Source organism: Aphelocoma coerulescens, chromosome 23 (assembly GCF_041296385.1).
Source record: "Aphelocoma coerulescens isolate FSJ_1873_10779 chromosome 23, UR_Acoe_1.0, whole genome shotgun sequence".
In the NCBI taxonomy this organism is placed as follows: Eukaryota; Metazoa; Chordata; class Aves; order Passeriformes; family Corvidae; genus Aphelocoma; species Aphelocoma coerulescens.
The window spans coordinates 2,089,694-2,228,568 of record NC_091036.1 but is presented as its reverse complement, the minus strand read 5'-3'; the positions used below and the strand labels follow the sequence as shown (position 1 = coordinate 2,228,568).

The 138,875-nt window shown below is 60.0% G+C and overlaps 2 protein-coding genes across 2 annotated transcripts; one reads left to right on the top strand and one right to left on the bottom strand.

Moving 5' to 3' along the window:
• Positions 1-37,496: 37,496 nt before the first annotated feature.
• LOC138121846 (basic proline-rich protein-like) lies at positions 37,497-38,591 on the bottom strand. Its single transcript, XM_069035729.1, has one exon. The coding sequence runs from the start codon at positions 38,589-38,591 to the stop codon at positions 37,497-37,499; it is 1,095 nt and encodes a 364-aa protein (XP_068891830.1).
• FOXO6 (forkhead box O6) lies at positions 38,345-75,643 on the top strand. Its single transcript, XM_069036001.1, has 3 exons — positions 38,345-38,392; positions 38,516-39,504; positions 70,997-75,643. The coding sequence occupies exons 2-3, from the start codon at positions 39,076-39,078 to the stop codon at positions 72,407-72,409; spliced, it is 1,842 nt and encodes a 613-aa protein (XP_068892102.1). The 5' UTR covers positions 38,345-38,392; positions 38,516-39,075; the 3' UTR covers positions 72,410-75,643.
• The last annotated feature ends 63,232 nt before the right edge of the window (positions 75,644-138,875 follow it).

Genomic DNA, 138,875 nt, shown 5'->3' with positions numbered 1-138,875 from the left:
CTCTGAGAGAGGAAGGAAGTGCTGCTGTGGGGCAGGGTCTGTGATTCACTGAGTGAATCCACAGAAGGAACCTTTGGGCCATTGAGATCTGATGGTTTCGGCTTTGCCTGGTGGGAGCCGTCACTGGGCATGTCCTTGGACAGGCAGTTTGAGCAGTTTTGCAGCTTGAACCCGAAGGTTGTAGCTGAAACTTCTTTGGGATGGACTCTCCCCCTTCTGTAGCTAAACTCCCTTGCACTGGGATCAACTGCCTTGTTTCCAACAAAACTGGTCCTAGATGAGTGTCCAGGCTGGTCCGGGTTCTGGCCCTGTGGACAAAGATCTCTGCCAGCCATGGGATTTCCAATTTATCCTTCCTGTTTAGTTGTGCTTCCTGAATGTCCCCCCACAAGGTGTTTTTTCTGGGTTTTGGATAATTTCTGTGGCTCTTTCCTCAGCACCTGCAAACTTCCCACATCCTCTAGAAAATCCAGACACCAAAGCCACATCCAGCATCCCAGTACCTGCCTCAGCAGCGCTTTTCCACGTGGTGTGAAATTAGACTGTGGAACTCATCCCCACGCTGTGTCACGAAGGCCAAAAAGGGCAGGGTCTGGGAAGGCAGGTTAGACGAATTCCTGGACAATAGGGCCACCAGTGACTGCCACAGGGCCTGCTGGACTGGCCCAAATGCTATGTGCAGCTCCTGCATCATTCCTGAAGCCAGGAAAAACACTGTGGGAAAGGATGGCTCAGTGCTGGCCTTGCATCTCTGAGCATCTGCTGCTGCTTGGAGATGGCCCAGGGCTTGGATGGAGCTTGGGTCTGGCCCTGTCCAGCCACTCCAAGGTCCCTGTGTGGTTTGACCTGATGTTCTTAGAGGTCTTTTCCAACCTAAATAATTCTCTGATTCTCTGATTCTGTGTGTGTGGAAAGAAAGGGACTTCAAATGGTCAAACACCAGCTTCTCCCGTGCGGGTGGATCCCTTGGGCTGCTCAGCCCAGGCTCCCCTGCAGATATTGGAGAAAAAAGGGCATTTCCAGGATGGAAATCAGCTGGTCCTGAGCTACTCGTGTGCAATGGGGTGGATAACTCATCCTCTTGCTGCTGATCTGGGGTGTGGGAGACACAATTCCCAGGGAAATGCCCTCCTGAACCCCCTTGGGCCTGCACTGCCTTCCAGAAGGGAGGATGGTGACCTTGCCTCACCCTCTGCAGGGGCCGTGGTCTGCCCTGCAAGCTCCTGCTGCAGCTGGAAAGCCTGGGGTAGGCACAGCTCCCATCACCTCCCCACCTCGTGGACCATCCCATGGCCATGCCTGGGATGAACCCAGCGACCTTGAGACGGTTGGGAAAAACAGTCCCAGGCAAACTGGACCTGTCTGCAGACCTCCTCTGGGCCCTCATGGTGTGGGCATTGCCAGAGAGCTCTTCCAGTTGTCTGCAGGGTCTGAAACCACCGAATCCAGCAGCAAACCCCTGCTTGAAGGTACCTGTGCCTAGAGGACACAGACATCCACTCAGGCAGTTCAGCCTCAATCTCAGGAACTCATCACTCCTGCAGCTCATGAGCCTCGTCCGTGCTCTTGTGATGCTTGTGGGGTCTGAGCTCTGGACCTGCCCAATATGATGCACCTCATTTCTCTGGTCATAAAATCATTTAGCACTAACTGTGCAGGGCTGCAGAAACCCTCAGCCAGCTCTTTTCAGACTCTTGACATGTGAAATTGGACTGATTATTGAGATTACTATTATTTTTAGGGTGATTTGAAAATGTTTGTCCCATGTAGATGTTGTTTGACATTCTCCTTAGGTACCGACAGCCTGAAGAGCACTTCATTGTCCTTGCGTGTTGGAAGTGCTTCCTCCTAAACACACAGAACAGAAATGCTCCCTGGTCACGTCTGCCTCTCCTGCCTTGTTATGAGCAATTTTACCATCTCTGTGTAGCAGCACCCTTTGCCATTGCTGGGGTTTCTGTTATTCCTAATAGTCTTCTAAAACCTCTTCACTTTGCCAGCCCAGGAGCTCGTCCCAGTCCTTTTGCCACTTGTGATTTGAGGACTGTCACTCTGTGGCCAGGGGGGCAGGCAGGGAGCAATGTGAGAGGATGGAGAGCATGAGGAGAGGGATGGAGGGATGGGGCAAGTGCCAGGAGGGTCTGGGAAGGACCAGAGCTGTGACCACAGGTCTGAGCTCCTCCTGGAGGGCAGCTGGAGCCTGCCTGAAGTGAGGGTGTCACCAACCCCACAGCTGGCCCTGGTGGCATGGGCAGACTGAGCACAGAGAGGGGCGAGGCTGGGGTCTGGCAATGTGGGGGGCCTTGGGGCTGTGCTGGGGTGGTCACACCCCCGGTTTGTGCTGAGGATGTCTCAGAGCAGCCGAGCGCTGCAGGGCAGGGCACAGCCGCAGCATCCTCACATCAGAGCTCCTGTCACCCTTCTCCTTCTCTCTTGGTGGCACCTGCAGGCTGGAGATTCACAACTGACTGCCAGGGTGGAGGGCAGGAGACATCACCCCTCTCCAGCACGTACTCTGTCCCCTCTTTGGGGTAAATACAAACTGCCTGCACTCTGGGGGATTGAGAGAGTGGGGGTTGAGAGAGTTGGGATTGTTCAGCCCGGAGAAGGTTCTGGGTTGAGCTTATTGTGACCTTTCAGTAGATCCATAGATGCATAGAACCACAGAATCACAGAAGAGTTTGGGTTGGAAGGGACCTTTAAATGTCATCTCATCCTCCCACTCTCTCAGGTTGCTCCAACCTGGCCTTGGACACTTCCAGGGATCCAGGGGCAGCCACAGCTTCTCTGGGCAACCTGTGCCAGGGCCTCACCACCTCACTGTAGAAAACTTCTTCCTTAGGGCTATCCAAACTGACCTCTCTGCAACATAAACCCCTTCCCCACTGTCCTGTCACAACAGGCCCTGATAAAAAGTAAAGGAAGTTTCTCATTCCATTTAGGACTAATCATTTATCTTCAGTTTTGCATTTCAGCCCCCAAATGAAAAGTCACAGGGGCTCTGCCTGGCCCTGGGATGACTTCCTTCAGAAGCCTGAGAATTCCCAAAATGCTGGCATTGCCCAGAGGCACCTGTGAGAGGAGGAACATTCCCATTTGCAGCCTCTCTCTGCTCTCAGACTTTGCTGCCTCCATTCCCTGGTGTGGGACAGCCCCTGCCTGGTCCTCACAGAGATGGGGAAGGACACAATCCCAAGCCAGTGTGTTGCTCGTCCCGTCGTCCTGCTGTAGGGTCCCTCAATCCCATCCAGCCCCCACTGCCTCGGTCTGACAAACCACACACTGAGTATTTGTTCCAGATATTTAAATACATCTCAGGGTTCAGATCACAGCTTCTCAACAGCAGTTAAATAAGTAACACATTCATATTTTGTAAACTGTTTCTCACAGCTTGTTTATTTAGGGTTATAACTCGATTTGGGCTCCTTATGGAAGTGTGACTCATTGTTTAATGTGTCAGCTCATTAGCAATACTTGTTTTTGCCTTATATTTCTGTGCTACCACTAATTGCTGAGCCCACTGTGAGCTTCAGCTTCCAATGACACTGTGGAAAATGCAAGAAAATAGATCAGTTACTAGATAAAAGGCAACAGAAATAAACAAACTCATGAACCTGCAGAGGAAGCTTTTTAGCTGCTGTGATTTTACTTCACAAGGAGACCTCCCTCGTTTGGGAAATTGATACCACCAGCTCCTGGGATCTTGTGTCAGGAGGATTTGAGCAAGACCAAGCTAAGGAAAACCACAGGCAAGGTGAATGCATCAGGGTCACATCTTCACATCAGCACAGGTGGGCAGAACACCTGCAGCTTGAAAGCCACCAGCCTGCCCTCTCTGAGGAGCTGGTGCCCTGAGGAGAAATCAAGGGGCTGGATTTGAATATCTCCATCGTGTGATGTATTTCTTTGATGCAAGTCCCAGAGGGCTGGGACAGAGGTGCTCAAACCCTTTGGTGAGAAGCCACATCCCAGGCAATGTCTATCAAGGACTTGCTAATGAGCAAACCTGACCAAAGCATCCCCTCTGGAGAGTCTGCAGGTGAGGCTGGGAGCATCTTCAGCCTCCTGCCACCCAACTGCTGCCAAAGGCACCGTGGCAGGACGGTGGCTTCCCCAGGGCTGCAGGTCTGGGGTCAGCACCTTCTCCTCCTCCATCCTGATCCCTCAGCCTGAAGCAGTCGGTAGGAGAAGTGTCCTGGCCACAGGAGAGGTGGTTTCCACCTTGTGTTTTTCTGCTCAGAACATGCCACATCTTTAGGAATTGACAGCTGGAGATGGAAGAGCCCATTTTTGTCATTTAGATTTCATGAGCTCTCTGGAACAAGCCTTGAAAGTGCTGATGTTCATGGTCACAGTCTTTGGCAAAGCAATTGTTCTGGACATGTGAATATCAACCTTCCTTGCTTGTGTCCCTGCTGGCTTCCTGGCTTCCTTTATTCTTTATTCTTCCTTTCCTCTGCATCACTCGAGCAAGATTTTTTTCTGCTTTGCTGGCATAAGCTTCTTTCTAAGAAGAAAACGGCTGCTTGTTTCCACATAGTTTTATGAGTTTTCATAAGTATTTAAAGGAACAACAGCCACCAAATGAAAAGCGTTTTATGGGAGAGAGAATGAAGGAAAAACCCACAAAATTGGAGGGGTTGGTGATGATGATGAAGAAAGGGGAAGAGAGCCAGACCTGCCTGATTAATGTGTTTAACTTTTTCCTCCTTGCAGAGGCCCCAGGGAGCACTACTGGGAAGGGGTTGCTGGAAGAGGCTGTCAGGTCCATGAAGGAGTCAGGCTGGGAGCCACGCTTTCTGGTCCATCCTCCCACTCCATCCTCTGGCCCCAGCACCTCTGCTCCCTGCCAGCAGGACGGAGCCCCTGCAGGCAGCTCCTTCCCCCTGCCCACAGCACAGCACAAGTGCCAACACTGCCCGTCCTTTCCCTGCCAGGCGCTGCTGGCCCTCGGTGTGTGACAGGGTCCCAGTAGGTCCTGGCTCGTCCTGGATCCCTGTAACTGGGAGCAGGCAGAGGAGACACCAGCACAACGTGACTGGCCTCAAGAGCAGCATTTCAATTCAGAACAGGAAGGCCAGGGAAGGCTAAGCAAACTCAGGCTTTCCAAAGGAGGCTGCAGGAGCCAAAACTCCAGGGTTGCGTTTCTGGCCAGAAGTGCTGCAGGTTTGGAAAACATCTCCAGTGGAGCTGGGGAACATCCAGCCCGGGTATGAAACAATTAGAGAGTGTCCAAAGGAGGGACAAGGAGATGGTGAAGGGTCAGGAGGGGCCACGCAAGGAGCAGCTGAGGGCTCTTGGTGTGTCCAGCTGGAGCAGAGGACACTGAGGGCAGAGCTCAGCGGGGGCTGCGGCTCCTCCCGAGGGGCAGCTCCGATCTCTGCTCCTGGGCCAGGGACAGCACCCAGGGAGCGGCTGGAGCTGGGCCAGGGCAGGCTCAGGCTGGAGAGCAGGGAAAGGCTCTTCCCCCAGAGGCTGCCGGGCACTGCCCAGGCTCCCCAGGGAATGGGCACGGCCCCGAGGCTGCCAGAGCTCCAGGAGCGTTTGGGCAGCGCTGCCAGGGATGCCCAGGGTGGGGTTGTTGGGGTGTCTGTGCAGGGCCTGGGGCTGGAATTGATGATCCCTTTGGGTCCCTTCCAGCTCAGGATGTTCTGTGATTCTATGACTGATAAGAGGTGCTCCTGGTGGAATCAGATAAAACAGATCCTCTCCTCTGCAAGAGCTGTGCCCAGATATGGGCATCACTCTCCAGCACTCCTTACCTGCTCAGTTTTCCAAGGCAGCCTTTGGGATATGCCAGGGCTGCATGGGATTTCTCAACATCGCTGAAAAAATGGGTTTTTAAATGCAATGTCAAAGCTCTCCGTGACTCTCCCACAGCGAGATCCAGCACAGGGAACTCCATCACATGGGGAGCCTGTCCTAAAATCTGACTGTCCCTCTGTGGGGAGCCACTGCAGCAGGTCCAGTGCTCCTCGAGCTCTGCAGAGGGACACTCACCCCACCTACCCCAGCCCAGTTACAGCCCAAGACACTCTACCTCTGTCCCTGCTCAGCATCACAGAGAGAAAGCAAAATTCCTTGTCTGGGGGATGTAACAGGGCAGAATTGCATTTTCCAGAGCTCAGGAGGGCTCTGCAAACAATGGAGATTAAAAATAAATAAAAGCTATAAAAACTGCTCAGCAATGTCCTTTTAAATTATATTTTTTTTCTGAAAATATGCAATAAATCCCATGCAAGAGTCATAAAAGTACCTGCAATGCTCCTAGAAAGATTTATGGGCACCTTACCACTATTCTCAATAAAGTGAATATGCTGGTTCCAAAATAATTTCTCATCACCCATACTTCAAATTCCTGAACTCCTTTCAGTCAGCCTATCCCAAGAATTACTGTAACGTCAGGATGGCTGTATTACATCCCCTCAGAAATAACCCTCCTGCCTGATTTATACACGCTGGGATCTTTCTCCTTCGTCCACGTTGCTGAATCCAGAGATTCTCAGCTTTGACCCTGTGCCAAAGAACTGTCCCTGTAACTTTTCCAGGGAGGTTTGTCATCCCAAAATAATCTCATCATTGCCTCGAAGTAGTTTGGAAACTTGGCTTTTGAGATGAACATTCCTGATATGGAGAAGGAGAGGGGTCCTGACACCTGCAAACAAGATGATGTTGGTCGAGGGAGGTGCCCAGGAGGAGATGGGGGACAGCCTCCCTGTCAGGATGCAAATGGAGACAAAGGTCTCTACTAGATGGGTCCAACCCAGGCACAAAAAGGGATCCTGTTCCCAGGGCCACCTCGTGAGATCCCTTGGAGCTGAGCAGCCTCTGTGGAGGACAGGGAAGGGCCTGCCTGGCTGGATTTCCTGATGCCACAGCCACCGCTGCTCTTCCCTTCTGCGAGTGAGTGTGTGCTTGGCTCTGCTGCAGCTGGACTCCACCAGCCAGGGCTTTCCTGGCTTTGCACCGGTCACGGGACTGTGCCGAACTGCTGCTGTGTGGCTGATGGCCGGGGCCGTGGCTTTGCCCCACAAACACCTCCCCACTGCTGCCAGCACCGGGCCAGGCTGCGGGATGGGCTCGTGCCCTCCTGACCCCTCTGTGCCTTCACAGAACCACGGAACAGCTTGGGTTGGAAGGGCCTTTAAAGGGCAGCTGCTCCAGCCCTCATTCTTCTCCACGATTTGCAGCTTTCCTCCCCAAATCACCGCCCTGGGCAAAGCAATGCAGCCTCTGGGACGTTCAGAGACAGCTGCCAGAACCTGGCAGCACCGAGCTCACTCAGGGGTGAAATTTATTGAGGAGAAAGCAATAGCATTGGGGAAGAAATGCCCCAAATGTCTGTGGTTTATGTTCTTTCCCCAGCAGGAAGAATGTCTTTTAATTATTTGATTAAACCAGCCATGACGTGGAAGAGATTTGGGCTGTTCATCCTCCTTCCCACCTTCCCCATTTCTTTCATTTCACCACCGGTAACCCCAAAATTGTGATGCCCAGATTTCCCGAGGACTCTGGGTTTATTTTAGCTTTTCATCTTCATTCTTTGCAGTCCTTTTTACAACTTTTTTAATGTGGAGAAGTTTGCAAAATTGGACATTAGCAAAGGGAAAATTACAAAAAAACCCCAAGGACCAAGGCTGATGCCCTTCATCCTGTGGTAACCAGGGTCTGACAAAAGGATGTGGAAAATAGCAATCTGCTAAAACACCCTGAAAATAGGGAAAGAAAGAAGGAAAATTATCATTTCAACAGCAACAAATGGAAAATTAAAGAAAATCACATCCATGGGGGTTTTGGCAAAATGATGGATTTTTGATAAGGGGAAATTGTTGTAAATTTCCTGGGATAAAAGTGTTGTTCTCAGAGGCACCTGGGGAAAGCGGTACCACAGTCTCCCGGGTGGGTTGTGCCGGGAAGGCAGCAAAGCCTTTTTGGGAAGCTCCTCCCTTGGAGTCTTGGGGTCCATCCCCACCAGGACTGTGTTAATCTCACTGCTGCCTTTGCTGTGGGGTTTGCTGGGGACACAATACAAGGGCGGCAACACAGAACAGGGAAGGAACCTCAGAAGGGCAATGAATCCATCACTCATCATCCAACAGGTTCTTCACTGGATGGTGAACAACCTTCCTGTTTGTGAGGTGCTGCTCTCTCACTTCGAGTGCTGGGGGCAGTTTTGGGTACCTCAATATGAGAAGGATCTAAAACTGTTCATGAGTGTCCAAAGGAGGGACACAGAAATGGTGAAGGGTCAGGAGGGGCTACACGAGGAGCAGCTGAGGGCTCTTGGTGTGTCCAGCTGGAGCAGAGGACACTGAGGGCAGAGCTCAGCGGGGGCTGCGGCTCCTCCCGAGGGGCAGCTCCGATCTCTGCTCCTGGGCCAGGGACAGCACCCAGGGAGCGGCTGGAGCTGGGCCAGGGCAGGCTCAGGCTGGAGAGCAGGGAAAGGTTCTTCCCCCAGAGGCTGCCGGGCACTGCCCAGGCTCCCCAAGGAATGGGCACGGCCCCGAGGCTGCCAGAGCTCCAGGAGCGTTTGGGCAGCGCTGCCAGGGATGCCCAGGGTGGGATTTGGGGTGTCTGTGCAGGGCCTGGGGCTGGACTGGATGATCCCTGTGGGTCCTTCCAGCTCAGGAAGGGCCTGATTCTCGTGATTCTTGACCTCTGATTGATTCAAGCACACGCACACAGACGTGTTCAGGCACACACGCTGCAGATTTGTTCCTTAAGGTCCCACCAGCCAATTTCTGCCACAGCAGTGAAGTGCAGGAGTGTGAATTTCCTTGCAGGTGCCTTTGAGCTGCCCAGACCAGAGCTGGGAAGGCAGAGGACTGTGGAGAGCATGGCAGGGTCTTGTCACTGGCAGCACCAGGGGATGAGAGTGTCTGTCCTGGTCAGATCAAGCCCAGAATTCCCCATCCTCTGAGTGATTCCTGCCCAGTGCCACCATTCCTGAGCCTGGCACGATCCTCCCTGGGGAAGGCTGGGGCCTGGCAGGGGAGGGGCAGGAGCTGAGTACACCCAAACTCCTCCTGCCCTCACCCAGCAACTCGATTCAGCTCTAGGAAGCTTTGAGGTTTCTCTGCTTTCTTCTGCTGTGCCTGGAAAATCAGCGCCCACCAGGAGGATGAATTTCCATGAAACTTAGAAAACCCCAACTGAAACAACAAAACAAAACAACACTAAAAACCTCATCACACTTTCAGATGCATCAGTGCTATTCTCTTTTTAAGTGGTAACTGCGAAGTTGGAAGCTCTCATCTGGAGCCAGAGAAGGATTTGAGGCCTGGGGGAGGGAGAAGGTCCCAGCTGGGACAGAACGTGAACCTGTGTCCCAGCAGTGCCTGAGCAGGGGTGAGGGACACTTGGGGCACAGGGCTGAGCGGCACAAGGGACACAGGTTCATCTCCCGACTGCCAAAGGCACAAAGATCCTCCTTGCCCAAAAAGCCGATGACAACCTCAGAAATCAGCCTTTTCAGCCCTAACCAAATATCTCTGTGTTGTGAGCACTGAGAAACGTGGCATCCAATTCGGGGCCATTCTCAGATGTCCAGTCAAGCATTTCAGTGGTGGGATTTGGGCGTTTGTTTTTTGCACTGGCAAATAAATCCTTCCCTACAAACACGTTTATTCACCTCCACCAGTGCCTTTGTGAGAGTCCCAGATCTGTCTCTCAGATGCTGCAGGAACCCCCTCGAGTGCCCTGGGCTGTCCAGTCCTGCCCGGGGCGGTCTGCTCTGGTCCAGTGTCTGAACCAGTCCATCCTGTGCGCCCCAGACATGTCCTGAGGGGATGCAGCCACCCCAGAGCCAGAGCCTGACGTGGACAGGGCTGCCTTGACCTTGAAGCAGCGGTGCCTGATCTGGGGAGCGATTTTCCAGCTGGTCGCCCTTGGCTGCTCCAGTCAGTGCTGGAGTTGACTGCCCTGCTGGAGGAGGTGCCAGGCTCATGCCTGGCTGGTGCTTGGAGAGCATAAACACAGAAATAATCAGGGAGGGAGAATCCAGCGTGGCGATGAGAGGAAGGACAGCAGCACTCGGCCTCTGTTCTGGTGAGATGGAGAGAAAAGCCAGCATTCAAACACTTCAGCAATTAATTGGTAGTGTGACAGGAAACATGCGCTGACTGTAAAATGCTCCTGCGCCGGGTGGTGTGTCTGGAAGCCCAGGTTTGTGAGTGTGCACAGCACTGGGGATGCGATGCTTTCCTGGCATTCCTTGACACTGTGGGGCTTTTTTCTGCAACACTGACCCGCCTTAAGGGAGCTCAGCTGCCCCTCCTGGTCCTCCCTACCTGCCCTCCCAGACCCACTGCTCCAAGAGCACCTGAGGGCCCTGCCCAGCCCTCAGGGGACTGGCACCTGCTGGTCTCACAGCCCATCCCTCCCAAAGGCAAGTTCTGCCCTCCAGGGCGGAGGCACATGGCATGGAAAGAGCAAGTAAAGTTATTTGGGACGTCTGAGGCTGCACAAAAGGGTGGGTGAGGGCTCGTTGCCCCCTTTCCCTGCATTCCTGCCCCTCTCCCCCAGTGAGGGGACGCAGGGCCGCAGCAGCGCCGGGACAGGGAGGATGTGAGTGCTGTGGAGAGGCTCCCGTGTCCGCCCAGGCCCCTCTGGGACCCGTGTCTCTAAGAATAAGTGTCTGTGTCTCCATGGCCTCCGGAAAGCCAATCAACAACCCTCGTTAGCTGCCATTTGGGCTCCCAGTGTCTCCAGCCTATAATTCAGTGGCTTGCATGCATTAATTGTCAAGCTTGGAGTGCTACAAAGAAGCCCAGCCTGGCTTTCTTGTGGTTTGCACTGGCGCCTCGCAGCACAGCTCTCCATCCTTCAGCTCAGGGACTTGGCACAGCAGCCTGGGCCCAGGGCTCTGCTCTCTGAGCTACATCCCCGCTCCCAGCTCTGGTCCCAGACAGCTGGGCTGCCCCTGGGCTGCCCCGGGGCTGTTCTCACCCTCCTCACCCCTTTCTCACCCTTCCAAGCAGATCTGCAGGGATTCATCCGTGAGCAGGTCCCCACCCAGGCCCCTTTGAGAGCCCCAAAAGCCTTTACCCTTCCAGTGTCCCCAGGGCTGGGTGCTCCCAGCCGGTGCCCCTGCCCTGGGGACCATGAGCTGCCCTCAGCCAGGTGCCCTCTCTGGGGGTTTTAGTGCAAGTTGCACCATATTCTTATAGAAACACAGAATCGTGGAATTGTTTAGGTTGGAAGAGACATCTGAGATCGTCAAATCCAAGTATTTGCCTAACGCTGACAACTTCACCACTAACCCATGTCCCCAGGAGCCACATCTCCACGTCTTTCAAAGCCCTCCAGGGACTGGGACTCCGCCACTGCCTTGGGCAGCTGTGCCAGGGATTGACAGCCCTTTCAGTGAAGAAATCTTTTCCTAATATCGAACCTAAACCTCCCCTGGCACAGCTTGAGGCCATTTCTTCTTGTCCTGTCCCTTGTTCCCTGTGAGCAGAGCCTGACTTTCCCCTGGCTACATACTCCTCTCATTGTAGAGAACAAGAAGGTCCCCCTGAGCCTCCTTTTCTCCAGGCTTTTCTCTTCTCGTGGCCAGTGATATCGGAGCCAGATGATTTTGAGAAGGGAAGGGATTGGACAGCCAGACTTGCAGGGGTGAGTACAAACAGAGCCCTGTGCTGGCTCCAAACCCACTGGGTGTTTCCAGAGCTCAGACCATGCCTGTGGGATTCCCCACCTAAGGAACTGTGTGGCTGCTATTGGGACAGCACAAATGGGTCACAAACCCACCCCCAGCACTCTCAGAGCACAAGGCTCTGCTCCAGGCTGCTCCCAAGCTCTTGGGGCAGGGCTTGAATGTCTCAGTGCCCTTTGAAAAGGCTAAAGAAAAAAGAACTCAAGTGGTTTGTTAAGTCACTCATCAGTCTCTGTGCCTCCAGAGTGACCAATGTGACAGGAGATCCTGGGCATCCCCCCACAGATGCAGACCCTCACTGTGGACAGATGTTTGAGCTCTCTGTGCTCAGCATGAGCTGGGACCTGCAAAAACAGCCATGGGTGGGTGCCTGGCAAAGGAATTGGAACCTTTTCTGTTGTGCTCTTGGAGCAGCAGCTTCTGGACTTTCTGAGACTGTGGTCACACCTGGGCCACCCTGTGGCATGGACCTGTCATCCCCAGTGTGTCACCACAGTGGTGAAGGCTGAGGTTATACTGGGCTGCACCAGCAGGAGCAAAGCCAGAACGCTGGAGTGAGGTCCCGCTCCCCTCTGTGGCCCTGGGGGTGACATTTCTGGAGCCCTGGTTTGGACCCTCTGTACAGGAGAGGTGGAGGGAGCGACCAGGATGCTCAGGGGGCTTCAGCACAGAACCCAGGATGGTGGAACACAGAACTTCAAAGGAGTGGCCCATCTTCCACTGCCGGGAAGGGACAGTTTGGAGAGGATGGAGCCAGGCTCCCACCAGAGGCGTGCAGGGTGAGGGCCAGAGGCAAGGGGCACATATTGCCAAAAGGGAAATGCCATGTGGAAGTGAGGAACACGTTCCCTGCCACAAGGGCAGCACAGAGCGGCAGCAGGCGCCCCAGGGAGATGGTGTCTCCATTTTGGAGATTTTTAAAAACTGAGTGGACCAGGCCCCAACCAACCTTCTGTAGCTTTGCATCTGCCACTGGAGACGGTGGCTGGACCAGAGGCCTCCAAATATCCCTTCCAGCCAAAATCTGCCTGTGATCCTGTGTTTCTCTGGTTCCTAATGCCAGTCTCAGCCCAAAGATCATTTTCAATTCCATGGATTGTGGCCATGAATCCCACAGGATGGTTACAGGTGTGTTGGTCTGACCCCATCTGTCCGTGGGGCAATCTCAGCTCCTGCAGTGTGAGAAATACCAATGCTCCCCTCCTGGGGCTGCTGATGGGTTTACAGGCTGCTGGCAAACCTCTCATTCACACCTTCCCCAGCCAAAGAGAGCTTGATTTCTTTCCAGCTGGGTGGAGGTTGTGCATCCCCTCATCCCCAGGTCTGCCTTTGGTGCCCTCCCGTTTGTGTTTCCCTGTCTGAGGGCAGGGCTCGCTGTGTGTATCAGCTGCAGGAGGATGTGCTGGGTTCTGTTCTCTGGGCCTTTCCTTCACTTTGCCTTCTGGACCATGGCTGGGTTTTGTGATGATGGTTTTGCTGCACTCTCTGCCTGCTTCCCTGAGAAACAGGAGGCAATTTAGAGTCATCACAGAATCGTGGGATGGTTTGGATTGGAAGGGACCTTAAAGCTCCTGTTGTTCCAATTCCCTGCCACGGGCAGGGACACCTTCCACTATCCCAGGTTGCTCCAAGCCCTGTCCAACCTGGCCTTGGGCACTGCCAGGGATGGGGCAGCCACAACTTCCCCATCCTAGCACACGTTTGTATCCTTTTTCCTTCCCATGTGCATTCCTTGTATTCATTGGTGCTGAATTTAACGCAGTTTTATTTCCCAGCAGCTCCTGGTTGGATTCATCCTACAAACCCCAGCAGCTCTGTGATCTGTGGCCATCCAGGTTTCCCCACGAGGAGTGGGAGAGCAGCACATCCAAGGCACAGCTCACCTCATCCAGAGCGAAGCGCCTCAGGCAGGGCAGCTGTGCCGCTCCAGGGGCTGAAGGGTCACGACCAGCTCGGGCAGAGGCTGCTCTGGCTGAGGAGCTGGGAAGCAGGCTGGCAACATGCTCTCCTCCTTCTCCTCCTCCTCAGTGAGCAAGGCACGAGGTTCAGGGTGGGCGTGATGGGAGCACAAGAGCTGCAGTGCTGAGAGCAGATTTCCAGCTTTGTGTGCTGAAAATTCACTTCAATAAGCTGATATTGCATCTCCCCCAAGCCTTGCATTCCCCACCAGCCCAGGCCAGGCCCTGCTCTGTCTGCCTGGGTCACGTCCCTGACCTTTTCAGGAGGTGCCACCTCTGCCCTCCCCACTGCTGTGGTACCACGGGCAGTCACGGCTCAGCAGTTCAGAGGTTTCACCACTGAGCTCCTCAGATCTCCAGAGCGAAACCCACCTGGTCCTGATGATTTGCTCTTGCTTCTGATTGATGTTTCAGTTTGAAATGCTTCCCAGATCCCCATCCCCAAAGAACTGCTCTGGCACTGGGACCTCATGCAGCTCTCCCTGCGAACGATGATGCAGATAATTCATCTGTGTGACCTTTTCCTCACCGAGTGTTTCTCTTACATCTTCACCATCTCTTGGCCCTGCAGACTTTTTGGCAGGCTCTTTGCTTCTGATGTATTTGAAAAAGCTTTTATTACCAGCTTTTACATCATTAGCAAGCTGCTCCTCCAAGTCGTTCCTGGCAGGATCTGCCAGGCTTTAATTTTTAGCTCACTTGCCTTCATGCCATCCCATTACATGCACATGGAGGGGGGGCTGGTTCCAGCTGAGCTGCCTCCTGGGCCTGCTCTCTCCCCACATCCCCAACCACTGGTGTTCCTGGGGTGAAAAACGTGGACAAAACCTTTTTATTCTGTTGCAACGTTTGGTGCCTTCCTTAAAGCTTCCATTTCTGGAATCAGGTGACTCCCTGGAAAATTCAGCTTTCGTTGTCACTTTTCCCCAGCCCAGAAAGAAGGAAACAGGGAGAGCTGAAAGGTGAGTGTCACAGGAGCTGCCTGGAAGCTGCTGTGGGGATCTGGTGACTGGGAGCAGGGGAGACAGGGATGCTCGTGTGTCCTGGGCTGGGGATCAGAGTTCAGCAGGATTCGGCAGTGGAGGTCCCTGACGGGGGAGCTGGGGTGTGGTATGGGGTCACAGGTGTTGTGGGACCAACTGCAGCTTCACAGCAGTGGGCAAAATCCAGTTGCTGTGGAATCCCTTCTTCTCCCCAGGCAGGTGATCCCTGCTTGTGTGTGGCTGAGTGATTTTTCATGACAAATCCCCTATTTTGTGCAGCTTTCCTCGATACAGAGCTGTTCACAGGTGCAGGGTGGAGTCCTGGTAGCTTTGCCCTGCACACACGGCTTTGGGAAGCAGCTCACGGTGGTGGTTTCCAGAGGACATTTCCCTTCCCTGGCCACGGGTGATGAGCATGGGGCGCCTGTGTCCTGTGTTCCCACCGTGCCTGGAGCACATCACGCTGGCCTTAAGCCTCTCAGCCCACCTCAGAGGAGACCCCAGCCCCAGACAGCACCGCTGGGTGAAGCCCTGCAGCGTTTCAGCCCTGAGGGCTGAGCAAGTGGCCATGGCTCCACAATCGTGGAGGGGCCACTCCGTGTCACCTGCAGCGCTGGGAACTGGTCCTGGTTTCACGTGCCAGTGACGCCCTCCCTGCTCTGCATCCTCAGCCACAATCCCCGTGGAGGGAGGAGAGAGGCTTGGGGGCAAGGGGCCGTGTGCAGGGTTTGTCTGGATGACTGTGGATGCAGATGGCTGATGACAAGATGCTCGAGGCAGGCGCAGGCGGGAGCTGCCGCCGGCGCTTGGCAGCACTTGTGTGACGCTGCACAGAGCCTCCGGTTACCTGAGTCCTTCGGGGCGCTGGGGGGGCACATTGCAGTCAATAAGCAGCTCTGGATATCATTTAAGAAGTCAACAGCAGCAGTTTCGGGCCTTCAGGACCCTCTGATCAGATAGCTGGGTGGCTGGGGGAAGTGCAGATAACAGCAGGGGGACAAGCAGGTGACAAGGCTCCCAGCAGCACAGCCCCTGTGTTATCTGCTGAGCTGCTACTGGGTATCGCTGCTGGTGTTTGAAGATTTTAATGGCACAGCTTGTGAATGAAAATAACCCCTTCAACCCAACATTTGCTGCCCTCTCCAGTCTTAGAATCAAACTTTCCAGTACTGGCGAGGCACTGATCAATTTTTCATACAAATATAAAAATCTGGACTGGTTGGTGCTGGGCTGTGACTGAAGGCTCGAGCCTGCCAGGGTCTTTATGTAACATTCAGCCTTGGGCTGGCAGCAGAAAAGATGTCTTGGAGAAAGCTGGCATTGGATCCATTGGACACGGGGGAAGCTTCTGGCAGCTTCTCCAAGAGGCCCCTGCTACCAAAGCCTTGCACACAAACCCCATGGAGCAGGGGAGAGCTGTGTGGTGCTGGTTGAGCTGGTGGCAGGGGATGGTGCTGTGGGATTGTGTTCTCTGAACCTGTCCAGAGCTGGGGCAGCCCTGTTTTACTCACAGATGCAGGGCAAGTGCTGAGAGAGCAGGTGGGAGCCTCAAATGCATCTCAAACTGACCTCCTCCACCCAGTCCTTGCCTTTGCTCTGTCCCCTTTGCCACTCCTTTGCATCCCTGTCTGTGCCTCTGCCTTCCCCATCTCCCCCTCCTCATCCCAAACTCTGCCTTCCATCATTTGGGGCATCCCAGGCTTGTTTCTGGACTTCCACCATGCACTGGACCCCCATTACTCAAGGACACCCCCCAGAACTGCTCACAGACCCCCAGCACCTGCTGCAGGAGGAGCACAGACACTTGTTGGCTCTTCAGATCACCCACAGGCAACCTGGCAGCTCCCACCCACCCAGGACAGGGGATGGACTCCACTGCCCAAGCTCTACTCCGTGATGCCTCCAGCCTCTGATTTATCTCCTGTTCCCTCTCTCCTTGCCTGCCTGTTTCTGACCCCTCTTTACGCTCATGGGGAGGCCACAACCCACAGCCACTTGCCAGTCAGTGGCACCTTCTCCTCTCCATCCTGATCCTGGCCTCGGCCTTGCCCATCAGGTCCTTGTCAGGGGAGGGTTTTGTCTGCAGCAGTCTGGACCCAGTGTCTGGGATGTGGGTGATTGTAGGATCATCCTCTGAGCAGCTCATGCAGAGCCCACCCTTCCCTGCCCAGCAGCTCTGATGTGCTCAACTCTTCCTTCCCATGGTGTGTGCAAACCTCACCCTTCTCCCTGGGAGATTCCTGCAGGGAGGGTGTTTTTAAAGGGGAGTTTTGGGATGGAAACGTGCCACGTGCTCAGAGCCACTTGCTCCTGACTACTTGTGCCATCTCCAATGACAGCCTCTCGTGCTGGGCTGGTGCTTGGTGCTCCCTGGGACTGGAAACCCAGCACTGCTGGCAGCTTCTGCCGGTGCTTGTGGTGAGTTCAGCGCTCATAAATCCCTGGGGTTGTGGTTAATCCTCCATGTCAGGGGTTCACAGGGATGTGTCCAGGAAGATGAAGACTTTACCTCAGTGCTCTCCAACAGGAGCCGCTGATTTTGGGCAGTGTTGTGAACATTCGTCATCTGGAGAATCGAAATAAGGGATGTCAAATTCCAGAGCTCCTGATCCATGTGAGGTTAAGGGAGCAATTACACACACACACAGGTAATTTTTCCTTCTTGGGCCTTTTAGGCCAGTTTCCTCCAGAAAAGACCAAATTTTGGCCCCAGGCTGATGCAGACTCTGAAGCCACCTGGCTTGCAGTCTCTGGTGGACTTTTAGCTGTCTCCTTGGTCCTGAAGAAGGTGGTGAATCCCCACACACCCCCTTTGTCCATCCCAATTACCCTTCCAACCTGTTTCCTCCCTTGCACCCTCCTGTGCACTGCAGGTCTCCAGGGCTTCCAGGGTTGAGGTGACCAGTCCTGGAGCTGCTCTCTGTGGTCTGGTGGTCTGTGCTCTTTGATACTGAACATTGTGCTCCAGCTTTGGCTGTCAGGTGTCAGGGAGCAGTAAATGAACGGATGAACGGGATATTCCCAGGAGGAGAAGGAGATGAGCCTTCAGCATCGCCTGTCTTTTCCCACCTCCTGCTGCTCAGCAGCTTTGGGTGAGACCCCAGAGCCCGAATCCCTTCCCACCAGATGTCCCCTCCGTGGCTCAGGGGAACCACCACAGGCAGGACTGGGAGAGGAGGGGGTGGGATGGGGGGATGTGAGACAGGACAGCATTGTCCAGCTGGGGGACCCCCGACCACAACTGGGCTCCCACCTTGGTTTCATCCAGGCTGAGCCCTGCTTGGCCCAGGCAGCAGGGAGAGCCCCGATCCACGGGGCTGGAGGTGCTCAGAGCTTCCCGGGCGTGCTCAGCTCTGTGAGCCCTCCAAGGAAGGACCAGGGGAACTGTGCAGCCCCCACTGCCCAGCAGCAGCAGGAAAGGTCAGGGTTCAGCCCTGTCACTGAGAGCAGCTCAAAGATCTGTGGTTTAGATCTCCCTGGGAAAGAACACACGACCTTGAACATTTCAGTTTGATCTGGGGAAGGAGGAAGGTAAGAAACAGCATCTGAGCCAGCAGCAGGGTGAGCCTCCCCGGGGAAGGCAGGTGTGGAATTAACTCTCACCTTGCTGCCGTTCCCCTGCCTGGTGTTCCTGCCTGCTCGGGCTCTGGGGGTGACAGAGCCCTCAGTTCAGAGAGGAGAACAATTAACAAGAAATAAAATACCAGTGAGCCTGAAAATCACCTGCAAGATAATAATCAGAAAACAAATCTACCTTTTTTCTTTGAGAGGTCTTCTTAGCTCAGCAGATTTATTGTTGCCTTTTTAAATTTTAACAACTTGCAAGGCCACCGTGCTGGCTTCCATTACATTAAAAGTTTTGCTTTTTATTCCCTAATTCGGAGCAGAAGGGAAGCTAAATCACCAGGCAGTGAAAGGTTTGCAGTTGGCAGGCGCTGCTGTGAGAGGAAATAGGTTTCTCTTCCAAGGTGTCCCACTGGGCAGCAGGAGATGAGAGGGGGGCTGCCTTCCTCTGGTCCTCGTGGGGAGTGGGGGACTGGGTTCCTGCAGTCTTTGGTGTCCCTGGAGTGAAATCTTGCTCTGAGGATCAGCTCCAGCATTCTCACATCAGACAACGGGCATTTTCCAGGGCACGTGCTGCTCTTGGGGATGCAGCTGCTGAGTCCCTTTGCTCAGCACCCCCGTGTGTGTGGTGAGGTGGTTCTGCAGGAGCCACGAGCACTGCTCTGTGTGCCCACGGCTGTGGGCTCTGATCCCTCCCAGTGATGATGAGGCCTCGGTCCAGCAAAGACAAGGTGATGGAAATGTGCTTGGCCACTCACCTGCTGCAAGACACTTCTGTCAAGCTTCATCTACAAGATGGACCAGCAAAACCCTTTTCCTTGAGTGTCTTGCAAGCTTTCCTCACATGCCACTGTTTGGGAAGGACCTGGGTGGCCTCAGAGGGATCCTCGTGGCAGTTCCCATACCCTGCAGCAAGCACAGGGACATCACACTCCAGCTCCACTGCATGACCCTGCTGTCGTTCTGGTTGTCCCTTGCACCTTCAGTGGTGACCCAGCACCCTGTGGGCATGTGCAGCATCTTCCATGGCCTTCAGAAGACCTAGGCCATGGGAATGCAAAGAGATATGTGGGCTGCTGGAGCAGGATGAGCTTTAAGGTCCCTCCCAACCCAACCCATCCCGTGATTCTACGATTCCATGCTCCAAGGGGCACAGCCATGCTTGGGGCAGCCAGAGCCACACTGGGGCTGTGAGTCCTGTGCCTCTGTGTTGCTGGTTCTGCGCCCTCTGACAGGTCTCCTGGGGGTGTCAGACTTCCAGGGGGTAGTTAATGCAATTCACTGATCCTGATGGCAGCACAGTGAATTCTTCGTTGATGAGGGATGAGGACCTGTCAGTCTGCACCAGTCTGACAAGCAGGAGGCATCTGATCAGCAGCCTGGGGCTGGCAGTGCTGGGCTGTGCCCCCTAGCCTGTCCTTGGGGCTGCCTCTCCCCACTGCTCATCTGACCAGGACACCTTGCTCCTGCCAGGTCTTCTCTTTGCAGGACAGCCAGAGGTGTCCAAAGCAAGCAGAGATGTTCTCACCTCTGGCACCAATGAGGCTAATTCCTGTGGGATTTTATTTGGCCAGGATTCAGGGGAAACTCCCAGTGGGGCAGGTTCTCCATCCTCCTACACACCCCCCACTTTTTCCATGTGCCAGACACCAAGGTGCATCCCAACATTGCCTTGTCCTCCTCCAGGCTCTCCTACCCTTCCCCATAACCAGCCTGCAGCCAAACAGCTCTAGGGCTCCTCTGTGGGCTCTGGTGAGGAGGGTTCAGAGTCAGGTCCTCTTTCCTTACAAAGTAAGGATATTTCACCTGGAAAACAGGTTCTCCTGACCTGACAGAACTAGTGGCCCCAGTCCTGCAGGTGTCTTCAGTCTGGCATTACCCACATGCCACAGGGACCTGCCAGCACCAGCCGAGGGTGATGCCCGGGCTTCGGGTTTCGTCAGGGTGGAAAGGGAAGCGAGATGGCACAGGCAGGGGTTGTGCAAGCATGTGGAGTTACTCATGGTCAGATGCAGCATCAGGAACCTGCTTTTCACGAGGAACTTGACTTGCTAATGAGGCCTGAATCTGGGTCAGGCATTTCCCACACTGGGGATGGGTGGACATGGGCACCGGCAGCGCACCCGGGCACCTGGAGACACGGGCAGAGCACCTGGATTGTCTCTGGCTGCCACAGCCATGGGTGAATTTCTGCAAGGAGCCTCTTGGCTTCTGCCTCCTGCCAGTTTCAGCAGGCTGGGGTGTGTGTCTCTGCTGCCACGGTGAATCTGGCCCTTAGATCATCACAGAAACTTGGCTTTCAGCTGAAGGTGTCTGATGGGGACAAGTCCCTTCAGGCCCTGGCTCCTCCTCATGGCCACAGCTGCCTTGCTCCTGGGAGCAAAGTGAAGTTGCTTTGGAGAGGATACATTATTTTCTTTAACACAGATCAGCCAGACTGGCTGCTGCCCTTCTCGAGGTCATCCTGGGGTGGGGAAGAGGTTGACACCAACCAGACCATGGTGCACACCCCAGAGGTGCTGCCAAGAGCAGGTCCTGCCCCAGGTGAATGGAGCAGACAGCTCTGAGGTGGCCGCGTGGGTCACCACAGCGCCTGTCCATCTCTGCCAGGGTGAGAAATCTTTCCCTGACACCTACAGATTGCTGCTTTCCACATGCTCCAGAGGATCCTGCCATCCTGGGGGATGCTCCAGCACTCAGCAGATTTGCTGAGTCCCCAGTGCTGCACCATGGGGGAAACAACCCTATGGATGCTCCTGTGTGCAATATGGTTTGGGTGTTTTATTCCAGTGTCTCTCTGTTCTTTGACCAACATTTCCAAGACTGGGCCCAGCAGCCTGTTTCATTTGTATGCATGCCTGGGCTCTGCATGTGAATATGAAAATGGTGCAGCAAACAGGGGTTAAAGCCCAGGCAAGTGGTAATCAGATCTCACATCCCGTGTGCCGACTGGGATGCCCCCGCCTGATTTGCACGTTACCCTCTCCTTGTAGTCCTTTAATTCCTTGATCCAAGCAGCACATTCCATGAAAATCAATGTAAATAAGACTCCTGTGGTTCTGCCTCTCGCCATCAGAGCCCAGCACTTGAGTCAGACGGTCCAAAAACTGCTCTCAGCCACTTATTTATTTTTTAAAATGAATCCAGCCTAAAGCAGGATTACGTGGATTAGCAGCTGAGCATTCCCCTGCCTACGGAACATGCCCAGCCAGACGGATACGCGCTGATGGGAATCCTGCCCTCCAAATGGGACATGTATTTCCATGGCCTCTTGGCTGCTGGCATCTGAGCCCATCTGCTTGGCTGATCCGGGGTCTGCCCAGCCGGTTTGGCCCATGGCCCTGGGCAGGGGTGCCAGGCTGGGGTAGGGGCTGCTCCAAGCTTCTGCCTGCAGGGAAGCTGTCCTTGCTGATGGCGTGGATGCTCATGGAGCAGAGAGGGAAACCTGCTTGGAGCGGGGGGTGCAGGGAGGTGAGGGCTCTGGCAAGCAGCCAGTGCCTTTACCGGTCAAGCAGGCAGCCTCGTTTAGCAGGGAGGCTCTCCCTGGTGAAACCCCTGCAGGTTTGGGGTGGGGGATGAAGCAGGAAGCTACCAGGACAAACCCCAGGGCAGGAGCCATGGATTGGGCTACAAAACTGGGCTACAAAATTTGGCTACCAAAACTACACTGGTGTTTTTCCAGGCCTAGGAAGGCACCTGAGCACCTTGTGTGGGAGCATCCACGGGACACGGTGTCCAGCATGAGGGACTGTGGAAATGGGTAGGAGACCCCCCACCCACACAGAGAAACTCCAGTGGGTCCTGCATGGAGGGAGACACCTCAGCTGCTGCAGGAACAACCCAGGGACAGTCAAGAGAAGATTCTCAATCCTGAGCAGCCTGAAGGGCCTGGCTGGCTCTGAGCCCCACAGAACACAAAAGGAGCTGGAGCCCTCCTCATGCTGACCCCATGCTGGGTGACCCCCAGGTTCAGAGCCTTGTCCCCTGGAAAGGACCTGTCCTCCAACCAGCTGTTGGGGTGTGTGACTCTGGGGGCCCAGCAGCGAGTGCTGTGGTTCCTGGTGGTGCTGGGAGCCCCTCACTGCGCTGGGCAGGCGGGCAGGGCAGGGTGGGCACACAGGGCGCTGCAGGCAGGACAGGCAGTGCGTGCACAGAGGGGGAGAAGCTCTTCAGAAGGGCCTGCCCCTTCCTCCACCTTTGCTCCCGGGATGATGCTGAGCACTAGAAAACACTTGTAGTTAATAAAAAATAAATAAAAATCAGTAAGTGGCAGAGCAAGCTGTCCTGTGGTCCGCTGTCCCTGTCCCTGCTGTGGGGAGCTGCTTGGCCTCGAGTGTGGATCTCACGGCTCTGCCCGTGCCAGTTCCCTCTGCTCCCTGCCTGTGCCTGCCCGCCTGGCACTGGCCGAGGACCACGGCAAAGTGGGGAGGTGCCCAGCCTCAGCCTCGTGCCAGGGAAGCCCGTTTGGCTAAACAACTTTTCACTGACACCTTTTTTTTCCCCCTTCAGTGGAAGCCTTCCAGCGATTTTTCAATTGCTCTCCGCTGAGTGGAGTGCGGCCAGCTCCCTGCCCGCTCCTTGCTCGGAGCAGACAGCTGGCTCCTGCCCCGAGCTGGCCTGCCAGGCGCGGTGCCAGGCGGGCAGGACGCGTGTCCCGCGCTCCCACGTATGCCCGTATGGCGAGCGGGTGCCAGGCAGCTGCACAGCTCTGGCACAGCCGCGGGCTCCAGCCCCGGGACAGGCGCTGCTCTGCCCAGGGAAGGAGCAGGGTCTGGCCCAGACCCTCGGCTGCGCTGCCCTGGGTCCCCTCTGCGAGCCCCAGGAGGCGCCAGTGCCAGGCTGTGCAGGGGCTGGTCCCCTCCCTTCTCAGCAGTGATGACCCAGCTCTGGGATCTGCATCCCTCTGCACCCCACACAGCCACACCCTTCGTGTGGCACTGCCCCGCAGCCCCGTCCCTCTCTGCAAAGGAGCTTCCCAGGACCTATCCCCGGGATTAAAGACTAATTTTCTAGAGGAAGATGGGAGGGTGGAGCAGAGGTGAGATGACCAGAGGCTGCGTGGAGGAAGGCAGAAATAACTCTGACACGTCTGATGGTTTCCCTTGTCAGTACAGAGCTGGTGGTTCCTGTCCCGGTCATGCCAAGAGTGACACAGGATCCTTCTGCCTGGCTCAGCACAAGGATGGAACAGAACAGAACAGAAGGAATAGAACATCCTGAGCTGGAAGGGACCCAAAGGGATCATCCAGTCCAGCCCCAGGCCCTGCACAGACACCCCAAATCCCACCCTGGGCATCCCTGGCAGCGCTGCCCAAACGCTCCTGGAGCTCTGGCAGCCTCAGGGCCGTGCCCATTCCCTGGGGAGCCTGGGCAGTGCCCGGCAGCCTCTGGGGGAAGAACCTTTCCCTGCTCTCCAGCCTGAGCCTGCCCTGGCCCAGCTCCAGCTCGGGTCCTATCAAGGTTTGGACATGTAGGATCCCGTGATTCACTGAACGAGCACCAAGGAAAAGAAAGTGTTGAACAGCTTTGTCATTCCAGACACATCATTCCTCCTCCACTGAACCAGGCAGGAGTGCGTGCTGATAATCTGGGATCTCGTAATTAAATACCCTGCAGCCTGAATATGGATAAGAAGGCACAGTTATGGTTTTGTGGACTGTGTCACTTGTGGCATTTCTGTGGGTTGGAGTTGCTTTGCTTTTCAACTTAAGTGCTCGTGCATCTGCTGCATGTGGCACACTATCAATCATGGGTGTGAAAAATCCCCCAAGCCACCAGAAAATGGAAACAATCTTGAATGCTCCTGAAGTGAAAGCACAAAGCCATTCCCAAGACATTCCTTCAACAGTGAAATGGCTTTTTAAGGAATTCAGACAGAAGATATAATAAGGGGAAAACTGTACAGAGAAAGAAAACCACCCCACCTGCAGCAGCACAGTATGACAGGAAAATTGAAGGTGGAAGGACTCTGAAGGTCTCTCATTCAACCTTCTGCTCCAAGCAGGGTCAGACCAGGCTGCGCAGGGATTTTTTTCCAAGATCAGTCAGGTCCTGAAGGCCTCCAAGGACAGAGGCTGCACAGCCTCTCTGGGCAACTCGCAGCCAGGTTTGACCTTCCCCATGGTGAAATTTCCCCCCCTGTACCCAGTCCAAAGTTGTTCTGGTTCATGTCTGTTGCCTTCGTCCTCCTGCTGGGGACAATTGCGGAGAGCCTGGGTCTGCCTTCTTGGTGAGCTCCTTGTAGGTGGCTGTGGAGATCCCCCTTGATGCTTTCTCATCCCCAGGCTGAACAAACCTCATTCCCTCAGCCTCTCCACACAGTGGAACACACTCCAGCCCATGGACCACCTCAGTGGCCTCCTCTGGATTCACTCTGCTCTGCTGAAAGACCCAGACCCAGATAAGGTATCAAGCTGGAGTCAATGAGTGTGAGTGGAAGGGTGTTTGAACTCTCTTAAGCACCTTCAGCCCTGTGGTCTGGGTCTCCAGGAATGTCCTCTCACACGTGTGCAGGTGTGGGGTGGCCACAGAGCACCGTGTGGGAGATCCTGAGGACAACTGATGAAAATCCTGGTAGGAGAGAGCTAAAAGCACCATCCTGGATGCTGGATGGACAGAGCAGCAACCAAAGGTATCAATGCCACTTCCAGAGGAGGTGGCAGCTTTCTTAGAGCTCCTCCTGAGGGGCAGCGCAGGGGCAGCTCCGATCTCTGCTCCTGGGCCAGGGACAGCACCCAGGGAACGGCTGGAGCTGGGCCAGGGCAGGCTCAGGCTGGAGAGCAGGGAAAGGTTCTTCCCCCAGAGGCTGCTGGGCACTGCCCAGGCTCCCCAGGGAATGGGCACGGCCCCGAGGCTGCCAGAGCTCCAGGAGCGTTTGGGCAGCGCTGCCAGGGATGCCCAGGGTGGGGTTGTTGGGGTGTCTGTGCAGGGCCTGGAGCTGGACTGGATGATCCCTGTGGGTCCCTTCCAGCTCAGGGTGTTCTGTGATTCTCTGACAATCCAGGGAGAGCATTTGTCCCCTTTGGGACACCACCAAAACCACAGCACCTGCCACCCCCCCCCGAAAAAACTCCCTGGGGAAGTGGGAGGAGGCAACACCATCCAGGGTGGAGATGCTCAGTGTGGGGAAATCAGCTTGGCTGCAGCTGCTCCGTGGCACAGAAAGTGCAGCACCACCCTCCCCTCCCCTCCCCGGGCGCGGGGCCAGCGCGTCCCGGCACGAACAGGCAGCTCCTGCGCACAGGGCTGGGGGGGTTTGCTGGGGGACACTGCTGAAAGCACTTGAAGAGCTTCCCAACCCTTTCGTGCCTCCTTAGAGGTGTCTGCCAGAGTGGATGTGCATTCCACCCAAGGGAATGTGCCCACTGTGGTGGTCGGGGAGTCAAACTCCTGTGAAAGTGCTTTGGGCAGTGTTTGCTCCATGATCCTGCAGGTACTCCCCAGGACACCGCTTGCACCAGCTGAAAGGGATGATCCAGGGGGTCAATGAACGACCTCTGAATCAATTTAGAGCTAATTTAGAGCTAATGCTGCGAGTTCAGCAGAGGCTGTAGGGGGTGCAGTGCTTGCCCCCTTCCCCACTGTGCCACACCCATCGCTGTTACGGGAGCTACGGTGACAGTGTCCCCCTGAACCAGCACAGACTGGGGTCCTGTAACTCTGTGAGCAACCCCTGGGGGTCTGACAGCAGCTGTGCTGTGGGCGGGGGCTGGGGGGGCTGTGCAGAGCTCTGCAGGCTGGAGCACAGCGCGGTACCGTTACCGTCCCTGCCTGGGGGCTCGGATGCCGCCTGCAGCAGCTCCAACCCCTTGGTGTCTTCCTCTCCGGTGTCCTCTCCACCTGCCAAAGGTCTGCAGAGATTCCCACCGCTCTCCTTCAGAACCCTCTGTGTCTCTGTGCTGCCTGTAACCCTCACATGGTGAAGCAGATGATCTGCAGGACCCAGTTCCCAGTGCTCCCCGTTTGGACCCATCGACTGGTTCTGGCCATGTGCTGGGATCTCCTGGGAGTGGGGCAGCTGCTGCTGTGTAGGGACATCACGTAGGTGTGAAATGGATTGCAAGGGAAGGGGACAGTGACTGTGATGTGGGGTTCCTCCTCAGCTGTGCCAGTAACCCTAAACAAGGCTGCACTGGCACTGTCAGATCCGTCTTACTGCGAGAAATAAGGAAATGGGTGGGGTTTTGCTTTGCTTTTTGTGAGAGAAACGTGGCAGTTCTCAGGTTGTGCCAGAGGAAGTTCAGGCTGGATATTAGGAAAAATTTCTCTGCTGAAAGAGTGGTCAGGAGTTGGCACAGGATGACCAGGGTAGAGTACTGACCCTGGAAGAGTTCAAAAACCAGCAGATGTGGCACTTTGTTACATGGTTCAGTGGGCATGGTGGGATTTGGTTGAAGGATGGGCTTGATGGTCTTGGAGGTCTTTTCCAACCATAATGATTCTGTGGTTCTCCCCTGACTGACCACTTGGCTTGTGCCACCAGCTGGGAGCTGCCCGTGCCTGAGCTCATGACGGTTTCCCCTGAGTGAGGACACAGTTCACGGCAGCCCTGCTCACAGAGAGGGGTCTTCCTGGGGATTCACATCCTGAAGTCGTCTGACGCAAATGAGGGAGCACGTGGGTGTTGAGGTGGAGGCACAGGAGGTGGAGGAGTGGTTCAGCCCATTTGCTGTCACGAGGAGGAGTGGGGATGGTGCTCTGCTTGGTCCAGGGCAAGATCATCTGCCAAGCAGGGGCCCAGTGCTGCTGGCCCAGGTGCTGCTACAGCTGCTGGAGAGGGCAGGAGAGGCTGAGGGGGATGCTCAGTGCCAGGACAGGTGTTCTGGCAGGTGTTCCTTGCCAGCTTCCCATCTCAACTGCTGAACCAGTTTGTCCACAGCAGTCCAGTTCCTCCCTCTTTATCCCGGGGCAGCGGTGTTGCAGTATTTAAATCCAGATTTACCTGGTATGGAACAGTTCATCCCACACTCACTGGTGCTTAAAGAGCTCATGGAATCACAGCATCCCAGACTGGCTTGGGTTGGAAGGGACCTCCAACCCCTTGCCATGGGCAGGGACACCTTCCACTGTCCCAGATTTCTCCAAGCCCCATCCAACCTGGCCTTGGACACTTCTAGGGATGGGGCAGCCACAGCTTCTCTGGGCACCCTATGTCAGCACCTCACCACTCTCACAATTAAGAATTTCTTTCCAATATCCCATCTAAACCTGCTCTCTGTCGGTCGGAAGCCATTCCCCTTTGTTCTGTCCCTCCAGGATGATCATGACCGCCTCAGCAGGGCAGTGACTCCATCACCCTTCCAAACCAGGAAGGGTTTTCCCATGGCTGCACCACTGGAAAGAGCACCAGACAGGGCAGGACATGGTGCCCATGGCACCCACTTTCCCTGGCCCTTGGCTGGAGCCCATAACCCCAGAAATACCTGGCTGCCATCCCTCTGCGTGGGAGAAGGGCGGGTGGAGAGAGGAACACGGGCTCAAATCCAACAAGAAGGATTCCATCCGAGTCTGGCTGGAGGCGGCGCTTCCCAGAGGTTGGGTCAGGAAGTGTGGGGTCCTCCTGACCCTTCCCTGGGCTATGAGATGCTCAATCCACCCTTGGTCCTGGGGTACCTGTCTGTGTATCTCGGTGCTGGGAACCCACCAGGGCTCCAGAGGGGATTGCATGGGGTCAGCATGGGCTGGAGCATGTGTGGAGTGAGGAGGAGCTCCGGGGGTCCTGCACGAGGGGCTCCCCTGTCACCCCTCTGCTCCAGCAGAGCCCACCTTGCCATGGCCCCTTGCACTCTCCTGCAAACTACGCCAGGCTTAGGGGAAACTGAGGCAGGCAGGAAAGGAGGGGCTGGGGATGGCAGAAGGTTTGAAATCCTGCAGGCTGGAAGCAAAAGGCAAGCAGCAGGAACTGACCCGGCCGTCCCCTCCCCACAAGGCTGTCAGGGAGCAGGTGATCACATCCACCGGGTCCCTCTGGGCAGGGTGGGACCTCCCACCCCGGACCCGAGGGCTGAGGCCGGGCTGTTTGTTTGGAAAGCTGTGGAAAGGAGCTGGTGGTGAGCAGGGCTGAGGGTTTTGAGCCACGTGTCGGCCGGGGCGGGGGCCACGCTCGCTCCGGGCTGGCCTTTCGGGATGTCTCGGGAGCGGTGCCTTGTGCGCGGCTGAGCAACTGGAGCAGAGGATGCTGCTGGGAGCGTCCGGGGAGCTGAGCTCTCCTCCGGCACTCTTGGACAGCGCGGAGTTTCCTCCTTCCCGTGGGCAGAGGCCGGGAACGGCACGTCCTCGCTGGCCGACCTCTCCGGCCGGGTCAGCAGGTCCCCGCTGGCCCGAGCCACAGGAATGCTGGAGCACAGGCCGTTCGGATCCCGCGCTGCTTGACTTCAGCTCATTTAAAAATATCCTCTGACAAATACCTGCACAAACAGGGGAAAAAAAACAAACTCACCTCACCCTTATTAAAAAAAAAAAAAAAAGGGTCTGTAATTTTCCACAGCCCTGAGGAACAGTCTGTGGCCTCCCAGTCCCTCGCCCAGCACCGTGGGGGTCGCAGCCCCCTGTGCCGGTGCCTTTGCCGGAGGCTGGAGCGGGAGCGCGTCCTGCCCAGCGGGGTGAGGCTCCGGAGATGGGAGCACCCGCCTAAGGCTTCCCGGCAGGCTCTGGCACCCGGTTCTGCGCTGAGCTCAGCCTCGCCCCGCTCCCCTCCTCGCTCGGCGGGTCCCGCTCGGGGCTGCTGCCCGTGCTCCAGCCGGGCCGGCAATGCCGGCGCTTGGCACCGCACCTCCCTCCCACTCGCGTGCAGGGACCACCTGGGAAAGGTGGGCTCCCGGCAGGAGGGGCGGCCCTGACCCCGAGCTGGGGCTCTGGCAGGTGAGGGATGTTCCCCGGCCTGAGCCTCAAGCCCAGGTGTGCGGTTTGGAAGCAAGAAATGCCTCCAGCAGCACTGCTGCCTGCTGAAGCTCTGGCTGGGCTTCACGGCACTGGGAGATACGGAGGAGGAACTCCCCAAGCATCCACAGGCTGCCCATGCAACCGGGAGAAGGAGGGGAAGGAGTGACCCAGCACAAGAGGACAGTGCAGCCCAAGTGGGGACCGGGTGCAGGTGGGCTGGGACAGGGCTGGGGTGCCCCTGCTCTGGGCACAGGACTCAGCTCCGTTTGGTGAGCTGGAGGCAGCCCCAGTGAGGAGAATCCCCTCTCTCTGAACGTGCAGGAGGCAGGCTCTGGGCTGCCCACACCAGCTCGGCAGGAAGGGCCACAGGGCTGTCCCTGCCATGGAGCTCAGCCCTCCACCTCACAGAGGGGTCCTGAGGCACTGGGAGACCCCCAGCCCTCCAGCACCCAGCCCTCTGTGCCCGCAGCACAGGCCATCACCGCTGCAGGCTGTCCTGGGGCCATGTCATCCCTGACTGCATCCTTGCCTCTGGAAGGACTCCCCCATCCACGCCCTGTCCTGCCAGGACCTCCTGCTCTCCCAGCAGGGCTGCCTGGGGAAAGTGGAACGCTCAGCACCAGCTGGGGGGTGTGGGAGCGGGCATGGGCATAAACCCGTTTCCGGGTCCCAGGGGTACAGGGGCCCTGGCCAGCGTCCCCTCAGGTTTCCCGGGATCCGTGCAGTGCTGGTGCAGGGATGCTGTCAGCTCTCGGTTACCTCGGGGGTGTTGGACCCACCTGGCTCTGGTGCTGTGCTTGGGCGAGGCTCCCTTGGTCACTGCAGGAGCCAGGTTTGAGCCTTTGATGGCAGTGACCTGCCCCTTGCAGCAAAGCGTCACCTGGCCACACCGGGAAATGCTCCAAACTGGCCGGACACTGACCATGCTCACGTTGTCCCCACGCCTTCCCCCACCCCTCACCCCACACACTGGGGGACACCACGTTCCCCCACCACGAAAGTGGCAGCGCTGCCTCCTGCAGATGCTTCATTCCTGCCCGGGGCCTTTGCTCTCCAAGGGGCACAGGGAGGTGGCTGGGCTGTGGCTGGTGCCATGTGGCACCTGGCTGGCACCGAGGAGCAGTGGCAGCCCAGTGCTCTCCTCCAGGGCTCTCCGGGCAAGCAACAGGGACCCTTGGTCCTGTCCCTTGGTCCTTGGTCCTGGCGGTCCCCATGCAGTGGCCAGCGTGGCTGGGAGAAGGTCCTGAGCACTGCAGTGGGTGCTGAGTGCTGGATCCCAGTCTGTGCAGAGTAGGACAAGGCTGGTTGGCTGTGGAAAGGCATGGGAAGACCTGGAGTGAGGGGTCTTTGAGCGTCTCGGAGGATTTGGGATGTTCCCATCCTGCTCCCGGCTGCTGTGGGAACACAAGGTGCTCTCTTAGAGCCCATGGACAGGAGGGCTCTGCTTCCAGAGGGAATCCAGCTCTCTTGTCAGAGCAGAGGTGCTGGGAGCTGCAGCAGGACATCCTGGCTGGGGGATGGAGCCTGTCCCAGCTGGGAGAGCTCTGTCCTCGGTGCAGGTGTGTGTGAGTGCTTGCAGGGAGCATCCTGTGTGCACAGGAGACCACACGTGTGGGGTGTCAGCAAGGTGTGCACCTGTGTTACACCTGTGTCTGTGTGGGCCTGTGCTCCCGTGTCCCGCTCCCCTCCCCTTTGGGCAGGGACGGTGAGATCAACCTCCAGGTCCTTCCTACCACCATGTGCTCCTGCTCTCTCCCTTGGAAATGCCGTTATTTCTATGAGAAAATATGGAAGCGCCTTCAGTCCCTGCTCAGTGACCTTCAAAACCATCCAGCAAATTGGGCTTGGACGCCGAGCCCGGCCAGATGGCCCTTCTCAAACACGCTGGCCGTGCAAACGGGGTTTTACTCCTGGATCCTGCTCCTGCTCCAAGGCAGCCTCGTGAAACGGCGCATTCAGTCTGTGCTCTGGGAAGGCAGCCGAGGAGGAGGCGCTGGGGCAGGGCCAAGCCGGGGTGGGGAGGGACAGCGCCGGCAGCCCAGAGGCTTCAGGGTGGTAATTGAATTGTGAAGGCCAGAGTTAAGTGGGGACGATCCCAAACTGGATGGGAAAGAGCTGGATGTGGGCACCTGGGGCTGCCAGTGCTGTGTCCAACTGGGATGGCTGTGGGATGTGTGAGCGAGGTGGAGGGCGCTGGAAGACATCTCTGGTGCTGGTGGAGAGGAGCCTGCAGGAGTGATGGGATGGCAGGGAACTGGGCCGGGCCAGAGGGGACTCCTGGAGCCCAGGAGAGGAAAGAGAAAACCAAAATACAATAAGGGAAGGGAAGGGAAGGGAAGGGAAGGGAAGGGAAGGGAAGGGAAGGGAAGGGAAGGGAAGGGAAGGGAAGGGAAGGGAAGGGAAGGGAAGGGAAGGGAAGGGAAGGGAAGGGAAGGGAAGGGAAGGGAAGGGAAGGGAAGGGAAGGGAAGGGAAGGGAAGGGAAGGGAAGGGAAGGGTTAAAAGACCTGTCAGAGCTGAGCCTCTCTGGAAACATGGGAGACAGCTGGAAAAGATTTAAATATCTCTTTGCTGTGTGTCTGGGAGCTGTGGGTGCCAGCGAAAGGTAGTCTTATTTCTGATAATATCTGGTCTGACACACTCAATGTGTTTAACAGTTTTCAGTTCACTCAGGCAGATGAGCCTAACTAGGAAGCGAGCACGCAGGGACCCCGGGATGCTGCATTAGCATGCAACTGGAGAGGAGTGCTCTGCCTCTACATGCAGAGGGAGGCTGAAGCTATTGCACAAGCTGTGGCTGATCAGTCTGAAGGATCCATCTCCCAAATTCAGGGGTGACCAAGCCCCTGGCATGGATGCCATCCTGCAGGGATGTTGGGGACCCTGGTGCAGTGCCTGGGGGGATGCTGGGGCTGGGGGCCCTTTGTCTCACCCCCACACTGGTCACCAACAGCACCAACCTCCCCCAGTCACTGCTGGTCTCTCACGAGTCACCTCCCTCGTCTGTCCTTGGTCACCAGCGAGAGGCACAGGGGGAGCTGGATGATGCTGGTGATTGCCTCCAGGTCAGCAGCACCAGGAACACGGGGCACCTCTTCCATACAGACCTGGGAAGTGGAGAGGGGTCCTGAAGGAGCTCAGCTGACCATAAATGCTTCCAATGGGATTGGCACAGCCCTGCTGGTGACCTGAGCCTCTGGCAAGGGTTTCATGCCCTCACCTGTGGGACATCAGTGTGAGCAATCAACCACATCCCCTAAGGCCTCTTGCCCAGGAGGTCCTCCCTTGGTGGCTGGGGGGCTCTGCCTGGGGGCACGGGGGCTGTGGCAAGTGTCTGTGAGCTGTCAGGGTGACGCTGAGCCCAGAGGAGCTGCTGCAGCCTGGTCGTGTGGAGACAGGCAATTGAGTGCTGGGCTGCAGATTTCCCTGCCCTCGTGCTTGGCCACGGTGGCTGTGCCAGAAGGGGAGATTAGAGGGTGCATGAACTTGTTGCACGACATGCACCATTTTCTAGCCAGCAAAGGTATGTTTAATCACATGGAATTGCTGCCAAGAATTAGCATTGAAAGCTATCATTAGGCATTACTATTATTAAAGAACAGATTTTTCCCTAAATGCAGTTCTGGAGCAAAATCCAATACCTGGAGTGTGCACCAAAGGTTGACTGGAAATTTTCTGCCAAAGGTTGGTCAGAAATTTCCCACCCAACTGGTATCATTTGAAAAATGGAGCCATCAGCTACATGGGACTATTGCTAAAGTATCTGTCTGTTTTTTTAGCAAAACTCCAGCCCTTCATAATGCAATGATTTGGGTTTTCAACTAAAAAAAATAATTAATGAAATTTCCCCAAATAGAAGTATGGAAATCCAATCCCACTGTGATGCCCACGGTTGGACACGGTGTCACCTCAAGCATGTCCAGGAAGAGGGGACAAACCCTGCTGCTGTTGGACACCTGTGCCTTGTGCATGGACCAAGGGTTCAGCAACAGTCCTGATGGGCCAGTGGAGAATCCAGCCCAGCGGTGCATCCATCCCATCCAACCCATCCCATCCCATCCCATCCCATCCCATCCCATCCCATCCCATCCCATCCCATCCCATCCCATCCCATCCCTCCCTTTCCCAGCAGGATAAAGGCAGATTTCCCTCCCTGCTACTGTTCTGGGAAGCGAGTCAGGTGCTGGTCTCACCTGAAAACCTGTTCTCTGCACAGGGCTGAAGGAAAGCACTGCCTGGGATGGTTTTCCATCAGAAAACAGGGGTTTATTGGAATCAAATCTTTCCCTGGGAACTTGTCGATCTCGCTGCCATTTTCCCGGGAAGAAGCCTTGCAGAATCACTTTGACTTTCTTGTTTCAGCAGTGTCAAAATGTTTATTCCAATCATGTCAAAACACGAAGTTCATTTCAGGAAAGTAAAAATATTTCATTTTGAATTTATCATTTCCTTCACTTAACTTCCACTTTATGTTCCGTGAAAGTACTTTTTAATAGGCGCCGCTTGAGATCTCCTCGCGCCGCGACATCCCGGGGAGGAGGCGACGCGGGAGCGTCACACGTGGCATTTCCGAGGCCCGAATTAGCATTTGGGGGAATTTTCATTTCACAGGATGTGCTGCACGTGTGGCTTTGCCTCCCAAAGCAGAGCAGGCGCCTCACATGCTGCTGGGGCTGCCTTGGTACTACCCCCACTCCCAGCCTTTGCAGAGACCCAGCAACAGCTCAGCTGCTTCCCACTGGGGCTCTGCCCTGGACCCTGCAGCTGCTGGGATGGTGAAGGGGATGGGGGCTTCAGAGCAGCCCTCAGGTGTCTGTCTGGGGTGGGGGGAACGGGTAGAGGGTGCATGGTGGGTTCTTGTGGGAATAGTTCAGATGGAAACACTGCTGGCTGGGTGGGGTGGGGTGGGATGGGATGGGACACAAGCACCAGGTGAGGACAACAAGCCTATGCTCTGCCCAGAGCTGTGGGGGAACAGGAGCTCAGTCTGCCCTGCCCTCCGGGGATCCAGTCTGAGAGGAGATGCCTGGGAAAGCAGCTCTCCACCTCCTCCTGAACCTGTGGCTACTTCTTCTCATCCCGCAACTGACCACTCTCCCTTCAGGTAGGGGGGGTGTGATCCCCCAGCTCTGCCAAACCCTGCTCTTCCAGCTCCCCCTGCCCTCCTAACCCTAACCCTGATTGTAACCCTAAACCTAATCCTTGCCCTAATCATAATCCTAACCCCAATCCTAACGCTAAACCTAATCCTAAAGCTAAACCTAATCCTAATCGTAAACCTAACCCTAACCCTAACCCTAACCCTAACCCTAACCCTAACCCTAACCCTAACCCTAACCCTAACAGTGTGTGGCAGATGCTGAGGAGCTGGAGGTCCTCCCATTCACACCATCCTGAGACCACTCAGACCAGTTTTGCAGCAGGTACTGAAGCATCCACCAGCCCCCAGGCACCGGAGCATTGGAGCAGCCACCAGTCCATGCACCCAGTGCTGGGGACACAGCTCCAGCACTGTGTGAGACAGGGCAGGTCCAGCCCCCCTCGCTGCCACGCTCACTGGCAAGGAGCAGTTCACACGTGCAGGGCAGGATGTGTTAGATCTGCCTGCTCCATCCCCTCTGAGCTCCTGTTTTCCCTTTCAGCTTCATCCTTCCCCCCATGGAGGTGCTGGGCACCTTACCGAGCTTGGGCACATCCATGTCACTCCCTCCCTCCCTCTCCTGAAGTGCAAACTGCACACAATAAACCAAAGTGTTGAATGGCTTCATCATCAGCATCGGGAGCAAATTGTTTCGTGCCCTAGAGCTGGGGGGCAGAGGAGCCCCATTTCCTGGCCAGATGGGCAGAGAGGGGGAAGCACAGCATTCCACTGGACACCTTTGTCCAGAGGCTGCTGGAAGCCACCAGGGAAAGGACAGAGCAGGGAGTTGCATCTGGCATGGGCTGCACTGGCATGGGAAGGATCATAAAATCCCATAATATCCTGAATTATGGATAGGGAACTCACAAGGATCATCGAGTCCAGCTCCTGGCCCTGCACAGGACACCTCAACAATCCCACCCTGTGCATCCTTGAGAGCATTGTTCAAATGGTATTTGGGCTCTGTCAGGCCTGGGACTGTGACCATCGGAGATTTGTGTACCCAGATCCTGCAGCCTCAACTGCCCAGCAGCCCTTCACTGCTGCTGCTGCTGCCCTGCCAGCTCTGCCCTGCTCTTTCTCCCCGGTGCTCTGTGCCCATGCTCATCCCCGCCTCTGGAGAAGCAGGGCTGGAGCAGCAGCTGAGAGGTGTGAGAGGGCTTTGACTCAGAAAGATCTCTGAAATTCCAGCTCTTACCCCACAGACCCCCAGCTTCCTCAGTGAGCACCTGGCACTGGGATCAGGCGGCTGGGACAAGGGGACCCTGGGGTGTGGGGGACAGATGTGGCAGCTTGGTGCCCCCCAGCTCTGCCCCCTGGCCTATCTGTCCCCACGGGGTGATGGCTGAGCAGGGGGTGCAGCTCGAAGGGGCCAGTGGCAGTGTGGCTGATGGAGACGCTCCTGCCCGGTGCCAGGAGGTTGAGTGATAATTATCCAGGTGCTCGGGAACAGGGGCTGGAAGCCAGCCCTGTGCTGCTGCTGGGGGCACAGGATTCAACATCCTCCTCCGGGCATCCCAGACCTGTGTGTGCCTTACACCCGGGAATGGGGCCATCGCACCCAGGAATGTGCTGCTCCACACGTGTGGGGATGAGTGAGGAGGTCAGGGATGAGCCTTGGGCAAGCCAGGGACGGGAGCACCGTGGGACAGGAGCAGCTTTGGTTGCGAGGAGCCACAAAGCCGTCCAACCTGTCACCTTCCCCACCAGCGGCCATCCCTGCCTGCAGGGGCTGGCCCTGCTGTACGGGTGGGGAAACTGAGGCAGCAGGTGAGCGAGACCAGTGGTTCTGCAGCATTAGGAGCTGCTAAAGCTCCAGGGTGACCTGGCAGTGTGGGCAGGGAGCTCTGAGTGCCATCCCCAAGGGGCAAGGTGGCTCAGGGTGAGGGCAGGGAGGCACCTGCAGCAGCGGAGGAGGAGAAGTGCTGAGGGAGAAATGGGGCAGCACCAGGAGGGAGAGGCACCCACGGAGCAGAACGGGAAGGGCTGTGCAGGCTGGGACCCTCTGCTCGGCTCGGCCTTGGGGAGCTGGGCTGGGAAAACAGGGCTGGGAGAGAGGGTGAGAAATGTGGGAGGGTTTTGACTAAGAAAGGCAACACTGAGGGAAAAAACATCGCTGGGCTCCAAGTGGGCAAAAGGCTGCAGAGAGAGGAGGGAACGGCAGGCCCTTGGGCAGGGAAAGGAGGTCATGGGTGTAAACCACAGCAAGGGAAATTTGGGATAGATCCCTGGAGAAATGCTCCAGGGAGGAGGGAGGAAAGGGAGATGTGGGGGTTGGCACCACTCTGGGGCCTGTAGGGTTAGGGGATTTTAGGGTCAGGTCTGTCCCAAGGTTGCTCTGGTGCCAGCCTGGCTCAGCCTCCCCGGACCAGCGGCACCGGGAGATGTGGGGTCAGCGGGTCCCCAGCTGCCGGGCAGGGGGTCAGGGAACACACCCCCCCAAGCCCCCAGCTGCTGGGATGTGCCTCCAGGAACAGCTGGAGCCTCTGCAGCCATCACCGCGGGTTGTGAAACAGAGCACTTGTCAAGTCCCGCCTGTGTATTGCATTATATTTATTATATTATATTGTATCTATTAGATTATATTATACTTTATTATATTATTAGAGCTGTCAGGCCGAGCACTTCCAGGCTGCAACCCTCAGCTCCTTAGTTGCTTGGGTAACCTCAGGCCGTCCCTTTGGACCGGGAATGGGGCTGCAGGAGCAGGATTGCATGTGACTGTGGCATGAAAGATGCTGTTACAGGAACAAGTGGTGGCACCAAGGGTGACAAAGCCCAGAAGGATGCAGGGAGCTCAGAGACAGTGTTACCCAGGGCCAGCCAGGCATGGCGGGTGCGCAGGGACACGTCTGCAGTGGGGACGGGCAGAGCGGGCAGGGTGAGGCAGGAGGGTCCCTCAGGTGGTGGGGAAGGGACAAAGGTGGGGGACAGACTGTGTGGCTGCTCCAGACACCCCTGTCCCCAGTGCGTGCAGTGCCAGGGGTGTGTCCCCAGGGGATGCGTGAGGAGGGGGATATTGGGGTGCAGGCAGCGAGGTGGATGCAGGGGGCAGGGATCAGGCGAGTGTCCCAGTGGGTGCTGGGTGAGGGCTGCAGGTGGGTGCACGCTGAGGGGTTTGCACCCTCATCCCCAGCGGGTGCCGGGGTGTGTATGGCTGGGCAGCGTCCGCAGCGCGCCTGAGTCGGGGGGAACAATGATGTCCTCCAGCGCTGCTGGGCCTCGGGGGGATGCGGGCATCCGACCCTGCCCCGGGTGGGCTTCGTGGGTCCGACCCCACGGTCACCGCGTGTCCAATGGGGACATCACCGGGGAGTCAGCCGGCTGATGGGCCCGGCGGGCTGCGGACCGGACAGGCCCCGAGGGGCCTGGGATCGGGATCGGGACCGGGGTCGGGATCGCCCCCAAACGTGGGCGGGGGGCGTGGGCTGTGCGGAGGGGGCGTGTCCCCGTGAGGGGCGGGGCCGAGCGGCGGTGGGCGGGGCTCGCTCGGGGTCTCCCCGACCGCGCCGCGGGGGCGTGGCCGAGGCGGGCCGGGGGCGCGGCCCGTAGTAAAGGGGCGTGTCCCTCCGCGCGGCCGCGTTGCCCCGGGTGACGCGCGGATGCAGCCGGCACCCGTGACGTCACCCGCGGGGCGGGGCCGCTCCCCCCATTCATCCCCCCGCCCGCGGAGCGTCCCGCCGGCGCCCATCCAATCAGCGGGCGGGGGGGGCGTGGCCGCCGGGCCCCTCCAGCCAATGAGGCGGCGGCGGCGGCCCGGGGCAACAATGGGGGGCGCCCGGGGCGCACGTGGGGCCGCGGCGGGGCCGGGCGGGGGTCGCGGCCCGGGCCGGGCGGGGGGAGCGCGGTGCCGGGGCGCGGTGCCGGGGCTCTCCGCTCCGCTCCGCTCCGTCCCGCCCCGCCGCTGCCCCGCGAGGCGCGGGGGCACTCCCCTCCCCCGCCCTCCCCCCGCCCCTCCGGGCCCTCCCCCTGTGTCACGGCGGCGCCCGCATTCGGGAACGGGCACGGCGGAGGGAGGGAAGGAGGGAGCGAGCGAGCGAACGAGCGAGCGAGCGAGCGAGGGAGCGGCGGCCGCCCCAGCATGTGGCCCGCCCGCGCCGTGGCGGCAGCGCGGCGGCGGCGGCGGCGGCGGGCAGGTGCGCGGCCGCTGAAGCGGAGCGGGGGGGCGTAGGGGCGGGAGCCGCCCGCCGCCGCCCTCGCCGGCGCTGTCAGGTGCGTGCCGCCCGCCAGCATGGCTCCGCCGCGCCGCCGGACCTAGCGCCGGGCTGCCCGCGGGAGACTGCGCCCGCCGCGCCGAGGGCTCCCCCCATCTCCGTCCCGCTTCTCCCCGCTTAGGTGCCCCGCCGCCCGGCCCCGGAGCCCGCCGGTCCCCGGCCGAGGATGCCGCCCGCCACCGCTCGCTCCGGTTCATCTGTTGCTGCCTGACCGCGCCACCAGCCCGATGGATGCGGCCGCCCCCGCGCCCTGCCCTCCCGCAGCCGCCCCGCTGGCTACCGAGCCGGGAACCGCTCCGGAGCTCCGCGGCTGGTAAAAACCAAATCAAAACCAAATCCGAACCAAAAAACATCCCCCTGCTTCGGTCCGGACTGGAGAGGCGGCCGAGGACCATGCAGCGTGTCCCACGGCTCGGCGCTCCCGGCGCGGCGCCGGGCACAGCCGCCTCCTAGAGCCGCCGGACCCGGGGCTCCCCCGGACTCGGGGCTCCCCCCTCCAGGACCCGCGCACCGAGCGGCTCCTCCTTCCCTTCTCCCCTCCAGCCGGGCAGGGAGCCCGCCTTCGCACTCCTCTCCCTCTCAAGATTTTGGGGTTTTTGTTGTGTGTTTGGTTTTTTTTTTTTGGGTGGAAACCGCCCGTAACTCCGGGGGGGGCTCTGGGGTGGCAGCGGGGAGGCGACCATGGAAGAAAAGCTCCAGGCGCATCAGGTGGAGATCGACCCGGATTTCGAGCCGCAGAGCCGTCCCCGCTCCTGCACTTGGCCTCTCCCCCACCCCGACTTGGCGGCGGAGGAGGAGGATGGGGGCGCGGGGGGAACCCCGGCGCTGGCGGCCGGCGGGGACGGAGCCGAGAACGCGGCGGCCCCGGTGGAGCGCAGAGTCGCCGCCGCTCCCCCGCCGCCCCCCGGCGCGGATGTGGGGCAGCTCCGCAAGGCCAAGACCTCCCGGCGCAACGCCTGGGGCAACCTCTCCTACGCCGACCTCATCACCAAAGCCATCGAGAGCTCGCCGGAGAAGCGCCTCACCCTCTCCCAGATCTACGACTGGATGGTGCGATACGTCCCCTACTTTAAGGATAAAGGAGACAGCAACAGCTCCGCCGGCTGGAAGGTACCTGACCCCCTGACCCCAACCCCAGCGCAACTTTGCCCTCTCTCCCGAAGGTGTGCCGGAGCATGGAGGTTTCTCCCGGGGCAGCCGGAGCCTGGTTCTGGCAGGGAGGCTTGGGGGATCCCCGCCGACCTCACAGCTAGGGAGATAAGGGCTCGGTCAAGTTTTGGGGAGAGCTGGTGTCTCGTGGTGCTGTGTGTTGGAACGGGGTGAGCTTGTCCTGCGTCACCCGCCGGCCTCGGGCTGAGGGTCGGAGCGGTGCCGCCGTCCCCCCGGGAGGTCAGGGCGAGGGATGGAGACAGGCAGCGGGGGCGCGGGCGGCTCTCCCTGGTGTGCGAGCCCTACGGTACGGTGAGTGACAGCCCCGAGTACCGGGGTACAGTGAATGATAATCCCACTGCCACAGCTCTCCTGGCCCTTCCTGTGGGGACCCCGGCCGTGCCAGGTCCCCGCGTGTTGGTGGCCGGCCCGGCAGGACGCCGGAGGGAGGGCTGTTCCCAAGCAGCTGTCTCCAGACTGGCTTTTAGCCGGTGCGTCCCCGCTGCCTCAGCCCCCGCCTTCTCCGAGGCTGCGTCCCCCTCCCGGGGGGCCAGGCAGGCAGCACACGGTCCCCGCGGCTCCAAGCTGGCATTCCCCGGCTCTGCGCTCGGCTGGCACTGTGGGCTCGTTAGGATTCCCTGGCGCAGGCAGTATTCCCCTCTCTGTCGCTGTGAGCTGGGGATCGATCCATGGCACCGGCCATCCCGGCACCAGCGAGGGCACGGAGGGTGCTTGGTCTGGGGTCACCCTGGCCCCTGCCCCTCTGGCTGGGCTCTGCACTGGAAAGGGGGAAGAGATCGGCTCTGTCCAGATGGTGTCAGTAAAAAGGAGCCAGTTTCTCTTAAGTCCTCCCCTAAGCCCTGTCACCTCCAGTGTGATTAGTGTGTTAGCAGGCTCCGGGGGCTCCCACACCAGCCTGCGGCCCTGGCACGCATGCCCTGGCTCCGTTGGGGGCAACCAGATCCAGCCCACCTCGGGGGTCCTTCTTGGGTGCAAACGGGGCTCTTTTGGGGCAGGAAGGCTGGACTATGTGGCACCTGTATCCAGGCTGTGGGAGCCGGTGTTGTGTGGAGGCTGGGCACCCACTCCTGGTGAGTGAGCTGAGGGCAGCTGGTGTCCCCCCGGTGCGGGAAGGGTGTCAGGGCTGTGGAGGTGGCAGGAAGTGGTGCTTGTGTGGGGCCTCTCAAACCTCCACCTGGGGTGAGACCTGCACAGCCCTGGGCACGTGCTGGGGAAGAAGGGTCTCCCAATGCTCGCACACCATGGGGACAGCAGGGGACATGCAGTGATGGGGTCTGGAGATGTGTCAGGGCTCTGAACTGGGGGCTGGGAGGGCTGGGATGAGGAGTGAAGGGATTCCCAGGCAGTCACATGTCTCACTGGAGGCTTCGTGTTGCGTGGTGTGCAAAGGGGGAGGACAGGCTCAGAGTCCAGCTGCTGTTGGGCACCAGGGGCGTTTCAGGGGCTGCTTGCTCAGGTGGGCTCCCCTGTGTGCACCCCATCATGGGATCCTCTCCCCTTTCCTGGCCCGTCTCTGGTTCGGAGTGCCTCTGCCAAGGCTCTGCCTGGGCTGTGGGCAGGTGGCTCTGCTGCCTGGGCTGCTCTGCTGGGGCTGCTTCCCTCCTGGCAGCCTCCCGTGCCCCCTTGTTTGCCCTGGGGTTTGAAGCCCCCAGCTGGGCTGAGGCCCAGTGAAGTGCCCTGCCCAACCTGTCTGCACTCCAGGCTGGGCAGAGCGGGGTGCCCTGGGGCAGAGCAGGATGCCCTGGAGCCTCTCCTGGTGCTGCAAGTGCCCAGTCCCCAGCTGGGACTGGTGGTGCGAGGGCTGGCAACAGCCCAGGGTAACAGGCAGAGACCTCCTTTGCGTGGTGGTTTCATCAGGCCACAGCGTGTCAGGAGTTAAACACCTCCCCCACAGCCCCTGGTCCCTCCTGGATGTCCCCTGCCCCAAACCCCCTCGGTGTCCCCTCCCCCGGCTGCCGAGGGAGCCCCCAGAGCACTGGCCAGTCGGTTTTGTGGCAATGAGCTGCTGGTGGCTGATTACAGGACCCCTGGGGAAGCTGTGTCCCTTGGCCCCAGGCCTGGGAGAAGCGTGGCAGGGCCACAGCTTTGCGTTGCCCAGCATGGCAGGGTCGGAACAAGGTCTTGGCTGCTTCTTTGATTGGTTCCTTCACAGCCTCTTGGTGCTGGACAGAGCAGGATGGTGGGGTCTGGGGCCTGGCCGAGGGCCCAGCGTCCCCATGGGCATTGGCTGTGCTGCTGCTCTGGCAGGACTTTGTAGAATCATGGGATGGTTTGGGTTGGAAGGGAGCTTGGAAGCTCATCTCATCCCATCCCCTTCCACTAGAACAGGTTGCTCAGAGCCGTGTTCAACCTGGCCTTGACCAGTTCAAATCCTACTCTTGCCTTCTCCAAACCCTCTCTGCCTTGCTCTGGCATCGGAGGGACCTTCAGACCACTCCCTGCATCCAGCTGGCAGTGGGGACGCTGAACCTACACCCAGCTGTGGTGTCGGATGTGCCTGTCAGGAATGTGTGCCCCAGGCTGGTGGTGGTCTCTTGGAGGGGAAGGCTGTTGGCAGGGGTTGCATTTTGGGGTCTCCTTCCCCACCAGGCTGCGCATTGCGTTACATGGTTTCATAAAATCACAGAATCATGGAATGGTTTGGGTTGGAAGGGACCCTAAAGCCCATTCCATTCCACCCCTGCCATGGGCAGGGACACCTTCCACTATCTCAGGTTCCTCCAAGCCCTGTCCAGCCTGGCCTTGGTCCCTTCCAGGGATGGGGCAGCCACATCGTTCATGGTGAGGTAAACTGAGGGACAGAACCCAAACACCTCGGCCGTGCCCAGCATCAGCACCAGGACCAGTCTGGGTCGGATGGAGAGCACACGGGGGATGCTCGGGCTGCTGATCCTCAGGAAGTGCATCCCCCATGGGCTGAGCCGGTGTGTCGGGCTGGTGCACCAGGAGCTGCTGCTGCTGCTGCTTCCCGATGCAGGGCAGCGGGCGCCCGCTGACTGACAGTTCTGCTTAATTAGGGAGTTGTTATTTTATCAATTCCAAAGCGCTTGAAGTTTTCTGCTCCAGCTCACGCTTTCCTCTTGTTAATGGGAAACCAACACCCTCCGTCAGAAAGGCAGCAGCACTGATGCATTTTAAAGGGTTCTGCTTGCTCCGGTTTGACATCCAAAATATAACAATCAAGCCATCAGCTGGTGGATGCCTGTTTGATGCGGCTCTGACAGTGCTGAAACCTTAATTTTCCGGCCCTCCCTGCACCTCCTCCTCCTTTCTATTGCCGGGTCGGTAGCGTGGCGGCTGTGCCTGGCATGGGGGCCGGGGCTGCCGTGTGCTCGGGGCTGCCATGCAGAGACACCCCCCTGCCAAGTGCCACCGTCCTCCTGCAGGGCAGAACGGAAATGAATTAGGGAGAAAAAGGTGTGGAAATGGAGTTTGGGTGGGAGTGTGGTCCTAGTTCCCATTGCTGCTCGAGGATTTGGGGGTTTGGGGTACCAGGCTGTTTCCCCTCCCTGCTGCTCTGTGACCCCTGAGCTATGGCCAAGGGGGAGGGCCCTGCTGGGCAGCCCCCGAGGATCCTTCCAGGGAGCAGCTCCTGGTTTTGTGGCTCTGTGGCTCTGTCGGTGGTGCCCCCTCGCCCGTCCCCTCTCGGATGGGGACAGTGCCCCTGGAGCCTTGCCCAGTGTGGCTGGAGAGGCTCCAACCCAGCGCCTGGGACCGATGGGGATGGCTCTCCCCTCGCAGAGGGCAGCCCGAGTGCCCCCAGGGCGTGGGTGCTGCCACTGGGGGTGGCACAGCAGTGAAGGGGCAGTTTCAGGGAGGATGGGGTGACCTGGCTCTGGGGTGACCTGGCTCTGGGGGTGCACATCGGGCTCGCTGCCGTTTGTGCTGGGCTCAGCAGTGTGGGTACCGGGGGGCTCGGCGGGGGCACGGACCGGGACCCCGGCTGAGGGGGGGTGGGCGGTCAGGGCTGCCCTTGGGGCGGTTTGGCTCGGCTCGGTCACGGATCCCATCCTGTCCATATATGGAGATTTTTCCAGCGGCAGGGAGAGCCCGATGCTCCCCGGAGAGCTGCCCTGGGCTGGGAGCGGCGGGGCCAGGAGAGCCCGGTCAGCCCGGGGAGCACGCAGGGCCGGCTCCTTCACCTCGGGGAGCCCCTCTGCCTCAGCTCCTGGATAAGCCCCCCTGGCTCTCCTGTCCCCACAGGTGCAACGCCCTCGGGATCCCCTCGTGTGAGGGGACCCCCCCCGCCCTTTCCCACAGCACAGGCAGGGTCCTCCTGGATTTGAGGCTGGGGTCTCCGAGCCTTCAGCACCACGGAGCTGAAGCAGGTGTCTTCCCACCTGTCCCCAGCTTCACCCAGGGATGGGGGAGCCAGTCACACCCCCCTGAGCCGCCCCCATGTGCTGCAGAGCTGCCGGTGATGTGGCTGTGAGGAATCCCCTCTCCTCCTTCCCACCTCATTTCACTCTCTCCTTTTGGAGGTTTTCATCTTCTAATTTTTTTTCCCCTCTCTCCCTTCTTCTGGAATCGCTTCTCATGCAGCGCTAACTGCTGAAGTAACACAAACCTGCTAAATGGTCCGGCTTTATGATAGCATAAAAATGATACTACAGAAGCGAGTGGGGCTTTATTAAACCCCAGGGAAAGGCTCCAAATGAACAGCTTGCTCTGCTCTTAGCTTCCTCCCCCTGCTTCCCCCTTTATTTTTAATAACCACTGGAATATAAACTACAGTTAAGATCCTGTGGACTAGAAGAGTGCTTGCAGCCCAGCATTCTCACCATCCTTCCCGCTGTGGATCCCTGTGTGCATCCCTCCGCAGTTTCCTGGTGCTGGGGTGGGAGGAGGACCAGCATCCTGGGCTGGGACAAGGATTTTGTAATTAAAAAGCCTTGTAAATATTTTTTAGGGAGGCTGTGGGTCGGGCCAGGCGTGTTCTGGGAGTGAGCTGGGCTCCTTGGCCAGGCTTCCCATCCCAGTGGGATGCTCATGGGGATGCTGCTGGCAGTGGGAGGCCCTTGGGGCTTAAGGGGTGGGGTTGGACATCTCTCACCTTGTGTCCTCGCCCAGGGATCCCACAGGAAGGGGATGAATCTCCCCTCCTCATGCATCAACAGGGTCTGGGCATGGTTGGACCCCCATCCCCAGGCTGCCCCCTCTGTCCCTGGAGTCCATCCCCAGCCTCACAGCCACCGTGCCCTTGGGTCTCCCGTGGGGATGCTCTGGAGCTGGACCTGGATCTCCCCTTGCCTTGACACCCCACCGCGCCCCGACGCTGCCTGTGGGGAGGCAGCTGCCCTCCTGTCCCCCGCACCCACCACGGTGGGCTCCCTGCTCCCGGCTCACATGACTTTTAATTACCCTGACACTTCCCGCCGGCTCCCGGCGAAGGTGCCTGATTAGTGCCGAGGTGAAAGGCACTTTGGGTTACGGAAGGACACGCGGAGGCTCGCCTGTCTGCCGCTGAGGCTCATTTTGGACAGCATCTGTTCATTATTATGTGGTGCCTTGGCGGGGTGCCAGCCAGGGGAACTGAAAGCCCCGGCACAAAGCTCGCTTTCACCCGCCGCCGGGAGGAGGAGGAGGAGGCACCCGGCGCTGGGCGGGGAGCCCGGGGACCCCCAAGGCAGGCTGGTCCCTTCCCTCCCAGCAGGGATGCTCCAGCATCCCAGGGCATCCCGAGCTGCTGCCTGCTGTGGGGTGTCACAGAATCATAGCCACAGACTGGTTTGGGCTGGAAGGGACCTTGAAGATCATCTTGTTTCAACCCCCCGCCGGAGATGTCCACCCCTGGGACTGCTGGTGTCTTGTGGGGTGGGGGGGAAGCAGCAGGATGGGGGGATATGGGGGTTTGTGTGGCTGGTGCCGGCTTTGTCAGCAAGGGACTCATTCTTCCCCTCCCAGGACTCCTGTGCCACCCTGTGCATCCCTCCGTGCCCAGCAGGGCTTGGAGCAGGGCAGCTCTTGGGCTTTTCCACTGGGATTGGTGGCACTTTGTACACACTGAGCCAGAGGTGCAGCAGTGATGCAGCCCAGCTCCTGCTCCCTGGGGCCTGCAGGGCCGAGGAGGTTTCCCGAACAGCCTGAGGAGGTTTCCCAAACAGCCCGAGGTGCTGGCAGTGGGGTGGCTCTACCCAGATCCCCCGGTGCTGACAGAGCCCTGCCTGTGGGGCTGGACACATCCCAGGGGGTGCAGGCAGCGATGCTGCCGGGCACCCCCAGTCTCCACGGACACGTGTTCCCTCGCGTGTTCCCTCGCGTGTTCCCTCATGTGTTCCCTCGCGTGTTCCCTCGCGTGTTCCCTCGCGTGTGCTCGGGCTGTGCTGGGCTCCCCACGTACGCTCGGCCCATGCCTTGTGGGAGGATGGACATCGGATGTGCCAGGGCAGCACGGGAAGGACCCTCAGACACCTCGGGCTGGCTTGTACTGACCGCTGCACGTCCCTCCTGGGAGTGTGGGCTGATGACACTGTCCCCCTGTCCTCGAAGACCTTGGGGGACAACCTGTCCTTGTGGACACAGCGTGGCCGTGCTTCGGGGCACAGGCACTGGGGGCTTTTGAAGGCTGTGGCTGGGGGGAGCCCAGACTGGGGCACTGAGCAGCTGCCTTTGATTTACTTGGGAAGGGGACAAAAAACCCCACCAATTCAAAACCACACAAAACACCCCCCCCAGCACCCCCCCAACACCCCCCAAAATAAAAGAGGCAGTGGCACGGAGGAGAAGAAAGGCAAGGGTTGTTCGCAGGCGCCTGGCGTGGTGCCAGCGCGGGGACGCTCCGGAGCAGACATGCCAAGCTGTAATTGCAGACAGGCTCATTTCGAGAGACGAGACGGTTATTTTTAACTCGCGTTAAGGTAATGCACTGATCTCCTGCCTGTGGGTTCAAAAGTTCACCCCCCCTCTCCCCAAAATCCCCTTTGCTCACCCACCCCATGGGGGTACCGCTGGTCGGGCTGCGAGTGACCCCTGGGGAGCACATCCTGGTCCCCACAGCCCCACAACCGGGCAGCCTGACACTGCCCACGCCCTCGCCCTCCTCGGGGCAGCCGCGGTGACTCCCGGGGAGTCTGGCTCATCTCCTGCGGGACTGGGAGGAGGCTGCAGCCAGGCCAGCCCTGGGGTGTGGAGGAGACGGGCATCCGTGGGGCTGTGCCAGCTCCATGCCCAGCCCTGGTGCTCTTGAGGTCCCCAAGGAATGTGCAGGGGATGGGTGCTGCGTGCCAGGGTGCCAAGTCCTGCAGGGAGCCCGATGGGAAAGCCTCGCACTGCTCTCAGTGGTGGCACCGCCCACCCCCCAGGTCCCCAAGCACTTTCCAGTCCCGGCCACATGCACTGGTGACTGTGCTGCCCCGGGCATTGCTGGCATCTCCTCCAGCAGCCAGACTGGCAGGAGTGACAGGGCAGTGTGGGGGTGGTAGGACATGGGTTCCCCCTCCTCGGCCTCACTGGCTGCCCCACAGGAGGGCTGGGCCTGCGGGCCGCTCGTGTGGCCGGAGCAGCCCATGATCCCGGTGCTCCCAGTGCCATTCGTCAGTCCATACTGAGAATGTATGGCCACCTCAGCCCTGCCTTTTTCCTTAAAACACATTGCACAGGGCACTGGGGGCAGCTTTCCGACCCTGGGACAGGGTGTCACTGGCTGCATGGGACTCATGCGGTGCCAAGCTGGGGAGCCTGGGGGTGAGCCTGGCACCTGCTCCCCAACCCTCAGCCCAAACCATCTGAAGGGAAATTGGAGCAGAAACGCCCCAAAACGTGTCAGGTTTGGCCCTGTAATAGCTGTGATTAATCCTTTTCCCCCTCCCCAGCCTCTCCCAGGAGCTCGGCAGCTGGGAGCCGGCGGGAATGAGGCCCCGGGGTGCTCCCGAGCAGGAGCAGCGTGTCCGGCCCCCTGTCCCCAAACGCCCTCTCGCCCTGCTTGGTGGCGTCAGCAGTTTGCCAGACGGCCGGGAACTCCCTGCATGGCTGAGATGGCTTTTGTCCTCGGCTGTCGCATGGCTGGGGCCGCCAGCTGCAGGTGCTGCGCTGCTTCCCGCTGCCGGCTCGGCATTTCCCTCCCTTTGCGTGTCGCTGCTTTCGGCAGGAGCACTGAGCTCCGGGGTTTGGGGGAATCCAGCCGGAGCTGAGGCTTTCTGAACACGTTTCGTGGCTTTTCGCGGCTCGGCCCGGCTCGGTGCTGGCCCCTGTGGCAGCGCAGCGGCCTCCGGAGCCGATAAATCAGGGAGCAGAGCCCGGCTGCGCCGGGGTGAATTGTGGTGCCGTTATCCGTAATGAGTTCACTGGGGATGGATGGCACGGCAGGAGCCGCGGGGAGCCTGGCACAGCGTGAGCCGTGGGAAGCCTGGCCGGGTCATTCCCGGACTGTGACCCGGGCAAAGCCGGGGGCATCTCGCAGCCCGGCAGGCGCTGCGGGAGGGCAGCTGGCCATGTGCTTTTTGTGCAGAGCCGGGGGTGGGAAGGGCTGCCCGGCATCCCCCGCACGGGGATGGGGAGCCGAGGGGTGTGCGGGCTACCCCTGGCTGCATACTGGCGTCTGTGAATGCCGGGGGCGTGGGCAGCACGCCGTGGCACGGTGAGGTTTGGAGCATCCCCGGAGCCTGCCCGGGCTCTTGGATGTGTTTGATAGTGCAGGAGTGGAAACATCCAGAGCGAGCTGTAAGGATGGGAGAGCCGGGGAGACGGGGACTGCGACCGTGCTTAGGACCATACAGTGACCTCATTTAGCAGTGGCTCCTTCCTGCTGTGGTTGGAGGGCACTGGGCGCCATCCCATCCCATCCCATCCCATCCCATCCCATCCCATCCCATCCCATCCCATCCCATCCCATCCCATCCCATCCCATCCCATCCCATCCCACGGCACAGGTGGCTGGAGCTCCGGTGGCTGCTGGGAGCGGGTTTCAGCAGGATGAAGATGGGCAAGGGCCTGTCTGTGCCCAGCCACACTGCCAGGTTTGGGCAGCCGGGACACCGGCCCTCATCTCCTCCTTGCATCCTGTCCGGCCAGAGCCACCCTCCCCTCCCTCCCCAGGTGCGATGTGTGTGCGGGATGCAGGGGAGGAATTCATAAGCTCGTGGAGCGACAGACTCATAAATTTTGGCTTTTTTTTCAAGACTGTCAAACCTATGCCTGTCCCAGGGATGTTAGACAGCATTTTATTGCTGCCTGCTTGATGGTTGTTCCCTTCTCCTCCGTGGTTGTGATTTATCTCTGCACTTTGCGCTGATTGGATTAGAAGTTTAAATGCTAAGGGTGCATAACAATATATTTTTCTTATTAATATTAAAAAATCATTATTGGATTTTTTATAGTTCTGTTTTGAATTGAATCCCCTTGCTTGATTTATTCTCTCTCCCAGAGTAGAATTTAATGCTAATAGGAACAATCATTGCTTTGTTTTGAATCTTTGACTGTTTGGAAAACTTTCCGTGCAAAGGGAAATTACAGCATTATTAAGAGTCCATTAAAAGAGGGTTTGCCCATTCCTGGCTATTACCTGTAAGCTGGAGGGAAAACAAAAAAGCCAAGACAAGGTGTCTCTTCTTCAGGGTTTCTGCTCACACCCTTGCCGAGGTGTAACGCGGTGATGGCGCTGGTTGTTAAAACCGGCTCTGTTCTGTTGCAGGGATTAATTTCGGGTCTTGTTGGGTTGTGCTGGGTGGTGAAGGTATGTGTGGCAGTGGAGCTCACAGGTGAAAGGCAGGAGCTGACTGGGACTGGCTCTGCTTCCCGCTGGTTTTCATATTTTTAAGGGAAATAGAAGAAGCAGGACGGCAGCTCCCAGCTGATGCCTGTGGCAGCGCTGTGGGTGCCAGGCAGAGGGGTGGAGGATGCTGAGTTCCTCCCTGTGCTCCCCTTTGCCTGGGGTGGGTGCTGAACCCTCTGCCCGCACTGAACCCAGTGCCCACCCAGCCCTGGGACCCACCACGCCCTTGTGGTTGTGCCCATTGTGCCTCACATTCCGTCAGCTGCCTGCAACGGCGCTGGGCAGAGCCCCGTGGGCAGCCCTGGGGAGCAGGGGCAGGCAGGTGGGATGGGGCAGGGGCTGGGGACGCGGTGCCAGGCAGGTGGGATGGGGCAGGGGCTGGGGAGCAGGGGCAGGCAGGTGGGATGGGGCAGGGGCTGGGGACGCGGTGCCGGGCAGGTGGGATGGGGCAGGGGCTGGGGAGCAGGGGCAGGCAGGTGGGATGGGGCAGGGGCTGGGGACGCGGTGCCGGGCAGGTGGGATGGGGCAGGGGCTGGGGATGTGGTGCCGGGCAGGTGGGATGGGGCAGAGGCTGGGGATGTGGTGCCGGGCAGGTGGGATGGGGCAGGGGCTGGGGATGTGGTGCCAGGCAGGTGGAGACGTGCCTGGGGTGGGCGCAGCGGCAGCGGGGAGCTGTGCCAGGCTTGGCAGGCAGCAGCAGGGCTGGCAGGGCATCACAGCCTGCCCGGGCACGGCGGGACAGGCCTGGGCACCCACGGCCCTGCAGCACCGGGGGAGCGGGAGGGCGGGGTGTGGGGTGTGGGGGGCATAGCTGGGAGCGGCAGGAATGTCGGCCCCAGGCACGCAGGGGCTGCGTCGTTGGCATGAACTTCCCTGCAGGGCTGTGCCGTGCCAGGCCACCACCCTGCACCCCAAAACCTGCAGCTGGCACCCCTCACTCTGCTCCCCAAAGCCTGCTCCCACTGTCCTGCACCTGCTCCCCATGCCGTGCACCCCTCATTCTGCTCCCCAAAGCCTGCACTTGTGCCCCCCAGAACTGCACTCTCCTCCCTTCACTGTGTGTTGTGCCCCCCAGTCTCTGCTCCCTGCACCCCCAAACCTGCACACCATACCCTGCATTCTGCCCCTCAAACCCTGCAGCCTGCACCCCACCTGCCTGGACTCCCTCCCATATGCACCTCCTGCCATCCCACACCCACTCCCCCTGTGCACCCCATACCCTGAACACCCACTGAGAAACCGCCTGTGCTTGCTGGAAACCCCATACCCACACCCCACTGCCTCTGCCCCACACAGCTGGTCCTGGGAGAGCTCCACACCTTGGGGCCAAGACTGGGGCATGGCCGCCTGCCCCCTGGGGGGTTTCCCAGTTGGCCCAGTGCACTCTGAGCACTGGGACATCCCCTCTTGCTGGGACTCTGTGCCAGTGCCCACGAGTCCTGGTGTGCTCAGCTCTGCCTCCCCACCCCTCCGTGCTCTGTGGGTTATGGGGTGTCACTGGGGGGAACCTCTGATCCCCCTGGCCCCATGGCACACCAGCCCCAGCAGCTGGGATGGCATCTCAGACAGCTCTGGGGGTGCAGTGCTGTTCCTTGCTGCGATGAGCTGAGGATTCCCGGATTCCCGGATTCCCAGATTCCCAGCAGCATGTTCTCAGGTGTCCTGCCACGTGCTAGGACTTCCTGGCTGAGGTTTCCTGCTTCCCGTTCCTGGCCAGGCAGTTCTGGGATCCCGGCAGGATCCGCTCACCCCCCATGCGGATTTTTTGGCTGACCCTCTCTTGTTTTCCCTCCGTCCTGGAGCCTGAGTGCACCAGCCAAGGAACGGGAAGCTCCTGCCAGGCCCCCGTGCCAGTGGGGAGACTGTCACTGACTGGGGGGCTTTGAGGTGGGGACCCAGTGTGGGGGGACATGGGGTTACCACTGGGATGCACGGTGGGGTCTGGGCAGGTACCTCTGTGCCCGTCCCCAAGGTCAGGGACACCTCTCTCTGCCCATGTGGGTCTCAGGGGATGACCCCACGCCTGGGGATCGGGCAGTGAGACGGGGGCATGTGGGGTGCAGTGCTGTGGGGTGCTGGGCTGGGAGATTTGGGGTATGGACTGTGCAGTGTGGGGTCCTGCAGCTGCCTCCAAGCAGCAAGGGGAGACACGGAGTGGGCAGTGCTTGCAGGGGGGCCATTCTGGCTCCCCAAAGCTCCCAGTTTAACCAGCAAGGACCCAGCAGGGTACCTGGCTGTGGGGGTCTGGGGCAGGGCTCCCCCAGCCAAGATGCTGAGGTGGCTCCGCAGCAGGGACAGGATTCCTGGGGTCCCCTCCTGCCTCACTGGGGCACCCCATCGTGACACAACCCCGGGGAGACAGGGCCAGCAATGGTCTCTGGGGCTCCCCCTCCCTGTGCCCAGCCCTCCCCACAGCCCAAATCCTGCTCCTGCCGCTGGCGAATGAGCAGAGCCGGGGCTCCAGCAATTATCTCGTGCCCTGAATAATGCATGGCAGCAGCCTCCAGCAGAGCCTCTCCCTGCCCTTCTGCCCCACAGCTGCCCCCCGGCACCGCCGGGCTTTGGGGGTCCGTGGGAGGGGCACAGGCTGGCAGAGGCAGTGGGATGGGACAGAGGGGGGTCTGTCACCTTCGATCTGCTGGGCTTGGGGGTGGTGCAGGCAGGGGACGGAGAGGCAGGTAGCCCCAGGACCACTGCCAGCCTCCCCACTGCCCCCCCACCCCGTGCCTCAGTGTCCCCCTTGTCGCTGTGCCAGGGATGGGGAACTGAGCTGGTTTCGCTGCCAGGCTCAGGACACCCCATCTTTGAGGGGGTCTCTGGACAAGTGCAGCCAATTCTGCTGGGCTGGATGTGCTCCAGGGCAGGTCAAGCCCCCATCCAGCTGGGATCTGGCTGCGGGGCCGGGAGCAGCGAGGGGTTAAACGCACTAAAGGCAGTGTGAAACTTTTGGCTGGGGAGCTGCAGGCAGAAAGTGCATTTGTAGCCGCAAGTGGCTGCCTTGAAGACGATCCAGATTTGTCTGGGAGCCGTCTGCTGCTAAAACCCTTTGATCCACTTACTTCTCCCCGGGGAGCTCCCTGCAGCTCTGGTGCTAATGCCCCCGTGGCGACAGGGGCTGAGCTGCCAGACGGATGCAGGGGAGACCCCCCTCCCGCTGCCAGGGAAGGGAGCAGCCGCAAAAAAATGGGGGGGGGGGCAAAAATGGAGGGGCTTGGGAATACAGGAGCGATGTCACCAGGCTTAATCCACGGGGTGCAGGGAGTGGGAGCAGGTTTGGTTGTTCCTGGGCTGTGGGGAGGAATGGAGGGTAGAGGGATGGGGGCATGGAAAGTGAAGGGATTCAGGGATGGGGGGGATGGAGGAGGTTTGGCTGTTCTCAGGCTGTGGGCAGGGATGGAGGGAGCATTGCCAGGTGATTGCCACAATGCCAGGGCATGGGGGGATGGTGGTGGTGTCGTGGGGAGGGTTTGCATCGTTGGTGTCTCCCCAGGACTGCAGATCTGGGGGGTCCCAGCCCCGAGGCCGACTGCCCCAGGGCTCAGTTGGAGGATGCACTGCTCAGCAGCCAGACCCGCTGGGTCAAGTGGCTGAGATGGTAAAATGGCTGAAAGGGGAAGGCAGGAGAAGGGCAGGCAGGAGGCAACTCCAGTGGGTTAAATGGGATATTGAGAGTTTGGGATCATAGGGACTCTTGCTTTTACCATAGGAAATGTTTAAAGATCGGGAAGCTGAAATCAGCTTCTGTACTGGACCTCAAATCACAGAATCCCAAAATAGTTTGGGTTGGAAGGAGCCTTAAAGTTCATCCTGTTCCACCCCCTGCCATGGCAAGGACACCTTGCACTGTCCCAGGCTGCTCCAAGCCCCTGTGTCCAGCCTGGCCTTGGGCACTGCCAGGGATCCAGGGGCAGCCACAGCTGCTCTGGGCACCCTGTGCCAGGGCCTCCCCACCCTCCCAGGGAACAATTCCTTCCCAGTGTCCCATCCAGCCCTGCCCTCTGGCAGTTAAGTGGAAAATTCCCGTTTTCCAGTGGGTGTCAGGATTGAAGGTTGTGCTCAGCTCTCCTGCGTGGGCAGCTCTGTCTCCCGCCCATCCCAGATCGCCGCTGTGGATGGGTGTCACCCTGTGGCTGTGGGTCCCTGCGGGTCCTGGCAGGGCAGCAGCGCTGTACAGCTGGGACAGCATCAGTGATGGGGCTGGCACGGTGCTGAGCCGGGCACCGGGGGGGGGACATCCACCCTGTACCCCCATAACACCCATGGGCGAGGTATGGATGGGCCATCACCCACAGGCTGCCAGCCTGTGCCCCGAGCAGGATGGGGCTGTGGGCAGGATGGAGGAGACAGTGACCTCGTCCCTCCTGGGGGATGGCGTCTGGGAGCTGGTGCTCAGGAGGGGTTAGGAAGGCGCTGCCAGCAGCCGTGACCGCGCTCGTGGGGAGGGGAAAATCCCATTGAGGCGCTGGTGGAGCCGCGGGAGAGGCCAGGGGACGGTCACGGCCGGGGACAGCCAGGCTGGGGACGGTCACGGCAGGGTCCAGAGGGCTCTGGGAGGGCTGCAGGGGTGGGATGGAGGTGTGAAGGGAGGCGAGCGAGGAGCGAACAAAAGCTGCATTGAGTGACAGAGCCCGGCCGCCAGCGGAGCAGGAGCCCGGCCAGGAAAAACAGGGCCCGGAGCGGGGAGCACATCGTGTCCCTGGCTGCGGCCGCCGGGGCTCGGTACATTCTGTAGCGGAGGAAGCTGGCGCAGGGACGGGCTGGCTCGGCCGCCGCGGCGCAGCTGACCCGCGGGGAGCGGCACGGGGGGCTCCCCACCGGCGCTGCACCCCGACCCCCGCGCTCGGGGCTGACCGGGGTAACGAGCGCCCCGAGCCCGGCCGGGCCCTCGGGGGTGCCCGGTCCTGGGTCAGCGGTGGGAGGAGGCGCTGGGCGGGGGGCCGGGATGCAGACAGCGAGCGGGCGCCGTGCCCAGGAATTCGAGGATGGTTTGCAGGCGGCGCTGCCCGGGCAGCAGCGGCTAATTCAGGCTAATTCAATTACAGCTCCGTGTCACGAAGCCGGGGGCCGGCGGCGCGTGGGGGCGGCTGGGGGCCCCGCGGGGAGGGGTGGCCTCTGAGGGGCTGCCAGGTGCCCCGGACATCGGCGGGATGGGGGGGTCCTGTCCCCGCCACCTCTGCGGGGAGGCCCCCGGCAGGGCGCTGTCCCCAGGCTGGCACCACCGGCAGGTGCCCGCAGCTCGGGGACCCCCAGCTGGGGGGTGCTGAGGTGTGACCCCGGGTGCTCAGACCCCTCAGGATGGGCTTCCAGGGGGAAACAGTCACGAGAAGCTGCTTTTTCCTGCAGGGATGTGTGACTTCCCATTGCTTCCGCACCTCCTCCCTGTGCTTTGCCATCTTCTGTCCTCCCCAGCATCTGCCCCAGCAACCCCCAACTCCCAGGAACACCCTAAAACTAACATCCAGAGGAGCTGTGGATGGGTTCAAGCCCCTGGGTCCGGGTTCAGGGCACTGTCACTGCAGTTCAGAGCTGGTTTGCTCTGGTGCTCCGAGCACTCATTCCTCCTGCCCGTTTTTGGGCATTGTGTGACACCCTCCCGCCCAGACACCTTTTTTTGGTAGTTTTATTTCCAAGTGTCTGATTTCCCTGACTGGCACACACACCCCCCACTGGCAGTGTGGACCTGGGGAAGGTCCTGGGGCCACGAGCTCCTGCCACGGCGATGGCTGATCCCACAGCCCAAGGCATCGCTGCCAGTTTGTAGGGGGCGGATTACTGGGGGCTCTTGCTCCGGAGAGACCCATCAGCAGTAGAAAACAGTCCTGAGGATGCTGCAGGGCCTGGCCCGGAGCATCTCCACTTCCTCCTCGCTGCAGGAGGGCAGCTGGTCCCATTGCCCGGGGACTGAGTGGCCCCGTGGGGCCGTGGCAGTGCGGGGTGGATCCGGATCCTCCTCCCTCGAGCGGCACCGGGACCGGCTGCCTCGGCAGCTCTGGCTGATGTAATTTTTGCCATTACAGGTAAAACTGCTCCGCCTCGGGTGGCAAACTCCCCCAGGGCAGGCAGGAGGGGGTTGTTGTGTTCCTGTTGCTTTGCAGCAGCCTACAGGGATCCCGCTGCCTCCCCAGGGTGGCTGCCTGCTTCCCCTCCCCCTCCTCCTCCTCCTCCTCCTCCTCCTCCTCGGGCTGCCTGTGCTGGCTGAGTCCTTCCCAGAGCTGTGCTGGGGGGCAGAGGCTGCACCACGCGTTGCCCCCACCCCGGCAGCCCCTGGCTTGTTACCCCTGGTCCTGCTGGGTTTGTGCCTGGTCTGGCAGCATTCCCACCTCCCGCTGCCTGCCTCTGGGGAGCATCCCTGTATCCTGCCCGAGGCGGTGCAGGTGCAGCCCAGGGACCACTGCAGTAGCTGTGGCTGTGGCTTTCCTGCCACCCTGAGTGATCAAACCGCGCTCGGAGGAGGGGACACCCTGCCCGGGGTAATGGTGCATCCCTGATGGTAGAGTTTGGGACATCAGGGAAAATCCTGGGGCGTTCCTGGTGCTTCTGACCCCTTGGAGGGAAAAGCAGAGGCTGTGATCGAGCTGAAGGAGACATGGGGATGCAGAGCTCTCCTTCCCTGGGGTGAGCTCGCTGCCAGCCCCTGCCCGTGGGCCGATGGGGGGGCTGCAGGCAGGGGAACGTGTCCCTCGGTGTTGTTTTGGGTAGACCCAGGGTGGGGGGCAGGGAGCAGAGTGCTCAGCCAGAGCTGGGGCGCAGTGGCTTCTCTGTTGCTGCTCCACCAGCCCAGCAGAGCAGCCCCAGGTGGGGTGGCAATGTCCCCAAGGGGAAAGTCCCCTGCTCACCGCCTCACCAGTGCCTCAGGGGGATGGCAATGGGAGGGCCAGCCTCAGTGCCCCCAGGGCACGTGCCACAGAGCAAGAACCCTTTCGGTGAAGCCAGGGTGCATCGCCAGGCCCCCACCCAGCACCCACCTTACCTGCAGGATGTCGCCTGCTGTTTCCCTGGCAACGGCGATGGCATCCCGCACACCTCGGGCAGCGTTTCCCTGCATCCCCTGCGATGTCAGCCCTGTTTCCCGGGTAACCCAGCATCCGGGAGCTCCGGCACGAAGGTACTGGGGGTCCCCAGCTGCCTTCTGCTGTGCCCAGCCACGCGCCACCTGACAGCACTGCTGTGGGGGCCCACGGTGGCCTTGGGTGGTGGGGACAGGCACGATCCTGGCAGGTCTGGGGGAGCAGGCAGCCCTGCCTGTCACGATAGAGCTCAGCCCACACTCTCCTCACTGCGGGCGCCTCGTGGGTCTGCCGGGTGTGGGGAGCCATGAGCAGCTTGGGGGTGGGAGGAGAAGCAAGGCTTGGGGCCGCTGTGCCTGCACAAAGGGCCGGGGACTGGCTCTGGGCTTGTGGGCAGTCAGCGTTCCCAAGGGGACAATAGCCAAGGGATGCTGGCAAGTGTCCAGGACAACTGGTCATGCCTGGACTTTCCTGGTCACCTCGGGGTAACTGGTCTTGGCAGGAGGGCACTGGTGAGGTGGGTTCAGCATCCCAGTCCAGGCTGGAGCTGGGGTGTTTGCCTGCAGCTGCTGATGCCCTTCATGCCATGAGCCCATCCAGGGGTCAGTGCACTGGGCAGAAAGTGTCCCCCGTGCTCTGTGAACAGCTTTGCCCCCTCCCACTCCAAGTGGGGCATGTCCCTGTCCCCTGCTCCCAGTGCAAGGCATGTCCCCCGCTCCCAGTGCACGTCTCGGGGGGACCAGACACCCCCAAACTCCGCGGCATCAGGGTTCAGTGCTGGCTCCCAGGGCAGGGGAGGCTGGGAGCCTCCCAGGATGGGCAGTTCCAAGCGCTTTCTCCAGCAGTGGATCCAGAGCCAGGAAATTCCCTCACTGAGGCGGCAGTGTCAGCCCTGCCCAGGGAATGTGCTTGGATGAAATCGGAGCCTGCAGCCGGCTCTGGCCAGGATTTCCCCGTGGATCCTGTGCTCTGCCCCGTGTGCTGGGCTGGGAGCTGAGTGCAGGCAGGAGCTCCTCTGGGGCGTTTCTGGGGGGCCGTGCTGGCAGCCAGCCCCTCTCCTGCACAGACCCCCTCGGGAGCACCACCCCTGCCAGCCCCGAGGAGATCCAGCCACCCCATCCTGCCGAGCCCCCGAGCAGGGCGATGTCCCGGGGTCCCCCTTTTCCCACCCACCGGCGGGGCTGTGCTCACAGGGTGCAACCCCACGAGCACGAGTGGGTTTGCCGGTGATATCAGAGGTCTGTGGGGTGGTACCAGGAGCCCAGGAGGTGACAACAGGAATCTATGGGGTGGCACCAAAGATCCATGAGGTGACATCAGGGGTCCGTGGGCTCACCCACAGGAGTCATGGGCAGAGCTGTGCTCAGGGGATGCCTGGAGGCTGCTGGGTGCTGGCAGTGCCTGGGGGCATCGGGGTGCGGCGGTCTCCCCCCCCCCCCAGAGGATTTTATCCCTGGCACAAGGCCCTGCACGTTCTGGGGCATGGGGAGGGCTTCAAGGCCACCCTTGGGCAGCTGCTGAGTGTGGGGGAAGCCTCCCCTCCTCCTCCTCCCGGCTCCCTGGGCTGTGAGTAGGCACGGGCTGGTGGGACCCCAGCCCGGAGCTGCGGGGGCAGCGGGGGTGTCTGTCATTAGCAGGTGCAGAGCAAACTAAAATAAAGGGGTCAGCTGAGTCATGGCACAGCTGGCAGGGGTGGCAGGGGACACGGGAGGGGAACTGGGGATGGGGGGCACCGGAGTGGCACAGGGGGCTGTGACTGTGGGTGCCCGTGTGCAGGGTGGTGCACGCTGTGCCACGAGGGTGTGATTGGAGCAGTGTGTGACACCCCGCTGCAGGCTGGGGACATCCCGGGCAGGGCTGGTGCGGGGCCGGGGGCTGTTCTTTCAGCCCTGCTGGGGAAGGGAGGGTTTTCCATCTCCCCTCCCACAGCACCTTTGCCTTGGGCTCCTGCCCAGGAGCCCCCCGAGCTGTGACTGCCCCCCCGGGGCACTGCAGTGGGTGCTCCTCGGGGCACAGCAGGGATGGACTCCCCATCCCTCTTCACCCCCAGGACCCTACACAGGAGCCACCCCGTGAGCCCCTCACCCCGTCTGCTGTGCCAGTGACCCAGTGTCCTCCTCGGAGAGACCCCTAGGGCACCCCAGGGTGCCATCACCCGCTCCGTGGCTGGGAGGGGTGGATGTCCGCAGTGGCCTGGGCTGGCCTGGGGGGAACAGCAGGTGGCCACGGCAGGGCTGGCTCCTGCAGCACCGTCCCTCTCTGCCACCACCCCCTTGCTGTCTCAGTTTCCCGCGTCTGCCGCAGTCCTGGGCTGGGGGGTGGGACTCAGCATCCCTCCTTCCCACGGGGCTGGAGCTTCAGAAGCGTCCCTGGGGCCTTGTGGTGACCTTGCTCCACTTGCGTGACTTTGGCTGGTGCGCGTGTGCTGGGGGGGCTCCGAGAGGGGTGTGACATGGGCTGGTGTCAGAATCTCTCCCAGCAGGGTCTGCGTGTGGCTGGGGCTGCACAGAGCAGCCCCGGGCACAGACGGAGCGACACAAAAGGCTCAGCCCTGCTGGGAGCGCCCATCCCCACACGTCTCACCCCGGGGTCTGCGTGGGTGTGAGGCAGCTGAGCCCCCCTGTCTGTGAGGGACTGGCAGGCAGAGGGACCCGGGGGACAGCGCTGCTTTCCTCGGGCTGCTCTGGGGTGTCTGATGTCTCTCAGATGTCGTGGCAGAGGGTGCTGCACCCGGGGGCACCTCAGCTGTGACAGCATCTCCTTGTGGGGCAGTGGCACACGGATTGGGACCTTTGGGCTGGCCCAGGCCAGGAGGGGCATCGGCATGAGGCCACTTCCCGCTGTGTTTCTGGCTGTGCAGGGACATGGTGACACCGGTGACAACTCGTGCCACTGCCTCCTTGTCACCATCCCTTGCCAGCTCCAGGTGGGCAGCGCTTGCCCCTCTGCCAAGTCAGTGACCCTGGGTGTGCCCCTCCCTGCGGCAGCTGGATCCTGCCTGCTCCAGGTGGGCTGTGCTGGGGACATGGGGCTCCATGGGTGCCCTTCACCTCCGGGGCACAAATGCAAAAAATTAATGTGAAAGTTGAGAAAAGGGAGTTATGTGGGGTTTTCATGGATCCATGGCTTGGGTTTGATGGGACCTTAAAGCCCATCCAGCGCCACCCCCTGCCATGGGCAGGGACACCTCCCACTAAACCGGGGTGCTCCAAGCCCTGTCCAACCTGGCCTTGGACACTGCCAGGGATGGGGCACTTCCAGGGATGATTTGGAGGACTTTGGAGGGTATCAGGATGTGCTGGCATGGGGGGCTCTGGCTGGAGGGCTGGCTGGGGGCAGCTGGCCCTGGGGGAGGGGCTGGGGCTGGGGATGTGCTGTGCCACGAGGCTGAGTGAGGAGGGGGCTGCAGCCAGCCCACGGTGTGTGCTGCAGTGGGCTGGGCCGTCAGCACTGAACAGCAGCTTGGGCACAGCAGGGATAGCCCAGAGCCTGCCGGGGTGCCATGGGCTTGACCAGGTGGATTTGACCCCACCACTGGCTGGAAACTGCTCCTTACTTTCAGAGATGTTTTTTAAATAGTGCTTCCTGCCACGTTTCTGCACAGCAGGTCCCCGTGGTGAGGATTTTCTCCCTTAGAGGCATCACTGAACCCTCCCCTGCTCCACCCCCTGGGCCTTAAACCTGCAAACTGGGACAAACATTTGTTTGCTTGAGCAACTGGGATTTTTTTTCTTGGAATAAAACTGTTCCATGAAGAATCTCTCAGCCAAGGGCATTTGGTGGCGGGGATGTCCCTGCTGTCCTGGCCACCCCTCTCGTCCCCATCCCCTTCAGGGCTGAGAGCCCCGAGTTCTCCCAAGCCTTTGCCATCTGTGCTTGCTGGTGGTGGGATGAAATCTCTTGCAGGAAGAAATTCCTCCCTGGGAGGGTGGGCAGGCCCTGGCACAGGGTGCCCAGAGAAGCTGTGGCTGCCCCTGGATCCCTGGCAGTGTCCAAGGCCAGGCTGGACACTGGGGCTTGGAGCAGCCTGGGACAGTGGGAGATGTCCCTGACATGGCAGGGGTGGGATGGGATGGGCTTTAAGGTCCCTCCAACCCAAACCAGTCTGTGGTTCTCTGATTCTGCTTGAGAAGCAAAAGGCGCCTTTCCATGCACAGCCAAAGCAGCTCCTCATCTCCAGGAGCTGCCCTGAGGGCACGGGGAGCCTGTGCCTGCTCCTGTGGGAGTCCTGGTAGGACACAGCTTTGCTCCGTGGCCCCTTGAAAGCCCCGTGGCTGGAGCTGGTGGCCACGGCACAGAGGGAGTCGGGGCACCCCCGTGGGGCTGCTCCCAGGGGTGACGTGAGGACGTGGGGCAGGCGGGGAGCTGCCGGGGCAGAGCGAGTCCCTGGGGAACACGAGTGCCCCGGTGCCTGGCTCCGTGCCCAGCCCTCCCCCTTCACTGGGAACGGGCCAGCGCCGAGGCAGCTCCCAGGCTGGAAATCAGGACAGCCTGCACGGAACAGACAGGGGAGGATGGAGCTGGGCTCACCCCGGGGCTGGGGCTGCTGCTGCTGCTCGGCTCGGGGGCTGCGGTGCTCAGTGCGCTCCCACGGGACAGTGGCACAAGGGTGACACGTGGCTGGGACCTGCGTCCCTCCCAGGTAGCCGAGAGACGGTGTTTGACGGCACCCCACAGGAGGGTCACCTCGCGTGGGTGTCTGAGCATCGCTGTGGGTCACGGGATGGTGCAGGCTGAGTCCTGCTGCTTCCCTCTTCCTCCCGCGGGCGGTGAGGAGGAGGCGGGCGGTTTCCCTCCTGGGAACAGCCAGCTCCTCTGCCTGCAGGGGTTGGAACCCCCCGCGGGGGCTCAGCACCCTGCTTGGGGCACCTCCTGCATCCCTGAGGTCTCTCGGTAGGGTTTGATGCGCCTTGCCTCGGATTGGGAGCAGCTCTGGGTTCTCCCAGTGGGTACAGGCAGGACTGCCGGGGGGCACTGGGGCACCCGCTGTCCCCAGGCAGCCCCAGTGCCAGCAGCGGGGGGGCAGCCAGCAGGGAGATCAAGAGGTACCCGAGGAAAAGGGAGTGCGGCTGCTTTAATGATTTGGCTGCGGTGAGAACTTGGTGTGGAGGAAATTGAACCCAGGGGAAAAAATCCTGTAATTTCATGCAAAAATTACATGGCAGCTCCGGGTGATTTACTGCAGCTATTTCGGTGGCCAGCTCTGGGGTGTCATTAGAGCGTTATGGGGTAAGTGACTGCTGGTGCACAGGCTCTTCCCAAGGCACCTGGCCCGGCCTCACCTGTTGGAGAGGGGTCCGGGCGGGCAGGGAGTGCTGAGGGTGCGTTTTGTCCCCAAAGGCGGGGGGCTGATGTCCCTTAGCTGGGTGTAGGCACCTTGCAGAGCACCCCTGGCTGTGGTGGCACCCCAGGCAAGCTGGGCTGCTGGGGCTGGAGCTGCTGCTGCAAAGGGAGGGGCAGAGTCCGACCCTGTGCTCCCCCCTTGCTCAGCACCCCCTGCCCCACAGCCCACCCTCAGCACCCCTGTGGGGCTGGGTGAGAACTGGCTGGGCGGTGGGATCTGGCACGAGTCCCCAGGGCGGCGCTGTGCCCGGTGGCACTGCAAGGTCCCCATGCCAGCTGCCCAGGGCAGGTGGCCCAGCTGCTCCAGCTCTGAGGGCGAGTGGGCAGCCATGCCAGGGCCATACAGCTGAAATGGGCAACACATCAGCTCACCCCCCTCCCCTCTGGCAGCATTCCAGGGCAGGGATAGAGGACACAAAGGGGGCAGGCAGGAGGTGGGCAGAGGGCCTGGCTGTCCCCTGCCTCCTGCCAGCCCCGCAGTGGCACCTGCAGCCTGCAGGCAGGGAGCCCATGGCCAGGGAGGGTGTGGGACCAGCCCATCACCGTGGGACTGGGGCCATGTTCCTGGGAGGTGCCTGGTGCCATGTTCCTGGGAGGTGCCTGGTGCCAGGCTGAGCTGCAGATGGCTCCTGGGTGCCCACAGCTCTGAGGGGCTCCTGCCCGCTGGCAGGGAGCAGGGAAAGGCTGGGCTCTCCCAGAACACCCCCCAGTCCCACAGGGGGATGCCCAGCTCCCCAGCCCTGCCCATGTCCCCAGGGAGGAGCGTGTGCCTGCTCATTATCCACAGCCCTGCTCTGATCTAATGAGCCCTTTGGGGAGCACGTGGGGCAGGAGAGGGTCCCGGGGGATTCATAGATGTGGTTCTGCATGCAGGGTGCACGAGGATCGCTGCCTTCCCCACCGCCCCCGGGCTCCTCCTCTGCCCCTTTGGGTCACCCCTTCAAGGGTGGACAGTCCCAGCAAGCAGGGCAGCAGAGACCCTCAGGGAGGTGGGACAGGACAGGGCTTGGGGCGGACACTGGGATGATGGGACCTTTCCCAGCTGTGCTGGGACCAGCTTGGGAACTGCTGTGGCTGGAGGAGAGGGTGTCACACAGAGTCCCAGCACTGCCAAGGCGGGTTTGGGGCTGTGCTGGCCCCATCAGGAGAAGCCCAAGGCAAGGGGTGTCTTTGTGGGAGCTGGATTGACTGTGCAGGTGTTCCCCCAGCACTGAAATCTCTCGATACCAGTCCTGATTCTGTCTCCATCCATCCATCCATCCATCCATCCATCCATCCATCCATCCATCCATCCATCCATCCATCCATCCATCCATCCCTCCTCTTCCCCCTGGACTGAGGTGGCCCAGAGCTCCAGGAGCATTTGGACAATGCTCTGAGGCACAGGGTGGGATTGTTGGGGTGTCTGTGCAGGGCCAGGAGCTGGGCTGGATGATCCTGGTGGGTCCCTCCCAGCTCAGGACATTTTGTGGTTCTCTGACCCATCTCCTGAGCCACCTCACTGGGACCTGGTGGCCGAGCTGGTGTGAGCCCCACTGACCACAGTGGGATGTAGAAAAGATGCTGGTGCTGCATCTGTCCCCTCTGGGCTGCAGGGAAGAGCCACTGCACAGGGATGGGCTCTGCAGGTGCTCCCTGGGCTCTCCCCAGGGCAGGGAGGATGCTCCTGGTTTTGAAGGGGACAGGGAGTGATGGCAGCTGGCTAAAATAAAGCGGCTGCCATGGCAACAGCAACAGTCCCAGCGCTGGGAGAGGGATGCTGGGCCGTGTGTGCCACCTCTGCCACACTGGCACTCTGGCTCCATCCTGGGCATGAGGAGTGTCGCCCTGTGGCCAGTGTGCCCTTTGCCAGCTCCCTCCTGGCTGGGGGGTGCAGGGGGGGTCTCACCCCTTTGTGCAGCCCTGGGTGCTGATCCAAGCACCCCCCATGGGCTGGCAGCCCCTGGGACTCTGCCAGGGCAGGGGCACAGAGGCTGCAGAGTGCAGGTGCCCTGGTGTCCCTGGGCAAGGCCTGTGGAGCGAGTGCTGGGCGTGGGGGGCTGCGGGGGGTGTGGGGAGCCGTGGGTGGTTTGACTGGTGTCACTCATGTCTCTGGAGAGTTTGGGATCTGCTTGTGGTCAGGAGGGGCAGGGAGGCATGAAGCCAACTGTGGAACAACCTCAGCTGCCAAGTGCACAGCAGGGGTGAGGGGCAGCTCCGTGCTAGGGGGTGCAGGCGGGCTGCACTGGGGGTGCATTGGGGGCTGCACCGGGGCTTCACTGGGGCTGGACCCACTGGGAACCACAGAGATGTGTGGTGGAGATGGGCCAGGACCAGCACGGGGCCAGGCAGGGAATGGGCATCACCCCAGGGACCTGTCCAGTTCCACAGCACCTGTACTGGTTCTGAAACCAGCCTGGAGCCCAGGCGGCCACAGCCAGGCTCCGTCTGGATTTGGGGGTCGGGATGGGGCTGGCGAGTCCTGGTAGAGGATCGCGGTGGTGGTTTCCTACCTAGACCTTCTCCAGGAGAGGCCGGTCTTGGACACGCCATCCCCCAGCCCCGGGAATGGCAGGAGGACGTGGGCAGGGCTGGCACAGCCTGGCCCCGTGATGTGGGATCCCAGCCCCGCTCCCGCGTTCCAGAGTGCGGAGCCTGTCTGGACCCACACGGCATCGCGGGTCTGTGTGCCCCACAAAGGCAAGGCTGGGCCCCTGCCCGGTCCCTGGGGGGTGGCACAGGGGCGGCACAGAGAGGGGCCGAGGATGTTCAGGGAGGGGGCTGCAGCACGGGGACCCGCCAGCCCCAGCTGTCCCTCGGCCCTGCGCACACCTCGGGGTAATTAGCGGTCCCTAATGAGCTGTCGGCGGTGCTCGGAGCGCGGGGGGGAGGCGGGGATGCTCCGGCCGTGCCGCCCGGGGCTCCTCGCGTGTCAGCCACCTGCGCCGGGGCCGGGCGGCCGCGGCCCCTCGCGCCTCTAATGGGCATTTGGTTCAATTAGCAGCACGTCAGCCCCGCTCTGCTCAGCCGGAGCGCTGACCCGAATGCGCTGCCTCCGCTCGCCGCCGCCGGCGAGACCCCGCGGCGGGGGGCGGGTGCCTCCCCCTGCCCCTGCCGTGCCCTTTCCCGAGGCACCGGGCGGCCCCTGCCCGGCTGCAGCCCCGGGCAAGGACGTGCCGGGGAGCGGGGACAGCCCCGGGCCCCGAGGGGGACGTGGCAGACGGGACCTGGGCATCAGCTGCTGGTGGGGTGCTGGGACAGAGCGAGGGGCTGGGGGGGGCTTATGCGACATTGAGTGGGGCTGGAGGGGCTTATGGGGCGGCCTTGCAGGGGGCTGGAGGGTTCTGGGGTCTTCTGGAACATTGAGGCGGGCTGGAGGGGCGTATGGGGGGGCCTTGCAGGGGGCTGGAGGGTTATGGGGCATTGTGGGTTCTAGGGTCTTATGGAGCACTGAGGGGGGCTGGAGGGGCTTACAGGGCGTTGCGGGGGCCTAGGGAGCTTGTGGGGCATTGAGGGGGTCTGGCTGTGGGCTGCCACAGTGCACCAAGGAGCTGACAGAGCAGTGCAGGGGGTTGCTGTGGGGCACAGCGTGGGTGCTTTGGGGTGGTGCAGAGGGCTGGTGTGGGGGATCGTGTGTGGGACAGTGCCAAGGGCTGACTGTGGGGTGGCTGTGTGGCCGCAGGGCACTGTGGAGGGCAGCATGGGGGCTGCTGTGGGGCAGTAACACCCCAACAGGCTGTGGGGCAGGGCAGGGCTCAGGAGACCCCACACACCCGGGAGCTGCTCCTGCCAGCACGGCACCGTGTGCCCTGGGGCAGCGGGGACACGGGGAGCTCACGGGCTGCTCGAAGCACAGGGGCTGTCAGGGTTCACAACGCGGCTGGGTCCCGTCCTTGGGAGCCCGGTGTGAGGCTGGGGGAACCCTGACACACGATGGGCCGGATTTACAGCCACCCCCTGCCCTCACCCCAGCTGGCTCCGTGTGCTTCCCCTCGCTGGGCTCACCCACCCAGGGTGAGCTGGTGTGGGTCAGGACGGTGTGGGGTGGGCTGATGTGGATGGGAATGGTGTGGGGTGGGCTGGTATGAGTCAGGCTGATGTGGGGTGGGCTGATGCACCTGCAGGCACGGGAGGTGCTGGGGTCTCATCCCACTGCCTGCCTTTGGCACAGCACTGGGGTCCACTCCTGCCACCACGGGCCATCCGTCCCTGTCACGAGCACCCAGGGTGCTTGCCATCCCCGGCATGTGGGCAGCACTGCCACATGTGCCAGCTGCCACTTGCTCGCCAGGCAGACCTGGGCCCCTCTCGGGGTGGCAGGGCCACGGCTGCTGGGCTGCACTCGGCCACCGGCTGCTCTGGGCAGAGTGGTGGCACCAGTCCAGGGAGGAGGGCTGGCCGTGCCCAGGGGACGGTGCCAGGACGCTGCTGGTGCCCACAGGCTGAGCCATTTTTTGGTGAATATGATGTCTTTGGCGGTGTCACCATTGACTGTCCCATGCCACCACCCTCCCTGTACAGCTTCCCCAGGGATAAAGCCCATCGAAGCTGTCGGCAGCCTCTGCCCTCTGCAATATTTCCTCCAACAGTGGCAATTTTCATGTGCAAGAAGTGAATAAGCATCAATTAACCCCTGGAGCCGTCCTTGTGCTGCCGGCAGAGCTCTCGTTAGTGGCCCTGTCCCTGTCCCTGCTTCCTCCTGTCAACGGCGTGAGAATCCCCACCCGCTAACAACCAACGGGCTCCTTTGCTGGATGGCCCAGCAGCCTGGACAGACAGCTAGCCAGCCAGCCAGCCAGCTAGCCCCCGACACACCCTGACCGCGGGGGTCTCTGAGAGCAGGGCTGTGAGCTGTGGCGTGTGTGGGGAGCAGCTGGGATCGGTGGCTTTGCTCGGAAAACTCTGGGTGCTGGGCAGGCAGCAGGGAGGGGTGACAGCTCCGGGACAGTGCAGGGGGCAGCAGAGGGGTGCGGGGGATGTGGCAGGGACGGCGAGATCCTCAGAGCGCCTTGTTTGCTCTCCCCAGCTCCGGCCAGGACCTGCTCTTGCTCGAATTGCACACGTTTGCCCCCACCCCGCTCTCCTCAGGGCACGCAGAGGGGTGTTCGGCCCCACTCCCTGCACCCCGACACCCGCGGGCACCCCAGGGCTGGAGGTGGGACCCTGGGACGTGCTGCTGGGGTGGGCATGGGCAGCGCTGCCCGTCTTGGGGGTCGGTACCCGTCTGGGTGGCTCATTTCGGGGTTCGAGGTTCATCTCGGGGGTCGATGCTCATTTCGGGAGTCCGGCCTCGGGGAATGGCTTCCGGCTCCCACCGCATCATCATCATCATCATCGCCGCTGCCAGATGCCCATTGACAGTCAAGTCACTCTCCAAACAATGGGTCCGGCTAATCCTTTTACAATGGGACTAATTGCTAATCAGACCGATTTCACACTGCCTGTTCCCCTGACAATGAGGCCCGCCGGAGGAGGGCTCCTGGGGGGGTGAGGGGCTCTGTGTGTGCCCCCCCTCAGGCCCCGCAGCAGGACCAGCCCCCGGCAGACGGGCACCGGGATGGCACTGGAGTCTTCCAGCTTGGCAAAGCCTCCGGCAGCTGGTGGCTGGGGGCTGGCACGGGCTCAGCCTCGTCCTGCCCTGGTGCCAGCCGGGGCTGAACAGGGGGTCCGGTGCAGCTGCAGCCCTGGTGCCACTTCCAGCCCGCCCCTCTGCTCCCCAGAGCGTCCCCGTCCCCTCGGCAGCGCTGCGGGGCCGTGCTGGGGCCCGCGGTGCGGGTGTCACCCCTGGCACGGGCAGGGTGTGCCCTCGGGACCGATGCTCCCTGCCCTGTTCGGGGTTTGGGTACCGGGGGCTGCGGGGCCGTGTGGGGCCGTGTTACCAGTGAGGGGCTGGGCCGTGGGAGCGGGGGGAACAGGCAGGGGTGACAGGGGTGACACGGGGACAGAGGGGACGGGCAGGGAGGCCCAGCGTGGGCGCCGGGCATGGCCAGCCCTGCAGTGGTGCAGGTTGCTGTGAGAGGTGCTGCAGGGCAGAGCCGTGTCGGGGGGGCCCTGGGACTGGCACCATCCTTTCCTGCACCCCCTGCCTGACCCCAGTGAAGCCCCAGCCAAGGAGCTGCTGTCACGGGGGGCTGCCAGCCCTGATGTCCCCCGTGTGTCCCCACCTGTGCGTCACTGCCAGCGGGGCTGGGGGCTGCGGGACGCTGGGTGCCCGTGGGTGAAGCAGGTCCCTGCCTGCCTGCTGTTAATCAGCTCAGCCCCAGCGCAGCCCCCGCCCCGCTCCGTGCGCCCCGAGCCGCGGCCAGCCGAGCATGTCGGGGTGCTAATGAGGAGAGAGCCGGGTGTGCTGCACCTTGCACTTAATTGCTGCTGTCTTCTGGCTCTTAATGAAGCTCGGCTGCAGGAGAAGCAGCAGCCTCCCCTTCCCTCCTCTCCCTCGGGCAGCCTGACCCTGCCAGCCCTGTCCCCTGCCGCGGGGGGTGCAGGGTGCCCTGTGCAGACGCTGGGGTGGGAGGGGCTCGAGCAAAGGATGCTGAATGTCACCCCCATCCAGCTGTGACATCTCCAAAGCCCAGCCCCTCTCCCCGTGCTCTGCATGGCACCTCCATCCCCGCTGCACAGGCTGCAGCATCTCCTGCCTCCTGGGCTGAGCAGACCTGGCAGCGCTGGCAGGGAGGGACTGCGGCCATGGGGGGGTCCCCACTCCTGCCAGGGCCCTGGCAGTGCCTGGGCATCACTGCAGCAAGCCCAGCTTGGGCATCCCCAGCTCCCCACTGTCTGTGGGTGCAGGGCAGCGCCATGGGGCTGAGCTGGCTGGTGGCCCTGGCCCTGCCAGGGCAGTGACAACCACGTGCTGTGCTTCTGTCCCTGCTGCTTGCAGGGCAGCTCGGTCATGGAGAGGAGTTTGGATCATCCTGTGGCTCAGGGAGAGGTGCTGGAGGGGTCAGGGGGACTCTCCCTGCCAGGAAGGCTGGCCAGGGCTTGACTTGCTTTGCTTGAAGGTGGTGAGCATGGGTTGGGCAGCTGTGTCCCAACCACCCCCTGGGCCCCCTCTCCAGCCTTGCAGGAAGGGGTTAATGGCTGGCCCATACCTGCAGTTGCATTTTAAAGATGTGAAATTAAAGCCCGTAATTTATTCTCCCCACACACGAAGGAGCAATTAGTTCTAAACACGGCTTAATCAGTCAGCGCGAGATTGATTTCTGTAGACTTGGATTTGGTGGCTGCTGGCGAGGAGCCAGCCTGGGAGCAATCTCCAAATAAATGAAGTGCAGAGAAGTAAGCCATTACATAATATGATAGATGAGGCTGGAGCTCACTTGCCTCTTCATTAGTATTCCACTGTACGCCACAACAGCACCAAACTTTCTCCCCTGTACCTCGGGTTCCTCCTGCTCCTCATCCCTCTGCCCCTCCTGCAGCTGGGAAGGGGCTGGGGAGATGCCTCCTCTCTCCAGCAGCCCCTGGCCAGCCTGGAGCCCTTGGGCAGAGCAGGGGGAGGGGTCTCTACGCTGCGGGCTGAGGCTCCTCCCTGGGCCCTGCATCTCGCCTTTTTCCTCTAGGGAAACTGAGGCACAGGGAGCTGGGGTGGCACCCGTGAGCTGCACATCAGCAGGGAGAGGCGGGTGTCAGAAAATCCCGGAATGGTTTGGGTTGGAAGGGACCTCAAAACTCATCCAGTCCCACCTCTACCATGGGCAGGGACACCTCCCACTGTCCCAGGCTGCTCCAGCCCCAATGTCCAGCCTGGCCTTGGGCACTGCCAGGGATCCAGGGGCAGCCCCAGCTGCTCTGGCAATTCCATCCCAGCCCCTGCCCACCCTGCCAGGGAACAATTCCTGCCCAAGATCCCACCCAGCCCTGCCCTCTGGCACTGGGAAGCCATTCCCTGGGTCCTGGCCCTGAATCCCTTGGCCCCAGTCCCTCTGCAGCTCTCCTGGAGCCCCTTTAGGCCCTGCAAGGGGCTCGGAGCTCTCCCTGGAGCCTTCTCTTCTCCAGCTGAGCACCCCCAGCTCTCCCGTCCTGGCTCCAGAGGGGCTCCAGCCCTGGAGCATCTCCAGGGGCTCCTCTGGACCAGCTTTAACAGGTCCATGTCCTTCCTGTGCTGAGGATCGCAGGGCTGGAGGCAGCTCTGCAGGTGGGGTCTCACAAGAGCCAAGAGGACGAATCCCCTCCCGTGCCCTGCTGGCCTCTTCTCTCCTTTGCTGCCCAGGAAGGAGCTGGTTCATGTCCAGCCTCTCACCAACTGGAACCTTCTCCGCAGGGCTGCTCTCAATGGGTTCCTCTCCCACTCTGTACTCACATCCTCATCCCCTCTCTTCCCCAGGCCAAAGCTGTGAAGCTGTGAAGGTACATCGCCCCAGGGCCACCCCAGCCTGGCAGGGGCAGCTGGGGATGCTCGTGTTGGGATGTGCTCCCTGCTCCTGCCTCCTGCAAGCCCATCCCTGCTCCAGCCAGGGCGCTGCTCAGAGCCAGGGCTGCCAGCACAAGCCCAGAGCACTGAGTGCTGCTCTCAGCAGGAAACCCCCTGGGGTGCTGGATGTGGGTGAGGGAGCCAGACGTGTCCAGGGTGGAAGCGGCCCCCAGCCAGTCCTGCTCTGGGCAGTGGGGGTTGTAGTGGGTTTGCAGACTCACTACTATGGGTTTGTGGTACCTGAGCCTCCCGGGCAGGCTGGGTGTCCCTGTCATCAGAGCCAGACAGGAAGGGAGGCACACCCTCTCCTCGTGGGCCCCCAGTCCTGGTCACATGAGGTGACAGGCATTTGGGGACGCCAAACTCACATGGTTGTTTTTGGGCTGTGGTGGTGCTGATGTGCCCTGCACAGGGCATGTCCCGGTGCTGAGGGAGGAGGGGAGCACATCCCGAATGATGCCAGGCAGGGGAAGGGGCTCGGAATCCACTCCAGAGGGTTGGTGCCCAAGGGGATTCCCTCTGCCTGTGGAGCTGGTGGGGAGTGGGCTGGGATCTCTGCAGAGGTGCAGGCTGTGCTGGGAGCATCCCGCGGGATGTGCTGGGCATGTGGTGGGCTGGGGCTGGGAGCGATGGAGAAGCCCTGGACCTGTGCGTGGTCCTGACTCTGCCACTGCATTTGTTGCCTCCTCACCTTATCCCTCTGCAGGCTCCTGCCAGGGAAGGAAGGTCCCCTGAGAGCTGGCCCTGGCTGCTGCAGGTCCCCAGGAAGTGCTAAAGACAGAGCTGGGACGTGCAGCAAGGGCTGTGACCCACGGGATGTGGGAGGGACCTGCCAGCTGAGCTCTCCCAGCCCCGACCCCTCTGGCTCAGACAGCCCAGGTGTCCCACGATGCCCCATGCACCCCCCAGCCCCATGGGTGTCCCTTTCCTTCTGGGGTGCTGTCCCTGCTGACCCTCCCCCTGTGCTTGCTGTCCCTGCAGAACTCCATCCGGCACAACCTGTCCCTGCACACCCGCTTCATCCGCGTGCAGAACGAGGGCACCGGGAAGAGCTCCTGGTGGATGCTGAACCCCGAGGGCGGCAAGACGGGCAAAACGCCGCGGCGGCGGGCGGTGTCCATGGACAACAACAGCAAGTTCCTGCGCATCAAGGGCAAGGCCAGCAAGAAGAAGCAGCTGCAGGTGACGCAGGAGCGCGGGGAGGACAGCCCATCCTCCCAGCAGGCCAAGTGGTCGGAGAGCCCCGCGTCCCACGCCAGCGACGAGTACGACGCCTGGGCGGACTTCCGGACGCGGGCCAACTCCACGGCCAGCACGATGAGCGGGCGCCTCTCGCCCATCATGGCCAACCACGAGCCGGACGAGCTGGAGGAGGACGATGGTACCCCCTCGTCCCCGCTGATGTACCCCAGCCCCTCCAGCACCATGTCTCCTTCCCTCAGCGCCCGCTGCTCCGTGGAGCTGCCCCGGCTGACCGACCTGACTGGCACCATCAGCCTGAATGAGAGCCTGGGGGAGAGCATGCTGGAGGACCTGCAGGACGGCTACAGCATGAGCCCCTCCCAGCAGCTCCCCCCGGCCGCCCTGCGGCAGCGCAGCTCCAGTTTCACCTTCAACTCCAAGTGCTCCAGCATGGGGGCCGCCTCCAACACCTACTGTGGGACCATCTACAGCCAGCCGGCCATGAGCCTCATGCGCCGCCTGCCCATGCAGACCATCCAGGAGAACAAGCAGGCCACCTTCTCGCCTGTCAGCTCCTACAGGAACGCCTCGCTGCAGGACCTGCTCTCCTCCATCTCCTACGCGCACAAGGAGAGCATGGTCCCGGGGGACCTGCCCCTGCCGCAGGCCAGCCCCATGGTGCCGGCCCGTGGCCACAGACACAACCCGCTGCTGTGCGGGGGCGGGGAGCAGGGCTTGTCCTCCTACCCGCCCCACCCGGGCGCTCTCATGAAGAGCAACGCGTTGTACCACCCGTCACCAGCCGGTCACCACCCTGCGGTCAACACCAGTGCCTTAGCCAATCCTGTCAGCCTTATGAGCCTGCCCAGTGACTCGTGCAGCATGGCGGCCATGCCGCACCACGGGCACCTGCATTCCTACGCTAATAACCAAGGGGCACACATGAGCTTGCTGGATTCGCTGCAGGGCCCCTACCCGGGGGCCGTCCACCCCCCCGTGTTGGGCCAAGACAGGTTCCCAGCAGACCTGGACCTGGACATGTTCAACGGGAGCCTGGAGTGCGACGTGGAGTCGATCATCCTGAATGACTTTATGGACAGCGATGAGATGGACTTCAACTTCGACTCGGCCCTCCCGCCGCAGAACGGGCTCAACGTGCCCGCGCTGCCCGGGGGGCCACAGCCCACGAACCAGAGCTGGGTGCCTGGGTGATGCCCGCCCCGGCGCGGGCTCACCACCGGGAAGCCACGAGGGGAACATTGAGACTAACTTTTTTTTTCCTTTCTCTTCTGCCTTTGTTTGTTAAGATGGGCGAGAGCCATCGGTCTGAGCTTGAGGTCGAACACGAAACACAAACCGGAGGGTCAAATATTGAGATGGGGGAGGACCCCCAGCCCCACGTGTGCCCGGTCTGCGGGTCCTGCCAGCATCCTCTGGAGGACGCAGGGCAGGTGGGTGGGAGAGGCAGCCGGAGCCAGGCAGATCCAGGGGGGTAGCAGGAAGGGATAGCCTTTCCAGATGGTCCCAGTGCCTCACAGTGATGGTGCCAGTTGATTTGCCCTTGGGCTGGGTGATGGAGTGGTGATGGCTGGTGGTGTGGGACCCCCCCCTGCGTGGGCATTCCGCCTGGGAAGGGACTCTTCTCTGAGCCACCTTGGGAAATGAGTCCTCTGGGTAGAAGTGTCAGGAGTGGGGACCCTGCCCCAGGGCAAGGGGGGCTCATGACCCCCCAGTCCTGGTGGAGATCAAGAGCTCTGCCGAACCCACAGCCCCTGGCCACCTCCACTGCGGGTCCTTGTGTGGCTCCGGGCAGGTTTCCTTAGTGAGCAGTGAGAAGGGGGTGGTGATGGAGGCGGGTGTGCAGCCAGCAGCCCTGGGAGCAGCATCTCAGCAGCCCCCGGGGCCTGAGGGTGCCACGGGAAGGCTGCAGCCCCTGCCCGGAGCAGGCTGGGCACGCTCCAGGGTGGTCCTGCTGGGAGTGAGGGTCCCCGGTGCTGGAGGCTCAGGGGTGGCTCGCAGGGGCGGGGAGGGGGGCGTATTTATTTGATTTCATGCACTCTTTTGCCATTGAGTTTTTGCATTGGAAGCAGGAAAGGGTTGAGCTTAGGGAGAGGAGAGAGAGGCCGTGGGCAACGCTGGTGGCAGTGTCCCATCACATGGCTCATCTTGGCTTGGCCACGGGTCTGGGTGTTGGATGGTGTCTGAGAGCTGGGGGGCTGTGATGTGGGTCATCCTCGAGGAGGGGCTGTGTGCGGGTGAGGAGGGAAGGGATGTGGTGGCCAGGCCTCTGGATGCAGTGTGGGGTCCATCCTGCCCCAAGCATGGGTGACCCACATTGCTCAGGGAGGGGCCACAGGGCTCCCAGCCAGGGCTGTGGGGCTCCTGGGAGTCAGTGGCACCATGCCTGTCCCAGTGGGCTCACTGCCCACCCGTGGGGTGCCAGGACAGCTGTCAGCAAGAGGGGTGCACCCACCTGCCAGGGGCTGGGGCTCCATGGCGATGGGGACCAGGATTCACACATGGTCCTGCTGTGTGTCAGGACCCCAAACTGACCCCACTGCTCTGTGGGGCAGGAGTGGGCCAGGGATGTTCCAGCCATCCCACACAGCTGCCGGGAGCAGCAGGGTTTTGGAGGGGTCAGGCTGGTGGGCAGCAGGAGCAGCTGGTCTGGAGATGATGGAGGGGCTGGGAGGAGGTGGTTGAGCTGCTGCTCTGTCCTGGGGGGTCTCTGCTCAGCCATTCTTCCTCCTGGGCACCACAGGCTCTCTCTGACCCCCAGCCCCTGGGTGCAGCAGGGTCAGTGCACTGAACCAGCACATTTTCCCAGCCCCGCTGTTCCCTGCTTGCCCCAGCACAGCTCCTCTGCCACGGAGCAGGCGCTGGGTCCCAGCCAGCAACAGGGATGGCGCGGCTGCCCCGAGTCAGGGCAGGGGGACCCGTGGGTGGGCACCTCCTGCTGCTCTCCTGACACACATGGCTGTGGCAGGGCGTGACAGAAGAGCCCCATGTGCCACTGCTCATCTTCACCCGGGGCACACAGCAGGCACAGTCTCTAAAGACATTCTTACAAGTTAATTAATTATGTTTACATTATTTGATCATGTACAGAATTTAATATATTCTATTATATATAATCTTTCTTGAATGCTTTTTTAAAAAGGATTATTCTTTGGTCAGGATCATTACCGCATTCCTTTTATACACCACCTCTCGTTTCAGGCATCTTTCAAATCCTTGCAAACCGATTGCAAATGGCTATTTAATCCCCGACCCCCCAGTTCAGCACGTGGGTGTGAGGGACCCCGAGGCAGGAGGGCAGCTGTGGCTGCCCTGGAGGAAATGGGGGCCTCCGCCCCCCAGAAATGGGAGAAAGGGAAGGGTCCTGGCTCTTCCAGGCATCTGATCTCCAGGCACAGATCCAGCAGCACACCATCACGCCGGGCAGCAATCGGGCATTCGGAGAACGGGCTTCTCCCACGCAGGGGTCCCCGAGCCCTCTCCGGTGTCACAGACACGGGCCGGCCACCACCGCGGCGGGGGAGCCGCCCAGCAGCAGGAGGAAAGTGTCCCCCTGTCCCGCGCCCGCCCTGCTGCCCCCGCCCCCCTGCCCCGCTGCGTGGGCACGGCCCATCGCCAAGCTGTCGTCGTGGTTCGTGACCGTGGGGTTGTCGTGTGTGCGGTGCAGTCGTGTTGGTAACGTCGTGTGTTCAGTCGTCGTGCGGGGCCGGGGGCGGCGGGGGCAGGCACGGACACCCCCAGAGCGGCTGGGACCCCGGGGGACGGGGTGGCTGCAGGGGCAGGTGGCACAGGCTGGCCCCGCTGCGGGACCAAAGGACCTGGGGATGTGGGGCCGTGGTGTCCAGGTGGGCGGCGGTGGTGGAATGGGGGTGCCGGGGCTGTGCTCCATGCCTGTGCGGCAGGCGGGCCCTGGGGCTGCTGGGGGCTGGGGTGCCCCCTGTGACTGCGAGTGTGGGGAAGGGGACACCAGCGCTTTGTGTCACTCTGCGGGGTGGCCGAGGCTCCAGGTTCCCTCTCTGGAAACAGCGAGGCCGCCTCATTTCCCACCTCACTCAGCTTCATCCTCCCCTGCCCATCACCCCCTCCCTCCATTCCCCCACCCCACAGTGCCCCTCTGGGGACCAGGAGCTCCCTCTGCTCCCGCCCTGCTCTGGCCCTGCCCTGCCTGGAGCCGCTGTGGGGGGACACCGCAGGGCCCCCCCGGTTTGCTTCCCCCGTGGTTTTGGGTCCGTCCTTTCCCTCGTATTTATAACTGTACAGACTGGGGGGGAGGGTCTCGGAGGCGTCATCTCTCACACGCATCTATCGTAGGCAATGGTAACTTTCTTGGTTGTGCTATTAGAGTTTGTGTATGTGGCAATGTAAAGAACTGTGTATAGTGCATTGTACAGCATATTTTCATGAATAAAATTGTTTTAAATATTACAAGGTGGGGCTGCTGCTGTCAGTGCTTGTGTGCCTGGGCTGAGGGAGGGGGACGGTGCCGCCAGGGAAGCTCAGAGGGACGGGATGGTGCCCCAAGTGAAGCTGGGGAAGCTGAGGAGAGTTACCGAGGGGGAGATGTGATGTTTGGTGAAACTGAGCTTGCACCCAGAGCATGGGGGTGGTTGGGCTGTGGAGGTCGTGGAACCACAGAACTACGGAGTCATCAGGGTTAGAAAAGCCCTCTAAGACCAGTGAGTCCAACCATTCCCCAGCACTTCCAACCTCAGCACGAGCCCAGGTCCCCAAGTGCCACATCCACACATCCACACGTCTGCTTCACCCCTGCCCTGGACAGCCTGTAGCTTACAACCCTTTCCATGAAGAAACTTTGCTGAATGTCCACCCTGAGCCTCCCCTGGCCCAGCCTGAGGCCGTTCCCTCTCCTCCTGTCCCTGTTCCCTGCCAGCAGAGCCCGACCCCCCCCCATCTGCCCCCTCCTGTCAGGGACTTGTGGACAGTGAGCAGTTACGGTCTCACCTGGACAGACCTCTGGACATTGTCCTGGGCAGTCTATAAATAAATGTATTTACTGCCTTTTACCAATGTTTTCTGAGACGTCCTACCTCAGGGTCACTGCTGCCCGGTGCAATGGTAGGGGAGAGTGTCCAGCTCGTGTGGGTGCTCGAGCCCTGCACCCCAGTGCCCCAAGCCCCCTTACCCTCTGCAAGACTCCCTGGGAACAGCCCCCAGCCACTGGCCTGGAAATAGCCTGGAAATTCCCCTTTCCATCTGCTGTTGGAGCTGTTTGGACCAAAACTTCCCCTTCATATGGCTGAATTTATTTCCTGCCCAACCTCATCCCACCCCCTGCCATGGACTGGGACACCTCCCACTGTCCCAGGCTGCTCCAGCCCCAGTGTCCAGCCTGGCCTTGGGCACTGCCAGGGATCCAGGGGCAGCCCCAGCTGCTCTGGCAATTCCATGCCAGCCCCTGCCCACCCTGCCAGGGAACAATTCCTGCCCAAGATCCCACCCAGCCCTGCCCTCTGGCACTGGGAAGCCATTCCCTGGCTCCTGGCCCTGAATCCCTTGGCCCCAGTCCCTCTGCAGCTCTCCTGGAGCCCCTTTAGGCCCTGCAAGGGGCTCGGAGCTCTCCCTGGAGCCTTCTCCTCTCCAGCTCAGCACCCCCAGCTCTCCCAGCCTGGCTCCAGAGGGGCTCCAGCCCTGGGAGCATCTCCATGGGCTGTTCTGGACTCTCTCCATCAGTGTTATTAGCCCCTTCCATGATAATCTGTTGCCTGATGCTCCCCTCTCTGCAAATCGCATCTGCCCCAGCAGCACCAGTGGTGTCCCAGCAGAACCTCTCTGCTCCCAGTGAGCTGCTGGGCCATAGCCCAGTGTGTCCTCCCCAGCACTGGTGGGACTGGCCAGGGGCAGAATCCCCTGCAGGGTCAGTCTGTGCCCACTCAGGACCTCCTACATGTGGTCTGAAACCACCCATCCCACACGGCTGGTTGGGTTTTCCTCTATTTTTTGTAAGAAAACACACAGTGTCCAGGTGATCCATCGCTGTTCCCATGTCCTCAGCAAACCTCACCTTGCTGGAGAAACTTGTAATCCTGTTTCTAAACAAAAAAGAAAAGAAAAAAAGAAAAAAAAAAGAAAAAAAACCCCAACAGGAAGAAAGCTGTCAAGTTGGTTTAACAGGATCTGTTTTCCATAAATCCCTGTTGATTGGCATTAATTATATCACCCTTTTGGATTCTCTATTCCTTGTGTTCAGTATCAGCCGTTCCACTATTTCCTCCAGGATCAATGTCAGCCTGACAGACTTGAAATCACCCACGTCGCCCTGTTTCCCCTTTTGAAATATTAGGCTGAGCTCCACTTTTTTCCCAAGGCCCCAGAAATTCCCGTGCACTCCTCACCAGAGCAGAACTCAACAGCAGCACTGCAGGATGTGCTCCCTGCTCCCGTTCTCCTCCCTGCACTGCAGCCCCCCCGTGCTGGGCATCTCCAGACAGCTCCGGAGCGGAGCCCGTTCTCTGCATGCCGTGGTTGTCCTCCCCGCAGAGGCTCAGCAGAGCTGTGTGCTGACAGCCTGTGCCTGCTCTGCACGCACTGACCTTCTCCCAGTGCCAGCTCCGAATGCCACCACGTCACCAGGAGCCCGCCAGGCTCTGCACCCACAGCCCTCATGCAAGCCGGGCTGGCAGCCTGTTGTGAGGGTGGGGTTTGATTTGTGCCAAGAGGTCAGAGGCTGTTCTGGTCTGAAATGTGGTGGGTATGCAGCCTGGCTCAGGGACACCCTCCCAAAGAGGGGCTGCTCTCCTGCAGTGGGGCTTGGAGCGACCTGGTGGAAGGTGGCCTTGCCCGTGGCAGGACAACTGAATTGTCTTCAGGGCCCTTCCAACCCAAACCATTCTGTGATTCTGTGATTTGCACCCCACCAGTGCCTCAGTCACGGTACACTGACACCCAGGATACAACAGCCTGTCATGCCAGTTTGGAGTCCTGGCTGCTGGTGAAGCCCTGGTGTTCTGCCCTTTGGAAACGCCTTCCCAGGCACGAGCCCAACGCCACCCTGCAAAGCCAAGCCAGCAGCCACAGTCCCCAGCAGCTGATTTCCATGTGGCTGTAGGGATGGCCTGCTCAGCACATGTCCCACCCCGTGTGCTGCTCTGGGCACTGGGAGGAAATGGGGGAGCAGCTGTGCACCCCTGAGCCAAGAACAGCTGCACACAAGGTGCTGGCAGTGCCCCGTCGCCACTGAGGTGCTGGGACTGCCTCTCTGCCAGCTCTCCTCGTGCCCCACTCTGCTGGGACATGCTGGGGAGGCACTCAGCGGGTGGATAGCAGCTGGAGGCGGCAGGGCTGGGCAGAGACCTGGGCTCCAGGTCAGCTCAGGTCCTCAGGAGGAAAGCTCTGGGGGTGCAGAACGCGGCTGAGACGCCAGGAGCTGACCCAGCTGTTCTGTCCAGGCTACACAGGATGGCCCGACTGCCCAGGGAACCCTTCGAGGGGTTACACAAAGCCATGAGAGACTTCTCCCCCCATCCCAGCTGTCCAAGGGAGCTGGCTGAAGGCAGCAGGGCTGGGCAGGGCAGCTGGCTCAACCCATGCCTGGGAGACTCCGATTAACGGCACTGGAAGGGGATGCCCAGGACCTGTGCTCGAGGATGTCCCAGGCATCCCAGCGAGGAGGCTTCCACAAAGGGCAGGAGGTACCTGTGGACCCCAGACACCGAGCTGAGGGATGTGGGGAGGTGCTGTGAGGCAGCAGGAGGGGGAATGGACCAGGCAGGGGCAGAAGGGGTTTGGAGACTTCCAGGTGATCGCCTCCTGACACGGGGAGCTCTGGGGTGTGAGGAGCTGGGGGATGGGGCAGCCCAGACAAGGAGCCCCTGGTTCCCAGTGACCCTGGAGCCCTGACCCTGCCCACAGCTGGCCTTCACTGGGCTGCTCTGGGCGCTGCAGGGGAAGGGCAGGGGAAGCCAAGCACCCACCCTGTTACCCCGTCCCATTCCCACAGGCTGAGCTGGCCCAGCACAGCAGCATAGGGGAGGAGGGTTTGGGGCTGAGGGAGGCTGAGGACACTGCAGCAGAGCCCCATGAAGGATCTGCCTGCTGGTGGGAGTGGGGCAGCCCCTCGGGGAGCAGTGCCTGGTGAGAGGTGCTGCTGCTGAGCAGGAGGGACAGGCTCATCCCACAGCAGAGCTGAGTCCCCCTGGCACTGCCTGTGCCCCGTCCCACCCCAGGAGGAGGACAGGGAGCTCGGCCTCCCCATCAAGACGCAGGGAATGGGGAGAGGTGGAGATCCAGCATCTCCCCTGCTGTCCCCGCTCTCCTGCCCCGTGCCAGCTCCGCTCTGCCTGCACGGCAGGAACATCCCTGAGGGACAAGGGACACATCTGGAGCCACGCAGAGATTTGTCGTCATTGACAGGCTTTGGCTGGGTGAGCGGAGGGTCTCTGGCAGCTGGGACTGTGCCACTGACCCTTCCCACCCCATCCCACCGAGACACAGCTGGCTCCTCTCAGGGGCACTGGCTGTGGGCTCGTCCGGAGAGGATCCTCTGACATATTTCACTGTTCTGTGAGATAACACTCGAGAGGCTTAACTGGAGAGCTGCAAAGTGTGCAGCTTTCTGCCCCTTTGAAGACAGCAGTCCCTGTGTGGCCACCAATGCTCTCTCTGCTGCACCAGAGCCCTCCCCCTTTCCCCTCTGCTTCGTTAGCTCAGCTCCGGGATGAGCCGCAGGGATCCAGCCCACAGACACCGTGTTATCCTGGAGCTGCAGCCAGGTCCTGAGGGGGACAGGGGCTCCCTGGGCCGGGGGCCAAGCCGCCGTGCAGCATCCCCCTCCCAGCAATCCCACGGGCAGATGTCCCCACAGCCGCCCCTGGAGCATGCGGAGACGACAGGGACAGAAGGGTGCAGACAAATAAGCAGGAAAGCCTTCAGGAGCACGTGTCTGTCATAAGATACTCCCTTGCAGAAATCTTGGAAACCTTAGAAAGAGTTTTTGCTCAATGTTATTAATTAAGGCAAAAGAATCCCCATATGGAAAGAGAAACAGTCAAGTTATATTTTTGCTAAATACGCGGCACCATATGGTAACATACAGAAAATTGGCCACATAGGCAGCCTAGAATATATGTTACCATATGTTCATATGTACTTTATAATTTCTTTGTTTTTGAAAAAGGGCATTGTCTTATGGGGCAAAAATGAGCAGCCCACCCCAGGGAGGAGGAGAAACAGCACAAGCTGCTTGTGCTGAATGAAGCCCAAGGAAGCAACCCAGCCACCTGGCTTGGGGGCTGCCAGAGGAGCCAGCACGAGGGCAGGGAGAGCTCCTTCCCTGCTCCTCATCCTCCGTGGCACCCCCTCGGCATGGGCTGCACAGCTGACACACCGTGTGCAGGCTGGGGACACCCGGAACAGGAGCGGGAGGAGGAGGAGGAGGAGGGGCGAAGAGCTGTCCCCAGGAAACCTTCATTTCCCTGCGGCAAAACCAGAGAGGGAAGGATCTGCTGGGAAAGCGTGGAGACCTTGGGAAAGTGCAGCGCTCCTCCGTCCCCAGGCTGTGAGTGCAGCACTGCACCCCGTGCGTGTGCGGGGTGTGTGCGGGGTGTCACGGGGTGTGCCAGCGCCTGTGTCCCCGGGGACGTGGATCTGTGTGTGTGTCCTGCACAGCCGGCCGTGAGCGTGCCCCACACACCCCGGCTGCTTTCGGATCTCGAGGCTGCCCCTCCCAGCCCCCCGAGGGGCTTGGTGAGCCGCCAGCTCAGGAGGAGCTCGCAGGGAATGCAGCTCCAGCCGGAGCCTCTGGCAGCAGGTGCTGGTGCTGGTGCCACAGCTGCAGAGGTGTGTGTGCACAGCGGGGCTTGGGGCTGTGCCCACCTGTGCCAAGCTCCGGCTGAGCTGGTCCCACAGAATAATTGGGCAGAGGGTCCCTCTCGTGTGTGTGTGCACAGGGAGATGTCATTTACTGCTCAGGGGGCTTGGCAGGTCCCAGAACCAGAGAACAACCAGAGCCCCAGGTGTCCCCAGGGGTGGAGGGCCCAGTGCTGCCTCCCTGCAAGGGCAGAGCACTGGCACTGGGGGCAGCTGGGCAAAGGTGTCCCTGCATTTGGCCCTGCTCAGGACAGCTCCAGTCACTGAATCAGGGAACAGTTTGGGTGGGAAGGGATCTTAAATCCCATCCAGTGCCACCCCTGCCATGGGCTGGGACACCTCCCACTGTCCCAGGCTGCTCCCAGCCCCAATGTCCAGCCTGGCCTTGGGCACTGCCAGGGATCCAGGGGCAGCCCCAGCTGCTCTGGTACCCTGACTATCCCATCTAGCCCTGCCCTCTGGCAGTGTGACGTGCTGTCACTCCAGGGCCTCGTCAAAAGTCACTTCTAACTGCCTTTTCCCTTGCTCCATTTTCCCCTCCATCTGCCCTTCATCCTCCTCCAAGGACAGGCTGGAGCTTTGTCTCTCCCTCCCCTTGCACAGCCCCAGCTCCAGCAGCACCACTGGCTTTGGGGAGCAGCCACTCCTCGGGAATCCAGGATTTAATCCTAGCCCCAGAGCAGGGACTCAGTGCCTGTGGCTGCTGGTTAACACTCCACGAGTCTGTGGGATTCTGGTTTCCCGAGTGCCCTGCAGATTCCAGGATGCTGCAGGAAGCTCTGCCAGGCTGGGACTGTGCTGAGCCCTGCAGGAGATGCTGTCAGTGGAGGCAATGCATCCTCTTCCCCAAACCCATCAGCACCCAGCTGACCAAAAACCATTCCTGGGTAGGACCTGTGGGGCCACAACCCTGTGGGCAAGGCAGAGGTGTCTGCTAGGACACACCCTGGCTGCTGTCACTCCCCTTGGTCCCAGGTGACATCCCAGGCTGGGCCCTGCTGCAAACACACCTGGCAGCTGCTCAGCCTCTGCTGGGAGCACAAAGCCCCTCTCCCTGCTGAGCGCCTCTTGCTGGAAATTCCTTGGCTCTTCTGGTGCCACCTGCCCTGCCCCGTGCATGGAAAGGACGTGACGGCGAACATCTCTTGGTCCAAGGAAGGTGAAGGTTGCACTGGGATTCTGTGTCCCAGAGGGCTGCTCCTGTGTCAGTGTGAGCTGAGGCAGTGGCACCCAGTGTCCCCACCCCACCCAGCACTCTGCGGGCTGTCCCCACTCCCCCCTGTGGGGCTTTTCCCCAGCCATGGGTCAGGACCGGTGCCAGAGTCCCTTTGTCCAGGAGCATCTCGTGATCTGCACGGGCTCTGGCACCTGGTGCTGCGGCTCAGGGGGTGGTGGTTCTGCCCAGCCCTGAAGCCCTTCAAAGGCTATGGCAGGCTCAGCTCGTGCAGGGGGTGTGCTGGTGCTGGGCTGAGCCCCCAGACCCGCTCTGCATCCTTTGTCCTGCGGGGCATCCACGAGGTGCCCGGGGTGGATGTGAATCCCAATTCCCGTGTGCTGCAGGATGAGGACGGAGATCCCTCTGCCCTGCCTTCACATGGGATGTGTTTTTAAGGCATGAGCTTTTCCTCCCTGATCTCCCTGAAGCAGGAGGGTGGGCTGTGCCTGGGGGAGGGGGGCTGTGGCAGCACCCAGGCCTGGGGTGGGGTGCAGGGAGCACAGGGAGCACAGGGAGCCTGACCCTGAGCTGCCCCTGTGCCCTGCAAGGCAGCTCCGAACCCGCTGCCCTGCCTTGATGTGGGTCCCTCTGGGTGGTCCCAGCCGCACCAGTGAGGTGGGAAGAACCCTTGGCAAGGGGAATGGGTGGGTGTCCACCTGCCGGGAGAGAAGAGACACTTTGGAAGGGGAAAAAGCCGGGTGCAGCCGCAGCCCGGGCTGAGCAGAGCCCCCGTGCCCCCAGCAATCCCCCACCCCAGGCACAGGCAGGGACCCCAGCCTGGAAGGACAGCGGGACCTCCCTCTCTGCCCCTCCCGGCACGAGCAGCTGCGAGCGAGCCTTTGTACCGAGGGCTGGGTGGCTGCGGCCGCCCAGCCAGACCGTCCCACTGCCCTCCCAGCCTTCCCCACCGCCCAGCCAGCCCACCCAGCCCTCCCCACCTCCCTCCCAGCCCTCCCAGCCCTCCCAACCCTCCGCAGCGCCCGCCGCCAGCCGGACTCCACACGCGCAAAGGCAGGGTTTGCTTCCAGCCCCACTTCTGAGCCCCCCCTCAGCTTTGGAGCAGCTTCATTAAAAGGAAACACAAACCAGAAGCAGAAGGAAGCACTTTTAAGTTGCTGGCAGCTTTGCCTGTCTATGAGTTATGAGGTCTTGCTTTATTCATGGGGCAGGAAAAAAATGCTTATCTCCTCGGAGTCCATTATGTTTCATTTGGAGCCCGGGTGCAGTCGGTGCTTTGGCAGAAATATCCCGCTGCCCCGCTCACCCTCCCGAAACTTTATCTCCCTATTTCATTACTGGGAGTTGCACTCGCCCCGGTTTATCAGTGGTGATGGAGTGGATTGCTGACTTCTCTGCTGTCCTAGCAAAAATGAGGATGGAGACATTCTGCTCCAGGTTCCTGCTATTTTCAGAGACCTTGGCTGCATGATTTATTCATAAAAAAGCCATTATTTATGCCAAAGAAAGAAGACAGAATGGGTTAGCTTTTTAAGTGCTTATAATGCATTATATGGTACCTTAGCCTGCCAGACATCATTTATAATTGTAGAATCCCTTAACCTCCTTTTTCTGTTTTCCCTACCCTTCACATCAGTGCAGAGGGTGATAGCAAACTCGGTAATTAGCAGAAGTTGACAGATGTGGCAAGGAGAGGTAAGGTGAAATATCATCGAAGGAGACGTTTCTCCAGCACCTAAAGTGAAGGAAGACCCTCCCTCCTCCCAGCCTTGATCTCCCAGCACAGGCAGAGCAGGGAGCGAGCACCAGCACGGAGGAGTAGCTCATGGGGCCTGACTCTGGGGTCCATCCCAGCCTCTGCATCCCGGCCTCGGTCTGTTCTGATGGCCTGCAGATCTCCCAGCTGGCTTCTGTCCTTAGAAACCCATTCCTGCTCTTGCAGGCAGGACCTTGGGGTGCTCCGGGTTCCTGCTGAAGCCATGAGAGCCCCGGCCCCTGGCCATCAGGGCAGGGACTTGCTGTGTCACAGGGCTGTGAGGTCCCATCAGCTGCTCCCCCCACTGCAGGCCCCAAGCTCCTCTGCCTAAGCTCTTGCACAATGAGAACAAATCTCAGGACAGCATCAGCAAAAAAAAACAACCATCCCAAACCTGCAAATGTGGTGGAGCTGAAAAGCAGAGAAGCTCTGGGCTGAGGCTGGCAGAGCTTGGGGCTGCAGCTGCAGCAGGAGCTCAGCTGACACCATCACAGTGCCAAGGCCACCTTCTGTCACCAAGCAAGGTTGTGTTTGTCACTCTTGGGGCTGTGCTGTGCTTCTCCAGGTGAGAGCAGGTCACACCTGAGCTCGGCTGGGCAGGTCCGTGCCAGCCAAAGTGCTCCTTGTTCACTGCTCCTGCCACCAGCCCCCGGCACGAGGTGGGAAATGCCTGCACGCCCACCTGCCTCCAGAGCTGTCACCCCCTGAAAACAAGGCACTCGGGGGGACTTTAAACCTCTCACAGAATCATTAAGGTTGGAAAAGCCCTCCAAGATCATCAAGTCCAACCATTAACCTCATTCCTGGGCCTGCTGCTGTCAGTCTGTGTCCTCTCATCACTGCTAAGGGTCTCATCGAGGCTGAAAGCAGTGGGAAAGGGATTTAAATCCCGGAGGAGAGCACAGCATTCCCAGTATAACCCATTCTGGAGTGGGTGCAGATATGATTTTAAAAGCAAATTTAAATCACAGCTATCAGCTCTAGGCTGGAACACCTGCCCTGTGCCTGTGTCCAGCGTTGAACGGATGGAAGGAGGGAAGGGGCTGGTTCTCCATGTGGTGGAGGTCAGGGGGCTGCCCAGTGTGTTCCCCATGGGGTGCAACGTGATGGCCACGGGACCAGAACCCCCCACTGGCTCACCCCAAGTTTGGGGGGGTTGTGCTGTGTTTGTTCCCACCTGGAATGAGACGCCCACGCTCTGGACTGTGAGACGAACCACAAGGAAAACAATTAGTGATTGGAGGTGAGAGGCAGCCTTCCCCTCCGGCTGCTTGCCTGGGCTGGATTCAAGTAGGAGAAAATCCCCATTAAAAGGCAGTGCCATTTTCAAGCTTCTCGAGTTCAAAAGCAGAGACAGAAATCTCAGCTCTGATTTTGCTTTTTAAGCCTAAGATAAATAAAAATGTAAGAGACGGGAAATAATGTAATGTAATCATCAAGGAGAAGAGAAACCAAAGGCTCGGCTCTCACACACACACGCAAATATAAACACACACGCAGAACACATTTTAAAACCAATTAAAATCCCTTTGCAGAGAAAGCTCTTTCACCCACTCTCCGGGATACAGGCTATCTGCTTCCTTGGCGCGCTGGATATGAATAATTAAAAGCTAAACATATGTTAAAAAATGCAAACAGTACATGATCCTGGAAACTTCCTCTCCTTATTATTATTTCCACTAGAAAGCTGTTAAATGGTTATAAAATTCGTCAAATGCGCCAGCCTTGGCATCTCATGTGATTCCCTGCTCTGGCTAGGAAGGAGTTAAAACCATTTGGCAGAGACTAACCCATTAGGCCTAATAATTATGAAATTATAGAGGTACTCAGGTGACTGTTAATTTCACACATACTGTTCAGCTCGGTGGCTAATGAGAGCCTGAAGAACTCAAGTGCCTCATCTTTCTTGTTGAATGGTGACCTGCAATTAATGAGCTTCTGCAAGAAAAGGCAGCATTTTGCACTTGGGGCTAATAAGATGGCTTTTGTGCAGCAGCATTGTGATACCAGGAGCTTTCGAATGAAGATTAAGAACTTTTCTCCTTATTTATTTATGAGCTCTACGCAGTCCAAGAGACCACACATGCAGAGAGGCAGCCCTGGTGTGAGTCTTGGAAGAAACTTAAGAGCACAGTTGCTCCGAGGCAATGGCAAAAATCCTCCTTCTCCTGCACTGAGTAATAATGAGAGGGAATTGTGGAGCCCCATCCCTGGAAGTGTTCAAGGCCAGGCTGGATGAAAGCAGCCTGGGAGAGTGGAAGGTGTCCCTGCCCGTGGCAGGCGGTTGGAAATGAGATGGGCTTTAAGGTCCCTTCCAACCCAAACCGTTCTGGGATCTGTGATTCTCTCGAGCTAACAGGGAAACAACTGCAGGGTGATCAGCCGGGGTGGGCAGGACAGGGCAGAGAGGGTCTGGAAAAAGAAACAGGCCAAGATCCCCTTTTCCCTCATGGGTTCCCACACACTCACCCATCCCTGCCACAGAGACCCCAAAATAAGCCCCTCCTGTGACCGAGCACAGCTCCTGCCTTCGTGACAAGTTCCTGTTCAGGACCTGAAATCAATGCCAGAGGTTTCCAGAGGTGCCAATGCGTTCTCTGGCTGTTTCCAGCCTTGCAAAAGTGCTGTGGGAACTGCCTGGCTGGGACGTGCATACAGGAATCCACTGGGCTGCAGAGCCCAGGCCCCAGCCAGACCTGCCCAGCCCAAACAGAGCCACTGAGGCTGGAAAAGCCCTCCAAGACCCTCGAGTCCAACCTGTGACCACTCCCCACCTTGTCACCATGTCACTGAGTGCCATGTCCAGTCATTTCTTCTCCAGGGATGGTGATTCCACCACTGCTCTGGGCAGCCCCTTCCAAGGCCTGACCACCCTTTCCAGGAACAAATTCTTCCTAAAATCCAACCCTGGCCCAGCCTGAGGCCGTTCCCTCTCCTCCTGTCCCTGTTCCCTGGGAGCAGAGCCCGACCCCCCCGGCTGCCCCCTCCTGTCAGGGACTTGTGCAGAGCCACAAGGGCCCCCCTGAGCCTCCTTTTCTCCAGGCTGAGCCCCTTTCCCAGCTCCCAAACCCAAACTGTCTGCAGGTCTCCAAGCACAGACACTTGTCAGAACCCAGGACGGCCCTGCCCTCGCTCTGGCGGTGTTTGCACAGTTATTCTTGGTGGCAGCATTATCATAATCATTATTATTAACACCAATTTTGTCTTTAAATGCCTGCTTGCATTGACATTTGCTTTATGCACACACACGGAGCACTAACCCCCCCCCCCAGAGCCGAAGCCAACCAGCCCTGCAGGGTGTTCCCACCATCACCTGTGTTAGGGCAGCTCGGAAATGCCTCCTGCCACAGTCCTGGCCATTCCCCCTCCCTGAGGTGCCCCTCTGGCTCGTGACTTCGCTCCAGGCTCAGGCATTCATGGAGAGAGGAGAAGCTGGACCAGGACACAGGTGTGTGGAGCACTGAGGTGGGATCCAGGAGGTGGGGGTTGCTTGCATGGTCCTTTTCCATGGGCTGGGAGCCCATCCTGAGGAGCTCTAGCGATGCCTGGCTCTGGTTTGTGCTCCTGCAGTTCCCCGTCACTAAAACCTGTGGCCTCTCCAACCTCCTGGAGACTCCAGCTCGTCTGTCAAGAGTTTCCCAGACAAAAGCCTAATGGGGAAGATTTCTGGACACCCCAGCAAGGCCTGTCCCCTCTTGCCAGGTGGGTCCTGGTTCTCCACGGGTTCGTTCTTGTGCTGCTTTTCCAGAATGAGCTGAAGATGGTGGGTCCCAAGTGCCTCTCAGTCCTTGACAATGCACAAAAGAATCAGAGCATGGTTTGGGCTGGAAAGGACCTTAAAGATCACCGACAGAAGCTGTTGACCCTGCTCCAGCACATCCAGACTTCTCTTTGAAACCACTGAGTGCAGCTGTGCTTTCCTTGGCCCCAGTTTTCCTTTGAGGCTGCAAACAGAGCACTCAGGTCCTGGCAGGTCCTGGCAGGTGCCTCCTCGCAGTAATTCTCTGCCATTATTTCACAGTTTATTCTGCAAGGGCCTGACACAAGAACAAACCTCTGCTCATGGCACAGAAGAGCCCAGGGAGCCCCACGCTGGCCAAGGGGGGCCAAGGATGATCCTCCAGAACCTGCAGCCAAAGCAAGACCTCCTCTCTGCAGAAAGCAGGTGCAGGTCATAGAATCGTGTAATAATTTGTGTGGGAAGCGACTTTAAATATCATCTAATTCCAACCCCCCGCCATGGGCAGGGGTGCCACTCACAAGATCAGGTTGCTCAGGTCCTCCCTGTCCCTGCAGAAGCTTCTCCTCCCCTGAGACATTGCCCATGTCCTGCTCTAGCTGACACTGGAGGCTCATCCTGGCCTGGGTGAGGCACCAGGACTCAGCTGCTCCAAAGCCACCCCACAAGCCCCAGCTGCTCCAGTGAACTGCGGGGAAAAGCGGCATTTGGGGAGCTCAGGAAGGTCTCTGGGGCACTGCTGTGCCCAGCAGGTATCCCCCGGTGCCCTGGGTGAGGTGACAGCCAGGCAGGGGCCCTTTGCTGTGCAGGGACCACTGATGGCAGCAGGAGTGAGGGCAGAGGTGCCCACCAGCTGCTGCTCCCTGTGGATGCTGTCACGGCCATGGGGAAACCCCCGCAGGCAGTGCCACACCACAGGGACACCTGAGGGCTCCTGAGGGCTCCCTGGCCCTGTGGCTTCCCTGGGGACATCTCCTGTCGCTGTGAGTGCGACCTCGGCCTGCAGACACACAGCCACGGAACCACGGCCGTGCTACCGCAGCCCAGGGGCAGGGCTAAGGTCACCCGTGAGTTTGAAGGAAATGATTTTCCTTTCCAGGAGCACTGCACTTCACTCTGACTTCCCACTGCTTCCCTGCCCCCCTGCCTCCATCTCAGCATCACAGAATCACAGAGCGGCTTGGGTTGGAATGGATCTCAAAGCTCATCCCACCCTTGCTATGGGCAGGGACACCTCCCACTGCCCCAGGGTGCTCCAAACCCCATCCAACCTGGCCTTGGACACTGCCAGGGATCCAGGGGCAGCCAAAGCCTCCCTGGGCACCCTGTGCCAGGGCCCTCCCACCCTCACAGGGAAGAATTCCTTTCCGATATTTAATCTAAATCTACCATCTTTCATCTTGAAGCTGCTCCCCCTTCCCCTGTCACTGCTTTTCCTCACAAAATCCCCACGAGATCCCTTCCCAGCACCTTGTGTTTCTTCCTGGCGGTGCCTGGGACGCTCATTCATGAGATACCCACAGTCCCTCTCCCTCCATCCCTGCTCTCTCCCTGTGTGACAGCAGCACCCACCCTCGTGTCTGTCAGAGGAGGCTCATCCCCAGCCACCCCTGAGGTGCTGGAGCACACCCGGGGCAGCTGCCCCTCGCCGGGTTTGGGACCAGCCAGATGCTCATCTGCAGAGCAGCATCCCGAGCTGGCACCGCCCCGCCTGCATCCTGCCCCCCTCCTGTGGGCACCTCGCAGGGTGACTCCTGCCAGCTGACAGAGACAGAGAAGTGTCACATCAGGGGGAGCTGTGCCGTGCTGATGAGCTGGCGGGAGGACGTGGGAGCTGTCAGGAGCTGGCACTCGGCTTTCCATGGGTGGCCTTTGGTTGTTTTGCCGCCTTCCATTCAGAGTCAATCATGCGGCCACGAGCAAGGCACCCTTCACCGGAACCGAGGAGGAGAGGCACTGAAATGGATCTGACAGGGTGGGTGACGGCTGCCACCCCGCTGAGGCTCGGGTGAGCAAGGGGACGGAAGGGAGAGCTGGGAGAAGGTCTGAGCCCTCAGCCTTGCTGGGATGGGGACAGCTGAGGGGACACAGCCACCTCCCAGCCCTGTCCAGCATCTGCTGCTCTTCTCCAGGCCTGGCCAGCATCCCCTCCTTCAGCCAGAGCCAACCTCTGTCCCCGCCTGCCCCCTCTCCTCAGCTCACCTGTCTCTGCTCCCTGGCTGCTGAGTCTCTCCCTCCTCCAAAAAACCGTATTCAGACATTTTGCTTATGTGTGCAATGACTAAATGAGCACGTGCATCCGAGTCCCTAAAAATGTCATGTTTGGATGTCTTGTGTGGGAAGCCCAACGTTCTCAACACTTTGGTGGGGTAGGGACAGGCTCCTTTCCACATCCTGCACCCACAGCCCTGAAATGAAGGTGTTCAGGTGGAAAAAATTGCTATTTCAGGGGTGTCTGGAGGTCCACGGGAGCTGCTGTAGCCCTTTGTAGGTCCCTGCTCTCCTGCTGTCCGGCAGGGCTGAATCTGGGCTCTCCTTGGCTGGAGAAGAAAGAGCTCCCAGTGTCTATGCTCAGGTGTCCAGCAGAGCTGGGGGCAGGTCTGGAGGGTGATCCCGGGTGCTGAGTGACCAGAGATGGTCCCTAAAGTGGCTGCTTGAGTGTCTCAGGAGGGACAATGAGGCTGGGCTGAGCTCCCCTGGTCCTCAACATCCTCATCTTCCCCTCCTTCTTTGGGCTCAGCCCATTTTGGACAGGGCTTTCTTTACCTGTGGCACCCAAAGCCCACGACTCCCTCAGCAGAGCCCGGGCTGAGCTGGTGCATCCCATGGGCTGCTCCCGCATGCCCATCCCAGGAAAAGCTTGGCCATGCTGTCCCATAGGATTGCTTCAGCTCACTGTGGGGTTTACCTCCACGTGCCCCTTCCCTGTCTCATTCCCAGACTGCTCATGAAGCACTAGAGGCAAAGAGCCAGTGCTGAGCTTCCCAAATCCCTCGCACTGCCCCTCACCTGGCTTCTCTCCCATCCACATTTCCAGAACTCGCCTGGGAGAACATCTGGAGAGACCCTGCCAAGAGCCTTGTGCATATCTGGGTACAAGAGGCAGCCTCTGCCAGGCCACCGCTTCCTGGTGAGGAAATGGGGTTGTGTGATACACTCTGCTCCTGACAGAGCCAGGCTGGACTCATTTCCTCGTTATCTGCTGCAGACTTGCAAGAGCTTGTTTGATTAATTGTTCCAGAGCTTTGGGGGAATCAGAAGCTGACACGTAGGGAAGCCCTGGCTGTCCTTTCCTGAATATGCCCTTTCCCAACCCCAAGAACTCCGGATCACTGCCTGTTACAGCCCTGGGATGGCCCTGTCCCAGCTCTGAGTCCCCTGACCCCATTGGCTTGGCTGCTCCCCACTGCCATCCGTCCTGTTGGGATGGAGACACTGGGAACGTCTCCTCCTCCTCCATCCAGCCCTGCCCTGCCTTGCAGAGGGATTCTCAGACATCCCTAGAAAAGATGTAGGGTCTTGGGAGGGTTAGGAATGGCTCCTGTCCTGCTTTGCTTACTCCCTTTTCCTGGGACCTCAGCACAGCCCGGGAAGGGGAAGAGCAGGTTTCTGCTGTGCCACCACCGTGTGAGCCCCATGCTCCCCTCGGAATTCCCAAAGGCCCTGGGTCACACATCTGGTGCCACTGAAACCACACTGTCCTGAGCACCTCTGCTGGGCAAGAGAGATGAAGGCTGGACCTGTCTCATGCCCACCAGCAAACCTGTCCCTTGTCATCAACGACGGGACATCCTGCGCAGAGCAGAGGGCGTGTGGAGCACTGGGGCTGAGCTGCTGACATGCTGCAGGATGAGCTGACAGTGTGGGGTCGTGGCCCTCCTCATGCTCGGCCAGGAGCAGAGGCCAGGGAGAGCTGCAGGAGGAGCTGGAGGTGGCTGCGGCAGTGTCCCCAGGCAGGGCTGCAGAGGGCTCTGGGGGGCTCAGCAGAGCAGGCAGTGAGGCTGGGCCCACCTGGGGCTCAGCACTCTGCACTCCTCTTTGTGTGGTGGGAGGCAGGGAGGAGGAGGGCACGGGGCCAGACCTCCCCTGCAGTCCTGCATCCCCAGAGCACAGGAGGGAGAGCTGGGGACCAGGTCTGGGTCATCCTACAGGGTGCTCTGGTGTCCTTCCCTGAGAGGGGCACCCCTGGGGCCACAGGACAAACCCAGCACGTGTGTGAGTGCTGCCCTTCAGGGGGGTGGGTCCTTCTGCCCCTTCGTGTTTTGTCCTCGATGGACTCTTGTTTCCCATCTGGCCGTTTGGGCTGTCCTGTGTCACTGCCAGGAGCCAGCCCAGCCCCAGGGACACTGCAGCCCCCCGTGCTCAGAGCTCCCTGCCAGCATCTCCTGGGGGCTGTACCTGAGGGGGGTGACCCCCTTCCACCTTGGCAGACTCTGAGGATGTGGTGAGAGCAGCTGGCCCTGGCTCTGCCAAGGAGCCGGGGCACCAAGGGCTCTTCCTAGAGCCATGAACTTCCTGGCTGCCCTTTGCCTGATTCCCTGTCCCCGTGTGCGGGCAGTGAGCTGTCTCAAGGGGTGGTACCTTTACCTGTGAAGTCCTTGCACCAGGCAGAGCTGGAAAATGAATTTTTATGTGACCAAGGAACGCTGAAGGAACAGAGGTGAGAAGGGGAGGCCCCTCAGCTGCACAGAGACGAGCAGGGCAGCAGAGCCATCGCTCTAGGGCAAGGGCAAACCACGGGGGCAGAGCCGTCCTGGGGTGAAGGGAGCCCCGAGAGGAGCCCCCGTGCAGTGGAGGGCTGGACAAAGCCTTGCAGAGACACGCAGTGCCTGGGCTGCTCAGCTCGTCAGAGGGAAGGCTGAGAAGTGTTTTGATTGCAGCATGTAAGTGCCTTCATGGGGATAAAATCCCAGGTACTAAAGGGCCCTTTAATCTGGCTGTGAAAGACAGACCAAGGACCAGCAGCTGGAAGCAGATCCACGGGAGATATATTTAGAAATGAGGCACGGTGTTAATGGAGGCACAGAGAGGGCAGCGAGTGCCCGGGGATGACTCAGACCACGCTTGGACCCCCTTGGCAGAGGAGCTGGAGCCAGCCCGAGTCAGGGGGTGCAGATGGGCTGCCTGGAGGACACACCCAGCCCAGGTGTGGTGGTGACAAGGCCCTGTGGCCCCGTGACATGGACGGGAAACTGAGGCACAGCGGGGCGGATGTCGAAAAGCCACGCACACGGGTTGGGAGGGCCGGGTGTTTGCACACACGGATCGGGTGTCTGTGTTCAGGTGTGTCCCCAGGCAGCCCGCTGCTGGCACCCAGTGCTGCCTGAGGCACCCCGGGATAGCCCACCTGGCCGCCATCTGCCACGCCAGAAGGGCACAGGTTTCCTGTAGATCCTGTGTCACATCTGCCAGCCCTGTGGAGATGTCTCAGAGCCCCCAGAGCTTCTTGAATTGCACCAGGCACCTCTGCCGAGGGCCTGGGTTACACCCCTCCCCTGCAGACCCCGCTTTTGGCACAGTAATTATTCCGCACAGACACTCCGATGAGCGAGGCCCCGTTTCATGTACCTCTCCCCAGGCACTTCATTACAACAGCCCGACATGAGGGCTGCTCTGATCCCAAGCCCCTGGCAGGCTCGCTCCTGCCTCTGGAGAGCTGGTGCTGCACGTGTGGCCACTTCCCCTCGCGGCACAGATGTTGAGGCAGGACATGTGATACAGGAGGATTAGTTCAGCTGTGTAACGAGGGCTGTAAGGACTCAGGTAGCCCTGGCCCCTCTGAGGTGCTCAGGGCTCTGAGCCCTGCTGGGTTCCTGTGGGTCAGACACTGCTGTGAAATGGGGTTGGTGGGGTGAAAGTCATCCTAAAATCAGCACAGAGATGTGGAATGGTTTGGGTAGGAAGGAACCTTACAGACCATCATGTTCCACCCCTGCCATGGGCAGGGAAACCTTCCACTACCCCAGGTTGCTCCAAGCCCTGTCCAACCTGGCCTTGAGTATTTAATCTGTGGGACCTGGCTGCTTCTGTCCTCTCTGGTGCTGGAGCAGTGCTGGGAGGTCAAGGCAGGAGCTGAGGCAGCTGTGCTTTAAGGCTCTGTTAACTTTAGGGGACAGAGCAAGGTGCCAGTCCCACTCCCCAGGAAATGGGCACAGCCCCAAGGCTGCCAGAGCTCCAGGAGTGTTCGGACAATGCTCTGAGGCACAGGGTGAGATTGTTGGGGTGTCTGTGCAGGGCCAGAAGCTGGACTGGATGATCTCTGTGGGCCCCTTCCAGCTCAGGATATTCTGTGATTCTCTGATTCACATCGATTCCCGCCCCTGGAGATCCCAGCTGACACAGAAGGGCTTATGTGAATCGTGGGACTGTGCTCTCCGTGTGCTGGAAAGGCTTTGACTTTCTCCTGTGGGAAGATTTGTGGGCGCAGAGCCAGACCGGAGCCAGGGAAGCAGCAGGAGCTGCACAAAGGGCTGTGCAGTGGAAAATGTGGCCTCGTAGCCACCCGAGTCACACCTGTGAGCTGCTGAGAGAGGCCGAGGCAGCACCAGCAGCGCCCTTTGAATGAGCTGTGCACAAGCAGGTGTGTCATTTACCCGTTGTCTGGAGGCACCAAGACAAATGCCCGGCATGTCTGTCCTGACAGGCTTCCCATGGAAGCCGCTGTGTCAAGCCTCAGCTGGGTGGGGAGGGCAGCTGGGAGATGCCCTCAGCCCTGGCATACCAGCCTGGGGAAGGGCTGCCGTGCCCAGGGCTGGGAGCTGCTGAGTGCTGCTGCCTGCCAGAGGAGCAAACCCAGTGCCAAGCTTGATGGAGAGAGAAGATCCTGCTCCTGTGCTGGTTTGCAGCAGCAAACTGTGGATGAAGCTGTAAAACCCCAGGTAATCCCTCAATCCACTCAGCTCTCCAGGGCTGGAGAGGAATGGTGGGGTCAGGGCAAGCAGGAAGCTTTCCAAAACTGTGTCAGGGCTCTGCGTGTCCCCCCAGCTCTGTCCCTGGCTGCAGAGCTGGCAAAGCACCTGCCAGCCTGCCTGGGAGGTTTGGGGACGCCGTTTGCTGGCAGGTCTCCATCTGCACAACCTATGGTGCTGACAAGCCCCACTGAGGACTGGGAGGGAGCCAGCGTCTGGCTGCCGACGATCTCTCCCCTCCCTGGCTCCAGCAGCACAAAGGGCTGCAAATCACCACTAAAAACTAGCTGGTGTGTGTGCGTGTGTGCCCTGGGGACACCCTGCCACCTTGTCGCTGTGACATGCTCACAGGTTGCTGCTCCGTGGCTCATCTGGTGCCAAGCGTGTGCCTGTCCCACAGCGGTGCCAAAGAGGGGCCTGGTTTTGGCTGCTTCTCTCATCAGCCTCCTCTGGGAATCCTTGGCTCCCTCCCCGGCAAAGGAGCCCCTGTGACCAGGCTGGAAGACGACACTTCCAGGATTACCAGCCCCGCTGGAGGCCTCTAAACCTTCACCCTGAGGAAGGTGCGGCAGCCAGGCGTGAGTTACAGTGGGAAAGGTAACTGTTCTTTAGAAAACCCCAGCATTTATTAGGTGTGGGGGCTGGGGGCAGAGAGGTGTTTGGAACAGCATCACAGCAAACCCTGTTGTGATCCTGCATGCCCAGCGCACTCCCCGCAGCTCTGCCCCAGCTTTTTTTCTCCCTCAGGTGGTTGTTTTGGTTCCCTGGCTGCGGAGAGGTGCCTGGGTCAGGTAATGAAGGCTCTTTGCAGTCCATGGTGCCGCCACCCCCTCCAAACCCACGCTGTGCTTCCATTCCAGACACGAAGGCACTGGTGTGTCCCCGAGCTCAGGAGCCCAGTTAGGTGACTCCTGCAGCCACAGTTAAGCCGCTGGAGCTTTGAGACCCACCCAGAGCAGCCCGGACGGGAGTTTTGCTCTGCTCTAAGCTGCGAGTGCGGCATGGAGCCGGCGTGGTGACAGCCACAGCGGGGCTGGGACATCCAGAGCATCGTCCTTGGGATGGTGGGCGGAGGTGCGGAGCGGGACTGCCGGAGCAGGGCGGGGGGATTGGCCTGGCTGACATTTAAAGGTCCCTTTCAACCCGAACTCCTCTGTGAGTCCGGGCTGGGGGGAGCAGGGCCATGGGAGGTCTGGCTCGCAGCGCTCTCCTAACGACAACCATCTCTTGTGGCTTCCCCCCAGGGCCCCGCGGCGGTCAGGACCTGCTGGAGAAGGGCTGATGAGCTGCAGATGGGGCAGCCTGTGCCCATCATGGCCAAGGCGCCGGGAAAGGGAACGGCAGAATCCTCGCTCCTTCCCTCCCACCGCCGTCCTCGGCAGGGCCAGGGGGCCGGAGGGGATCGTTGCCCCTTGCCACGGCAGCATCGCCCTCCCCAGCCCTCTCCCCAGGAATACTTGAAGCACCGGGGGAGACTGGAATTCGCAGGAAAGCTCACTGGCCTTCCTCCAGTCTCATAAGCATGACAATTGCTCTCTCGCCTGCTCTGTTTCAGATCCTACCCTTAACATTTAACCACTCCCCGTTAATTTCCAAATTGCCACACACATCGCGGAGTCATTCCTTCCCCGCGCTCTCCTCAATGCCGAGGCCGGGCTATTCCCAGGGAGGCCGGGGCCGGGGGCAGACCTGGCTGCGGACCCCCGGTCCCGGGAGGGAGTATGGGAACAGGAGGAGAAGGGAGCTGGGGACCCGCCACTTGGCTTTGTCTGGTGGCAGACACATGGAGCACATTAGCAGCCTTTCAGTGGAAGTTTGATCGATGGGGAAGGCTTTCTAACTGACTATCAAAGCACGCATGGTATGTGAGAAGCAGACACCAATTAGTGATGTCTTTTTAAAGGCTGCCTTGTTAAGAGGGGAATAAGGGGAAAGAATGAAATTGGCCAGAAAACATGGAGCTATTTAACCTTAATTAGAAGAAAGGTGTGGGCTTTGTGAAAAGGCCATTTCTGAAAGGGGTTTTTCTCTCTGGGTATAAAGAGATCCTGCCTACTTGTTAGAGACTTGTTAGAGTTTATAAGGCTGGGCAGGAGGCTAACTTGTAGAAATGCCTTTTATGCCACTTGAATGTGTGGCTTGCTTATTATAGTCTGCCATCCTGCCAGGGTGGCTGGTGGAGAGGAGAGGAGAGAGCAGCACTGCCAACTGGCTATAAATTTCATGAACATCATAAATGTAAGTGCTTTCTGGAGAGCTGTACAGATTGCACATAAAAGTCCCCCTTCTGTCCCTGTAAACTAAAAAGAGGGCTTTTTTGGCAAATTAAAAATTGTAGAGTGTCTTCCATGCTGAGCTAGGAAGCAGCCAGGCTACAAATCCACAGCTCCAAAGCCACGGCCGCGCAGGGAGGTCTCCCACACACGCTGGCACCGCCGCTCCCAGTGCCACCGTGTCCCCGGGGGGAGCGGGACGCCGAGCTGGGGGGCTGCAGCCAGCGGCAGGACCTGGGGGATGCTGTGCTGCCAAAGCTCCTCAGGCCTCGCGGACGGTGCAACCGTGGTGCCTGTGCCGCTGCCAGCAGCGGGGACAGGGCACAGCGCGCCGGTGGACTGAGGTTCTGGGAGCCGTGGGACCGAGCGCTGCTCCTGGCGCTTCCCCAGCCCTCCTCGTGACCTCGGGGACTCACGGCACCTTTGGGACTCGCTGTCCTGGCTGGCGGCCGGCCTGGGGCGGGCAGTGCCGGACACGAGGCGCGGCGCACGCAGCGCTGGCACCGGGAGCGCTGGGAGAGGGGGACACGTGCTCGTCCCCTGCTGCGGACCCCGACTCCGGACGCGGTAAATAAGCACAGAAAGAGGCATTTTCTCCGTCAGCTGAACAAGCCCGTGCTTTATCCCCGCCGCTGCTCCGCTGCGCGCTGCTGGGCTGTGCAGCCCTGCCAGGAACATTCCCAGCCCGCTGCTGTTAAAGACGCAGCGCTCGTCCCTCGCGGGGCTGCGCGGCCCTCGAGGGTCCGTGCTGGGATGGCGCCTGCTGTCTGCACAGCCAGGCGAGTTCAGCTCCTCACTGCACGGATCAGGGCTCTTTATCCCCTTGCTGTTTAATAAGGACCATAAATATCCTCTAATGACTGCACGGAGCTGGCGTTTAGAGCAGCCGCGGCGTGCACACACACAGGGACAGGCTCCCACCAAGCACCTGAGGCCGGGGGCGAGGTGTTCCTGCACAGGGAGCGGGAGAAAGGGCTTCCAGGCTTCCAGGCCAGGCTGGCAGGCACAGCCAGGCTCCCGGCTCCCCGCACCAGGGAGGGCAGGCGGAGGGCACAGCACCTCCCTGGTCTGGTTGTCTGCTGGCTCAGCATCCCTGCACAGCCGTGAGAGCTGCGCTGCCTGCTCAGGGTCAAAATGGATTTTGGGGGCACGGCCAAGTGGGACTGGCCAGGAGTGCCCGAAAACACACACACAAAGTGGTGGGGCCCTGCCACCACCCTGTGCCAGTGAGGGACGTTTCAGTCCCCTGAGGCAGCTTTACTTCCCATGGGCTGTTCCCGTTCAGCATCAGCTCCTGCCTGGAGCCTTGTGGAGGTGGGTGAAATGTTATTTGGAGACCACAGTGGGCACAGGTCCCTGATGTTTTGCAGCTCAGTTCCAAACCATAGAATCCTATAATAACCTCCCCTGGAAGGGACCAGAAAGGATCATCAATTCCAGCCCCAGGCCCTGCACAGACACCCCAAATCCCACCCTGGGCATCCCTGGCAGCGCTGCCCAAACGCTCCTGGAGCTCTGGCAGCCTCGGGGCCGTGCCCATTCCCTGGGGAGCCTGGGCAGTGCCCAGCAGCCTCTGGGGGAAGAACCTTTCCCTGCTCTCCAGCCTGAGCCTGCCCTGGCCCAGCTCCAGCCGCTCCCTGGGTGCTGTCCCTGGCCCAGGAGCAGAGATCGGAGCTGCCCCTCAGGAGGAGCCGCAGTCCCCGCTGAGCTCTGCCCTTAGTGTCCTCTGCTCCAGCTGGACACACCAAGAGCCCTCAGCTGCTCCTTGCGTGGCCCCTCCTGCCCCTTCGTCATCCTCGTGTCCCTCCTTTGGATGTTCTGTAATATCTTTGGATCCTGCTTTTGAGGCCACAGCAGTGCAGAGCAGAGTGGGGCAGTTCCCTCCTGTGACCAGTGCTCGACGATGGCATTGCTGTGGCTCCTTCCCTCAGCCATGAACCTTGTCCTGCCTTCCCACCCCCTCGAGCGTCTCCTGGGCCAAACAGAGGGTGAGGGTGCCAAGCTCTAGGGGCTCCTTTCCCTTTCTGCAGAGCGCACGTGCCTGCGATCCCGGCAGCAGCGGGGAGTTGTGGCTTCAGCTAAATCAGAACCAGGGCTCAGCAGGGCTGCTCTCCAACGTGACAGCACGTCAGTGTGTGCAGGAAGCACCCTCACTCTCAAATCCAAGGAAAAGCACGTTTCTTGGGCCTGAGAGCCGATTCCCTCACAGCCACCCAGTTTCCCAGCTGTGACACATCCCACAGGATCCCTCAGCCACCGTGCTGTGGGTTTGGGCAGCCCTGAGCTGTGCCTCGCTGAGGTGCTTCCCCAGCAGGGTGCTGGAACTCCCGCTGTGTGCTGGGGTCTGGGATGAGCAGGAGAGACGGTCTGTGCTGGGAAAGCAGCCTGTGGTCCTGTGGTGCCATGCACGAGCACTCAGGCACTGGCACAGCTTCATCCGCAGCCAGCCAGCTCTGGGACACCGAGGAGACGCAGCATGGGCACGGAGCCACAGCACACTGAGGACCGTTCCCAGGTGGCAGGTTGGACTCAGCATCTCTCTTTGGAGGCTCAGGGAACTCCCTGGAAATCAGGGGGACTTGTGTTGAATTTTATCCAGCCTCAGTTTGCAGCAGCTCCCCCGGGCACGTCGGATTTGCCCCATAGAGGGCGAGCCCTGTGTGTGCCCCTGAGGCCGTGGGGCTGGGCTGGTCACACTGGGGCTGTGCCAGGACGTGACAGAGGTGACCTGGGAGCCCAGGGCACACCTGCCCACCCTGCCGTGCCACCCACACCCCTGCACCAGTCCCAGCTCCACTTTTGGGCAGCTGAGTGTCAGAGGGGACCGTTTCCACCTCTCTGCCAATGCTCCGGGTGCCACAGCCCCTCTTGCACCCCGCTGCTCCCCCGTTTCCCCTGCATCCCAGGGGATGAGTGGGTGGCAGCTGTGGAGGAAGGCAGACGTGCCGGTGCCAGCCGCTCCGGTGAGGTCCATGCAGCCCTTCCGGAGGGCGATCCTCCCCCAGCCAGGCTGCAGGGACCTGCCAAGGGGCAGGGACATCAAACTGGAGCAAAGCCCGGTGTTCTGGGTGGGCAGCTGCCCGTGACGGTGGCTCAGGACAGGGCTGTCACCAGCAGGGCTTGTGTCAGCCCATTCCCAGCCCAGGAACGCGCTTGGGAGCATCCCCAGGGGAGCTCGGGTGGCCGTGCCGGGGTGAGGATGTCCCCAAACTGCATCTGGAGCCCTGGGCAGTTTTCCTGGAGGCCTTGTGCACCCCAAAGCTCTCCCTGACCCTCTTCACGGACCCCCTGCACACCCCTGCCGTGCAGAGACAGGCTGGGTTGGAGCGTGACCTGTCCTCAGATGACTGAAGCTAAACCAAAATAACCCCGGCCCAAGCCAAGTCGGACTGCCAGGACAGCCTTTTGCATCAGTTCCCTAAATTAGAATAATACTGAAGTGAAGCTGGCACGGGGACAAGCCTGGTGCTGGGAGGGAGGCAGGAAGGACACCAGCACATTCCCAGGCCCCTCTCGCAGCAGCGGGCTGGGGTTTCTTGGTCGGGAAGGGGCTCTGGAGGCAGGGCCGGGCCGTGGCAGCGCTGGCAGCCCCTGCCCGGCCCAGGGAAGGGGCTCTGGAGGCAGGGCCGGGCCGTGGCAGCGCTGGCAGCCCCTGCCCGGCCCAGGGAAGGGGCTCTGGAGGCAGGGCCGGGCCGTGGCAGCGCTGGCAGCCCCTGCCCGGCCCAGCAGGCCCAGGTGTGCAGCTCCAGGGCCCTCCCTGCAGCGCAGTGCGAGTGGCTCTTCCCCGGGAGCACTTCACAGCTCTCCTGCTCTTTCTTCCCACCTGGAGAGAGCCGAGGGCTGATGTGCCGGGCTTGTGAGTGCACCGGGCCCTGCAGGCACCGCAGGTGTCACCGGGAGGGATCCTGCCCCCAGCACCTCACAGGCCCCGTGCCACGTGCGGGGGCACTGCAGGGACGGGCTGGTCCCCCTGCCCGGGGCGAGGGGCTGGAGCCGGAGCCGAGGCTGCTGTCCCAGCCCTGCTGCTGTGACATCCCGGGGGCCCTGGCCTGAGCACAACCCTTGTCTCCAGTGGTGCTTTCAGCCAGCAAAGGGCATGTGGGGACAGTCCCTCACGTGTCTGCAGGGCTGGGGAGCGGCTGCCCGGCCTCGGGATCTGGGGGATTTGGAGCCAGGCAGGGATGAGTCCCCAGATCAGAGGGGCTGAGCTCACCCCTCCCTGTGAAGGGGATGCAGTGGGCAGGGAGCACCCGCTCCATCCGCAGCCCCTCACCTTGGCTTTGGGCCTCCGGCTCGCAGCCCCAGGGCTTGGCAGAGGAGTTGGGGGAGACATGCAGTTTGGGATGTGGTTTGAGGAGGTCTGAGAGCCCCAGGTCTGCTCCCAGGGCAAGGGAGAGGGGCAGGGGAGTGTCAGGAACTTTTTTAATCTCCCACGTCAAAGACATCGGGGTTCTCCCTTTCCTTGCATGTGCCAGGGGTCCTGCTTGGAGCCACCCTGTGACTCCAGGAGAGGCTGGATGGTGTCTGTCACACCGTCCTTGCCCCTCTGCAGTGGCACAAGGCTCTGGGATGCTGTGAGCACGATGAGCTGTGCCCCCCAGCCTGTGCCGCAGCGGCAGGGCCACGGGCAGAGCGTGGCACTGGGGGTGCACGTTGGCACAGACCAAATGTGCTTAAATGGGCTCTGCCAGAGCTGTGCAGCCTTGCCCTGCTGCTCGGCCTGGCATGGGGGGCAGGAGCAGCCAGAGAGGTGTGGGGGTGAATCCCTGCCATGGTCACAGAACCATGGAATAGCTAATTTGGAAGGAACCCACAAGGACCGTGGAAGTTCAGCTCCTGGCTCTGCACTGCTCATGCCATGCAACGCACTGGGGGGAGCAGAGCAGGGTCAGACCCTCCCACAGGGCTTGGGGTGCCTGTGGTTCCCCTCAGGAGCCCCCTAAACACTGTGGGATGTGCCATGTTGGTGCCACCATGTCTTGAAAGGCTGGATCTGGACAGTGCCCAAGGGGCTGCAAAGGTCAGGAACAAATGGGTGCTGGATTTGGGCTCCAGGTGGGGCAGAGGGTCCACAGCTGGCTCCACACAGAGGTCTTGCCACCCTGAGGTGGCACCGTGGGGACCCTGCAGCTCTCATGGTCACAGCTCTCATGGTGACAAGATCCAACTTCAGAGCCCCAGCCCCTCCCTGGAAAAATGCCCTGGCTGCGAGGCACAGCTCAGTCCAAGTGAGGCCGAATGCAAAACATCAGGGGCTTGGCAGGAAAGGATTCCTGGGGGAATTCCAGCTCAGCACGCACAGGAGGGGGCCGGGTCCCTGGAGGCAGGGACAGGGCAGTGCCACTGTGAGCTTTGCCCGGTTAAAGCAGGGATCAGCAGGGGATTGTCCCCACAGAGAAGCGTCTCCGTGTTGGAAGCGCTGCCAAGGAGCCATCACCCCGCAGGGCAGCAGGGCTGCCATCCTGGGGCTGTGCAGGGCACACGGAGCAGCTCAGGGGCCACCTGCTGCTCAGCCACCAGTGACACCAGCCCCTGTCACCAGGGCAGTGCCAGCTGCTGGCAGGCACAAGCCTGGTGGCTTTAGGGACGACGTTGTTTTGCTGCAGGTGCGATAAGGAAATTGGGTGTCTGGTGTGACAGGGCAGAGGATTTGCACTGATCCTCGCAGGAATCAGGGGGTGTCCTGGGGGCTCAGGGGATGTGCAGGGCTGAGGCAGAAATCAGGGGTCACAGAATCCCAGAATGGTTTGGGTTGGAAGGGGCCTTAAAGCCCATCCAGTGCCACCCCTGCCATGGGCAGGGACACCTTGCACTGTCCCAGGCTGCTCCAAGCCCCGTCCAGCCTGGCCTTGGACACTGCCAGGGATCCAGGGGCAGCCACAGCTGCTCTGGGTACCCTGTGCCAGGGCCTCAGCAGCCTCCCAGGTAAGAATTTCTCCCTGATATCCGATCTAAACCTCCTCTCCTTCAGCTTAAAGCCTTTGCCCTTCAAAGCTGTTACAAAATGATTTTACTGCATATGTGCAGTTTGAAAAAGCAGAGAAACCCCTGAGCTGATTCTGCCCTCCCTCCAGTGGCACCCGGAGTCACTTCAGGCTGGGCTGTGCTTTGGAGAAGTTGCCTGGAGCCTTCCCCGCAGCACTGGGACCTGCAGGAACCCAGTTCTTGCTCTGCTGTGGCATCCACTGCCTATCACCTCCAGCTTCAGGTGTCCTGAAAGTGGCCCGTCCCCACCTGGGAGGGTGAAGGAGTCCCCCCAGTTCCCAGGGCACACAGAGACCCCCATTAGCAGCCCCCAGAGCCTCCCCTCTGGGCAGTGTGGTGTGAAGGGGGAGGGTGGAACACCTCAGGGGGAGGAGGAGCAGCTGGATCCAGCCAACACCATGGCCCTGGGCACCTTGCTGGGAGCTCTGAGTCTCTCAGAGGCTCTGGTGGACATCCCAGCTTGCTGGCAGTGTTGGGCCCTGCCTCTGAGGCTCTGAGCAGCATCCCAGCCTCTTCCCAGGGCTGGCATCTTCCAGGTCCTGCACTCCTGCTGCCTTCATGCTGCTGGATGCAGTCACCCCATCACATTCCTGGGATTTTTGTCCCAGCAGTTGAGTTCCCTGAGCTGAATCAGTGAGTCCATGGACAGTGGCTGATGTGTCTGCCTTGGCTACCTGAGGCAGATCTGTCCTGCCAGGGGAGGTGAGGATGGGCAGTGCTGTCACACTGAGGGGTTTCTCTGCCCCAGCTCAGGGCGGCTTGGTCAGGAGCAGTGAGGAGGAGGAGTCTGCAGCCTCCCACCCCCACCCCAGCCCTCTCTGGCCTCAGCTGCTGCTGAACATTTTTGTGATGCTCAGAACTCCCAGAGAAAACCCTGAAAATGTGGCAGAAAGGTCAGAAGCCAACGGGGCCTTTGAAGGATGTGTCCTTTAGAGGATGAGCCAGGCCATGTGAGCTCTGCCTTCCCATGGTCTCTGTGCCCCCACGGGGAACTGGGGGTGCTGGGGGGGTGCTGGCAGCTGCTGTCCCCAGCCTGCTGCCTCTGTGACCTGGAGATGCCCCTGAGGCTACGGAGGGGCAAAGAAATGGGTGACAAGGCAGCACTGAATCCTCAGCGAGGGGCTCAGCTCAGCTGGGAACCGCAGGGAGCTGCACAAAGCGCTGCTGAGAGCAAGGACAGGGTGAATCTCCAGCCCCATGCACAGCTCCTGCCTGTCAGGGTGGAATTACACCCGGCTGGTGGATCTGGCACATGGGACAGGATGGATGAAGGCAGCACCGGGCAGAGGAAGGTTTCCCTGCAAGGAGAAGCAGGAGAAGCATTAAAAGGTGTTGCATTAAAAGGATGGGAATTTGGCAGAAAATAACCCTCGTTGCTGGGTGATCCTCAGAGGTGAGAGGAGCTGGGTGTGGCTGGGCTTAGTTTCTGATCAGAGCCAATCCTGCACTTCCATTCTGGCTGTGTTCCCAGTGGGTCACTCTAAGCCTGGTCTCATCCACGGTCACAGATTCACCAATACAGAGCTTTACTAGACCAGCACTCTGAGTCTGGCTGAGCTCAGTAAGAACTTTCACAACAGATTCACCAATAATGCAGTTTATCGGAGCAAGGGACTCCAGGTTCATTTAGATTGCTGGTGATAAAGTCACCAGACCTGCAAAATGTAAATGTGCAGCTCTGTGTACCGGTGTTCCTGGGGATACTCTGACACAGGCAGAGGCACAAATGTCACCAGAGAGTTGTCCCCGCTCCGAGGAGGAGAGAGATGCAAGCCCATGCACTGTGTCTGTAAGGTGGTTTTGATCTCCTCCTCTGCAAATCTGAGGATTTCAAATGCCAATTTATACTTTTGGGAGAAGAGGAGGCGAGGCTGGAGTGAAACATTCTGTCACTCTGTCATGGATGGTGGGGGGGCAGCCTCTTTGTATGGAAATGGGGGATACTGAGAGTTCCAAAGACAGAGATTGTAAAGGCTCTGGGTCTTGTGCGAGGGCAGAACTGTGACACTGTGACATCAGTCCCTCCCCCACCTGGCTGAGTGCAGTGAGAAGGGTCATCCCCAGGCTCCACCTGATGTCCCACCACCCCCTCAGCTGGACACCATGGCCACAGAAGTCCCTTAGCCACACATCTCGTGGCATATCCCATGGGCATCCCTTCCCCACATGTCTCAGGACATATCCCATGGCTTCAGGCCTCGTTCCAACCAGAGGGTCAAGGCAGAGGTGTGGGACAGCCCTGAGAGAGCTCTGCGGATGGGACCAAGTGGGGCAGGGCAGGGCAGGACAGGGAGGCTCCATGGCTGTGGGTGTGACTGGGCACAAACCCTGCAGGTCCCAGAGGTTTCTGCTTTAGGCACATCCCTGCTCCAGAGCTGTGGCTGGGCCAGCCTCATCCTTGGGGGCTGGTTCAGAGTGGCCCTAAACCCGGGAAAGCTCTGGCACACGGCTGGAGCTGGCCCACCTGGAATGTCACGGTGCTCCTGCTGGGGTGAGCTGGGATGTGCTCCTCCAGCAGCCGCTGCCTTCCCAGGGTGCAGCAAAAGGTGGATTTTGCAGTTCAGGAGGGATCCATCCTGTCCCATGGCAAGCCCAGCTGGAATTCCGGCTCCTGGCAGCACCAGGCTCCCTAGGGGCTCACTGAGCACTGAGCAGGGATGTGCTGCTGAACCCGCCCCCTCACAGGGCTCCTCGTCAGCTCACAGAACCACAGCACTGCGGAATCTCCCGAGCTGGAAGGGACACACAGGGATCTGTGAAGTCCAGCTCCTGGCCTTGCACAGGGCAATCCCAAGATTCACCCCAAGAATTCAGGGGGATGAGCACATGGAGAGCAGCCCTGGGGAGAAGGACTTGGGGATGCTGGTGAGTGAGAGCTGGACAAGCCCTGGCTGTGAGTGCTGGGACCCAGAACCCCCCCTGTGCTGGGCTGAGCCCCAGCCTGGGCAGCGGGGGAGGGGAGGGGGTCCACCCTTCTGCCCCGCCCAGGTGAGGCCCCACCTGCAGAGCTGCTCCAGCCCTGGGGAACAACAGCAGGAGGACGTGGAGCTGCTGGAGAGAGTCCAGAGGAGGCACCAGGATAATCAGAGGGATGGAGCAGCTCTGCTGTGAGGAAAGGCTGGGAGAGCTGGGATTGTTCAGCCTGGAGAAGACTTTGTCATGACCTAATTGTGGCCTTCCAGCACCTGAAGGGGCCGAGAAGAAAGATGGGGAGAGACTCTTTACAAGGGCCTGGAGTGACAGGACAAGGGGAATGGCATCAAAGAGAGATGGCTTAGACTGGATATTGGGAAGGAATTCTTTACTCAGAGGATGGGGAGGCCCTGGCACAGGGTGCCCAGAGCAGCTGTGGCTGCCCCTGGATCCCTGGAAGTGTCCCAGGCCAGCCTGGACGGGGCTTGGATCAGCCTGGGACAGTGGGAGGTGTCCCTGCCCATGGCAGGGGGTGGAATGGGGTGATCTTTAAGGTCCCATCCCTTTCAACCCAACCCATTCCATGGTTCCATGGTCCTCTGATCCTCTGATCCCACCACGTGCACGAGAGCGTTGTCCAAGCACTCGTTGACCTGTGGCAGGTTTGGTGCTGTGTCGTTGGCCTGGGATGACAGAAGGGTTCTTGTGTCATCCCCTGACCTTGGGGTAGGTGGGACCCACACTGGCTGTTGGCTCCCCACGTGGAGCTGCGAGCTCAGAGGATCAGATGGTCTGTACCGCAGAGCTCTCTCCAACTTGGCCATTTATTTGTGCCTTAAACAGCAATTAAGAAAAAAAGTGGAGCTGCCTTAGCCTGCAAGAGGCTCTGCCTGACTCCTGTCTCCTCACTGCGGTGCTGCTCTGATTTCCATCTCATGCATATCTTATTTAACATTCTGGATACTGTTTTGAGTGCCCCAATATTTTAAAATAAATTGCTGCATGTAAAAGACTTAATGTCACATTCTGTTATTCTGACTGTTAAAAGAAAAGTGAAATCTTCAATGGGGCCAGTGGAGCAGAAGCAATCACGCAGAGGGAGGTCCTATTAATGTGTATTACGTTTCATTATTGCAGCTCTGCATGTCAGGCAGCTTCTCATCAGAGCTCACGCAACACATCACAGACTTAACTCCTTGCAAGCAAACAGGGGGGCAGCTTTGAAACTCCTGCTCTGTTCCTCGCCTCCCCGGCGTCGTCTCTGCACTGCTCTTCCCGCTGTTCCCGTGTCCCCGGCTCCCGTTCCCGCTGTTCCCGGTTCCCCGGCTCCCGTTCCCGCTGTTCCCGTGTCCCCGGCTCCCGTTCCCGCTGTTCCCGGTTCCCCGGCTCCTGTTCCCGCTGTTCCCGTGTCCCCGGCTCCCGTTCCCACTGTTCCCGTGTCCCCGGCTCCCGTTCCCGCTGTTCCCGGTTCCCCGGCTCCCGTTCCCGCTGTCCCCGGTTCCCCGGCTCCTATTCCCGCTGTTCCCGGTTCCCCGGCTCCCGTTCCCACTGTTCCCGTGTCCCCGGCTCCTATTCCCGCTGTTCCCGGTTCCCTGGCTCCCGTTCCCGCTGTTCCCGGTTCCCCGGCTCCCGTTCCCACTGTTCCCGTGTCCCCGGCTCCTGTTCCCACTGTTCCCGGTTCCCCGGCTCCCGTTCTCGCTGTTCCCGTGTCCCCGGCTCCCGTTCCCACTGTTCCCGGTTCCCCGGCTCCTGTTCCCACTGTTCCCGGTTCCCTGGCTCCCGTTCCCGCTGTTCCCGGTTCCCCGGCTCCCGTTCCCGCTGTCCCCGGTTCCCCGGCTCCCGTTCCCGCTGTTCCCGTGTCCCCGGCTCCTGTTCCCACTGTTCCCGGTTCCCCGGCTCCCGTTCCCGCTGTTCCCGGTTCCCCGGCTCCCGTTCCCACTGTTCCCGGTTCCCCGGCTCCTGTTCCCACTGTTCCCGTGTCCCCGGCTCCCGTTCCCGCTGTTCCCGGTTCCCCGACTCCCGCACGCGCTCCGGCCCCTCCCGGCCTTCCTCCCATGAGGAGGAGCTGGGCTGGGAGCGGGAGGAGGCACCCAGGGAGATGAGAGGGAGGAAGGGATGATGGAGTGGGAAAGGGGTGATGGAGAGGGAATGGGGTGATAAAGAAGGTACGGGATGATGGATAGGGAAAGTGATGCTGGAGATGGAAATGGATGATGGAAAAGGAAGGAGATGATGGAGAGGGAAGGGGATGATGAAGAGAGAAAGAGAAGATGGAGAGAGTAAGGGATGATGGAGAGGGAATGGGATGATGGAGAGAAAATTGGATGATGGAGAGGGAATGGGATGATGGAGAGGGATGGGAATGATGAATAGGGAAAGAGAGGATGGAGAGAGTAAGGGATGATGGAGAGGGAATGGGATGATGGAGAGGGATGGGAATGATGAATAGGGAAAGAGAGGATGGAGAGAGTAAGGGATGATGGAGAGGAAATTGGATGATGGAAAGGGAAAGAGATGATGGAGACGGAAGGGAATGATGAACGGGGGAAGGGGATGATGGAGAGGGAATGGGATGATGGAGAGGGACACATGGGAAAAGCAGCAGGGAGAGGGGATGGGAGATGGTGAGCAGAAGATTCACACACAGCCCCCGGCGATGGAAAAGGCTCAGGGTGGGCAGTGGACTGGGCTGAGGTTGGCACAAAGACCAAGGAAGGCATCGCAGAGGGACCAGGGTGGCATTTCCAGTGCTCCCATCATGGCCAGCCCCAGTGTGACAGTGAGGAGCACTGAGGTCCTGGCAGAGCCTCTGGGTGCCTGCCTGCCACAGGGGCTTCCACGCTCCTGCCCACAGGGGAATAAATGTGAAAGGTTTGCCCCTAATCCCCCATTTTCCCAGGGCATCCCTTCTTCCTTCCCACCCTGCTCCAGGGCACAACCCCCCAGGTGTGGGGTGGGGCACCAAACACGAGCAGGGCAGAGGCAGAAGTTTGTGGAGGGGGTGCTGGGCAGAGCCTCCCCCAGGGGAGCGTGCAGGGATCAGGGGACAAACTTCCTCCCTTGGTCTGAGCTGGAAACCCCAGCTGTGCCTGAGCCCTGAGTCCCTGGGCTGTGCCAAGTGCCCCTGCTCTGCAACAGATTGCAGAGCATTTGTATTTAAATCACCGTGCAGAGCCATCCCTACAGCCTGTGGGGAGACAAAAGCCACCAGAGGCCGGGACGTGGCTCGGTTCGGTGCCACAGTGATGGCCTGGGAATGTGGGACCCGGGCCATGGCCAATGGTGTGTGCCCCAGCCCTGGGGATCCCACTGTCGGGAAGCACACAGGGGAATGGGCAGGAAAGGCTGCAACAACCATGGGAAAGGAGATTTTAGGGCAGTGGGGAAGGAGAGAATGTGGCAGGGCAGGGCAGAGGTGGGTGCTTTAGGCCTGGAGGTGTTTGTGTGTGTCCTTGTGGTATGAGGGGATTGGAGAGGCATGGGGGATGGTGAGCTTTGAGCCTCTGCTCCCACTCCTGCTCTCCTTCCCAGTGGTCTTGGTCCCACAGAACCATTAAGGTTGGAAAAAACCTCTGAGATCATCGAGCCCAACCTTCGAACACCAGCCTGTCACTGCCCTGCATCAGGAAGTGCCACACGCCCTTGGTGTTTGAGCACTTCCAGGGTCCGTGGCTCCAGCACTGCCCTGGCAGCCTGGTCCAGTGCCTGACCTCCCTTTCAGTGAGGAGATTTTCCCTGATATCCAACCTGAAGGAGCAACAGGCGCTGAGTCAGGAGCGTTCCACCCCCAGCAGGCACTGGGAGCACACAAACCCCACACTGGGAGCACAGCCACGTGTGGGGGTCACCTCTGACCTCCCCACCCGGCACAGGCAGTGCTGGACCTGCTCCGGACGTCTTGGACTCAGTGGGAGCATGTTGCCTGTGCCACCTCCCCTCCCCAGAGATGGAAAATCCACTTGGGATGGGCACCAAGGGGCTCTTCCCTGAACTTTACTCTCCCTCTCGGCATCCTGCCAGTGCCAGGCTGGAGGGTGATGCCTAAGCAGGGGGTGTGAGCCCATCTCCAGGGTGTCTCCTTGGCAGGGAGCAGGGGAGTGGGAATTCTGTGGCTGTGGCCTGGGGAAGGGGTTCTAGGAGTGAACACATCAAGGTGCTGGGGGTGTTCATGGAGTGGCAGAGGATTTCTTCTGTGGGAAATAAAAATGAAAAAAATGTGTATTGTTGTAGCAAACAAAGTTGGGTGGGTTTTATTTCCATTTTCTGTAGGTTTGGTTTGTTTTCTGCCCCAGCTTTTCCCAGCCTTTCTTCCTGTATTTGCTCTTTTTATTTTTTCCTCTTGTGGTTTTGAGGGATTGAGGCTTTTCTGCTGCAGCAGTTAAAGTTTGGGTTAGGAATTCCATGGGAAAAGAGCTTATTTTCCACTTCAGTCCATTTCAAGTTGAACACCTGATGCTCCCAGACCTCCACCCCAGCTCAGACCTGGGACTTCCCCAACACTGCAGCAGGAGGACGATGCAACTCTGCTGGGAGGTGCTGGTGTTGGCCAGGACTGTGGGTACTGAACCTTGGGATGGTGCCCCTGTACCCCAGGAGTGCCCCAAACCCTCCTGATGTCCCTTGATCTGCTCCCACTCCAGTGTGGCTCCCTCTGTGCTGTGGCAGGGATGAGGGGACGGCAGTGCCACCTCTCACCACAGCTGCCTCTCCTTTGCTTAAGCTCAGGAACTCTCCTGAGCTGGAAGGGACCCACAGGGATCATCCAGCCCAGCTCCTATCCCTGCACAGACACCCCAACAACCCCACCCTGGGCATCCCTGGCAGCGCTGCCCAAACGCTCCTGGAGCTCTGGCAGCCTCGGGGCCGTGCCCATTCCCTGGGGAGCCTGGGCAGTGCCCGGCAGCCTCTGGGGGAAGAACCTTTCCCTGCTCTCCAGCCTGAGCCTGCCCTGGCCCAGCTCCAGCCACTCCCTGGGTGCTGTCCCTGGCCCAGGAGCAGAGATCGGAGCTGCCCCTCGGGATGAAGCTTTCAGTCTTTCAAAGAAGATGTTAAAACCAGAAATGAGTCATCTGCCCAGAGCTTGTGTGTTCCTCCCCCTCCCCTTTCTGTCCCTCCCCAAGTGCTGCTGATCCTGCTGGCCTGACTCTGTCCCCCTCATGGTCCCCGGCAGACCTGGTCCCCACCCTGGCCCCTCACCTCCACCCCACAGAGACCCTGCAGCGAGCTCAGGGTTTGGGGACTGAAGCCAAGCCCGACAAACACACACGGGGAGATCTCTGTGGATGAGGGGAGGGCTGCGGCTCCGGGGGCAAGGCAAGGCACAGGGTGTGCTCAGCGCTGGGGAGGACAAGGGAGGGATCCTTGCTCTGCTCGTGTTGGGGCTACAAAATGTGGCACCAAAGACGCTTTCTCTTCATCATCATCTCCTTCATTTCCTGACACGAGTGAAGAGTGCAGAGAGAATGTGAGATCAAGCACATCAAGGTTCTTCCAGGTCCCTCCCAACCCAAACCATTCTGGGATTCTGTAATTTTATGGTGTAGAGGTTCTGTTTTTGGAGCCATGACCCTCAGTAAGGCAGGAGAAAGGTCCCCAGCCCCTGGGGCTCCTTGCTCTGCCCTGGTGTCCTGGCAGTCCCTGATCTCCAGGCCTGAGATCAGGACTGATCCTGGCCCATGATCCTGGGCCTGCCTGCTCTGCCTGCACCGAGCCCCTGCCAGGTCCTTCTCACGCAGTCTGGTTTGCCCAGCACCAGCTGGCAAATGCCAGTCTGACCTGGAGGGGTCTCACCCCGGGCACAATGTGAGGCTCTGGTTAAGGTAGGAAAGACTTTGGCTGAGTTTCTGCTCTCCCTGAGCCTCTCCCAGCCCCATTCAGAGCCCACATGTGGACGTGGGAGAGGATCAGAGCTCGGATTATCCGGATTATTGTGCACTGAGCTGGAAGAGCAGCAGTAGCAGTCCTTGGCCAAGCACATCACGGGACAGCTGTGGGGACACATGGGACAGGAGCTGGTTGGAGCCTCCAACAAGACTGGTCTGAGCTGTCCACGTCCTGGTCAGTCTGAGGTGAAGCACAGCCCATCATCCTGGCCAGGCTGCTCCCCTGAGTCACACTGGGATGTGCCTGACCCAGGACACCCTCCAGCCCTGCAGCCACCTCCAATCCCGGGCTCCAGAGCCCCCTGGCTCCTGCTTTTGTCCCCCAGGGCTGGCCTCGCTGTGATGCCTCCCGTGGCTGAGCAGGAGCTGCGAGGTGACCCCTGACATTAACCTAATTGTTCCCTCTCTTTGATTAGATGCACCACAAAGTTGGTAAATGGATCAAATTAAATTTGAGTGGCGGCAGCACAGCTTTGGAACGCTGATTAGATTTGAAAATACCACATTTAAATATCTTAGCATTTGTGGGGATTAGGAGAAAGAGGGGGAGTGTGTGAGTGGGGGGGGAAGCGGAGGAGGGGGCGGTGGGGGAGAGGCAGCGCCAGCCCCCCACGCACAGCCCTGGGCTGGGGTGCTCAGCCTGGGCCTCCCACCTGATGGGCATCAGCACCAGCTCCTGGCTCATCAGGTGGGAGGATCAGGGGCTCTGCCGTGGGTTCTTTGAGGTTTGGCATCGCTGTCAGGGCTGGGCTCCCCCCACGCCGCTGTGCCCCCATCCCCACTGCCGGCTCTCAAATGTCACCGGGCCTCGCCCAGGTTTGTGCTGCACAATGAACTGTGAACAGCAGCACGAGCCCAGGAGTGGGAAGGAAAACTGGAGCCCAGACAAGGAGGCTGATCCTGGGTGTGGGAGCTGAGTGTGGCTCTGGGGCACCGAACCCTCCCTCCTGTGACACCGCACAGCCCCTGGCACCCACCACGCACAGCCCCCAATGTGCTGGGAACACAAAACCCTGTTCTTGCCTCTCTTCAACCCACCCAGGGCTGGAGACACCATCCTGGTGAGTGCTGGGAGGGCTGGGCCTGGGCTGGGGTGTGATCCTGGGCAGGCTGCACTCCCCAGAACCCCTCCCAGGGCATGCAGGGAAGCACATGAGGGAGATATTGGGGTGCTGCACAGCTTGTGTGCAGGTGTGTGGGGAGGGAGGGCGGGCTGGGCGCTGCGCGGAGGCAGGTGAAGGATGGCGCACGGCGTGTGTGTGCTCCATGGAATGGGCTGGACATCGCAGGGAGTCACTGACAGGGAATTTGGGCCTGCTCTGGTTCTGAGGGATCACATGGATGGCGGGAAGGTGTGGAGAAACACAAGTGGGCTCAGCTCCTGGTCCCACAGGGGACAGGGAGGCACAGCTCCCACCTGGATCTGCAGGGATGGTGCTTGACAGCCTTGCTGGGTGAAGGGATCTGCCAAAGGACATGGACCTGTGGGGATGTGTCCACCGAGTTAATCCCAGGGCTGGAGCCCCTCTGGAGCCAGGCTGGGAGAGCTGGGGGTGCTCAGCTGGAGAGGAGAAGCTCCAGGGAGAGCTCCGAGCCCCTTGCGGGGCCTAAAGGGGCTCCAGGAGAGCTGCAGAGGGACTGGGGCCAAGGGATTCAGGGCCAGGACCCAGGGAATGGTCTTTAAGCTGATGGAGAATGGTTTTAGATGGGATCTTGGGAAGGAATTCCTGGCTGTGAGGGTGTTGAGGTCCTGGCAGGGGTAGTCCTGAGAAGCTGTGGCTGCCCCTGCATCCCTGGAAGTGTCCCAGGCCAGGTGGGACAGGGCTCAGAGCAACCCAGGATAGTGAAAGATTCCCTGCTCATGGCAGGGGTGGGATGAGCTGGGCTTCAAGACCCCTTCCTACCCAGCCCATTCTGTGATTCCATGATCTGAAAGGAGCTGGTGGCCAGTCCCCTGCCCGCTGCCCGTGCCACACCACCATGTGCCCTGTGAGGGGTTGGAGGAAGACAGGGCTCAGTCAGAGCTTGGTCTCAGCTCAGAGCAGCAGCCCCTGCAGCCCACGCAGGATCTGCCCATGCCTGGAGCCGGGGCCTGCGCGGGTCCCTGGGGATGCAGCCCCAGCTGTGCCCTCACACACCTGCCCCAAACACTGCCTGTGCCACACCCGCGTGCGTGTGTGCCCAGGTAAGGCACGGTGTCCCCATGCAGGGGTGTCCCTGTGCTGCTGTGTCTCCATGCCTGTGTGTCCCTGTGTGTCCCTGTGCCAGTGTGTCCCTGTGCCCATGTGTCCCCGTGCCGCTGTGTCCCTGTGCCCGTGTGTCCCTGTGCCGCTGTGTCCCTGTGCCAGTGTGTCCCTGTGCCTGTGTGTCCCCATGCCCATGTGTCCCTGTGCTGCTGTGTCCCTGTGCCGCTGTGTCCCTGTGCCCGTGTGTCCCTGTGCTGCTGTGTCCCTGTGCCAGTGTGTCCCTGTGCCCGTGTGTCCCCGTGCCGCTGTGTCCCTGTGCCCATGTGTCCCCATGCAGGGGTGTCCCTGTGCTGCTGTGTCTCCATGCCTGTGTGTCCCTGTGCCTGTGTGTCCCCATGCCCATGTGTCCCTGTGCTGCTGTGTCCCTGTGCTGCTGTGTCCCCGTGCCCCTGTGTCCCTGTGCCTGTGTGTCCCCATGCAGGGGTGTCCCTGTGCTGCTGTGTCCCCATGCCCGTGTGTCTCTGTGCCTGTGTGTCCCTGTGCCCGTGTGTCCCTGTGTCCGTGTGTCTCTGTGCCTGTGTGTCCCTGTGCCCGTGTGTCCCCATGCCCGTGTGTCCCCGTGCCCGTGTGTCCCTGTGCCCATGTGTCCCTGTGCCGCTGTGTCCCTGTACCCGTGTCCCTGTGCCCGTGTGTCCCTGTGCCCGTGTGTCCCTGTGCCGCTGTGTCCCCGCCTGTGCCTGTTCACGTGTGCAGCACCCCCGGAGCTCTGGGCAAGCTCAAGGTGTGGGAAGGGGACAATGACAACTCCGTGGCCAGGGGCTGTGGCTGCTGTCACCGAAACACCTGCGTGTCCTTCAGGGTGTGCAGTGCTCTGCGAAGCACAAACACCTGCAGCACATCTGGCTCCCATCAGAGCAACTCTGAAATGTCTTTACAAGAGCCAGAGAAAGAAAGGAGAGAGCAAAACTCCTGCTGGGGCATTCCTGAGCACCGAGTCCAGCCACTGCCTGGGGCCAAGTCCCTGCTCACCTCCTTCCAGCCCTGCTCCAGCCGGGAGAGTTCCAGGAAGGGGAGAAGCAACATTCAAAAGCAAAACCAACCCATTGGGGTAAGGGGCAGGAAGGGAGGAGCAGCCAGGGCTGGAGAGGAGCTCTGTGCTCCCAGAATTCCCGCAGCAGGCAGAGCTGGAGCTGCTGGGAGCAGCTGGGAGCAGCTGGGAGAGCAGGTGGCAGGAGCCCAGCAAGGTGGCTGGGAGCTGGCTGGGCACTCCTGTCCTGGGAGGAACGGCAGCTCTGCTGACCCCTCAGCCTGGCCACTGAGATGGCCAAAACGAGTGTGGAGTCCTGCTCTGTCCTCACCCTGCCCAGTCCCCATGTGCCCATCTGCCACCAGATGTCCAGGTGGCCCTGGTCCATCTCCGAGCATCCTCTTCCTCTTGGAGAACACTCGGACACCAGAGCTGGGGGTCCAAGAAGAGCTTTCTGGTAATGGCAACAAGATGTGGAGGATTCAGTTGTCAGCAATAAATCCCAGCCCGGGGAGGACAGTTAAATAGGGAATGTCCCACTGGAAATTTTGACATTTCAACACTATTTCCATTCTGAGAAAACAAATAAATGTGTAAAAGTGCAGAGTCCCAACACCTCCATGAGGTGTGAATGCAGGGGTGGGATGGAAGGACGTGACTTCACCTGAGCAAAATGCTTTTGTCTTCCTGAGCAGGAGCACTGACTTCGAAATGGGGTGGTTTGGGTCCATCACAGTCTGTGCTGGAAGCCACGAGTTCTTCCTCCCATCCCAGAGAGCCAGGATGTGTCTGGACAGGCTGGGAGGTGCTGGGCGGAGTAACTGGGATCCCACTTTTTGGTCCTGCCTGGATCCTTGTCCTGAGCGGAAGGCTCTGGCTCCTCCACCCTGAGGTGCTGAGCGCAGGGACACCGAGATTGTGAGGACCAAGGACTGGGCAAGGCAAATGTCAGATTTATGGGGCTTGTGTGAGGTTTGCAGCCTTGGTGCTGGCAGATCTGAGAATAGTGGGGATGGCTTTAGACTGAAGGAGAGTACATTTTATTTAGATCTTAGGAAGGAATTGTTCCCTGTGAGGGTGGGGAGGCCCTGGCACAGGGTGCCCAGAGCAGCTGGGGCTGCCCCTGGATCCCTGGCAGTGTCCAAGGCCAGGCTGGATGGGGCTGGGAGCAGCTTGGGACAGTGGAAGGTGTCCCTGCCCACATCAGAGGGGTTGAAATGGGATGATCTTTAAGGTCCCTCTAAACCCAAACCATTCTGGGCTTCTGCGACTCAATCCAGGCATGGAAAGGCTGAGCTGAGCTCTGCTTCCACTGCGGGGCAGGTGAACTGTGGGTGCTGCAGCTGCTCCTCACCCCTGCCCACCCTCTGAGACCTCCCCTGCCCGAGTGAGGACATCCTGCAGGGAAATGCATGGACAGACTTTGCTTCGCCGTTTCCAACCTCCTGCAGCCCTGCTCCATCCCTGCCCCTCCCGGGCTGCGGACACCCAGGAGCTGCTGGACACCACGCTTGCCCTGGAGCTCTCCCGTGTGCTGGAAGAGCTCAGGAGGCAGTGCAGGGACGTTCTGCAGGGGAGGGAGGCGTTTGGGCCGGATGTGTTGGTGTGTTGGGCCGGGGCTGTGCGGGCAGAGCCTGCCCGTGCTGCCCGTGCAGGGCTCAGCGTGGGTGCGTGCAGAGGGCTGGGGGTGCCTGTGTGGGGCACACGGTGCTGGCAGCGTCTCCTGACCAGGAACATGGCCCGGGCGCTGGTAGGTGGCTGTGCTGTGGGTGGCGTGCATGTGGAGTTAGAGTCACATTAGGGTTAGGGGTGCACACAGCTCTGGGGCGCAGTGCCTGAGCTTGGGCTGTCAGACCCGCCCCAGGCCCCAGAGCACCACCCCAAACCAGCTGCAGAACCCCGTGGTGTGGGAGGGATAAAAGCCTGACCCCGACCAGGAGGGTCCTGCACATCCCCGTGTCCCCCCGAGCACTGTCCCCAAGCAGCAGGGAAGGGGCCCAGGCATTCCCAGCGAGAGCTGAGCAAGGCTCAGATGAAAAGCTGAGAGAGGGAGCTGCGGAGGCTGGGAGGGGAGTGGCGGGCAGACAGCAGAGTGGATTTCTGCTTGAGTGGTTATTATACCGTCGATTTGAAGAGACAGATGACGGCAGTGGCAGAGGAGGCAATAATTGAAAGCGCCATGAAACATTAATGAATGCCCAGGGACTGGATCAGGAGTTGTTAACGCTCACTTCGCTCTCTCTGTCTCGCTCTCTTTTTAAAGTCAAAATTGTTCCACTGCCCTCTAGGCGAAGGATTTATTTTATTTTTTTCTCCCTGATTTAAAGGTGTAGGCGCCCACCAAAGGAACCCTGGCTCGGTGGCTGATCACATCTGCTCTCCAGTGGCTCTTCCATGGTGTGATTATGGAGAGCAAACTGGAGCTCGCATCGCTATGGAATCAACAGGTCTGGCTGGCACGGAGCTGATGGGAGAGGCGAGAGGAGCCCAGGTCAGCGAGGGGTGGCAGCGACGGGTGGCAGCGAGGGGTGACAGCAGCGTCCCCGGTCCCCTCTGGATGTGCATCCACAGAAATCATCACTCCAGTGGGACTGGAGCCAGCCCTCCCGACCTAAGGGCTCCTGCATGAACCCACCTCCCTCCAGGGAGGCAGGGCGAGCCGAGGTGCTGCCCGTGGCCCGTGGCTGCTCAGAGGAGCAGGGCAAGCAGCCTGGAGAGCATCCCTGCGCCAGGAGTCCCTGCTCATGGCTCCGCAGATGCTCTCCGTGCCGTTCGCCACTTAGCAGGGCCTTAGGGGTTGAGGAACAAAGAGCTTTTAGCAGAGCTGTCAGCAGCACCGGGGAGGTCTCTGACCTGCAGGTACCGGGCTGTCGCTCAAGCAGGGCTTAGCCAGAGGCTGGGGATCCTCCAGCTTCGCACGGAGGGATCTGACATCATTTAGTGACTGCTGCCCTGGCCCTAAAAGGAAATTAAAAGCCCTTGCCTAAAGGAAGGGTAAAGCGGAGGTGAAGCAGTAAGTACCTCTTCCCTCCTGCTTTTCTCCCTGGAGACGAGAGGAGGGATGACACAGAGGGTCCTTATGTCCCCTGAACAACCAGGGAGAGAGGGGGGTGTGAGAGGGAACAGAACCTATTCAGGGCACAAGGACATAGGAACCAGCCCCTGGGGACAGCAGGGCTTGGGGACTGGCTTCTGCTCCCTGAGCCACAGCCCCTGGGAGATGGCACCCCTGGATGGAGCAGGGAGCGGTGATGGCCACATTCCAGCTGCCTGGGGACAGGACAGCGTGGCAGGGACACGGCCAGCCCAGGCTGTGCTCATGCGGACACGAGGTGGCCCCGTGTCAGTGGGATGTGGAGGCAGCTGCACGGATCCCCACGAGACACATCCAGGCTGGAATGGGTGCACTGGGTGCCAGGGTGGAGCAGAGCAGGGCAAACACTGGCCAGGGTGGGGCACTGGCCCCATTTCACTGTGTTGTAGCCCAGGACAGCAAGGAGCTGTTGGGGACAGTCCCGGACACCTGCTCACCCCAGGAAATCCTGTGGTGGCTCAAGACCTCCGAGCACTCAGTTTGTCTCCTCCAGCAGCTGATCCCTGCCGGGGCAGCCCCGGCTGCTGCGGGGCCAGCGCGGGGGCAGGAGCGGCGGATGCCGCGGTAATGACCGTAACAGCTCCTAATGAGGCGCGAGCCCAGGTGCTCTTCCCCATCGCCCAGGTGAGGCCTCGCGGGCGCCGTGGTGACAGCGATTGGCAGTGACAGCGTTCAGGAGCTGCAAATTGGCACCGTCATTCCTCCGCAGCATCACCGCGGACTGCGCTGGTGCAGCCCCGGCTCATGCAGGGAAGCTGCTCACATCCCAGCTGGGTCCCTGTCCCTGGCGTCACCCAGTGTCCCACAGCTTTCCCACACTGTGCATTCCCACAGGCTGGGCTGGGAAAATGCTGGTTGGGAAGTGCCATTTCCCCGTCCCTTGGTCCCACCCAAAGCGTCTCCACCACGGGAATTGCTATGGAGGGATAACCTCGGCTCTCGGGCTGGGCTCCCGTCACCACAGCCCCAGGGAGCAGCTTGCCAGCCCAGGCTGGCCCTGCAGCCCTCTGGCCTCCACCCACACCACCTCTCCTCAGCCTCTGCCAGCAATCCCAGGAGCGTTTGGGTTGGAAGGAATCTTACAGCTCGTCTTGTTCTACCCCTGCCGTGGGCAGGGACACCTTCCACTATCCCAGGTTGCTCTGAGCCCCAACCTGGCCTCATAAAAAACCCCTTAAATATGAAATACAAGAGGCACAACTGAATTTTGGCTGTGAGGCCAGGAGGTCACACACCCTTTGCTGGCACTGGGAAGCCGAAGTGTTCCAGGGTCACAGAGGAGCCATTTGTTTCTGAAGCTCTTCCCAGCTGTGGTGCTGGGCTGAGGGAGGAGCCGAGCTGGAAAGAGCTGTGCTCAAAGAGGCACGGCAGGGGCACAGGGAGATGGGAACAAACCTGCTCCTGTCTCAAGGAAAAACACAGGACCACTGCAGCATCACTGAGAAATTCCTTCCCACAACGGCTTTGAGCATGGCAGAGGCAGGGCAGGTGTAAGGTGTGAGCTGATGGATTTGCTGCACCATGGGAAGCACCAAGACACACATCCAAGGGCTGTGGGCAGCTGCTGCCTGTGCCAAGGGAGGGGGGGAGGTCCTAGTGGAGAAAGTCACCTCTTCTTCTCCAGGAGCTTTGTCCCCAGGAGCTGATGGGATACTCTGCACTTCTGGAGGGCTTCAAAAAACAAGGAGATGTGGCACTTTGTGATATGGTTTAGTGGTCAGGGGGGCACTTGGTTGAAGGTTGGACGTGATAATCTTGGAGGTCTTCTCCAACCTTAATGATTCTGTGATTCTCTTGGTGGGACTGCAGTGTCGGGGAGCGTGTGCTGTGCGGTTCCTCTCAGAGCCATGGGGTGTATCTGAGTGTGACCAGGATCCTCACACTCTGAGGGACAATGTCCTGTGCCTGCACACCCTGGGCCTGGCTGCTGTGGGGGCCCCTGGAGCCAGACCAGCAGGACAGAGGGACAATCACACTGGCTCTTTGCTAAGGGACCATGTCTTGTGTCTCCAGCTCCCCACCTGTATCCTCCAGGGCATCCTGTTACCTCCTTGTTCTTCCCTCTCTCCTGCTGCTCCCTGATGTTTCAGCTCTGGAGCAGTTTCCCTCCTCACCTCCTGCACACTGACTTTCAGCCTGCCTTTCCAGGCTGCAGCATCAGCCCCCTCCTGCCTTATCCCACCCATCCCAGTCACCCTCAGAGCATCTCTAATGCCTCTGGTGGTGTCACTCAGCCCTTCCCTGGTCACACAGAAGGGTGACAGAAATGGGGAGATCCCCCCCTTGCTGATCCAGGCTCCCATCCAGAAGCGCAGCAGCCCTGTTCCCATCCCACACCCCTTTCCCACCAAGCCATGGCTGTCACTTCCCAGGAGAGAATTGCCAGGGAGGTGCTGAGTGTATTTTTAGCTTTGCCGTTCATGTCTGATAAGTGTTTTGACCTTTTTGAGCAGAGCTAATCATGCCGTCTGCTCCTCATTGCATCTCAGCTCATGCTCTGCCTGTCAGGGAGCCGAGGGAGGAGCTGCTGGCTCCCCACAGCACCCTGGTCCTGGTGGGAGGGGGTGCCTTACCTGGGAGTGCTCGGTCTGCTCCAGGTGTGCGCCCTCAGCAGCCCCACAGCCTCGGTGTGTGCTCTGGGAGTGGACGGGATTTGGATTCCTGAAGGGATGGGATCAGAGCACCTCTTCCCTGGGGCAGGCTGCTGGGTGGGGAATTGCATGGGGTGGTCAGTGTGGTCAGTGTGGACAGTGTGGACAGTGTGGTCAGGAGGCTGGGCTGTCCCTGGGGCTGGAGTTTCTTGACTGTATTACCTGACACCCAAACCCTGGGATTAGTCCAGGCTGAGGATGAGCAGATGGAGCAGCCCTGGGGTGAAGGACTTGGGGTGCTGGGGGGGTGAGAGCTGGCCCTGCCCTGGCTGTGAGTGCTGGGACCCAGAACCCCTCCTGTGCTGGGCTGAGCCCCAGCCTGGGCAGCGGGGGAGGGGGCATTCTGTCCCTCTGCCCTTCTCAGGTGAGGCCCCATCTGCAGAGCTGCTCCAGCCCTGGGGGCGAGCACAGGAAGGACGTGGAGCTGCTGGACAGAGCCCAAAGGAGACCGTGGAGATGATTAAAGGGACGGAACAGCTCTGCTGTGAGGAAAGGCTGGGAGAGCTGGGATAGTTCAGCCTGGAGAAGACTTTGTCATGACCTAATTGTGGCCTTCCAGTGCCTGAAGGGACAGACAAGAAAGATGGAGAGAGACTCTTTACAAGGGCCTGGAGTGACAGGACAAGGGGGATGGTGTCAAACTGGAAGAGAGAAGGCTTAGACTGGATATTGGGAAGGAATTCTTTACTCAGAGGGTGGGGAGGCCCTGGCACAGGGTGCCCAGAGCAGCTGTGGCTGCCCCTGGATCCCTGGCAGTGTCCCAGGCCGGGCTGGACAGGGTTTGGGATAGTGGGAGGTGTCCCTGTCCATGGCAGGGAGTGGAACAAGATGATTTTTAAGGTCTCTTACAACCCAGGCCATTCCGGGTTTCCAATTGATGATCCTTGTGCTGGCTTTTCTGCCTTGTTTAAATACAGCCCTGTTTTCAAGGGACACATTTTGCCTCCACCATGGTGCTCAGGGGTGCCCGGGGGCTGTGTCCCAAGGACAGCCCACCCAGGGCAGAGTGTGATGGCTGTTCCTGGTGTGGACACCACAGCCCTGCCCCTGCCAGCAGCCAGAGCTGAGATGTGGCAGCAAAGCACCCAGAGAGAACATCAGCAGCCTGGGGACCACTGGGGAGGTGATGACAGGGCACTGAACCCTCACCTGCTGCTCCCCTGGCTCTGCTGCTGCTGCAGAAACGCTGCGCTTGCCTCCTGGGCTTGCACCAGCCCCTGCCAGGGTGGGTTTGGTGCTGAGGGGCTCCCGGAGCCTCAGAGCTGCTCTTACACCCTGGCTTGGCAGGCAGAGCTCCGGGCTCTGTGCCACCAGCACAGCCATCACATCCCCGGGCCCGGGGGCTGCCTGCTGGGGACACCACTGCTGCACGTCTGCTCTGAGAGTGTGCACGGCTGCGGGCAGGGCGAGGTGTGCTCCGGGCATCCCCAGGGCAGCCCTGGGAGCCGGGGGCGGGTGGGCTCTGCGGATCACGCCAGGCAAGCCTCCAGCCCACACTTAATCTTGCTGCCTGGGAAATTAGGCAGAAAATGCTCCGATTGAGTGTGAAGGCCTCTGCTGTAATTTGGAGCGAGCAGATGACACACACTCGTCGTCGGAGGGAGATGAAAGCTTTTAGAGATGGTGAGCACTAGCAAAATATGTGAAAATCTCTTTTTTGTCAGGAGTGGTAGATACACAGGCAGATGAAAGACAGAAGATAAAATTAGCCCGAATGCTACAGAGAGAAAGAGAGAGGGAGAAACAGGGAGGGGGAGGAGGATATTTCTCAGAAGACTCTTGGCAGGGAAGGTTTCAACACTGGTGACTCAAAGGCAAAGGGGATATATATATATATGTATATATATGTATGTATTTGTGTGCGTGTGTGCATGAGAATAAACACGTTGGGCTGTATTTGGCTGCACTCCCACAGCAGCAGCATCACCTGAGGCTGATCCTTTTGGGACTATGAGCTTGTCCCCATCTCTGCTGTGGCAGGCAGGGAGCCCTGGCCCTGCTGCCCACAGCGTGGCCACTCCGTCCATGGTGGGACTGCAGCGTGTCCGCAGCTCTGGGCTGCAGGGCAGCTCCTGGTGAGGACACAGGACATCCCGCCTCCGACAGGAGAAAACCACAGTGCCCACACTGATGGATGGTGTGAATGGGCCAGTGCCACACTGTCTCTGAGGTGACTTTAATTCCATTTGTCCCATGGTTTGGTGGCTCAGATGGAAGCGTGCAGCTCCAGGCTGCAGCAGGGCCCAGCTGTGCTCAGAGGGCCATGAGCAGCAGGAGATGCCCTGAGCACCAATCCTGGCTGCCAGGGCTTTGCTGCTGAGGGTCTTCACCCTGGGACAGCGGCTGGCCAGCGGTGGGGCAGGAGGGACTGGGATGGCCATCCCAGAGCAATTCCCAAGTTATTGGCTGCATGTGACTAATCTGGGTCCACAAAACCCCTTCACTGCTCCTGCCTCTGCCGCTGGAAGGAACGGAGTGCTGGTGGCTCTGCTGCCTGTGGGAGAGTGCCTGTGAGGATGCTGCATCCCAAAGTGCCAGCGGGGTCAGGAGAGAGGGTCCCTGTGGGGTGTCCCACTGAGGTCACAGCCAGCCCTGCTCCCCTGGCAGGGTTGGGGTGCTCTGAGCCCAGCACTGTCTCACAGGCTGTGGGGACAGAGGAAAGCAGAGAGGGGAAACCCCTCCACAAATCCCTTTAGCACTGCTTGGGACTGTCCTCTCCGTGGGGGTCGGCAGGGGGGTGAGGGATGCGCACTAAGAGATGGAAAAAGGGGAATCTGCTCTCAGATCTTGCTCTCTGCACTGGTGGTCTCCAAACCCAGAGGAGTTTTTTCCCCCAGCCCAGCTTTTGCTGCCCAAGGACAGGTTGCTGCCATCAGCACTGATGCAGATGTGACACCCCAGGGAGGGTTCTGCCCCTCCTGGGATGCTGCAGCCACACTGACCTCACCCCCGGGTGAGAATGCTGAAGGACAACCCCACGGTGGGTGGGTGTAAGGAGCCCTGAGGTCCAAAACCACCCCTCCAAAGCAGCCAGGTGCCGTGGGCAGCAGGGACGCTGTGGGTGCTCCCCATCAGCCCAGGCAGCAGAGGCGGGAGGACTTCCCATTGTCCTCACGATGCAGCCCCGGGAGCTGCGGCATCAGGAGACTCCCTCGAGCCGCAGACACCCACCAGCGTGAGTCAACAGCAACATTAATAACAATCAGAAAAATCCCAGCGCTCCCTCCCCCGCTTTTCTCAGTGTGCCATCCAGCGGGACGTGGGCTGCCGAGGAGTCACAGGATGGGCATCTGGGGACACGAGGCTGGCTCCCGCCCCGCTGCCTTGTCACACGGTGCTGTGGGGAACACGGAGGGGATGCAGGTGGTCCCTCAGGAGGGTGGGTGATGGGTGGGAGGTGTCCTGAGCCCGGGATGAAGCAGGGGATGCCCAGGGGTGTGCGGGAGCGCGGTGCCAGCGCCTGGAGAGCAGCACAGAGCGCTGCCTGCTCAGCGGTGCAGGCGGCTGAATGAAAGAAATAAATAACCCAGCCGTGAAAGAGAAGCATTGGCCAAAGCCTCCCAAGAAGCCGTCTGTACTTCCCAGCTGCAGCCCCATTCCCTGGCTCGGTTATCCCTCTGGGAATGACAGCAGGCATGGCAGCTCCTGCAGCCCGGCAGAGACGCAAACCTCTCCCTCCTCCAGCCCTCTGAGTGCTCCGAGATGCCTTTCACCAGCAGAACAATTAGAAATCTAATTCCTATTTCTCCTGCTCAGCTAATTGTCTGTGGACAATTTGATTGTAAGAGTGCCCAGTGATGCAGAATAACCATCTTATTCCTGCTAGACATTGCCTTTGCAATTAGCGCTATTGATGGCATCGCTGTGTTCTCTCACCTGCCGGGGCCCAGGGGAGCGGCTCTCACCTGGCTCATCCCTCCAGGGTGACGAGGCCGTGTCCTCCCCGTGGCAGCGCTGTCCCTCGGCCATCGGGTCCCGCTGTGGGCTCAGCAGGAGGGTGAGGGCTGTGCTCCAGCGTGGTTCTGATGCTGCTCTCTGCTCCACAGGGAGGAATTTCTCCCCCCCAGGACTCACAGCCAGCCGGGAGGGTCCCCTCAAAGCCACCAGGGAGCTTCCACTGAGGACACGTCTCTGCCTGCAAGAAACTCTGGCCAGAGCTGGGAGGGCTTGATCTAAAATATATATATATATATATATATGTATATAAAAACAAAAATTCAGATTTGACAACACCAAAAGGTTCTGGATGAACATGTCAGTTCTGCTGAATGGTTTGTTTGGAGGGAAAAAAAAACCCAAAAGATCAAAACATTTCATTTTAGCCTATTCAGATTGAAATGTTTTGATTTTTTTTTCCTCTTCCAAATGACTTTGTTTCAAAGTTTCCCTTAATTTTATTTTGCTAAACATAAAAAAAAATTCTGTGAAATGGCTGTGATTGGAAGGAAACGCACTGGCTTGGGCACAGCCAAACCTTTGGTGTAACTGCCACCCTAAAAATTCCCCCCTCCCTTTTTTTCTTTATTAGAATTTCCAGGGATTTTTGTTTTCAGGCCAACTCTAAAGGACACATGGTTGTGCTTTCTCTGTCACGAAGAAGTCAGAGATCTCCTGCTGTTGACAGGGGCTGAGTTGTCCTGGGGGGCTGCAGACCTGCTCTGCCCCCCAGCTTCAGCCCTCCCTGCCAGGGCTCAGTGTGGGACCCACTTTGTCCCCAGGATGTGCCCAAAGGGCTGTGGCAGACACCGATTTTGGAGCCAGCCTGGCTCGGGGCACCATCTGGGGAGACTGAGGGCCTGCTGGTGCTCAGGGGAAGCAGGGCTGGGAAGGAGTGGGGTCCCTGGTGACGCAGCGGGATGCGGAGGCAGCTCCCAGCTCTGCTGCAGGAGCTGGAGGAGAAGATGCTCCTCTGATTCAAGCCATTGAGTCACCCCCAAACAGCCACCAGCTCCGGGCCAAGGCAGCTCCAGGCTCCAAGGCCCAGATGGCTGCAGCAGGGAAGAGCTTCCAGAGCTAGAGGAGCCGGGTGTAAATAGCAGACTGTGCAATTCACTCCCCCCACACCAGATTTCTGTCCCAGCAGAAGGAACAGCCGAAGTGTTCCGTCCATCCTGCTGCCTCTGGGCACTTGGGAGATGCTGCTGGGCCACACGGGCAGGGCATGGACCCAGCTCCTCTCCTGGAAGTGCTGCTGGGCCACACGGGCAGGGCATGGACCCAGCTCCTCTCCTGGAGGTGCTGCTGGGGCCACACGGGCAGGGCATGGACCCAGCTCCTCTCCTGGAGGTGCTGCTTGGAGTCCCACCTCCACCTCCACAGCCTGGAGACCCTCATCAGGGAGCACCTGGACACCCGAAATTCCTACAGCCATGACTCCTCGTTAGGTGGAGAATGGGACATCCCAAGGCATGGGTCATCCTGGGCTGGCCACAGGGTGCCCCAGCAGCTGGCCACAGGCAGCAGCCTCGGGCTGGGAGATGCTGGAGCTGAGCAGGGAGGAGCAGCTCCAGGGGAGGGAGAGGTGCTAGGAAGGAATTAACGTCTGGATCTATAAAACACTTGGTCCCAATTATTATAATGCACTGATTAGGGGAACTCAATAGTTCTGCTGGTGGTTAATGGCAGTAATTACCCAGATATGACTACAGTGGCAATATTAATAACTCTGGGCCATTAGTATTTGTGAGCAATGAGCACAATACACAGCCCTGAGCCTCCGGCTGGGCCTCGCTCTCCCCTCCAGCTGCAGCCTGGAGCAGGGCTGGCAGAGGCTGGAGTTCAGCTGCAGAGGAAGCAGATCCAGGACCTGGCTGGCGTTTGTCAGGTCCAGAAAAATCACAGAATCATTAAGGTTGGGAAAGACCTCCAAGGTCACCAAGTCCAAGCTTCAACTGAATCCCACTACACCGACTAAACCGTATCACCAGTGCCATGCCTACTCGTTTTTGGAATACTTCCAGGGGTGGTGACTCCACCACTGCCCCGAGCAGCTGTGCCAGGGCTTGACCACTCTTTCAGTGAAGAAATTATTCCCAATATCCACCCTGCCCCTCCCCTGGCCCAGCCTGAGGCCGTTCCCTCTCCTCCTGTCCCTGTTCCCTGGCAGCAGAGCCCGACCCCCCCGGCTGCCCCCTCCTGTCAGGGACTTGTGCAGAGCCACAAGGGCCCCCCTGAGCCTCCTTTGCTCCAGCCTGAGCCCCTTTCCCAGCTCCCTCAGCCACTCCTGGGGTTCCAGCCCCTTCCCAACTCTGTTCCCTTCCCTGGACACGCTCCAGCCCCTCCATGTCCTTCTTGTCCCGAGGGGCCCAAAACTGACCCCAGGACTGGAGGTGTGGCCTCACCAGTGCACAGCACAGCGTGGCTGAAGCCACCTGTGCATACAGGGACATGGCCTCTTGTCCCTCTCTGGTGAGACTGGGAATGTCCCTGCTGGGAGCAGAGGTGACTCGCTGTGATGGTGCTGCTGCAGCCCGGAGCTCCTGGTCACTTGGGATGGCACAGCCTGTCCCCCTGTCCCCCTGTCGAGCTGCTGTCCTGCAGTGTGGGTCACTCGTGTCACACAGACACCTCATAGCCTGAAATGTTCCCTGGGGCTGGGACACGGACAAGGGCTGGGGGCTGGCCTGGTGGAGAGGAGGGAGCTGGGATGGATCCACTGCAGGGAACTCTTCCCAAGTGTGATGAGCGACCACCCTCGGGCAGGGACGATGGGGAGGGGCCCCTGAAAGCAGCTTGGAAGAGTCTCAGAGGCCAAGGGCTGGGAGGGGTGTTTCTCTGAGGAAGATGCAGGATGGGACCAGAGCAGCCACCCCTGGTGGGACACCCCCACCAGGCAGCTCCAGGTCTCTGTTGAAGGTGGGCACAGAGGGCCCCACGAGTGCTGTGCGTGCATGATCCCAGCAGACTGCAGATCCCAGCAGACTGCAGATCCCCGCCGTGCTGCCATCCCCGAGCCTCGGGCTCGCTGACCCGGACCCGTGCTGGCTTGTCACAGCACGGAGGGGACAGACGGTTCTCTGTCCCAGCACCCTCTCTCAGAGCACTGCAAGGGGCTCAGGAGGGGGAAGCAGCTTCTCCATGTCCAGCCCAGCCTCCCCCTCGCCGCCTAAAGCACCGTCCTCGGGGTCAAGTTACCCTCGTGGTTGTCTCCGGTTGTCTCCTCGGCTTCCCCGCTCCCTCCCCATCTGCGGCCGAGACACCCGGCTCCTCCCGCCTGGCATCTGCGTTCCCCCAGGGAGCCCCTGCGACCGCACGGCCCGGCTCTGACTCCAGCCTCGGGCTGTGGTTTCTCAGCTATTTCTCAACAAAAGGGGCAATTAATTGCTCCCTGCTTTTGCTCTCAGCAGAAGATAACTCCCACCAACCTCCAGGAGTTTGGAGATGGTCAGGAGAGTGAGGACAATGCTCCTGGGGAGATGCTGAAACTCCATCCAGATGCTGTCAGCTTCCAAAGGCCAGGAGGGCTTGGGGGTGGGGACAGGAGGGTTTGGGGACGGGGTCAGCAGGACTTTGGCCACTGTGACCAGGCAGGGATGTTCCCTGCCCCGTGCACTCCAAATCCAGCCTCCATCCTCCTCCGAATACCCAGGGAACTTTGGCACTCGGTGTCTCCAGCTCAGCCGTAATGATGGGAGTATTTAGCACACAGCGCCGTGTATTCAAACACTCGGCAGTCAGAGACACCCTGTCACCCAGGTGACACGTCTCTTACATGCTGCCAATTTAGCAGCCGCGGCAGCAAGACGCCCCTGGAATCTGGGTTAGCGCTGGCAGCCGCTGCTGGCGGCCCCGGCTGCGAGGGGAGGAAGGGATGGGAGCACACGGCATCCCCTCGGCCCCACGGACAAGCCCCCAGCACACCCGGGTCGGGTGGGATGCCTTGGCAGCCCCTCCAGCAGGGAGGCTCAAAGCAGGCAATTTAAAATTAAAATAATTAAAAAAAAAAAAATCTCTGGTTATTTTCCACTGAAATTTTGTGAAGAAATCTTCTTTTTCTCCTTTTCCCTACATTGCCTTCAGATTCTCCCCTCCCTGCCAAACCCTTTCCTTTCACAAATGAAAAACCCCAAACAAAAGCTGTCAGGACAGAAGATGGTGAACATGCCTGGCTTCCCAGCAGCCAAAACCTGATTTTCCTAACCAAGCCCAGAAATATTTTTTTACCCTGAGAATTTCCAGTCTCTTGGTTCCCATTACAAAAAAAGGAAAGCTTTTCCACAGACCCTGCAGCAGTCCCTCAGTAAGTGACCAATGCTTTGGCATAATTACAGTGATTAAGCTGTTTGCAGCGGTTTCACTCTGGATGCCAAAGGACAACACCCTGTCCCTGTCACATCCCTCTGGATCCTGTCTCTTGCCCTGGGCAGGGGCCAGACCCCGGGGGCTGGGGTCACCCTGTTTACAGGCAGAGCATGGAGGGTGCAGGCACCCCATGGTCTGCATGGACTGGCCAAAGTGGTCTATCCCAAAGTGACCCATCCCTGGCTCACATCCATGGGTGATGAGGTGCAGGTTGGAATTAGGAAATGTCACTGCAATGCCTGATGCACAACCTACAATTACACAGCTCCTGGAACACCTGGAACCCAAAGCTCACCTCTCCTTGGTGAGCTGGAGTGGTGGATTAGACCAGGGATTTCTTTTCATGTCTTTACTTTGTGCCTTTTACATCATTCCATATTCAATTTTTAAGCTTTGTCAAGGCTCCTCTTGGCCATTCCCTAATTCCTGCTGCCTTTAAATGTGTCTCAGCTCACACATCCTCCTGGCCCAGCCCATCCCCAGGGCTGGGGACTCGCAGCCCACTCTGGAGCCGTGCAGGCAGGCACGGCTGGTGTGGGCTGTGAGGGTGGGAGGCTCTGGAGACGTCTCCCCGCTTCACTCCACGTGCACCAGGAACACGCTGGGATGCTGCAAACCCTGCGCCTTCCCTTCTGCACGCTCTGTTCCCATTCCAGGCCACCTCCAATCCCTATCCTGTGGCTGGGGCTTGCAGAGAGCTGGGTAACTTTATGATCGATAATAACACTGGTAGTTATTCTTGTCAAGAGAAGGTTAATTGCACCTCCTGCCTGGGGGCACCAGCTGATCACCGCGGGGGCTGGGAAGGCATTTTCCTTCTGTGCTCAGCATTTCCCAGCCCCACAGGCTGCAGGATGCAGGGATGGACCATGTGCTGGAGCATCAGGTGCTGCGGGGGGAGGGGGAGGCAGGGGAGCACTGCTGTGACCCTGCTGTCAGGGGGCTTTGGGGAGCACTGCTGTGACCCTGCTGTCAGGGGGCTTTGGGGGAGCATTGCTGTGACCCTGCTGTCAGGGGGCTTTGGGGGAGCACTGCTGTGACCCTGCTGTCAGGGGGCTTTGGGGGAGCATTGCTGTGACCCTGCCCTTGGGGGGGGTTTTAGGGGAGGTTTGCTCTGGCCTTGCTTTTTGGGGGAATTAGGGGAGCACTGCTGTGACCCTGCTGTCAGGGGGCTTTGGGGGAGCATTGCTGTGACCCTGCTGTTGGGAGGAATTGGGGGAGAACTTCTGTGACCCTTCTGTCAATGTGGCATTAGGGGACAGCTGCTCTGACCCTGCTGTTGGGGGGCATTAGGGGAACATTGCTGTGACCCTGCTGTCAGTGGGGCTTTAGGAGAGCACTGCTGTGACCCTGCTCTTGGGGGGCTTTAGGGGAACTCTGCTTTGACCCTGCTGTCGATGGGGTTTGCAGGTGTCAGGTCCCACACAGCGATGCTGCCCCAGGTGGGATCATTACCCACCTCGTGGCCGCCCACCACGCTGCGATGTGGTGGGAAGGAAGCCCCTGCATGCACTCCCAGCACGATGGGGAGTCTCGGGGTCACCCTGGCCTCTCCAGCCTGACATGGGGACACAGGGGCCGCCCAGCCCCCTGCGAGGCAGAGGGACACGTGTCCCTGTAGCGGCGGTGGCTGAGCGGCCGCTGTGCCCCAGCCCTGGTGTGACTCTGTGCCGCAGTGTAATTTAATGGCTTGTGGCTGCCGTGAGGATAAAGCCTGCTGTGCACCCAGCAGGGAGAACAGCCAGAGGAGCTGTGGCCGTGCTCCCTGCACAGATCCCAGCAGGCAGCAGCTCCCACGCTGGGCAGGAGAGGACTTGATCTCCCACGCTGCAAGGGTGCCAAAGGAGCAGAAAGTGAGGGTGCTGCAGAGACCTCTGTACTTTGCAGGGACATGGTCCTGCAGGTCTGTCGGTCTGTCTGTCTGTCAGTCGGCGAGCTCCCCTGCTTCTCTTCCTGTCCGTTCCCAGCCATCCCAACCCCCCTTTTCCCTCTCTTTCTCACTCTTGCATTTATAGTCTGTGCCCGTGGCCTCGTCTCCAGCCTCGCGTGTGACCTACTTACACACAGAGCCCCAGTTCTTGCCTTTTCTCTCCCGAACAATGCGGGGGCCCTGCTGCCACGCCGCCTGCCGCGAGCACAATGCCAGCGGCTCCGGGGAGCCTGTCCCCGAGCCTGTCCCCTGTCCCCGAGCCTGTCCCCTGCCCCCGAGCCCCCGCTGGTGGGTGCGGAGCCTCCTCCCAGCCGGCGGGGCTGTTGGCAGCCTGCGGTCAGCACCTCGCACGGAGCCTCCTGCCCTGCCGCTGGCACGGGAATGCCCGGCTGCTGCCTCCCGGGCTGCCCGCACGCAGCACGGGCAGCGGGGCACCGCAGCTCGGGCTGCTCCGGCCGAGGCTTCTCCCAGCTGTGCCCGGGGCCAGCCTGCAGCACCGCCAGCTGTGCTCGCCCTGCGCCGATCCAGCCTGGCCCTTCCCGCACGGAGACGCTCCAGGGATCGGGACAAGGATGCTCCCCTTCAGAGGTCCCTGCTGCAAGTCTGAGCACCGGGAGCTGCCACACTGAATTTGGGTTCAGGACAGAGGTGGGAGAGGCAGGCGAAGTGTCTGCAGGGGAGCTGATGCTGTTCAGACCCGCTCCCAGGATCAGGTTTGGGTCAGGGGGCCATGGTGGCCTGGCAGCAGGCAGGGGCAGTGCCACCAGGGCTGTGTCTCTGCCCTGGATCAGGGTGGCTGCTGCTGACTCTGCTCCATGCTGAGGGGATCCTGGAGGAAAAACCCACTCCACATTTCAGCGTTGGTTCTCTAGACAAAACCATCCCCCTGAAAATCCCGAGGGAAACGGGGAGAGCTCCACGCACAGAGGCACACCCGGGGAGTGTGAGCACAGGTGTGCACACGCAGGGCACGGGCAGGTCGTGATGCCCAGGTGTGTCCCTGCTGCAGCTGCTCAGGACAGAGCTGGTGTGAAGGGCAGGAGGCTGTCCCAGCTCAGGTGCTGCTCCAGGGGTCTGTGACATGCTGGTGACACCGCCCAGAGCATGGGGATGCTCCCACTCAGCCCCGGCCCGGCCTGCATGTGGGTATGTTAAGAGGAGGGGGCTCCCTGCCTCCACTAATGGGAGTAATAAGGTAATTAGGGGCTGTATAATCAGGGCCTTGTTGCTATGCAAACACTGAGTCAAGAGGTGCCCCTGTCTTCCCCTGCACACCTGATAAGTCTCGAGAGACAGAGATGCTCTCTGGAGATTTGTGGCTTCTCTGGGCTGCCCCTGCTGCTTGTCACAGAGCAGGAAAAAACATTCATCCTTCCTTCCCCACCCCTGCCCTCGTCAGCTCTATGATGGGGAGGCGTGGAAAGGGATTCCCGCCCCGAGGAAGGAGGCAGAGGATGAGTTCCCCTCTGCTGAGGACCCGCTGGCTCACGTTTGGCCTGCGAGCAGTGCCAGCAGCTCGTGTCCGCTTGCCTGGAATTTTCCACCCACACATGGAGATGACAAATTATGTCAGCCCCATGGTGTCCCCAAGGCAACTCCAGTCCCCTCTGCCTGGGGCTGTCAGGGATGTCTGAGGCAGGGCTGGGGGCTGTGGGGAGCTGGGGATTCAGCTCCAGTCACCCCCCATTGAAGCACCAAAGGTGCCCGTCACATCCTGGCTGCACTTCAGCCCCGAGCAGAGACCTGTGGCTGCCATCACAGACCCCTGTGGAGCAGAGACCACGACACAGCGTCACCTCAGCACCTTTTTCACACACCACACTCAGTCACAGCCTGCTGGGCTGCTGCCTCCCAGTGCCCCAGCTGGGCTGGGGGCCCAGGGCTGTGTGTGCCCATGGCTGAGCTGCTCCGCTGCCGCAGAGGCAGGGCACTGACAGGGGCTGTAAATTGTCAGGCCCTGTAAAGCATTTAATGATTTTGAATTTATCTGCATCGATAAATACATGACAAGGTAACAGTCAAATAAATACCCATTAGTGCACTTGCTCCCTTTTTTTTAATTATGAGCTCGGGTGTAACCAATCATTTTCTGCTAAGCAAGCGCTGCAGGAAATCTTCATTAGCACCAGCCCCGGCGAGCTCTGCAGCCTGGGGAGGAGGGAGAGAGCCAGGAGGGAGGTTTGGCCCCACTGCAGCCTGCTCACCCAGCTCAGGGGGATGCTGGTACCCGCTCCTCCAGCCCGGGCTAGAGGCAATGTCAGGAGAGGGAGGATTGGGGCAGGGATTTTCCAGGGGGACTTCTTGGTCTCTACAGCTCCCTGGTAGGAGGAGTCAGGTTGGAGTTGGGCTCTGCTCCCAGGTAAGAACGACAGAACAAGAGGAAATGGCCCCAAGCTGTCCCAGGGAAGATTGGATATTAGGAAAATTTTGTCACTGAAAGAGTGGTCAAGCACTGGCACTGCCCAGGGCGGCGATGGAGTCACTGTCCCTGCAGTGTTCAGCAGTTGCTGGATGTGGCACTTCATGGTACAGTTCAGTGGGCACAGGGGTGTTCAGCTGAAGGTTGGAGTTGATGACCTTGCAGGCCTTTTCCATTCCCATTAATTAGGGAATTAATGATTCATAATCCTGGCTGGGGGCTCTGCACACCCCAAAGGCAGCATTTTCTGGAGGCAGGTGCCGGGTTATCAAGGCGTGTGCAGAGCTGGGCCATCGGTGTCTCGGGTCACCCTCCCCACCCCCTGCACACCGGGCCATCCAGAAAAGTGCCAGAGGGCTGCAAACCACCCTGGCTGGCACCTCAGAGCACGTCCTGTCCTGGCAGGTGCCACACCCAGGAGGGGGCATGGAAAAATACAAAAGTGCTGTGAAGGGGAAGGGCTGTGAAATCCTGGAGCTCCAGCTCTGGACACCTCTGGCACGAGCCACGGCACTGCTGTGACATCCCTGGCTGCCAGCGAGAAGGAACAGGAGGAGCTGGGTTAAAGACACGTCCCCAGCTGGCGTGGCCCTGCAGGGATGGGGCACAGTCGGCCACCAGCAGGTCACTGTCCTGGGTCACTGTCCTGGGCACAGAGCTGGAACCAGGTGGGTGAAGGAGTGGGGTCAAGGACAGAGCCTGCCCTGTCCCTTTCCAGCCTCCCCTTCATCCCTCCATGCCAAGCCTCTGGCTCAGAGAGGGGCACAGGGAGAACACGGCTCCTTTGCTCTGTCTGATTTCTGTCTGGCAACACTTTTCCAGCAGAGCAGCTTCTAAACTCTGAGCATCTCCCGGGAACACGTCGATCCTGATGATATTTTTCTATGGAGAAGTGTCAAATCAAATGATTTCAACTTTCACATTTTGTTTCAATAACATAGAAAGGATTTTTTCCAATGAGAGGCGAACATTTCAATTTGACATTATCATTTGGTTTCATTCCATTTGGGCTTTTATATTATCATATTACTCCAAATCTACATTTCTAGCCTATCTAGTGTTTTACTGTTTAATGATTTAGCAGCATCAAAACCCAGAGAAACGTTTTGATATTTCTGGGTGAATTTCCCCCCCCTCGAAATTTGTACATTTTGGGAAAGTCTGCGTTGGGAAGCCCCCAGATTCCGAGGGGATGGAGCTGCCATCTTGCAGCTGGCTCTGGCACAGAGCATTGAGTGGAGGCAGCAGCAATCAGGGGCACTCTGTCCTGTGCTGGAGCTGAGGAAGGACACAGATGTGACCTGCTCTGTGCTGCACAGCCATAAATAGTGAGTGGCAGGGCTGGGAGGGAGGAAGGTGAAGACATTGTACACAACGGGGAGAGAAACTCACCGACAGGAGTCGGGAAACAGGGTGCCCTTGCCACCCAGAGCCTGCTGTCCCTGGAGAGCAGGGAAGGCTGGATGCAAGAGCGGAATCCACGGAGCAGGGGATGAGCAGCAATGCACACACAGGCTGTTCTGGATGGGGTTTTTTGGGGGGTGATGGAGAACTGCCAGGATTTTCTCTTCACGAGCCAAGGGCTAGCACACATCTCTGCTTCCCAGCACCCAGTGAAGGCAGGAACCCGCTTTCCCCTTTGCTGGAGCAGCGCTGGGGGCAGAGGGACTGTGGCTTCAGCTCCTCGTTGGGGCACTGAGTGCATTGCCCCTGTGGAATCACAGTCACGCCAGGTCTCCCGCAGCTGTGCCAGGGCTGTGCTGGAGCGCTGAGGAGGCAGGGTGGCAGCCTGGGCACTGCCCCTGGACCCACGCCCTGCAGAGGTGGCTCAGCCCCTCCCCAGGCAGTGAGAGTCTGCAGTGGGCTGTCGGGGTGCCCCACGCCCTGAGTGCCCCCTGCCCCCACACGCAGCCTGCCAGCCTCCTGTCCCCCGCTCTCCCACAGCCCTGCTGCTCGCAGGGTGGATTAAAAGCTGCTTTAATGGATATTTATGATCCCCATCACAGCCTTTTACTGCCTGTCCTTTCCCATTACGGCAGCGCGGGCCCAGGCTGTGGGCGGGGAGGGGGCTGGGGCTGCACGGGGGGGTCTGGGATGGCTGCCTGGAGCCATCAGCAAAGCCCTGACACCCCATCAAGGCTTTGGACAGAGGGGCTCTGTGCTCCCCCTTAAGCCTCACAGCAGAACCATCCATGAGTACCCCCCTATATCCCTGAGCCCGACTCTCCAGCGGGGGAAGCTGAGGCAGAGGGATGAGCCAGTGCCTCTGCCACTGTCCCCAGGGGTTTAGGTGGTGTCACACGCTGTGCACGTGGCGCTGGGGGTGCGAAGGGGCAGCGGGGCGAGTCAGGGGTGGCAGCTGAGAGTGGCCCTGGGCAAGGGCACAGTGGCTGTGGGGGGATGTGCTGGAGGAGAGGCCGCAGGTCCTGGCAGGAAACGTGGGTAGGAGCCGGGTCTGCGGGAATCTGCCTCCCCTGGCATGTGCTGAGCACAGGCTGCTGCCTTGAGGCTGGCGATGCTCTCGGACCGCACGGGAAACCCTCGCTGAACCGCCGGGCTCCCCTCGCTGGCTCTAAGTGAAACTCCCCCAGGACAGCATATTAAACTTGACCTGTGCACCACCTCCAAGATTAACATCAGAGGAGAAAGAATTAAAGGTCTGCGGAGGGCAGAGCAGGGGAGGAGGCGGGCATGTCTCTCCTCTGCTGCTCCGGGAAGGGGTGGAAGGGCAGCTCTCCGGGGAGCTCTGCGGTCCAGCCCGCTCTGCCGAGCTGCCGGAGGAGCGCGGCATCGCAGCGCGGCACTTGCTGGCAAGGAAAGTTGATGTTCTCCTTCCCCAGCTTGGTGAGAACACAGAAAGGCAAAAAAACCCCCAAACACTCCTTTGAGGCAGCAGGGGACACCAGGCATCAGGTGCTTTCCACAGGGATGGGGCTGCTGGCCGGGCAGTGCCCTGCTGCCCACGGAGCTCCGACCCGCCGGGTGTGGCACAGCAAGGACCCGCCTGGGGCGAGGGGAGCAGGGCTGCCAGGGGGTCCCTGCAGGCATCACACGGGGCTCACACTCCCACATTCACCCTGCACCACGAGCGGGGCTGCGCTGGGCTGTCGTGCACACTCTGCCTCCCCAGGGGCCACCTCCGGGTCCCATCCAGCCGCTTTTCCTGGGAGCTGAGACACAGCTGAGACACGGCTCTGCTCAGACGCGCTGTGGTGGGTCAAAGATGCACCCAGACCTACCTGTGGGTGGGAATCTCTGTGACAGGGACAGCAGCCAGGGAGCGGCTGGAGCTGGGCCAGGGCAGGCTCAGGCTGGAGAGCAGGGAAAGGTTCTTCCCCCAGAGGCTGCCGGGCACTGCCCAGGCTCCCCAGGGAATGGGCACGGCCCCGAGGCTGCCAGAGCTCCAGGAGCGTTTGGGCAGCGCTGCCAGGGATGCCCAGGGTGGGGTTGTTGGGGTGTCTGTGCAGGGCCTGGGGCTGGGCTGGAAGATCCCTGTGGGTCCTTCCAGCTCAGGATGTTCTGTGATCCTGCCTGGGAGGACGCAGCATTTTCGCACCAGCGTCATGCTCACCCCATCAGCGAGCAGGAGACACTGCAGGCACTTACAGCCTTCAAGAGCTGACAAGCTGGTGAGAATGAAAAGTTCAAAACCAGTGCTCGGGACGTGTAAGTGTCTGTGGAACCAAACTGCCATTTGGGTGGGAGCACGCGTGCCAGGCCCCGTCTCCTCCCGCGCCGCGCACCGCCAGAAAAGGTCACCCTTCAGCAGGCTGGAGTCACCCAGCCTCCCCCGGGTGGGGGACGCGGCTCTCGCTCCTCTTAATGAGGTGACCTTCGCGGCAGCGGACGCCTGCACTGCTCCCTGAAGAGTCGACAGGTCAAATTAAGCAGGTGTTTTATTCTGCCCCGTCTCCGGCTGTCGGGGAGCGGAGCGTGAGACGGACAGAAATGAAACGAAGGTGTCGCTGGCTTTCCTCCCTCCCTGTATTATTTTACAGCCTGGACATGACTGACAGGTTTCTGGGATGTTTTGTCTCGGGACAGAATCCATCCAGCTCCAGCCCAGGGGCGGGCAGAGGGCGTGGGTGGGCTGGGTGGGTGTGCTGCAGGTAGGAGGGGCTGCACCAAGGGGGAACCAGCTCTCCCCACCTCCTCTGCAGCCTCCCAGGGCAAGTGCAGGGGTCGAGGGCTGGAGCCCCTCTGGAGCCAGGCTGGGAGAGCTGGGGGTGCTCAGCTGGAGAGGAGAAGCTCCAGGGAGAGCTCCGAGCCCCTTGCAGGGCCTAAAGGGGCTCCAGGAGAGCTGCAGAGGGACTGGGGCCAAGGGATTCAGGGCCAGGACCCAGGGAATGGCTTCCCAGTGCCAGAGGGCAGGGCTGGGTGGGATCTTGGGCAGGAATTGTTCCCTGGCAGGGTGGGCAGGGGCTGGCATGGAATTGCCAGAGCAGCTGGGGCTGCCCCTGGATCCCTGGCAGTGCCCAAGGCCAGGCTGGACATTGGGGCTGGAGCAGCCTGGCACAGTGGGAGGTGTCCCTGCCATGGCAGGGGGTGGAAATGGGTGATCTTTAAGGTCCCTCCCAACCCAAACCAGTCTGGGATTCTGTGATCTCTGAATTGCTGCTACAGCTGGGGAAGACTTTTCCCCTCCATGCAATGTGCCAGACACTGCCCTAAACCCTAAGAAATAGTCAAAAGCAGACCCTGCTGGCACCAGACTGCTCAATCCCTGCTGAATTTACTCTGCCCTCACTCCTGGAGTGGCTCATCCCAGCCTCACCCTCTGTTCTGCTGCCTGGGGATCACAGGTATCTCGAACAGGCCTTGGGGCTCCTGCTCACCTGACCCACAAGGCCTGTCCTGGCTTTTGCCCAACCCAAGCCCCTTGAGTTGGCTCTTCCCAACCCGACAGGCCCTTCATCACTCAACACTGGTGTTGTCAACGTCCCCAAATGCCACAGCCCTTGGTAGGAAGTGCCCTCTGCCAGACAGTGGGGCGTTTGCAGTCCCAGGAAGGGAGGAGATGGCAGCTGTGCTGAGCATGGACCATGGAAGGTTCATGGGACACGCTGAGGAGTCAGCTGGGCACACTGGGAACCTGTCCTGGCCAGATCCTGTCATCAGTCCCAGGCAGAGCGTGGGGAATGAAAGGTAAGAGCAAGGCAGGAGCACCAAGGCCAATCTCTGGCCACACTAAAGGGCATTTCTAGGCTGGTTCCTGCCTTTTACAGTGGTCAGCGGCCTCTCCTGGGTTTACTGCAGGTCTGACTGCAGAGCTTGTGCTTGGCAGGGGGGACAGGGAGCTGTGCATGTCCAGCCAGGGGCTCACTGGGAGCCAGACACAGCGACAGCTTGGGGACATTTGGCCTTACGTCAGTTTAAAAACGGGTAACAAGCTGCTCTGGAGAGAAACAAAATGTGGAAGCTCTTTCCATCCCTCCATGAACATCCACAGAGCCCTGGGGCACATCTTTGCGGCTTTGGGCCAGACCAGGGCCGTGGCTGTGGCACCAGAACCAAGCCAAGGGGCAGCCGAGCATCAGGGGATGGGTGGGAGCCTGAAGCTCGGAGCAAGGATGGAAAGTTCCACCTGGGGCGTGTTT

Excerpts from the sequence above, each read along its gene's own strand:
- FOXO6 (XM_069036001.1), top strand. The coding sequence starts at position 39,076 with ATGGAAGAAAAGCTCCAGGCGCATCAGGTGGAGATCGACCCGGATTTC. Across the intron at positions 39,505-70,996 it reads ACAGCTCCGCCGGCTGGAAG|AACTCCATCCGGCACAACCT; the intron begins GTACCTGACCCC and ends CTGTCCCTGCAG.
- LOC138121846 (XM_069035729.1), bottom strand. The coding sequence starts at position 38,591 with ATGAACCGGAGCGAGCGGTGGCGGGCGGCATCCTCGGCCGGGGACCGG.